Source organism: Cyrtonyx montezumae, unplaced genomic scaffold (assembly GCF_038088225.1).
Source record: "Cyrtonyx montezumae isolate F1298 unplaced genomic scaffold, pur_monq_1.0 scaffold_8, whole genome shotgun sequence".
Taxonomy (NCBI): domain Eukaryota; kingdom Metazoa; phylum Chordata; class Aves; order Galliformes; family Odontophoridae; genus Cyrtonyx; species Cyrtonyx montezumae.
In genome coordinates, this window is record NW_027072089.1 from 87,503,010 (window position 1) to 87,647,188 (window position 144,179).

At 39.1% G+C, this 144,179-nt stretch overlaps 4 protein-coding genes across 5 annotated transcripts in view; 2 read left to right on the plus strand and 2 right to left on the minus strand.

The window, feature by feature from the left end:
- The first annotated feature begins 27,066 nt into the window (after window positions 1-27,066).
- NRSN1 (neurensin 1) lies at window positions 27,067-33,667 on the plus strand. The gene is made up of 3 exons (XM_065753524.1): window positions 27,067-27,182; window positions 30,969-31,166; window positions 32,056-33,667. The coding sequence occupies exons 2-3, from the start codon at window positions 30,978-30,980 to the stop codon at window positions 32,452-32,454; spliced, it is 588 nt and encodes a 195-aa protein (XP_065609596.1). The 5' UTR covers window positions 27,067-27,182; window positions 30,969-30,977; the 3' UTR covers window positions 32,455-33,667.
- Window positions 33,668-47,326: 13,659 nt separating this feature from the next.
- DCDC2 (doublecortin domain containing 2) lies at window positions 47,327-103,491 on the minus strand. Its single transcript, XM_065753259.1, has 10 exons — window positions 103,199-103,491; window positions 100,129-100,180; window positions 85,443-85,519; window positions 85,188-85,319; window positions 83,015-83,158; window positions 81,917-81,971; window positions 78,627-78,798; window positions 62,105-62,205; window positions 48,834-49,181; window positions 47,327-47,574 (listed from the first exon to the last, which is right to left on the minus strand). Exons 1-10 carry the CDS (start codon window positions 103,489-103,491, stop codon window positions 47,467-47,469), a joined length of 1,482 nt encoding a protein of 493 aa, XP_065609331.1. The 3' UTR covers window positions 47,327-47,466.
- Window positions 103,492-109,260: 5,769 nt separating this feature from the next.
- MRS2 (magnesium transporter MRS2) lies at window positions 109,261-119,017 on the plus strand. The gene is made up of 10 exons (XM_065752680.1): window positions 109,261-109,572; window positions 110,263-110,299; window positions 110,862-110,974; window positions 111,311-111,484; window positions 112,125-112,255; window positions 112,937-113,053; window positions 115,060-115,212; window positions 116,312-116,429; window positions 117,207-117,320; window positions 118,725-119,017. The coding sequence occupies exons 1-10, from the start codon at window positions 109,261-109,263 to the stop codon at window positions 118,833-118,835; spliced, it is 1,380 nt and encodes a 459-aa protein (XP_065608752.1). The 3' UTR covers window positions 118,836-119,017.
- Window positions 119,018-122,192: 3,175 nt separating this feature from the next.
- GPLD1 (glycosylphosphatidylinositol specific phospholipase D1) overlaps window positions 122,193-144,179 on the minus strand; it is a 23,822-nt gene continuing 1,835 nt past the window's right edge. Inside the window, exons 2-25 of one of the 2 annotated variants that reach the window (XM_065751736.1) lie at window positions 142,847-142,902; window positions 141,541-141,619; window positions 140,633-140,730; window positions 139,268-139,378; window positions 138,950-138,998; window positions 138,423-138,477; window positions 137,356-137,463; window positions 136,608-136,635; window positions 136,365-136,504; window positions 135,304-135,369; window positions 133,774-133,894; window positions 133,175-133,254; window positions 131,906-132,092; window positions 131,253-131,363; window positions 130,174-130,248; window positions 129,632-129,788; window positions 126,987-127,128; window positions 125,781-125,880; window positions 125,599-125,692; window positions 124,815-124,991; window positions 124,321-124,481; window positions 123,882-123,908; window positions 123,750-123,799; window positions 122,193-122,635 (exon numbers count right to left, since the gene is read on the minus strand). In XM_065751736.1, coding sequence (XP_065607808.1) covers window positions 122,485-122,635; window positions 123,750-123,799; window positions 123,882-123,908; window positions 124,321-124,481; window positions 124,815-124,991; window positions 125,599-125,692; window positions 125,781-125,880; window positions 126,987-127,128; window positions 129,632-129,788; window positions 130,174-130,248; window positions 131,253-131,363; window positions 131,906-132,092; window positions 133,175-133,254; window positions 133,774-133,894; window positions 135,304-135,369; window positions 136,365-136,504; window positions 136,608-136,635; window positions 137,356-137,463; window positions 138,423-138,477; window positions 138,950-138,998; window positions 139,268-139,378; window positions 140,633-140,730; window positions 141,541-141,619; window positions 142,847-142,902 — 2,423 coding nt within the window. In that variant the 3' untranslated portion in view covers window positions 122,193-122,484. Of the gene's footprint in view, window positions 122,636-123,748; window positions 123,800-123,881; window positions 123,909-124,320; window positions 124,482-124,814; window positions 124,992-125,598; window positions 125,693-125,780; window positions 125,881-126,986; window positions 127,129-129,631; window positions 129,789-130,173; window positions 130,249-131,252; window positions 131,364-131,905; window positions 132,093-133,114; window positions 133,255-133,773; window positions 133,895-135,303; window positions 135,370-136,364; window positions 136,505-136,607; window positions 136,636-137,355; window positions 137,464-138,422; window positions 138,478-138,949; window positions 138,999-139,267; window positions 139,379-140,632; window positions 140,731-141,540; window positions 141,620-142,846; window positions 142,903-144,179 lie in introns of both variants that reach the window. The other variant, XM_065751737.1, reaches the window with a different exon arrangement.

Below are 144,179 nucleotides of genomic sequence, written 5' to 3' on the forward strand. Positions count from 1 at the left end.
AGGTTAGGGCAATCCCAGATATTTATGCAGAATGGGAGAACTTGAGAGCAGCCCTGTGGAGGAGGTCTTGGGGGACCTGGTGAACAAAAGGCTGGACATGAGCCAGCTCTTGCAGCCCAGAAGGACAACAGTATCTTGGGCTGCATCAGAAGGGTGGCCAGCAGAGAGAGGGAGGGAATTGTCCCTCTTTGCTCTGCCTTTGTGAAGCCCCCATCCTTGGAGTACTGCGTCCAGGGTCTGGGGCCCCCAGGACAAGAAAGATGAGAAGCTGTTGGAATAGGTCCAGAGGAGAGCCACAAAGATGATCAGAGGGCTGGAGCACCTCTCCTGCCAGGAAAAGTTGGGGAACTTGGGCTTGTTTAGCTTGGAGAAGGCTCCAGGGAGACCTCATTTGCAGCCTTATGAGCAGAAGGACCAACTTTTTGCACAGTCCAGTATTGACAGAAGAAGAGGGAGTGTCTTTAAACTGAAAAAAGGGAAATTTAGGTTAAATGTTAGGAAAAAATTCTTTGCTCAGAGAATGATTTGGCACTGGAACAGGTAGTCCAAAGAAGTTGTGGATGCCCTATCCTTGGAGGCATTCAAGCCCAGTTTGGATGGGGCTTTGGACAGCTTTACCTAGCAGATGGCAACCCTGTCCATGGCAGTAGAACTGGAACTAGATGACCTTTAATGATCATTCCAATCCTCCCAGAAAGAATACAACACATCTCTCTTGCCTCCTGTAAATGTAACATGAACCTAAGTCTCTACAGCACAGTCTTTGCAAGCTGGATAGTATTCATCTGTCACAATTAAGATGCTAGCTGACTAAGAAGTGAAAAGGCCCCTTCCAAACAAGATAAGGAGTCCCTGAGAAAGAAAATAAGCATGTGTACAGACTTCTACCTCACTTGATGGATTTGGGATGTCTTAAATCAGTCTCTGTACATCAGGATTCCACTGAGGATCATCTGGAAAATCCTAGACACAAAGAACAACAGAATATTTAAGATCTCTCAGAAAAATCTCAATCCAGTAACAGTAATTCACCGCCAGCTAAAGTGGATTTGTGTTTATAAAGCTTCTAACACTCAATTAGGTCTGATTATCACCTTTTCTAATTGTTGATCTTAATGCAGCTTGTTCTATTGATCATGTTGTAGCAACTGCTATTCCTGCTGTGCCCAAAAATACAGCATTAGATACCTTTCCACATATGAACCTAAAGGAGAGTGTTTTCCTCATTAGCTGGAAATGCTGTTATGCTCTAATTAATTCAGGAGAGGCAGAAAATAACAACACGTGGCACCATTTTTACAGAATCAGTAAAAGAGAAAAAAAAAAAACACAAAAGATTAATGCCCCTAATAATAAAGGTCTGGGTTAGTCTTACCTCTTGTTATATATTGTCTCATTTAAACAAATAAGTGAAGGTTAAGAACTTTAAAGCAACTGTGGCCTGAATTAAATTTTGGAAGTAGTTTTCAAAACTCTACAGTTTTCTTGGGTTAGGAATTCAAGAATCAGAATCTCTGTATAGACTACAGGCAAATGCTCTGTAGAACACTGACCAAAATGCAGGGATCAGAGAGACATATGTTCCCACTTTTCCCTCACAGAACACAGAGAGATGGTACAGAAGCAGTATCTATCAAAGGGGCAGAGATACACTAGAGGAAGTGCACATATTCCTCCTTCCCTCACTGTGGCCAAGACAAACAAGCTAAATGGGTTTCGAATCACAGCCTTCAAGAAGGTTCTTCCATTATCCTTTTTTCTCATGTCAGAGGTTCTTACTATCAGAAGAGGTTTTTGAAAGCTATGTGGGGAGCAAATATAGAATAAAACATATCACCTCTAAAGTCCATTCCTTCTGAGCTGCAGAGCTGCACTTTGCAGGAGAGCAAAGTGCCCCATCCCATACACCCTACTTATTTTAAAAACTGATCAAACCTATGGCATATTATATGCTTACTGCTATTGTTTCCCATAAGATGGTGCATAACATAGAATCATAGAATCATCAAGGTTGGAAAAGACCTGTAAGATCATCTTGTCCAACCATCCATCACCAGTATTGTCCACTAAACCATATCCCTAAATGCTACATCTACCCTTGAACACCTCCAGGGATGGTGACTCCACCATCTCCCTGGGCAGCACATTCCAGTGCTTGACCACTGTTTTGGAGATAAAATTTTTCCTAATATCCAACCTGAACTTCCTCTGTCACAACTTGAGGCCATTCCTTCTCCTGTCTCTGTTACCTGGAAGAGGCTGACCCTGTTTTCACTACAACTTCCTCTCTAACCTTAAAATGGAGAAGAGGTGAGCTGGTAAAAGTGGCGGAGTTGGGCAGAAGTATCACAGAGGGTTCTCAGATGTCCATGGTCCAAGTCCTAAAAGGCTGTGACTTCTCCATACATTACAGACCACCAGATAAACAACTATTTTGAGTGCATCCATTGGATAAAGCATGGATGCCCAATCTTCTGTCTTGCCTGAGCCACACTGAATGAAGAGGAATTGTCTTGGGACAAATATAAAATATGTAATATTGTTAATGTGCTTAAATAATAAAATTCATATTGTTATGATTTTTATTAAATACCAGAAAAGACAGCAACAAAACCATAAAACTAGTGAGATATTTAACCTTGCTTTTGTGAAACTAATGCATGTCTGTTTCAGTTGAAGTAGTTGCAATTGTTATTCAGTTCTCAAGGTGCTCAGCAGATATATTTGATAAAATTCTACTCTTGTACTTCACACTCGACAACAGTTTCATAAGTGCACATGCATCCAGAAAGCAATGACCCTTTTTCCACAAATTTTCATGACTAATGAGGACAACAGTTTGATCTCAAGGTTATACAAGAGTTTATATACATACCTAGTAGGAAAACAAGATGCAATATAGAAAGAAAAGGTAAGGTAAAACACAGAAAAACAAAAGAAACATTTCATTGAAGTTCTTCTGAAGATAACCTTGAGAGTAACTGCTCTATCTTATACCAGTAAGTGTAAGTGATATTTCACAGCTCTGAAGGGAAATTTTTCACTTTTTCTATTTTCCCTCAAACTGAAAGGTAGCAAAACAGGACTTCCTTCCCCAAAAATAGAGAAGAAAGAGGGAAGAAAGGGAGCACTAAATCTTTATTTTTGTTACTTCCTGCAAAACCCAGAAAAGAAAAGGAAACACAAATGACACTGTGGGTAATGCTCTCCATTGGTTCATTAAGATTTCACTGTGAACTTACCAGTTAGAGGAACAGTCTTTTTTCTCCCCATTTCTTTTTCTCAAAATAGTTAAAGAAAAGGCATAGAAAATAAAAGCACTATTGATTCTATTGACATAATCAGGAAAGAACTACAGTTGTCTATAGAATAGTAGAATAGCTTGAGTTGGAAGGGACCTCAAAGATCATACACTTCCAAGCCCTCTGCTATGGGCAGGGTTGCCGAATACTAGATCAGACCATCCAGAAACCCATCAAGTCTGGTCTTAAATGTCTCCAGGAATGGGCCATCCACAGCTTTTCTTGGCAGTTTGTTCCAGTGCCGCATCACTCTTTGAGTAAAGAATTTATTCCTAACATCTAACCTCTAACCTTGTTTTATCACTATCTACCTGCATAAGAAGTTGATCACCCTCCTGCTATTAAGCTTCTTTCAAGTACTGGAAGATCACAATGAGGTCTTCAGAGAGTCTTCCTTTCTCCAAGTAAACAAGCCCAGCTGTCCCAACTTTTCATCATAGGAGAGGTGCTCCAGCCCTCTGATCATCTTGACCCTCCTCTGGATCTGCTGCAACAACTCCACATTCTTCTTGTACCAGGGGCCCCAGACCTAGACACAGTACTCGAGATGGGACTTCACAAGTGTTGAATGGGACAATCACCTCCTACTCCCTGCTGCCTACCCCTCTTTTGATGAAGCCCAGGATACTGTTGAACTTCTGCACTGCAAGAGCAGGCACTGCCAGCTCATGTACAGCATTTTGTCCACCAGGATCCCCAAGTCCTTCTACATAGGGCTGCTCTCAACTTCTCCTCCCATTCTGTATAAATATGTGGGATTGTCCTAACCCAGATGCAACATCTTGGACTTGACTTGATTGAACTCCATTATGTTTCTGTGTGCCCCCTTTTCAAACCTATCCAGGTCCCTCTGCATAGCATCCTTTCTTTCTACTGTACTGACTGAACCACTCAACTTAGTGTCATTAGAAAACTTGCCAAGGGTTCACTTAATCCCACGGTGTAAGTCATTGATAAAGATGTTAAAGAGCACTGGTCCCATGGCAGATGCCTGGGGGACACCACTCATGACTGGCCTCCACCTGGATATAGAACAACAACCCTCTGACTACAACCACCCTGCCAATTCTGTATCCACTGAACAGTCCATCCTTCAAACCCCTAACTCTACAGTTTAGAGGTAAGGATATGGTGCAGGATCATGTCAAAGACCTTGCACAAGTCCAGGCAGGTGACATCAGTTACCCTTCCTTGGTCCACTGATGCTGTCACTCTACCAGCATGTGTTTAGCAGCAGACTGGTCAGGCATGATCTGTTCCTGGTAAAGCCATGCTGGCTGTCTCAGATCATCTCCTCATCTTCAGTGTGCATTAGCATTTCTGAATGCTGAATAGTCCACACTGAAAATTTTCTGTCATCAAAAATCTAAGTACAAAGGAAAGTGTATTACAAATACTTCTCATCAAGATCTAAGAGGAAAAAAAATCTGAACAAATAAAGAGCAACAAGACACACTGTAAGTTGCTATACTGAAGGGTGCAGATGTTTTGAGATATCTTACAGTTAAAATGTTAAACTTTCAGATTAAAACAATATTGCCTAAAGCAGAAGTGTTGTATCATTATTAAAACTGAAACCTATTCAACATTGCCTTGGGACTTGTTTATTAAGTTACACAAATTCAAGATAGATGTAAAGCATAAAATGCTATCACAGCTTGAATTTACATGAATTCTCGTAGAAGACTGGGTGCCTCAAGGAACTGGGTAGGACATAAATGACACAACAAGCAGATCTGGGATTCTCCTCCATAGACAAAATGAAGCTTAATTTGGAAAGGAGAGCTGGAGTATAAAAGGAAACTTGCATGGCTTGCTTACAATTTGGTTTAAGGATGGAGAATACTAAATAAATGTATAGAATCTTTCATCTGTAAATACATTATCTTGAGTTTCAAAGAGCCCTACAATTTGTTCTCTAACTTAACATTTCTATGTTTCCCTTTCTAGGGAGGGAGTAGCATTGATAATCTAGGGAAGTATTTCTGTCACATTCAGAAAGAACTTGAAAAACTAAACTATGAATCTTATGAGATTACATTTTAGGTTATTAGGAATCATTTTTCCTAAATGCTTGCATCAAGCCACTCACTGAAAGACATGAGCTAAAGGCTCACAAGGTGAAATTTATAGGCTGCACATGAGGAAGACAAAAATCAAGATAACATTTAGATTTTTCCGTGGTGAAAAGAAAAGGTGGCTGAAGAATGAAAATGCATGATAATCAAGGAGTGCCACCCACCACTTCTTTCCTTCATGTACATATGTCTAAATCCCCCAGCAGATACTCAATGCATGTCCCCTCTTAGCTTTTCGTCACACACATGTCCTTCTCTGGGAGGTGCTTCCAGTGCTCTATGAAGAGCTTGTGCTCCTCACAGGAACTCAACTCAAAACGAAGATGCTCACTAGCAGTAGTTTTGGCATGTCATTATCAAAGCAGTCAGCTTTTGAGTCAGGAAATTACAGAGACTGTAGTGGTGAGGAAAAACTAAAGACTGAATGAAAGATACAAAATGCTGGCTAGAAAAACATGGACACTTAGCAATGAGAACTAGGGACTATGAGATTTCATGCTTAAAAATGAACACAAAAAATGAGCACAAAAGAAATCCTAGCCCATGGTCTGCATCTTCTTAAAATACTCAGCCAGTGGAGGATCACCTGAGTAAGGGAATCACCAAGATTTCATGACCATAACATTTTTACACCTTATGTATCCCAAATACTAGCAGAGCTACATGGGATCTAAGTTACACTAGGGACACAGCACAGCAGCACCAGGATCAAAAGAGCAGAAAAACAACTTGACACTACTTTTTTATATTCTTATTCAAGGGTACTGACTTATCAACACTTATAAATATCTGAAGTGCAAGAGACAAGTAAATAGGGTTAGGCTCTTTTCAGTGGTGCCCAGTGACAGGACAAGAAGCAGGAGACAAAAACTGGAATATAGGAAATTCCATCTGGAGTCTCCTCTGGAGATAAGCAAAACCTGCCTGGACATTTTCCCATGTAACCTGCTCAAAGGAACCTGCTTTAGCAGGAGGTTGGACTAGTTGATTTCTAGAATGTCCAGCCCCTATCATTTGGTGAGTTTGTGACCTCATCTCAGCAAAGACAGATGCTCAGACTGGTAAAGATGCTTGGCTGTTTTAGTATTTCGAAGATTATCTACTCCATGCTGCACATAGATGCAATTATGTGCATAAACATGCTCCTAAAGGAACAAACTAGGGACACACACACATACAGCATAGGTAGAATAATGTTTATTTTACTCTAGCACTGAGCTTAACAGTCACAGCTCCTACATCAGTAATATGAAATCCATAAATTTTCTCTTGGGGTGGAAGCCTTATTATTTTGTACAGTCCTCCATAGCTGTAGTATATCTTTCTGAATCATGCAAGGCCATTGCAGCTTCATAGCTCTTTCACAGTTAAAAGGCCATCCTGACCCCTAACACAATTACCTCTGTCTCTCCTTTTCTGCCTCCTGTCTTTTTTCCATGATTGTTTTCCGTTTGATATGAATTTCCTTTCATCAGTGCCCATGGTAACATCCATAGAAATAGCAGCAGGCTAGACAGCAGCCATGAACAGCTCCCTAACCAGGGAAATCTGCCAACATTTATCACAAATATAATAAGAAATGCCACAGAAGCAAAACACATTATCCTCTTGCACATTTTTGCAATATTGTGGTAGCCAGAGCAATTTGTGCAATTAGTAAACTTCTTTTCTGGCCTTTTTGTGTTTATAAGTGTATGGATGTACCATACTGACATGGTCACAGCCTCTAGAACTATAAATTGAACTAAACAGAGTTTCATGTTAGTAATCAAATAATGCTTGAGTTAGTATGCCATTGAAGATGCAACTGTGATAAAGGCATACAACACAATCTGCATCAAGCTGAAAGAAATATTGAAAGTGTTTCAAATTGGAAATTTTTGAAGACATACTAAATATTTAAAAACTACTCAACAACTCAAGGGTTGACTTTTGGGTTTGGAGAAGAGCAAGTTTTTTGTACGCACACATCTCTCTCAGATGATTTTTAAAATAACTTCTGTTGTGAGATTGCAACGAGAGTAGCACAATCAAGTCCCAGAAGATTAGTGATGACATCCTGGAATCCTGAAGTGACTTCTTCTAAGATAGTACCAAATGCTTCCCAAAGCACCTATTTACCAAGAATATCAAATGATAAAATTTACAGTAATGAATCAAAATGAGTAGCAGACCTAAGTTTATTTGGAAAACAACCAAACTACATTTAGAACAAAAGATGTACAACATATACATGCATGCTGTAAGAACTTCCTTACAAGGACAGAACTTCTTTCAGTGTACAGAAAAGAAGGGACCTATATGGGGACTGTTGTATCATGTCCTGAACCACTGATTGAGCACCTCAAGGAAATACCCAATCAGCCCTGGGAGCACAGGTGAAGGTGATTCACCTGTGCCTCTTAGACCTCATTTAAGGGCTGACTGCCACTGAGGAAGGATCTTTTGTTGGAGATTCCTCCATGCCTCTTTGGTATTCTTTCCTATTCTTTCCTTGTGAGCCTAGATCCTCAGAGACAGGTGAACATTTATTTTCCTTCCTTTTGTAACATCCTGTTTACCTTGGTCCTTTTATCTTTACAGGACCCACCCAGATTTGTGTGGGAATCAAGTCCAACTCTATATGCACTTCAGATAGAGTGAATGAAGCTCTGGACTTGTGACATTCAACTGTTCATTTTTAATCCCCTTCAATCAATTTAAGATTGATTATGATCCAGAGCACAACATTCACTGTCCTTATTTAACAATCCTGTTCAGATCCTCAGTTACTGTCTAACAGCCTTTGCCCTTAGCTTTTGTTTTTATCTGAATGCTTTCTGCTATTTCTCAGAATGTTTAAGTCACCTGTGCAAATGCTTCTCCACTTCAAATTACTGTCAATTTCTAGGCTGAGATTGTTGGTGCACCAAACCATTTACAAAGATCTGTTATGGTGACACTTTAATTATACTATTTTAGTATTTCTGTATACAGGATTGCTTACCGAATCAGGGATTATCATAACTGTAATTGATAATATCATTAATAGTTTTTATGTTTTAGCCAGTAGAATTGATATTTTCTATGTAACCACGGAATGAATTTAAAATGATGCTACTATGTCAGTGTAACATTCACAGAAGTGCAAACACACCTAAGTTGGCACCTTTCCATCATCAGAGCATCCTCACACAGTATTGTGCAGAGTTATCCACATCTATAAAATTATATCCATATGGCAAACAGCAGTACTTCTTTCAGAAGCAGTTTGATCCTTCACCTCCAACATTATACTCTGATTCCCATGAGCTGACTCTTCTACTTGCACATCCAGTTAAGAGGTCTATCCGTTCACAGTCAGCCTAGGCTGGCGTTAGCACTAGCAGCTTCCAAATTTCACTTTCCCAAGTGAAAGTGAAGCTTGAAGCTTCCTCACAAGGATAAAGAGAAAGATTGAGGCAGAACTGACTGAACCCATGAGGCTAGGAAATGTAGTATATAAAGCAGTGTTGTGAGAGGCAACAGGGCCCAGCTCAGGCTGTAGCAGGAGTTGAGAGAAATAAGTCACACAGAAATGAGGTTACTACTATTTAACCTATCCACACCATCTTGTTTCTGTTTGGAACAGAAACTCATTCTCTGTTTTTGATATCATGTGTATTTTCTAATATGAGCATAAAAAATTCTAACTCATTGCACCTCAGAAATATGATCCTCCTTGGGGGCCAGTGTGCAAGCAGAAATTAATATGAAAGTGAACTGACAAAGAGGACTGTAAAAGTAGGGTGGTAAAATAGCTTAATTTGTATTATTACTTCTTCAAAGATTCAGTCACCTTTGATACTCCCATCAAGTCACAGGGCTATTGTGTTTGGCAGGCAATGTTATTCCTGAGTATTTCTTCTCTGAGTCACTGCTGATTGACTCCAACTCACTAAGGAAGACTACGTACTTCATTCACCACTTCAAGAGGCGTGGGAGGAAAGCAAGCAGAGCATGAGTAGAGCTCCTAACCATGGCACCCCCTCAATTTTCAAGTTTAACACAGGAGTACCTTAGCAGGGGCTCTCCAACCACTACCTGTGAGCTGCCAATGGTTGTTGGAGCCTTTGAGTATGGGATTTGTATTGAGGTGTGGGGAAAAAAAGAGCTGTGCCATGTTTCGCTTTACAATTGTGAACAACTTCAAATCCAGCTGATCACAGGACCTACTTCAGGGTTCTTCTGGTTACACAGGGAGTCAAAGCAGCAACAGGGCTTTCAAGGAAACAGAGTTGCCAATCAGACACAAATATGAGACACTCCAGACCTCTGTGGCAAAAATTCCCTTCCCACTACTCTTCCAAGTAGCCACATCCCTCATAGCAAGACAGGCCTGCTTCTGGGAGTGATTGGAGAGGTAGCATCTTCCTTAAATAGGCACAGAAGCCTAAAGCAGATGTCAGCAAAGAACAGAGGGGTGTAGGGTATTTGTCGCCCAAATTAGGAGTCTTACTTATAGTCCCAGAAAACTGCCTTTCATGCCCAAACAAAACAATAAAAAATATTTAAATCAGGAGTATGAATTTCATCATTGATAGTTCAGTGGAGGTCAATTCTGAGCTACCAGCAAAGCAGTTTCTTCATTTTAGAGATGTATTGAGTGTAATTTTTTAGCTCAGGTCTTTTTAGTCCTTAGATTGAATTTATATCACTGAAATAAGACACATCAGATACTTTATACAGCATCTTTATTCTCATTGGTCACATTAATCCATGAAATAAAAAGGCTGGATAAAAATATGTTTGAGATGTTTTGATAATATAGCATGACCTTTTACTGCGTTTATCAAAATCAGCCTGCAGCTTCTCTTAGCAGTTACAATAACTGAATAAAGTAATCATCCCCAAAATTATTGCAGACAGTAGTATCAAGTGAACTACAAATTGGTGCCTCAGTAGTTTCCAGCACTTTACTAATTGTTGTCTGCATAATGGAGCTGAACTTTTTCACCCAGCTTGATGTTACTGCAGCAATTTGCCTGATGTAGCCTAAAGACTCAAAGAATGTGATATTTCTTTAGGAGTTAAAAGGGAGTTAATATCAAGTACAAATTAAATGCTATAATTAAAATCTCACTTCCATGCTTTAAGAAGGTTATCCCTTAGGATCTCGAAGAACAAAACCTACCCAAGCAGCTGAGAAAGATTTTCACTAAGCAACAAAGAACATCAAGACAGAAATTAATTCTGTTACCATTTCCAAGAACAGAAAGTAGCAACGAAAGGAAACTGAGAATGCCACTGCAGTACTTGAGGGAAAAGGCTGCATTATTGTAATTCTCAAAACTAACAGTGGAATTGAAAGTTACCCTAGTGATTCAAATATCCAAAAAATATGTACATGTAGAAAAAGCACTGATTTCTCTATAAAGAGCATCCTTGGAATTAATCTGTGGTTATGGTAGATTCATTCTTGATATTCTTTGTCAGAGCAGTTGAAAACACAATACAACTCTTTAAATAAATAAAGACAAACACAAAAACTAAATAGTATGTAAGTCCAGATACTCAAAAATGCTATGTAAACCAAGTAAATTTCAAGCTATATTCATGTGCAGCCTGCAGAAAGTTGTAGCTTTTTCTACAAGTTTAGGTTGCGTGCATGCAATGCAATTTTAGAAATCTGCCCACTTATCACTGAACCCAGGAAGCAGCTATAACTTGAATAATTGATTTTCATTACTTTCTTAACTTTTCTGCTGCATTGACTGGAAGATGAATCTTCTCCAAGTTAATTCCAAGTTAATACCTTTCCTGTTTCTGCCATTGAAAGCACTTCTGACTGGAACAGTCGGGTTGAGCCTGACTCATGAACACATAAGGCTGATGAATCACCACCAAAAATAGGCTTCCAGTATGAATGACTTTGATGGAGGACACATACACAACTTACAGTGGAGTTAACAGTGCTGTAAATGGCTGGGAAGAAAACTATTCACACTACAGACTAAAAGCACTGCTGCATGAGAGAAAAAGCCTAAAATCAGTCCTAAAATAGTTCAAACTAAGCTGTGTCTACTATTTCTATTGACATTGGAACAGCATTCTAACCTGAAGTACTTACAGAATTTACTATTGTTATAATATGCATCATTTGATTTTGGATCTCATACTCCAAAGACAGCCTAACTGTAGAACACCTGCATGCCCACAAAGCCAGTGCTTTTCAACTCCTCTGTTGAGAAAAATTAGGTTCCACTTCCTTTTAAAACTTCTCTCATAGTTGTCATCGCAGCAATCAAGACAGTACACTGCCAGGTTCCAGCGCAAATTTTGAAGTTCTGTAGTCACTTGTGCAGATAAGGATTCCTATCATTCCACTATAATTTACTTGAGAAATAGAAATTAAATTACTTCCTATATATGAAGCAGGTAAGATGGCATGGCCTTGGAATGAGCATTGGAAAGCAGCCCTCTGTCAGTGGATCTGTTCAAGATCTCCTTCCAAATTTCATTTATGTTGTTCCAGATGTCTCAGAGATAAGGACCAAAGTGAGTCATAACTCCCTCCTTCAAGAGAGCTCAAAGAGCAAAACACCATAAAGTAGTCATTATACAGCACTCTCCAGGCCCTTTGAGCACTGAGCACCTCATATGCCATACAGTGAAGATGTGCACAACATAATTTCTTACACTGGAAGAGCTAATAGATTTTTAACTTTCATTTCTTACATAAAAAACCTTCCCAACCTAACTGGAAGGAGGTGCATAGTGAAAGATGCTGAGACATATATATACATGCACACACACAGTCAAAACTATTATCCTTTTTCTTTTCTCTGTCTTTGTAAATAGTTTCTATCTCAATACACGAGTTCTGATTTTTTTTCCTCCAGTTCTCTCCCACATCCTACTGGGAATGGAGGACTGAGAATACGTGCATTACTGAGCCACCTGCCAGGTTAAGCCATAACACCAGCCCAGTTTGATAGTTTGATCAGCATTTGCAGTGTCCTGCCAGATCACCTTATATCGCTGCAAGAGGTACATAAGAAAACATAATTCAGAAGGTATGACTGTGATGTAAGAATTAATGGATGCTTGTTTTTATGCATGCCTTAGCTTATCTGCAGTTTTCAGTCCAATGTGTTTGCAAAAGCTGACATATTACACAAGATGAGGGACCATGCCAGAAGGAATGGCATGAAGGACAATGTCTGAGGCTAATTCTCTGGGGCCAGAGGGGTCTGCTGAGATAACCAGCACGTTAAGAATCTAATTTTCAGAAAACACAGGAACAATTTATGCTCAAATTCATGGCTCTTCAATCATAATTCTAAAATCTTGGGAGGCCTCATACTCAGATTTCTTGGGGATATGTACCCTGTGTTATAAGAATTATAACTGTTTCTTTGGTCTAAAAAAAGAGATTAATATTCTTCTTTTTGGCACAGATGAGTCAGCAGATAAGAAAAGTAGATTCTAAATATAACTCATTAAGCAAGAGGACACAGAAAGAAGAAAATGTGATCAAGCCTTCTCCCTCACAGTAATATATTGCTTGTGATGACCCAGCCAGCAAAACAGCAGTGTCCATTGCCAGTCATTCTTTATAGGCCCCTGAACTATTCCAACAATAAGCAAGTAAAAATTTGCCTGATACAAATATTTAAGAAAGTTGCAACTGAGTATCTGTGTTAGCAATGGGGTGCATTAAAAAGAGCGTGGCCAACAGAATGAGGGAGGTGATTCCCCCCACCCTCTACTCTGCGCTGGCTAGGTCACATCTGTAGTACTGTGTCCACATTTGGACTTCCCAGTTCAAAAAGACAAGAATCTCCTAAAACGAGTCAAGCAGAATGTGACAGATGGTTAAAGGCCTGGAGTATCTCCCAAATAAGGAAAGACTGAGAGAGCTGTGACTCTTCAGTCTGGAGAAGGCTGAGAAGGGATCTCATAAACATTTGTGAATATCTACAATGCAAGGGGCAAGTCAGTAGAGGCAGAATCTTTTCAGTGATGAGCAACAACAGAAGGGCATCAGGCAGAAAATGGAACAGAGGAAGTTCTATACTATCACAAGGAGGAATGTCTTTACTGTCAGAGTGATATAGAAGATATTCAGGACCTGCCTGTATGACTTGCTGTAGGGGACATGCAAGTGAGTTGGACTCAATTATCTCTAGAGATTCCTTCCAACCCCTACAATTCTGTAGTTCTGTGATTCCAAGATATAATGAATGAAAAGGATGTGCCCACCATGGGACAGTAACAAGGGAAAAGGCTCTTCCATCACCAGAAGTCCTGTAGGATGGGGAAGGAAAGTCCAGGTGGGAAGTCTCAGCTCTCCATCAAGGTCAGCTGGAGAGCATAAACTTAGAAAGGGCAAACAGATCCCACTCTGACCTCCAGGTCCAAAAGAGGTCCAAAGGAGAAGTGACAAAATAATGCCTGCTGGTATCAGAATAATTTTCTTGGAATCACATAATCCAGAAGCGTATCTAGCAAGCTGTCACATCCTGCCCATCCCCAAAAAGGGATGACCAGACTTGTAAATATCCGTTAGATTAAAATGATACGGAGAGGTTCACACACAATCATCAGTTTTAATGATAATCCATGTAATACAATTATCCCAAAAATAGTGGGGCTCTAACAATTAAATCTGCCCTAGTTGTACATCTAAGCTATATGAGTAAGAAATCAAAATCAGTCTTACAATTACTTAACTTATAAAGGAAAAACAATGAAAAGAGAGAAGAGAAGCAGAGGAAAAAAACAAAACCAACCAACCAACCAAAAAAACAAACAAAAAGAGGGACAGATAGAAATGGACAAGGAAAAAGATCACCGGTTCATTTTGAGAATTTCCAGCACTGCCCCTGCTGGTCTCAGAGGTGGAATGAGAGTGTGACCACACTCATCTGGAGGTAGCAGACTCCAACTAGCAGACAGCAGGCACAAAATGATGACACCTGGGGTTTGTCTCAGGCATCCTTTTACACCTGCTAGATTTGCAGACGCATTGCCCAAGATTGCAAACAAGCAAGTTTGCAATAACAAGTTTGTCGAAAAGAAGTTTGTACCAAAACTTTCTCACAGGAAAGGTATGCCTATTTTGTGAGCAAAGCCAGGCTATCCTGTGAGAGAACAGGATATCATGCCTCACTAATAACAACCATTGGTATGTTATCATGGAGATGGCCTTGCATTGCACGTGTTTCAGACATTTCAATCACACCCCAAAAAGTCAGAAATTGCTTTTCTTGGTACTCTACAGAACCAATTAACCATCCGAGGAGATGAATTCCACATCAGTTATCTGCCTTTCTTTTCTGACACGGTTAAGATGGTTTGCAGTTTTCAGTTAGGACAGGACTAAAGGTGGCCAAACAGGAAGCTATCTGCCTTGTTAGCCTCCATCAGAATTTAGGTAGATCTCTACTAGATGTATCTCCTCTAGATCATATTGAGCTTTATGTGACAAAGGTGTAACTGAAAGGTACTACAAACATACAATACTTACATTAAATATACTGCTCAGCATCAGTGAGTGCTAAGAATGTTTTAAGCTTTTAGTCGGGTCTAAGCATTCTAGTGTTCCAAGACATAACCACATTACAGTTGAACAGCCTCTCCTCAGCTAGCTACTTTATTAACTAATACTCACAAAACCTATTCACATAAAACAAAAAGCTCAGAATAAAGTAAAAAGCACTGCAGCGTAGATCATAGTGACAGAGAAATTCTGGCCATAGTTTCAGAGGATCAAATTCATCACAATCCTACCAACTTCAAGCAAAGCTTAATTTAGTCTGTTGAAGAACAAGATATAAATAAACATTTCTAGAGTCTTTCCTACTAAAAGGTCCATTAGAAAAAAAATATACTAGGATAATTAGAAGAGCTGTTCTGGGACCCAGTTTCCTTTTTCTTTCATTTGCCCAGGAAATATCTGACAGAGGTGTGGGGTTTTTTTTGTTTGTTTGTTTTGTTTTGTTTTTTAAATCTCATTTTCATATTTGTTTGATATTCCTACAGAATTATGATGATACACAAAGATAAAATTACTTCCACTAGCATTTGAGGGCAGTTTTTTGTGTAAGTAGTTCCATAATACAGGCTTTTTTTCTTCTTTTGTAAGGTGTCCATATAAATGGAAAAATAAGTGTTATTAAGAATACAAAAGAAATAACTTCAGGACCCATGATTGTTGAACTGCTTTTTGAACATCAGTACAGGTAAATTCTGTAAGTCACTATGTAAGATAAACCTCATTTCCAAAACCACCCTAACATACTTTTTAAACTGGTGTCTCACTAGAATATAATAGGGTATGAACAGAAATGTAGTTTACTTGATTTTTCCTTAATATTCATGTACTCAGCAGACTAGAGAATGATTTTAGGAATAGACCAAGTTTATGTAATGTTGAGCATAAATTACATCATCTATAATAAACAGTGCCTCAAATAACCTTGATGAGGCTGTCAGTTATATTCCACTGCTTAAAACATATTGCCCAGTCCAAGAAGAAGAAAATCCACAGATGTTTCCACCATTTTAAAAGCATTTAAGACTTCAGTACTGCTCACTGTTACTCATTCTGTAAGGATAAAACTCATAACTTTCCATACAAGTGTACAGTTATTAATAAGCAATTAGAGATAGCTACATTTATACGTAGCTTGCTCTGAAAGTAATGCCTCTAACGCAAGGAAAATAAAATAAAAGCAAAGAGCACATCACTATCTGATAGAGCAAATTCTAAGCTACAAAACACTTTTGAAAAAGTCACCACCATTAGTTATACATTTTCAACAGTGACAAACAATAGCCTGCATGCCACACTTGTAAACATCCTCACCAGCAGAAGTTACCTGCTGTAACCACTGCTCCACCCACTATCTCACAGTGCTCACATTCACTGCTCTGTCCCTAGGAACTTCTAGCAAGCATCAGTGGAAGTCAGTCGGTGCCATTTTTTTCCCATGGAAAAAAATTGATGACATCTCTGCTTCATACACACTTCCACATCAGATGCCATTTTGACACACCATCCCTCTGCTGCCATCTGTCACACAGCAACAAAATTGAACAGAACATTGGCAGAAGGTTTATCTCAGGCATGTCCAATCTGCAGCCCAGCAGTCTGTCCTGTGGTCACTTCCTGCCCCACACCATTACAGCAGTAGCTCTTCTGCGCCAGTTGTTCTGGCCTGGCCCTGGGCACACATCCATCACTCAGCAACAACCAAACATCAGTATGTGATTGGCACTGTCTTGTCTGACAACAGGACACAGGAGGGCACAGTGCGGTGCTAATTCAAGTTACAGCAAATAATGCTATCCATTAAAATACACTGGCTAAATACAGTCCTATGAACAGTGGAAAAATATATAGTGCTTTCCATTTTGATAAAGGAATTTGAGAACGTTTCAAGATTGCAGAAAAATAATCAAGTTTTGATATATTTGTAACATCATTTTTACTTAAATACATTACCTGCAAATTTTCAAAACGAACGTATTGAGATACAATCAGATATTCAACCCAAAAATTTAATCTCTACCAGACTCCTGAAAGACCTGTCTTACCAGAGAGAAATATCCCTTGCTTCACCAGAAGGGGACTGTATCAGAAGAGGGAGGACCAGCAGGGCTACGGAGGCGATTGTCCCCGTCTCTACTCTGATCTTGGCCCCATCTGGAGTACTGGATCCAAGTCAACAACCTCCAACACAGGAAAGATATGGAGCTATTGGAGAAGGTCCAGAGAAGGGCCATAAAGATGATTAGTGGGCTGGAGCACCTCCCTTACAAAGACAGGCTGAGAGAGCTGGGCTTGTACAGTCTGGAGAAGAGAAGGCTGTAGGGACATCCCATTACAGCCTTTCAACGTTTAAAGAGAGATTAAAAACAAGAGGGAAATCAAATTTTTATATGAGGAGATAGTGATAGGACAAAAGGGAATAATTTTAAGCTAAAGGAGAAGAGATTTAGATCAAACATTGGAGGAAGTTTTTCACTGAGAGAGTGGTAAGGTGCTGGAATAAGTTGCCCAGAGAGATTGTGGATGCCCTATGCCTTGTGGTGTTCAAGGACAATTTGAATGAGATCCTGGGCATCCTGATCTATTACTTGATCTAGTGACTGGCAACTATCCCTGGGGAAGGGGAGGAGGTTAAATTTTTATGATACTTGAGGTCTCTTCCAATCCAAGCCCTTCTATGATTTTATGGTTCCGTGATTCCTGATCATGATTCATTCATGTCATTACTTTTTGGCAGCATGTATATTTGTGAAGCATGAAGTACAGGAAGAGTAAAAAAATCTCACAAAAAACTCCGACAAACATTTTGAGAACTCACTAACAATTGTGACCACTTCCATCAAACTAGACTGATGGATTAATTTCACAAAAACAAGGTCAAATATTCATGGAAATAAAAAGGAAGGATTACTTTTGAACTTAAGTACAACTCTGTCCTCTGTATTTTCACTTTTTATACAAAAATAAACTTTCTTCTCTTGCTCAAAACTCAGAATTCACTGTATTTCTCTATCATTTACCTACAGCTGCTGCTGGAAGCATGGAAGAAAGTGAGGCCTGGCTTTTCTCACAGCTGCTCAGTGATGGGAGGACAAGAGGCACCAGGACCCCACTGCAGCGTGGAGAACTCTCAGCTGGGCAAGAGGAAAAGACTATCGCCATGACAGTGCTAAAGCATGAAAACAGTGCCCAGAGAGGCTGGGGAGCTCTGTAATCCACAGTAGTGGATAAAGAAGGCTATTAAGAAAGATGGAGAAAGGTTTTTTCCTCAGGGCTTGCAGTGACATGTGATGAGGCACTGAAACACACTGCCCAGACAAGTTGAGGATACACCATCAGTGTCCAAGGTTAGGCTGGGTGAAGCTTCAACACAACCACATCCAGTGAGAAATATCCCTGCCTATGGTAGTGGGGAGTTGAATAACTTCAGAATGATACAACCCAAACCATTCTGTGAGCAGTGAATCTAACCCAAAGAATTGATAAGCAATCCTCTAAAGATATGATCTGCTCAGTGACCTTACCAAAAACAGCAGGAGCCAAAGGGAGAAAAGATGTTATGAAGCAGCTGAGAGTGGATACCTACTGCTATTTATCCAGTAGACAGTTTAGTAGTATTACCCCCTGTATCTATAGGAGACATGAAAGCAAAACACTGGAAGCATCCAGGAAAAGAGAGTGCACCGAGGTCCCCAGATATGATGGTAGGACAGGCTCAGCAACTCATCACCAGTACTACTGACTTAGCCTTCCTTACTTCCACAGCAGTCTGCTCAAATTCTTGGCACACTGTTTGCCATTTAGTCACTGCACAAGAAACAGAAACACCTCCCTTTCCTCTTCATCTAATGTTAGGTCCTGAACACTTTTATGCTGCTTGAGGTACATAAGTGTCAAGTGATGGAAGATAGCTACCTACATCATTGTGCCTCCTCCCCCTGATTATGATCCCTGTAACACTCAGAGAACAGCTGTATGAGTGAAAGATTCCTGACAGAATTCAAGAAGTATTTGGACAACAGCCTCCATAATGTGTTTTGAACTTTAGTTGCCCTTGTACGTAGGCAGGTGTTGGAAGCATGGATCTTTATTGGTCCCTTCTGTGTTAAGCTGTTCTATTCTACATTGCACAGCCTTCTCTGGAACAGATTGGTTGCTCATGGCTTGGACAAGGGTACAGTTTACTGGGTGAAGAATTGGCTGGATGGCCAGGATGAAAGTGTCACTGTGAATGGAGTTCAATCTTGTTGGTGGCCTGACACACCCCAGGATTCAATACTGGGGCCAGCTTTCATAAACAATGAATGATTAAGTGCATCCTCCCTGGAGTTTGCTAGAACTACCACACCAGGGAGGATTGCTGATCTGACTGGAAGTAGGAAGGCTCAGAAGAGGGGTAGGGATAGGCTACATCAATGGGATGAGTACGATCACAGTAATAAGACTAAGCTGCACCCACTGACAATTCATCAGTGTTTGCTGAATGTTTTTATGGAGACCAAACAGTGAATGTTAATCCAGTGAGGTACAGAACATTGGACAGAGTGGACATTTTTAAGAATGTGTGCTAAGAGATCTGTCAGGCTAAGAAATAAGGCCACTTAACTGCATTTTTTTTCTGTTTTGTATTACCAAGTTTCCATTACACAGAATTATTCATTGAGCTAATTGGCTACTATGAGATATGAATGTGTTACTGGCAAGGTATTCTCCTGCTTAGGGAATACAGCAAGTTTCCTCAGTGCCACTTAGAGTACTGGATGTTTTCTAAAGAATCAGTGGATACAAGGCTCAAGAAAGAAGACCTCTAAGACTTAATATTCATAAACAAAACAATCAGAACAATTGTCAGACCAAAAACTAAGAACAATGGATTATTTTTACACCATCAGCATCCACAGGTAGAGGACAACATTCAATACCTCCTACATAACCCATTTAAGCCTTGTTAGGTGAAGAGATACAAACCAAAAGATAGTATGCTCTAGAGACATACTAGAAAATATAATATATCTGATCCAATTCAACAGCTGATAGCAAAAGCAAGTTTGTCTTGGTTCTAATGAATTTTAGTAGAGTTTCCATAATTCAGTTCTTCATTTACAAGATTAGGATCACAAAGAAACATGCAAAAACAAAAGAATGCACATATATTATTAAACATTACAGGATGAGCTTCTTTCTGGCCTCTCTTTATCAACTTCTTCCTCATCAAGAAGAGAACAGCAAGAATTCAGTTAATACACAAAATGAATAAGAGTCAAAATGAACAACCTAAGGAGAGGAAAATATAGCAGCATCAGCTGGTGTCACCGGTTTGCGGGACAGTTTGACCCGGTTCCGTGACAATTGAGGCAGGGGACCCACGGGCGCACACCCCGGGGAAGGGGAAAAGGGAAAAAGGAGAAGGGAGATGGGCCTAGGAACAAAACAGTGGCAACAATCTGAGGAGGAAAGCTAATTTACTAAATAAGATATCAGAAAGGAAAATAACACAATATAATATAATATAATTGGAATTGAGGCAAATGAATCAAATAAAATGAGCAAGAGAGAGAGTGACCGATAAACCAAAGGCCTTACGCTAACACTGAAGGCAGACGGCTGCAACAAACACCCACTGCTGAGCTCGGTCCTGAAGGGAAGAGAGAGTCCCGTGACCACAGACAGTTTTTATCTTTCCCTCTGGGCGGAAATATGTAAAAATGCAAAGCATCGCAAAGTCCTCTGGGGAATGCAGTTCTTCTCTTCTGAGACAGGTACACCCAGAACTATCGATGATCCACAGAGCTGGAGCATTAACTCTTTAACTCCCAATACACCACATGATGTTATGATTTGGAATATCAATAATACAACAAAAATCATAAAACCGTAACAGCTGGAGATTGATAAAATTAAGATGCTGGCAAGACCCAGTTCTTTCCTCTGGCACTTCCATTGGAATTTTTATTCAGAGCTATAAGCATATATGTATAATTGTATCAGCATACAATGCAAGCATTACCTCTTGAGAGATACCACTGTCAAGTACATGAACTCAGCATAAAAGCACATGAAATCATAGATGACTCATACAACCAGTAGATGAGCTTTCTTCCTTACAGCTCAAACTAGATTAGGCAGCCCTTTAGGAACAAAACTTATTTTTAAACAAAACTTTATTTCACAGTTTAGAATTGAAGCTGAGGCTTGAGAAAATATTTAGTAACTATAATATACATCAAAGGGAGGGTAGGGCAAAAGAAGAGAAAGCTCTATTACTACCGCTATCTCACACTCATCACTTTGCAACACTTGAATTGATCTCAACAGGACACAAGTTGAGTTTTCTTCCCCTCACAGCCTGGGAAACATGTATGAGACAGTACAGGTACTGTCTTTGGGTTGCAAGTTGATGTGCTCCCTTGAAAGTAATCATATAGCTGGTTACAAGTCCTGACACTGTTCCTCTGTTCTTCTTCACTGTGCTCAGGGGAACAACCTCTTGGAGAGTTTCTAATTGTTAAAATCTAGCACTGTTTTCTGAACCAGATACACAGATTAGTAGTGAATTAATGACAGGCTAACAGCAGGCACTTAATAAAGTGACTAGTTACTTTACAATTACAGTGATTACACTGGTTTAGTCAATAAAAGTATGTAACTTCTTGAACCATAATATACCTTCCCACAGAACTTCATGGAGTATCTTCCACAGAATGCCAGTCCTATCAGATTAACAGATTGCAAGGCTAAAGAAGGCAATGACCATGCTTTCTGGCAGGATACAAACCCTATGGAGTGATAGCAGGCTTAAAAAAAAAAAAAAAACAGCTAAAGAGCTTCATTGGAAACTTCACATATGTAAGCAGAAAGCACAGACATATGAGAGTTGCAGAAAAAAACTTGCTTCACATGCTTTACCTCACTGGCACACAAGGGAAATAAACTCATTTGATGTGGCCTAACTTACATAAAACTGGAACTTCCTGCAACTTGGCAGCCAAGGCACAGCACACTTGAAAACTCAGCCCCTAGCTAGCTGTTCCAGTTGGAAGATTATAGGAATGTTCAGTATTAAATGTATTTACCACATCTTTCAAGAAAACCAAGAGTATGGAAATTTTTGAACAGGTTTGATATTGTTTTCCCTTACCTGCCCTTGACTTTGAATTACACTTCCCTTGAGAAACCAAATTAATTAACCCAACCTCCTATGACTGATTGTCATAGGCAACGTATTTTAAAACAGCACAGCCATCTACCAGTAGTATAGCTGCTGCAAATAAAACTCTCGTTGCTGTATGCCTTCACTGCTCAAGAGTTGACACTTCTAGAAAACAGCACGTCTGGAGTTAAATGAAGCCTTTTTGCCTCTAGAATTCTGTAGAGGCACTGCATCGCCAAAGATTCTTTGGAAACAGCTGGATCAAAGAGAAAGTAGATTTCATGCAAAGCAATGAAATGCAAACATTCCAAAATGAAGTAGCTTCTGAGTAAAACTATGTCACTGGAATACTTCTAGTTCCTGGTTCTTATCCCTTTTTGCCTAACTTCTCCTCACGAGCAGATGTTCACTCCACCATACAAACTTATTTTCATGTCTTCAATCACCTGTCTACTTGTATTTCGTATTAGATAGCTCCAAACAATTGCCTGGTATCATAATATTCAAAATCACCAGGAGCAACGAGAATGAAAGAGAGAATTAACAGTTCCTATTCCATGTATTTTCAGGGTAGAAAAAAACTCACACAGATTTAAGGGTATTTCTTTAAAATATACTCCATATCTTATTACTAGCTCAGAGAATAGACACAAATTAAAATAAAAAGATGATGATGGCAGAATATGAGAAATTATCACAATAATTTTTGTTAGAATATTCTCAGGAAAGCACTGGGAAATACAGCAGTATTTGAAAAACTAATAGCTAAGAACGGGGTTTTAGACAATACCAAATGGAATGGAGCAGCTGGCACTAATCTATCTAGATTTAAAACAAACAAAAGAAAAAGCCTTCAATTTCCAAATTACTCTCCACAGATGAACTTTAAAAGTACTCTTTATTGGAAGCAGCAAAATCGTATCACTTGCTAAGGTGGAGCAGAGCACAGGCCTATGGAAACTCCTAAAGGGCTGAAATGGAAGCTTCATACAGCCAGGCATGAACACAGGCCACCAGAATGGCAGTCTCATATTACTGAAAAAAATAAAGAGACAGACAGTCTGGATCCCTAATTCCAGTCAGTATGCAAGGTGAATGGCAATGACTTCCTCCCTCAGAACCAGCCAGACTCACCAGATACTGCTTCAAAGGTAGCTGGAGGTAGACACCAAGTACAATGCAGGAGAAGAAAGGCACACAAGAAGCTAAAATATTCACAAGGGTGCTCATGGCTCCTGAACTGTGTATTGAATTTGTACTGATGCAGATCTGTTCTCCAGATTCTGCTGACAGAAAATAGCATAAGTACAGGACATCGTAATAAGAGCATCTGCTCTTAATGTCACACAGGAGAAACAACAGACAGAGATGCAAAACTGCTGCATTTATCCTCACAGAATCCTTGTGGCTACAAAAAAGATCACCAAAAAAAGTATTACAGACCAGGCCCTCTACCCCATTCCTTCCCAGCATTTTTCCTGGCCCAGAGGTACCATTTAAATGGCAGCAGGAGCTCCTAGCAAATAGCAGCTATTAGCTCCTCCTACTTCTGGCCTTCATTAGCCACTTCTGCACTGGAAGCTGCTCTCCCACCTCTCTCCTGCTGTCCATCCACAGCAAAGAAAGACAGGATCACCTTTAGATACCTGAGCTGCTCCTTGCATTTCCACAGGGACAGGTTTCATTGAACCATCACAGATACGTCACTCAGTTTCACTTGAGATGGTGACAGGTGACAAGGAATTCCATGCATTTGGAGTCATTGTGCACCCAAACATGGAAACAAATTGAGTACAAATATTGCCAAGATCTCAAGCTCAGGATTCCCCTTAAGCACATGGACGTGATCTTACATACCTCTGTGGAATAGGAATTTAGTCTCTATTCTGGATCTTCAATTTTTTAAAATAATATCACATCTTTTTGTGCAAATAGAAACAAGCAAACAAATAACAAAAACAAAAACAGGATTACTTAAAACTTCCCAAATCAACTGAAGTTTTATCCCAGAAAGTGGGAGCATTACAGATCCTTGCTCTTCAGGTGCAAATGGGCCAGAAACAAGGAAGAGAAGAACAGGTGAATGTACCAACAGTGTCATTAGGACAGAACTGTTCTGGCCAAGGTTTTCTGCAGCATATGAAAAAGAACAGCCTCTGGAAGCTTGCCATGGCTGCTGGACAAATATGGACAGACATCTGTGCTCAGTAAACACGAGCATCATACCAATTGCAGTACAGTACCACCAGAGAAACATATTTCCCAGAAGCTGCAATTCTTCCTGTTCAGCACAGGCTGACAGAAGTTAACTAAACTGTGTTCACCAAGATGTGTTATCATCACTTCGCCTGTCAGCAAGAGAGAAACCTGTAAACATTACGGAAACAACCACCGCTATGTACAGCAGTGTTCAACAGTATGAGATTTCTTCCTCAGCATGCTCACTATCACCCATCACAAATCTTTAGCATGGCAAGTGGAAGCTTAGGAAAGTACAAGGGTTAACCTAAGTTCCCCCTTCACAAAGGAAAAAGTCAGGATAATAGAATCTATAGCCTGAAACAGAAAGACATTACTCTTGCTCTTAATGCTACTGCCAGCTGAAAAGTTCAGTAAAAACATAGTCCACATTTTGTGAAAGCTGAAAACAGAGAATAATGCAGATTTAGAAATTGTTTCATAAAACGGTAGCTCACATCACGAGTCACAGTAAGACTTACAGATACTGGCATTACAAAAATACCTTTACAATGACATTACCAGTTTCTGAGGTAAGCAAACACTTATACTCCTCTGTTCAGTGCCTCTCATAACGAAGGTCAGACTCATTTCCAGCATCAGACTGAGCTCACATCTTTCCTAACAAAAAACTACAGCTTCCTCCAATCCCTCCTGCAGACACATCCTCTCCCCTTCACCTCCTTCATTTATTAGCCTCAGCTGGTGTGCTTCTCTAGCGCAGCCACCTTCCAGCTCAGCCAGCTCAGCCTCATGTGCCTCATGGCAGTGGACAGTGATGGGAGTGGCAAATCCAGCAACGGCTGCAGTTGTTTGCCTCTGGTGCTAAGTGTAGGCAAACTAGAAGGAAGGGAACTCAAAAGGCAACAACAGCAAACAACATTGACCTTTATTGGTACAACGCAGCTGCACTTCCATGTCAAAAAAAGCACCTTTCCCTCCTACCTGAACCATTAAAAGCACCTTCTGAGATTACCAGGGCTTAACCTTAAAGGTTGATAACTAGCAGTTCAAGGATCCTTTTCAACATTATTGCAAATGTGCCAGTTGCTATAATACTGATTTGTCACGGTTTATTGAGTATATTTCTTCTGTGTCAGGAAACAAAATTGTGTTGGGCTAACACAGGTATTTCATATTCCTTTTATTTACTCTTTTTGTCAGTAATAAAATAACCAAAAAAGAAACTACCTTGTGAATAAAGAACAGCTCATGTACATTAATTACTTTTTCTATTGAAGACGTTCATTCAATGTGGCATAAAGCAGCATTCAACCTTAACAGTGACACTATAAGACAAATAAAAAGGAACTTCCTTCTAAACCTGATGCTCTGTTTGTTTTTCATCTATTTACAACTTCATTGTATTTTCCATTTTTTTTCCAAAAATAAGTCTCAGTTTATTGACTTTTTAAATGCTTTGGGCTAGAGTATGCTAATGCTCATCGAATAGCACACTGCTCTGGAAGTAGATGTGCTCAGGTCAGGTGTACCACTTTGGGCATTACTCATCATTTGAAATGAAAAAGGCATACCAGCTTTGGTAGAAGACAATGGAAACTGCCTGAATAAGCTTTTTTTCCTCTGAATGTACTCCTTTACTAGCTCTTTTTAATAGCTATTTTTAAGATTCTTTGCAGTTGCCCAGAATGTATTTTTGTCTACAAATGTGATGTCTTTTCAAGGACCTTGAATATTATTATTAATTAAACCACCATTATTTTCATTTTCTTCTTCAGGTACTATGACAGTGCATTTTAAAAATACATTATTTTTACTTTGGCTAATGCTATGCTGTTTTGCTTTAAAGCACTTCCACACTTCTTACATTCAATGATACTCTACTTTTGTGTGTATTTCATTAAGAGTAATTAAATGACTCCTTGGAATTCTTTCTCTTTATGCTCCCACCATTATTTTCCCAGATAAACTGCACATTGCCCCTTTGTGAGACACTTTTTAATAACTTCACATCTAAGCATCTTGCCATGCCTTCAAGCTCGTTCCTTGCTGTCTTCATTATTTTCCCAAACTTGCTTACTGGGAGCCCTCTCCTGATGAACAGCCAACCTGCTGATATTACCTTCAGTAAGTTTGCAGATGACACCAAGTTGTGAGGAAGTGTTAATCTGCCTGAGGGTAGGAAGGCCCTACCAAGGGATCTGGGTAGGCTGGATCAATGGGCTGATGTCAACTGTACAAGCTAGAACAAGACTAAATGCCAGGTTCTGCAATTTGGTTACAATAACACCATGCATCCGGACAGGCTTAGGATAGAGTGGTTGGTAAACTGCTCAGAGGAAAAGGATCTTTGGGTGTTAGTTGGCAGGCAGCTGAACAGGAGCCAATGTGTGCCAAGAAGACCTATGGCATCGTGGTTTGTATCAGAAATAGCATAGACAGCAGGGCTAGGGAGGTGATTGCTCCCCTGTATTCATCCCTGGTGAGGCTGCATCTCAGGTACAGTATTCAGTTTTGGGCCCCTCGATACAAGAAAGACATTGAGGACCTGGAGTGTATACAGAGAAGGGCAACAAACCTGGTGAGGGGTCTTATGAGGAGCAGCTGAGGGAACTGGAATTCTTTATTCCGGAGAAGAGGGGGCTCAGGGGCGGCCTTATCACCTCAAACAACTGACTCAAAGGAGATTGCTCCCGGCTCCCTACCCCCATCGTTTCGCCTCGCCGAGCCCCTCAGGGGCGGATGCGGCGGTGCCGTCCGGCCCGGCGGCGGCGCTCAGTGCGCAGGCACGGTGCGAGCGGCGCTCCGGGCCGTGCATAATACGTGCTGTTCGGGGCCGGCGCGGCGCAGAGCGGAGATGGGACCGGGCCGAGAGAGCCGCAGCTAGCGCCGCTGCGGTTGCTCAGCCGGCCCCAGGGGAGCGGCAGGAGGCACAGGTAACCCGCGCGGCCAACTTGGGCTCGGAGCTTCCCTCTGCGGCGCCCGAGCGGGGATCCCAGGGCTGGGCAGGGTAGGGCGGGGCTGCGGGGCGGCAGCGCGGCCGATGCAGACCCGGTCCGAGCGCGGCGGGTGGCACATGGGGACCGGGGCGGGAGGATGCTGCAGCTGTTACTGCGCGACCCTCGTGCGAGTCTCGTCCTGTCACTACAGGGGGGACCGGGGCTGTGAGCGTACAGCGCAGAAGGCAGAGGCTGTGTTTCTGAGACCCTGCTGGAGTAATTGCCAATTACGTTTGCCGGTTCACGCTGACGGTTTATGTGATGTCAAATAGAGGTGGCTCGTCCTGAATTGTCCTGCCGGCCCATTTTAAGTGTTTTCAGCGAGAAGTGTTGCCAAGTAATGGGAGAAGTTATGGGGCGGTTTTTGGAGGTGCATGCCCGTCTCTTTATTGCCTGCTCGCTGGTCCAGTCACATCTCTCAGGATCTGTAGAGAATAGTAAAGCACAGTGTAAACAGGACAGCATTTGCCATGGAAACAAAAGTTGCTAGGGGATGAATTGCTACTACGCCGTGGTGTGCTTTGGAGCTGCCACCATCTGTCCCACGTGTTCCCAGACGTTTTGGGTTTAGGTGCTGAAAAAGTTGCGAAGATAAGCTGTTTCCTGTGGCCTGGATGCATGTTCTAAGCCCGTGCTTAATGCGGAGGTCCGCCTCACAGTGATTCTGTCTCACTAGCAAGTTTCCCAACATCGCAGCATTTAGTTCATCAGCTGTAGAGGTGAGACATGCAAATAGACACCAATGCTCAAGAGGACATAGCTACTGCAGTATTTATTCATCTGCAACGTAAATTGATGCAGATACATTTCCTCTGTATTTGAGTGAAACTGATTTTCCCACCATACTCTGTTCCAGTTCCTCTGCCTCATGAGCAAGAACTACAGCATAATGTTTGTGCTGCAGCTGAGAGAAGAGATCATCATAAGTCCAATTGCTAGACTGCTTCAGTGAGTCACGTAGGATTGGGAAGCCTTCTTCCCATATCTTTAAGGGATTAGGTTTTCCAAAAAGGAGGAGGTCTCTTACTGTAAGCGTAAGAGTCTGAACCTAAGGATATAACATGAAATAGAACTAATTATGCAGTGCTTAGGAAGAATTAATGATACTGGCTAGATCTAGTCCTTTTTACTATTTTGTTTCTTTTCATTTTGAAAGGTCATACTACTTGATGCTATCAACGCTCTTTCAACCAAAAGATCATTCTTTTGTTTTGTTTTGTATTCAGGCTTCCAAGCTCTTTATTTATCATTTTGTTTGTATGCTTGACCAAAACCGCCAATTAGCATTTTAGATTAATAAAGATGAACCTGCATAACATAAGTGGTTAAGTAGTTATGGGCTGTGTGTCTCCTGCAGATAATTCTTCATCAAACTGTTAGAAACACCAAACCACCCTGTATGTTTCTTGACTAATAAACATACAAACAGTGCCACAAGTCCAGGAGAAATATATCTGTACATGTTTCTGTCACATTACATTGTATTTTCTTGAATTAATGGTAACGAACTACAGTTGCTGGTTCAGATTCATCTATCTGCTCTACCTTCTTTCCAGCCTTCCAGAGGAAAAAAAGCTCTTGAATTGGTTCTTGGTGGCAGCTGGAACAAAGCAAGAGAGCTTTGAAATCCCCCTTTATCTGGCCATACTGGGTCAGGTCCTTCCCTGCCCTGACCGTGCAAAGTCAGAAGGACCTAGGAATAGTGCCTCCCCCTCTTTTCATTGTGTGTTGTCTCCTGCCAGATGGAAGAACTCTACATATAGATGAACTTGTTCCACTTTCCCTCAATGTGGTGGTGTTCTGGTTTTGGTTTACATTTGCTTCTTTAAGAAAAATATTTCTGTACTGGATAGGCAGAGCTCTCTTGTTGCTTGTTCTGTAGAGGATGGCAGCTAGCTAGCTAGCTATTGAAGAAATGGTAGCAGTGAAAAAAGAGGATTTTCTTTTTCTGTTTGGTCAGGAAACAATCAGCAGGAGAGACTCCTAAGGGACATAAAAAGGCCTTTTTGGCTAAGGAACAAACAGTCTTGAAAAACAGAGTAATTGCAAGAGTTTCCCCATAGGGGTTCAGGTTATGTTCTTGTGGTGTCATACCCTCAGCAGTGATTGGACAGCTTGTCTGGGAGCTGTCTGCTCTGTACCTGGACCACGACGTGCACAAAGCTGCCCATACATCTGGTGCCATGCAGGCAAGATCTTCCTGCTGTCCCAAGGTTTCCTTGCCTCACCTGGCAAGGACAGTGCTCTACGTGTGCTCCGGAGGGCAGTAGCACTGCACTGTTAGCAGGGAGCAAGCCAGCCCTCAGGCTTGAAGGTATGGGGCCTCCTCTTCTGGAGGTTTCCGTTCTGTGAGAGCTTTGAAACCTCGCCATGAGTCATACTATGCTTGCCTTTATAAGATGTTGAGATCATGAAATACCAAACTAAATGCATATTAAATGTACAAAGTAGATGATAACTGAGGTTACTGCTAGCAGTAAAGAGGAAACAGCAAAGCACTCCGTCATTTGACCAAGAATGCAGCCAAATTCCAGAAGTTTAGGAGATCGTCATGCCAGCACTGGTTTTGGAACCAAGAGCTACAACTGTCTGCCAGTCCCCACTGGCACGTGCTGGCTCCTGCTTAAACTGAAGGCAAAAATATCTGGTTGATTTTTTTTTTTCCTTACATAGTTAAACATTCTTTAAAAGCAAAGTGACTGGAGTCTGCAAAATTAGGAAGTTCTGGATGCAATGAGCACATGAATCCTTCCTCCCAAGTAAAATTGCAGTGATGGCAATTGGATGGACCAGTTGTAGCTGTCTGAAGCTGGTAAATTGAGTTGTGATGTTCAGATTCAGGTATTCATTAGCAGTTCCCTTTGGGCTAGGACATTCTGAACTCTTTAAAGAGAAGCAAGTCAGCTTAAATAACCCTGACCTGTTGCTCAAGTTTTTTAGGGGCTGGTATTACTTTAATGAATTCAGTAGCATCACACTTATGCAAGTTCAGGTCTGGGACTTGCATAATTAAATACAAATTTTCTGTGTTACGGTAACTTCAGTGAAGTGGAAAGAAGAGGGAACATTGTCTGCTATGAAAACAGCTAACAAAATTCAGATTTTTATGAGAGTCAGCAGGAGCCTGGGCATCGAATTCTCTAAGGGAGCGGCAATTTGCCACAGATTTAGTATTTGCATTTCACCCTTTGGTGAGCAGCTCAGTGCTATTGAGGCATTTCATCTTTTTTACTTTTGCTATTTATATTTAAGTGCTGTTTGAATCTAGCTAGGAGTTACTTTGCCAGTGTTTCTTATGGCTGTGAATGTTACATCAGTGTTTAGTCTTACATTTCAAAAGCTTGGGCAAAAACATTGAAAAGCTCACTCAGCAATTAGAAAGTTAGTGAGGTTGCAAACTCCACTTAGCTGATAGAGCTGGAGTCTGCCTGCAAGGCAGTACCAGCCTTTGAAAGATGCTGGCTATCTAAAACTGTCTGCTTTCTTCAGTCTCCAGAGAAACCATCACTAATTGTGAAGGATGGGGACCAGGCATTCTACCTATGGGAGGGATCTTTCTGCAGCACCTTTGGGCTCTGTTGTGCCCATTTGCTTGAGCTGAGTCACTTCACGCAATGTTACTGGGCTCATTACCAAGGCTGCTTTCGCTCATGTCACCTGGAATATACATAGCCAACTTTGCTTTCCTTACCATGTAACTTTGCATGAAGCCTCTCATTGCAGGCAAGAAGGATGAGATCCTATGCTGACATCTGCGGGTCCAAGCACGCACAGGGCAGTTCCGAGGGAGGTTACCAACGCTATGGAGTTCGGTCCTACCTGCATCAGTTTTATGAGGACTGCACAGCTTCAATTTGGGAGTATGAGGATGATTTTCAGATCCAGAGATCGCCTAGCAGGTGGAGCTCTGCATTCTGGAAGGTACTGCCCATTGCTGGTTACTGGGGAGGGAAAAACTGATGCTGAGATGTTCGCGTGTAACTAATGATTCTAGATATTCATCCAGAAATCCCTTGCTGCTCAGTTTTCACTGTGATAAGTGAATAACAGTCTGTCTTAGGCACAGGACTTTTTGTTTGTTTAAACCAAGATACATCAGCTTTCAGGGGAGTTCCAGAGTTCTGAAATCCTGTTTTCTCTGTCTCTGAAACACCCAAGTCTTGTTAGGGGCAGGGTTTTCCAAATTCAAAAGTTTAGTAGTCCCCTCAGATAATTGCAAATGGTAATGGTAGGTTAACAGCATAACCCTGGGTCTGTGTGAGTTGAGCTTAAAAAAAAACAAAAAAACCCCACCCAACCAGCTATAAGCTCTCCATGAAAATCCAGTGCAGCCCTTTTGCTCTGATGGTGGGGCCATCCTGTGTGAATGATACTTTGCACTTGTGCTTGAACTGTGCTAGAAATATTATACGAACATACATGAGAAGTGTTGAGTATGACACTGACTAGCAAGGACAGAACTGTTGGTGCTAACCACCACCTAAAGCTAAAGAAATATTTAGTCAAGCAGTGCTGGGGTTAGATGGTAATTTTCCCTGTGTTGGGCCTTTGGACATCAGGTGTTTTTCAGAAGTACAGATGCATATGATGTCGTTCCCAGAAATGTCAATATTGAATTATATAAATAAGAATTGTAAAAAGAATGTTCCTCTGTGTATTCTAGTTCTAGTAGAGCCACTCAAAAGAAAAACATTGGCTTAAGAACAAGGAACTGTATCTGCAAGACACTTTGAAGCTAGAGGCTCTCTAGAACCACTTCCTAATCAAAACCTAAAAGGTTGTATTCACTGTTACCTTTTCTGTTTTCCAGGTCGGACTCATCTCTGGGACGGCTTTCATGCTGATTGGTTTAATGGTTCTTGTAGTGGGTTTTCTTGTACCACCGAAAATCGAAGCTCTTGGGAAAGATGATTTTATTGTAGTGGATACCCGTGCTGTTCAGTTTAACGGGTCCCTTGATATATGCAAGCTGTCAGGAGCAATCTTGTTTTGCATTGGAGGAACTGCCATGGCAGCATGTCTGCTGATGGCTGCTTTTGCTAAAAGTTACTCCAAAGAAGAAAAGTACCTCCAGCAAAAATTTAAAGAGAGGATAGCAAATATAAAAGCCCATACAAACCCAGTCACAAAAGCGCCAGCACCAGGAGAATCAAAGATACCTGTCACTTTGTCCAAAGTTCAAAGTGTCCAACCCTTATCTCAAACCTGACCCTTTGGTTTTGTTTCTCACTTGCAGATCCCTTCAGTGGAAAATATCAGCTGTTGTTGGCATATGTGCTAGTCAATTACAGTATCAAATGCTCTGCTATACAAATGCACAGCCGATTGGGAAACCGTTCCAGTATCAATTTAGGATTGGAAAAATTTAAATTATGTGATTAGAACTGTAAGCAGTATACTCAGTGTATTCAAAATTTTTAATCTGTGTTCATACAGTAAGATCTTGCAGCAATGGTTAGGTATTTTGCTTGCCAGATTGCATCCCTAAAAAATAGAAGGTGCATTTACGATAGCAATGCCAGGAATACCCTTCACCCTTAACATTTAGGTTAGTTGGTGTTCTATTTTGTTTTCTCTTTGTCTTCAAAGTACTTTTACTGCCTGTTTCTGCTATCCAGGAAGCCAAGATTCTGCCCTTGTAATTTGCACTTGTCATCCTGTCACATGCTATTGTCTGTACTGAAGTAAAATGCACAGGTAAAACATACATGGTGTTGCAGCGCCCTTAGTTGGATGCTGGCACACTTCCCAGTAATGTTACTTTCTGGGAAAGACAAATTTTACTCGATCCAGAGTTACAGCTAGACTGTGAGAACTGCCACTTTTCTCTTAGTCATTGCCCTGTTAACAAAAATACAAAATAAAGATAAGGAATGCAGAGAGGAGGAGGAGCATCATACTTGTGTTCCTTTGGATCGGTATTGTTTCTTTCATTACATTGTATTGTTTGAAGCTCATACAGGTTTTCAGCTATGGCCAGGCGTGGATTACTAGGTGTGGTTTGACATGCCCAGGCTCCATTTTGTGTCGGGACATTAATGCTAGCTCAGATGTCCTTTATGTACTTATCTAAAGACATTTTGAAATGCTGTTTATATTTTTATAGATTATAGAAAAAAGTTATGCTTATCAGATACATAGGTGTAAATGCTTACCTGAGGACTCATTCTTTCCCCAGTGACCCTTAATTATTTTCTCACCCAGGGCAATCATTTCAGTGTCTTAATCTATGGATTTAAATTCAACTGTATAAAGAAAGATGTGACATTTGTACTCTCTGATGATACGTGCCACCTTATAGTTGTGTCTATTTTTTTGGAATGGATTGAATAAAATTCTAGGCCTGAGCCAACCACAGATTTTGTGGGAAGTCTCTTTCTGGTCAGTTTCTCTGATTCAGTTAGAAAGGAGAAGTTGGCAGTTGCAACTCACCAGTCTGATAATGCAGTCTGTATTTTCAGAGATAGCTTTTTGATCAAGCATGCACTTCTGCACAGTAACAAGTGTTGTAATAGCTTTGCTCCTTTCCTTGATAAAACATTCTGTGGTCTGTGACTCAGTTCAGACTTCCATGTTATAAATAAATCGGAATATATTAGGAAGTTTCAGCTGAGTTTGCAACAATTACTGTGGCTGACAACAACATCAGAGATAAAATTTTCTTCTGAAAGAGAACTGCCTGTCTAAGCAATTCAAGTGAGGTGTCCAAATGCTGGCACTAAGAAGTCCAGTTAAGAGCTTGTGGCAAGCACTTAATTACACAGAATACAATGAAGCATGTTTTTGGAGTGCTTCTTACAATTTGTTGGCAGCTATATATATATAAGACATCCAAAAACACACTGCTTAAAAAGTAAGATTGTAATCTCAGGGGAGAAGCAGATAAAAAACAGTGTGGAAGAGGAAAAGGTGAAGAAAGTGAGAAGAAGAAGGAGCTGTGTATTTAGAAAGAAAGCCAGTGAGAACTTGATGGGGAGATGAGGAGCGCTGATTGCTCATAACGACCAGAAAGAGAAGAGCTGAAGTTCTTGCTGCTCGTTAGCTATTCCAGGTAGACTGCTTATTGCTTTCTTTCCTAGCTGAGAGGAATTTTGTTTACTACTGCTTGCTTTCATTGCTGTCAGGTTATCAGTACGTGGGCAGCAGAGAGTCAAGCTGTCTTGAACTTTCCACTGCAATTTTTAGCTTAAAATTTGTTTGTGGAGGAGATGTGACATTTTAAGTTTTACGCAGAGGTTAGCTGAAGGAGCTGAGAATGATGGCTCCTGCAGAATGATGGTACTGAGTCCTATCTCTGTGCCTTTGTTTTGTTAACACAATAGTGAAAATTAGACCAAAAGTCCATCTGGAGAGAAAAAAAAAAGAAAAAGAAAGAAAATGGAACATAACAGGTTTGGTTTGTTTACCCAAAGTAGCTGTATGAGAGTACAGGTCTTCAAACACACCCCACACGTAGGTGCGTGTGTGCAAGTGCTGCTAAATCTTGTCCAGAGGACAGCTGACCTGACAGCAAACAGAGCTGCAGCAAGCATTCGGTCACACTGTGCATCATTCCTGCAGAACTGAACGTGCTTTGACAGTGTGAGAAAGGATGAGTCATGCATGGCATTAGCCAGGGTTAGGAGAAAGAAAAACCCTTCAAGGATCACACTAATGCTTGCTGAGATGAGAAACGTGCTGGAGATACAGCAGCTGCAGCAAAGCTGGTAACACTGTCACAGCTAATGTTGCCACATACATTTCATCTTGTTAAACCCTTGTTTAAGTTATTTAGAGATTTTCCAGCATTGAGAACTCTGAAGGCTGGAACCTTTCCGAACAGAGACTCTGTGCCACACAGTGCTTTTCCAGAAATAGGAGTATAAAGATATTCTATTATTAAGAAGTCACATACCAGGAAGCTTAAGACTCATTAGAAACGTTTTTGGGATTCAGTTCCTTGTAATGTTTTAACACCCTCAGCCTTTGGCACGGGAACTGAAGCATGGGAAGAGCAGAGGAGATATGCTTTTTGCGTTCCCATGGAAAATGCCAGAGATGCAGCCCCCAGGCTCCCTGGAACCTTCCAGTGAGTGTGAGGACAGTCTGTCCTTGCATCTCTCTTTTCTCCGCCATTCTTTTCCCATCCCCACCAAATCACAAAGAGTGCACGCTGGGGCTGTCAGGGACTTCACCTACAGACAGTGGCTGCCATCACCTTTCCAAAGGACGCACTAATGTATTACTTAGTGCAAGTAAGATATGGCTTGGACATCAGAGACCTTATTTCCCTCTTGTTGACCTCCCTGCTCAACAGCCTTAGTAATTTCTTCACATTTGCCCTGTTTCTTCCCTTCTTCTAACCCTATATATCTTAAAGTTTCAGTGAATACCCTTTTAACCCAACAATGTTTTCTCTGCAATTTTAGCAAAAGAAATAACGTTTTTCAGTCAGACTGACAGTGAATTAACTTGGATTGATGCATGCTCTCCTGATGGTTAGGTCTGCGTTCTCTACCATACTGTGCAGGTAAAGCTTCTCATCTGTTCACTCCTCCTCCCTCCAGGCTGTCTCGACCCTTCTATTTTCAATTTGCCCAGTGAGTCACAGCCTAAGGCTGAGAAGCAGAAGTATCCTCATCTGAGCTGTCTGATAAGCACATTTAGTTCCCAGTCTCTGCTATAGCCTCAGCTACAGCCTCAGCCTGCCATTTCCAAGTATGAGCTTGCTAATCAGGCACAAGTGCAAACAAACAGCTCTTAATAAAAGCAGCAGCATGGTGAGGCTGTAGCACCTTGACCAGGAGCCAGAGGAGAGAGGCTTGGCAGGCAGAGAGCAGCACAGAGCCTGCATGCTGTGCAGCCTGCTGATCAGCCCCCAGAGCTCTGAAAGCCTGTGCGGACAGCAAAGACTGCAAGAACCAAAGCTGGAGGCACTTTGCCGGTTGCCTTCTATCAAAGGGCTAAAATAAAGGCATCAACACATCCACTCACTCACACCAACCCATCACACTGCCATTACACTGCAGGCTGCTCTCTAAGCTCTCCTGAGATAGCAATACAACATAACGTGACGCACCATATAGAAGCAACTTCTGGATTTTGCCAAGTCATCCCCACAGCACAGTGTGTCCCTGAGGAACACTACCACAGACAGGGATATCCCTGTAGAATCCTCCTCCTGTTTTCTGTATTTGGATTGTGTGCTCCTTGTGCAATCTTCTTATGTTCTGGCACACAGTCCACTCACACCCTTAATTTCCTCTGCTCTTATCAGGACGCCAGGCAGACCACACAGCGCGTGCTTCCTGTATTAGTTCACTTGATGTACATTAAGCAGGTCAAAGCTCAGCTTTGCTGTCAGACAATTTATGGAGGGACTGTTATGAAAATAACGTCTGCATATTAACAATGTCAGGCATTTCTCATGGCCATGCAAACAGAAGACATGGCATGCGAGGAACTGGCTTCATTGTTTTGTCTAATCACTTGCAGCTGCTTTTTGAAGGTCCACTTTTTCCATCATTTACCATTTATGGGTTTTAGCAAATAAAGATGGAAGATCATTTCTAAATGCAGCTAATAAGCCAGTCAATTTAATGATGCACCAGATATGCTGCTCCGGTAATCACTTGTGCCTTCAGGCTGTTGCCTAGCTAAAAGCAGCCTCCAGCCGGAGGCCACATGGATGAGCCAGCCGAGCTCTTTCTTGAGGTCATTATTTCCTTGCCTCTGCTCTTCTACCAGCTGCAGTGCTTGCTGCCCTTTCTCTCCGTGCCTCACCTAGCAACCTTGTGCACTGACATTTCCCTCCTAAGCTCCATGTGTTTTCTGACAGCTCTTGCTCAAACATTCAGTTCTCACCTGACCCCTCACAAGGTGACTTTTTTTTTTCTCAAACTGGAGCAAAAATGTGCTGAGACAGAATCTTTCTGCTGAGCCTGTTTCCGCTGCATCCAAGAAATGTAGATGTTTGGAGTGTCCTGGTACGCACCAGACAGGGTGGTGGGCTTTCTGCCCCCCCCTTTATTTGCAGGAGTATAACCAAATGGGCTCACCTGCATCTGACCCTGCAAAGCAAGCCACACTATCGATGTAAAGCAGAGCAGAGGAGGTTGCTGAGACCCAGTAGTATTTTCTTTCAGCTCTGTCCTGCAGCTGAGCTCTGAGGGCAGCTGAGTCTCTGGAAATATTCAAAAACTGCTTTAGGATCTGCTCTCACTTGCCCTGAGAGGCTCCAATTTTCCCACCATAAGACAAAACAGTCTCTTAGAGTACTTGTGACATGAGCTCAATCCTTTGCTGTGAACACCCATTAAAGGGAGGTGATTGCAGCTCATCCCCTCAAAAATCACAAAATGGACTGCGACTAGTTCATGCTGACTTTCAGACACACAACTGTCAAAAGCAACGGGTTATTTGGTTTAATTATGCCTCACCTTTAAACATATGCTTCTGAGCTGCAGTCAGATCTTTGCCCTGACAAGGTGCGTTCTCCAGGTGTCCTGCCACAGCCCAACTGCTGACCTTCCACCAGTAGGGGCTGTCTACTGAGGAGCACTCAGTGCTGCCCTCTGAACCCAACTGTCTTTTCTCCAGACACCAAGCACAGAAACATAGCCTGTGGTATAACCCTCAAGATTCCACAGAAATCCATCCACCTGAACCAGCTTCTGTTTGAAGGTGGCTCCAGAGCTGGCTGCCAGATCTCTCTCCACAGATGCATTATGATACCATGTTGAGGGCTTTGCTCCTAAAGACATCTGTGTGCTGCCATGCATATCCGTAGGGTTTTTCTGCAGGGAACCTAGCAGACAGGCCTACACACACAGTGCAAGCACTGCACTGAGTCCTCACACCCAGAACACCCAGCTGTGCATCAATGGATCCTTGTTTAGAGAACATGCCTTGCTATATCCTGATGTGCTCTGCAAGGGCTTTGTTGCCCACACGTCATACCTGCACTCAGACATTGCAAGGCCTTCAGGTCTTAGCAAAATGCAGAAACCATAGACGTTAAAGAAAATAATCTGCATCCCATGTCTAAATGGGGATGTAATACAGCATAGGTTTGTTTGATGCTTGTAAGCATGGTAAGCAGTAAAGGAGTAAGAGAGACTAGAAGAGACACATGCCAGGAAAGTGAATGGGTATAGTACCAATATATATGTGCTTCTAAAGTACATGGTCCCTTATGGCATGGAAGTCATGTGGATCCTTTTTGATATGGAAGTGATATGCACACTTTTTTTCATTTGCTGGTGGAAGTAACAGGCTTTCAGTGACAGAAGCACTGAAGAGGTTTAGCTACCCTATATTTCTTTTTGTGTGATGTCATTTAGAACCATGTGGTTCTTTAAGAAATGAAGTCTTCAGTCACCTTGAGCTAGTCTTTGTGTTGCATGAAGAGAGAAATAGTCTTCATTCATTTCTCTTTCTTTGTGGATAGAGAATACTTTTATCCAGCAGATACAAATCCCAACCCCTGGCTTTCCAAGTTAATTCCTGTTGGTGCTAGCCCTGAGGGAGTGATAAGCATGAAAGGATTTTTCCTAGGAAAGGCACGAAGGATTTTTCCTAGGATGCTACTTTGCACTGACAATCTCTAACCAAGAAAAGATGTGGAGGGTAGATACTATTTTTGGAAAGATCATTTCTCACAACCAAAGTGGGAGAAACAAATTCAGCAGAGAAACAGAGGAATGGTATGTTGTAGGAAAGCGCAGTCCATGGCAGAAGAGGAAACAAGTATAACTTACCAGAAGAGTATAGCTGGGGTGTCTGGAGTACAGTGTGACTGCTCATTCCTGACAAAATTTCCTCACTGAGACAGAGGAAGTATAAATCAGCACTCTACTCAAATCAAGCAGCCCTTTCCAACTGAGAGAGGTAGAAAAATTCTGTGTATCAATGAATGCTGAGCACTGAATATGTATTTTTTCTTCAAGAGCAGAAGAATCAACTGACCCATGTGGAAGCAAAGGAGTGGGGCCCTGTCACATACAGAAACTACATTTCACTGAGAGAAGCAGAAATATATTTGTTGATGGAACACAGTGATTTAATAAAGCTTGATTGTAATCAAGACAGAGAATTAACAAGACTGTAGTTGGCAAGGTACTCTTGATTATTTACTGCATAGAGGGTTGGGTTAAACAAATTCTGCAAGGGCCCCTCTCACTTAATCATGAGATTAACAGTGGATCCCTCTTGTTTTCTAAACTTCTCAAACCACAGGGATGAGAATTCCAGGTGCTGCTGAATCTACTGCTAGTCCCAGACTTTGTCTACAGTTTAAGTCTAAAGGTACAATCAAAGATATAATCTTAGTGCAGCTGACAAAACTTAAATAATCATTTACCAAGGATCTGCATCTGCAAGACAGCTTGATGTCAAGGTGTAAGGAATCTCTGTAACCTTGAGAGGAGTCCTGGCTAAAGGGGAGATCCTGTCGTTTGGCCTTCTGCCATCCAGGAAAGCTGAAGGGCCTTTTGAGCTGCTCACTGCTTATGAAATAAGATGGTTGACTCATTAGTCATAGTTTTGGTGCACGCTCAGATGGCCTTCAGCTTTTGAACCATGGATCTGCCATCAGTTCCCTGAGCACTAAGTTTGAGACTGTATTGTGGTCATCATTTGTTTTGGTGTTATCTGTCTTGGGCATTTCATTGCCTGCCTTATTAAGGACTTGGGTGCGATGGACAGAATAAAGCAAGAAGCTGAGGAGGGCACACCATCTCAACTTCATCTCCTGGGTGTTCCAGGGAGTGCTACTAAGATTGCCCCCATGGTTGTGCTCAGCTATGAGTGAGAACCGTGCCTTTCTGACACACTTCATCTGGGCCAGAAAGAGGAAACTCAAATGGCCGCCACTGTTCCACAAAATTTATGATTACAGCAGGCCAAAGCCTGCAAGGTGAAGCTGACCTGTCAGTACCACACCTGCCCCTTGCTGAGGCATCAGTGAAAACACTGATTTGATCTGTGTCACCCCTATTAATTTTGCCTTGTTATGCATGAGGTCTTCCCAAGATAGATGCTCCTTGCACAGGGACAGCCCCTGCAGCAATGACGCCTGAAGGTTAATCCACTGGCTCTAGAAACATTCAGGTGTGGGATACAAGGACCCTTCTCTGTATCTGGCACCTTCCCATTTATCCAAGCTGCAATAATTCAAGTACACAGCAGTCAGGTTCCATTTTTTTCACAACCCATAGTGGACCTCATATACCTAATGCTCCTTTGCAAAGAGACTGAAGGAGAAAACCCAAAATTACAAGTGCTGCTGTAGAGAAAAGCACTCACAGAATCACAGAATTGTAGGGGTTGGAAGGGACCTCTAGAGATCATCTAGTCCAACCCCCTGCCAAAGCAGCTCCCTAGCCCAGGTTGCACAGGTAGGCATCCAGGCGGGTCTTGAACATCTCCAGAGAAGGAGACTCTACCACCCCTCTGTGCAGCTGTGCCACTGCTCCGTCACTGCACTGTGAAGAAGTTCCCATGCACATTTTTGTGGAACTTTCTATGCTTCAGTTTGTGGCCATTTCCCCTTGTTCTATCGCCACACACTGCTGAGAAGAGTCTGGCCTTGTCTCTGCTTCCTGCTCCTTAGATATTTATTGTCATGGTTTTATGATTTTTGGTACTGGTATTCCACATCATAGCATCATGCAGTGCACTTAGAGTTAAAGAGTTAATGCTCCAGGTCTGTGGCTCATCGATAGTTCCAGGTATACCTGTCTCAGAAGAGAAGAAGAACTCCATTCCCCAGAGGACTTTGTGATGCTTTGCGTTCTTACGTGTTTACGCTCAGAGGGAAAGATAAAAACTGTCTGTGGTCACGGGACACTCTCTTTCCTTTGGGATCGACTCAGCAGTGGGTGCTTGCTGCCGTCCGCCTTCAGCGTTAGCGTAAGGCCTTCGGTTTATCAGACACTCTTGCTCATTTTATTTGATTTATTAGCTTTAATTCCAATTATATTGTATTATATTGTGTTATTTTGCTTTCCGATATCTTCTTTAGGAAATTAGCTTTCCTCCTCAGATTGTTGCCGCTGTTTTGTTCCTAGGCCCATCTCCCTTTTCCCTTTTCCCTTTCCCCCTTCCCCTTTCCTGGGGCGTGGGTCCGTGGGTCCCCCGCACCAATCGTCATGGTACCAGGCCGAACTTGCCCGTAAACCGTTGACATTTATAGACATGGATCAGATAACCTCTGACTCTTTTCTCAAGGCTGAACAGACCAAGGTCTCTCAGCCTCTCATAAGAGAGGTGTTCCACACCTTTATCATCTTTGTAGCCCCAGCTAACTGAACTCTATATCTACATGCTTACTGTTAGCAAAAACACTCTGCCATTTTACCATACCCATTTTCACCTACACACCACCTTTACAAGCTATGCTTTACTTCACACTTGTTAAAATATCAGCATCTGACTTTGTGGCAAAGGGAACTACGTGATGTTACTTAACACTGGGCAGCCTTTTGCAGGTTCTAGCTAAAGTTTTGCCTTCCTGTGAAGTCAGATGTTTGAAATTATAACAGGAAGTGGGGATTTTAAAGTGGATCCTAAGCAGTACTTGTCTTTCCACATCATCTAATTTTAGGCTAATTCTTAAGCTTCCTCTACAGCCAGTCAGTCCATTAAAGGGGACACAGCTAAGATCTCAGATATTATGCATCATCCTCTAGAGGACCGTTTTCCTCCAGTCACAAACTGGGCAACTATGGCTTGAAGAATGTAGAGAGGAAAAGGACCTGGGGGTGTTGGTTGATGCTCGGCTCAACATGAGCCGGCAGTGTGCCCAGGTGGCTAAGAAGGCCAACAGCATCCTGGCCTGTATTAGAAATAGTGTAGCCAGCAGGAGCAGGGAGGTGATCATCCCCCTGTACTCAGCTCTGGTACGGCCGCACCTCGAGTACTGTGTTCAGTTTTGGGCCCCTCACTACAAGAAGGACATTGAGGCCCTGGAGCGTGTTCAGAGAAGGGCAACAAAACTGGTGAGGGGCCTGGAGCACAAGTCTTATGAGGAGCGGCTGAGGGAGCTGGGATTGTTTAGTCTGGAGAAGAGGAGGCTCAGAGGAGACCTTATTGCACTCTACCACTTCCTGAAGGGGGGTTGTGGTGAGGAGGGGGTAGGCCTCTTCTCCCTGATAAGTAATGACAGGACGAGAGGGAATGGCCACAAGTTGCGCCAGGGAAGATTTAGATTAGACCTCAGGAAGCATTTCTTTTCTGAAAGAGTGGTCAGGCACTGGAATGGCCTGCCTAGGGAGGTGGTTGAGGCACCATCCCTAGCGCTGTTCAAGAAGCGTTTAGATGAGGTGCTAAAGGACTTAATTTAGTAGTTGGGTAGAGATAGTGATAGGAGGATGGTTGGACTAGATGATCTTATAGGTCCTTTCCAACCTTATGAACTTATGAACTTATGAACCTGGAGAAAGGGAGCTTACAGCCACAGAGATTGAGTGTGCTGAGTCAAGTGCTTGGATTACGTGGCTGCTACTTTTTGCACATATGGAAGCCTAGAACACTGTGACGCCCCTCTCCTGAAAATCAATTGTGTTAGGAACAAACATGGGTTTTTAGGAGGAAAATTTAACTTCAATCAAAATATATCTTACGTGTTTGTTTTGGAGTCTGGAAAAAGTAAAAGCCTTTAAAATGATATTCCAGGTAACATTTGGATTAGGAGCTTGATTTCACCTGCTACACTTGCGTATCAGTGGAGTACACAATGACAGGAATCCAGAAAATAAGAGTGAACGTATGCAAACAATTCTTACAGGAGAAAGACTTTGTATTGTTGCTATTATTTTTTTTCCACAGAAACACCTGGATTCTAATCAGAGAATTCACAGTATAAATAGTACATGAAAACTGTGCCTTTGAAAACCTGTTAACCACCATCATGATTCCACATGTTCTTGCTGTGTAGAAATGTGAATCATTTTATGGAGAATTCAATTCCTTCTTGCCAAGCAATAGATTTTGAAACAGTTTAGGTATTCATCAGCTCTCAACAAATAAAACCTGCATTTTGAGTTAAATTTTGGTTCTACTTAGGGCAAATAATACTTCAAATTGTGCTTAGGTTAATTTATTCAATTGTAAGTATTAGGACTAAGCATCATCTGCAAGGAAAATATGAACAATTAAAGGTACTCATAGTTACTGCATAGATTTTTGGATGTCTGCCTACTGTATCAAAGTACCCCATTGTTTAAGGCAGAAGGCCTCTCTGCAGCAGCCTAGGACTGAAGACCTTTGAATGTGTTACTGTAACATGCTGTAGAAAAGGTATTTACTTCCTTACTTGAATTTTCCATATCCTTTCCACTTTTTTATAATTGAACTTTCTCCCAGGGAGTTTTAGGTTGCTATTTCCATTTCACTTCAGTATTTTAAGCATTCTGGACTTGATTCAGCAAAGAACAAAAGCGTGTACATAACTTAAGCAAAATATCCTTTCAGAAGGTTAGCTATTGCCAGATTTTGTGATTTTTTTCCCCACTGTTATAGCAAATTTCACTTACAATCAATAGTATTTCTCTCATTACTAAAAAGAGAACACTGCTAGACTACCATATATGCACATCAGTTGCATGTGCAGCATGATTACACAAAAATGCACTCAGGTAAAGTACTTAAGTTAATGCATGCGTGTCCATGAAGAATATTGTAAAGATATCAGATGGTTTACCTGTCTATTGCCCTGTCTATTGCCATGTCTAAACCACTTATTTTTTTATTAAAATTCAGATTGAAGACTATCAACCACCTAAAACGTCCTTGAGCTGCAACTCATAAAGTCATCCTGATTGTTACAGTATAATAAATAGATCCTTCCTTGAGATATTTCATTTTATACTGACATGTATTATCTAATAGTTATTTTAATGTAACTTCGGAATAATTAATCAAAATACCCAAGCAGCTCTCCTTCTCTCAGTATTTTCAAGTAATGCGTGATTTTTTTCTTCCTGCATGCAGGTTTATTTAGATGAGACTGAGACAGAGAAAGGAACACATTTTCTTTCTTTTTGCCCTTTTCTTTCCAAAAATTGTTACTCTGATATGTCAGCTCATTGAAGTATTAAATAAAATGTGATGAAAACTCTATCTCTGTGAGATTTAAGAATATGCTTTAGAGCTTTGCTGAAATTGGGAATTAATTCTTTTATTTGTAGACTATAATAAGAGCTAAATTATCGGCACACTTTCTTTCATGGTTACAATACCATAACTACAAATTCTGACTATTCTGAAGTTCTAGTGATGGCAGAATCCTAACAGCTGAAAAAAACCCACTAGGTTTATAGATAACATCAATCATCCAAAGCTAAAATTGATGTCAAACTGACCTTGATTTGAAATAAAAGCAGAAGTGTCTGTGTGCCAGTTCTTTTTTAATAGCAAATTGTTCTTAAAAGTAATGCAAAAAAATAAAATAAAATTATGTTAAGAAAATGTTGTACAGAAGATTAATAAAATAACACTCTATAAGCTTAAGAAAAAAACATATTTCTCAAGTAGAAATGAGTTAAGTCATCACAGCAAATTCACATAGACAAGAATATTTTTAGGAAAGACCACACATATGCTTCATGATTAATTTCTCTGTTAACATCAGAATAATTATGTTATGCATAAATTGCATTTCTCTGTACAACAGAATCAGATACAAAGAACATGTTTTCTGTACTGCAAGAGTGAATGATATATCTCCACTTCCCAAAGTCCAGTTTGATATTCTGAAGCAAAATATTCAATCTTTCTTACATGGTGAACAGCAGAGGGGAGAACATTTTAAAGGCTGTGCAATGCTCACTGGGATTTTATGTACCCATGACAGACAATTGTCACAGTTCCCTAGAATTTACTTTAAGCTTTTAAATAACTTTTACTGATACTTGTAGGTCTTTAAGTACTGAGGACACTGAACTTTGGCAGAAAAGGGAAGAAACAACAAAACTATCAGCAGACAGAAGTTATGAATAGAAAAGAGAGAATCTCTATGCAAAAGTGTTCTTTTTCCAAATATTTTTTCTAAGTACAATATTTTGAGAAAAATGTTCTCCAGATTAATTATCTTCATCAGACATGTATGGTTGTCAACTTAATTTCAAATTTCTGAAGATGAAGATCATCTCAGAGGTTGTTCAGGACTTTACCCGCAATAAGATGACAACAGGTAGAGTCTTGTATTTGGGTACACCATTAACTTCAAGCCAACAACTATTCGTAATAATGTCAAACAAGACCATTGTCATTTGTCTCGATTCTTGAGCACATTTCAGACCATGCTTACTCTTGATCTGTAAAGGAGTGAAGATGGAGCACAAGCCATTTTCCTTGGTGGGCTCTGTAAGAAGTTTCAGAAGATACACTGAGACAGAGCTTCCTGGTCTGGCTAGTTAAGCACTGTTCTATGGCTTTAATGCTACTGCATACATAATTCCACTGCAAGATTACCTATAAAGGTGTGCTAGAGGATTATAGTGTGTCATTTTTCTCATTAGCACTTGTAGTTATTTTATTCATACTGTTTTGGGATTATTTTGTTGTTAGTTGGTTGGCTGTAGTTTTGCTTCTCTTTAAGAATCGTCTTAAAATGCTCCAAATAAAATAATTGTTGTTTAAAAGCTTGGCTAAATTAGGATCTTAATTTGAACAGAATACAAGGTAATATTCTACTCTGTGAGACAGTTCAATAACTGACATGGAGATCACAGATATTTCAGAGTTACAGCAGAGCTAACCATGCTAACATTGTTCCTATGTTTTTTAACATTATTTTAAACTCACATTGCCAATTCTCAGGAACATGCTAAAGGATCTCTACATATTTCACATCCATTGGAAAAAACATATTTAATAGTGGTAGAAAAGTGAAGATATTTCTATGAGTTTCAGTCACAATAATTTTTCTACACTTCCTTCAAACAGTGCTTCAAGTTCAATTTGTTCCTGAATGCAATTTTAGTCTTAATAGCACAAAATCAACAAAAATCACATTTAATTTCTCATCGTCAAAATTTACCAGCATTAATGATAAGGAAGCCCACTACATATTTTGTATAATTAATGAAATTATGCTCATGGCTGTATTTCATGATTTACAAATAATTGTTGTTACTAACAGAGAAATGGTAAGAGTGAAGGGGTTGATATCATTAAGAGAGTTAATACTGGGGATCAGTGGCTTATTTTCTAATGCAAATTAAGCCAGAGCCTATCAGGAACCTGATAACTCAAAAAGATGATAATAAGCTTTCATGCATTAAGGCTACGAAAGAGATTCATAAGCACAACAGTTGCCGAATTTTACAGTAAACCTGTAGTCTTGTATGAATGTGTTTCATATTAAAATGGCTCTGTTGATAACAATGATTTTGTGCTATTTTCAGTCTGAATCTGGGCCTCTTCGTTTTTTTCCATTAATAAATTAGATTTCACTTGAAATGCAGTCAAACTGATCTGCTATGTATCTGATCTGCTGTATACCCCTGCTTTATTCTTTTTTTATTATAATAATATTCACTGTTTAGGACAGTGACAACTGACAAAACTTATTTCTGCAAGTGGAAATAAGCAGCAGCACTGTAGGCTGTCAACCTATCTTCACAATGATAAACAAGTGCTATTTAAGAATACATAAATCTAATGATTCCAATTAATATACTGAAAAGCCACTATAGAATAATATTAAGGCTCATAGTACATCTTATTTTCTGTCCTTTAAGTGAGCAAAGCATTCTATTTCTATCTTGAAATTATGCCTGGAAATAGAGTATATCATGTGGAATTTCGGTGGGAAAAACTACTTATATCCTCCTCACAAATTATTTCTGTTTTCTAACAAACCTGCAAAGAAGTTCTGATATTTAACTTGTTTATTTACCATTTTTCTTGAAAAATGTCATTCATATAGTTGACTCTGCTACTGATAACCATCTTATAACACAAAATACTTTATTTCTAATGTTTCTAACATTATTCTACAGTAGCATTAAATTTTTCTTCTCAAATTTCATCAGAAAATCACAACATTGAATAATTTTTTCAAGATTTTTAGTAGATATTAATGTTTATGCTCTGTTAACCTATATGCCATTATTATCTCAAGACTCAATATGAGGGTACTCAATCTATCTTCCTGTTTTAAGTTATAAATCACATAAAATAACATGCTTGAAAGTATTGTAATGTTTCATTTTCCATTAATTACATTGTCTTATATCTATGCAACTGCAGCATAGTCATTGCTCTGGTCCTTTTTTTCACTTTCCTGTGGACTGGTGATTGTCACCCTTGGATTTCTGGAAGCTTTTTCAAAATGAGAATCAACCTAGACAAAAAAAAAAAAAAAAAAAAAAAAAAAAAAGACAGTTACATGATGAAGTTACCTAAGATTTCACTTCATTTCAGGAGAGTGTTGTCATTTTGTACTAAAAATTCCGCAGGGAATTCTTAACACAATTTTTTTTTTTCTGACAGTGATCAAATTAACATTTTGTTTAGCATAGGATTATATACCTTCCAAAGGAGAAAGTACTCAAGTTAGAGGTTTTTCCCCCCAAAATGGTCAAACGTCCAGTTACCCACATATCCTTCTAAAGCATATGTTCACTCACTTACTCCATTGCCATAAATAATTTCAGCTTCTCTAAAATAAAACAAAAAAATCCATTACTATATCAAGCATAAAATAAAATTGGGGCAAAAAACCCCCAAAACATTATGTTACTCCATTCTCTTCTTTGAAAACTGCTTTTGTGTGTAATATAGGAGCAGAAGAAAGCCTAGTTGCAAGGAAATGAGAAACTATTCCCAGTTTCCCAAGTAACAGAAGAAGAGTCTCATTTCAGCAGTCTGTAGGCAGCAAATATGCAGTAATTTGTTCAGCTTCTAATACTCAAAAATACAGGTCTTCCTAGATCTAGATTTTTTTTCTATCAAGCATAAAACTTCCTTTTCCGTGTTCTGTTCATCTGACATTCAAGGGAGTCCACTTGATTCTTCTGGGCTGCATGCCTCCAACTAAGCTAGCAGCATGTTACCAGGACTCCGGAATTAACATGATATTTGATTTTAACCTGACTAAAGCACATTGTTTTCAAGAGCTTATTCGTTCCCATTGTCTTTTCCTATTTCTTTGGAAAAGAAATGAAACTTCCACATAGTAATAGCAAGTTCTCTTTATAACTTCTGTGAAAGTCAGTTCAGCATGAAAAACAAGGCTGTGGTTTCATGAATACATCTTCCTGCTCTGTCCTAAGGATAATGTAGTGAGGAAGTGTAAAATCGTTATGCTTTTCAGGAAATTGCAAGATTCTTCCTTTTTTGAAAATTCAGCATATTCAGGAAAGTAGGACATGCAGGTTCATCAAATAGTGAGAATCATCTGCTTTCTCAGTTGGAAGGCATATAAAGTAATTAATGATGTAACCCATCTACATAGATAGAAAAACAGCTTTTCCCATACACTCGGGTCTATTAAGGTCTCTCTGAGACTTACCTAGAGTGAGATACTTACTAACTATCTGAGAAGAAGCTTAAAACTGACAAAATAAAGAACAGTAACAAACTGAAAGAATATATGCTTACCTGGTTCTGACTGCCAGAATAATCCTCTTTTATGTCCTCTTCATGTGTATGATCATCTTGGCTGATCATCTGCTCCATCCCCCCACCGTTTTCTTCATTTATTTTGCCATTTAACTGCATGAGCTCTTCCTCTGACTGATCAACATTCTCTGTTTCTTCTGTGTTGTGTTCATAATTCCCATTTAATGTAATCTCATATTCTCCTCCTCTATTACTTTTCCTAACAGTTTCCCCACTTTCCTCTCTGTTCACTTCTGGAAGGTCTTCCTTTTGTTCATATGCTTCCTCCTCTCCCCTGTAATCTTCCTCTTCTGCATTTTCTTCTTCATCTACAGTTTCTGCTGGCCTCTGAAAGGAAAAGCAGAAACATTATGAGGCATTTTTAAACAGAACTCTTCAAGGCAATTCTGAAAGAGGACAGCCATCAAAGTCATGATTACATCATTACTAGGGAGTAAGTATGCTAACTGGAGGTTTGTCTATATGGAGAGAAAAATGATGCTCCAGTTGATACCTCGTATTGCACTCATTCTACACAAACAATGTGTTAATGAGATTTAGATGTAGATTTAGATTTAGATCACTGGGTTAATCAGTTTGACTAAAACGACTGGAATGAGCTAGATTTAATTATCCCAGCAACAGATATTTTGCACCAGCTATTCCAATGTGTCTAACATTCCGGCACCTGTGTTTTTTTTGTTTGTTTGTTTGTTTTGTTGGGTTTTTTTCTCTTATAAAATGTTGAAATAAAATAACATCACTAGTCCACAAAGCATTGTCAAGTTTCACCTATGAACCAGACCACACCATGTCAATCAGTCTAGTTGTAACTTGTCTTCTATGCATCCACAAAAAAGTAGCAAGAGAGATGAGATAGATAGACCCACTGGTCACTTCCAAAATGTCTCTTTCTGAAGACCCCTGTGTGGGTTTGGATATTTAGGACTTGTTCAACATTTAGTAATTAATTTTTCCTGTATAATCAGAGAGGAGAAATAGGATCTTGTTCCATACTGAAGAAGAGCAAGCATAAAATCACTGGAGATAAAGCTGCTAGCAGCATGATTTCATGACAACCTGGGAGATTGATGCACATGCTGTCTAGTTTTTGCCACTTGTCTTCTAGTTTCAACTTTCAGGATTCACCTGACTATTCAGTGAACCACTGCCTCTTCTGCCAAGATGACTTATGTACTTGTGCTCAAGTTTGAATGAAAATAAAAAGTCCCATGGGAATGAAATTTTAACTGCCTCCCACACAGCCACATCAGACTAAATCTAAAGCAAGCAACCTGAGAGCAAAAGATAGATTCTCTTTCAATTAAATACATTGGGAATTCTACTATCATTAGCAGCTCCTTTAGGCAGGCAGGTTTATCCTACAGCCTGCAAGTTCTGTCTTATAAAAACCCCTTCTTATCACTAGTAGTTTCATTTCAAAAATAATTCTCTCATCTTCAGCATCTAAGAGTCATGTCAAGAATATCAGCAACTGATTGAAGTCTTTTGATGAGACACCCTGCTTTTACTTTGATATTTAGGTAGCAATGTAAGACTATTTCACTATGCCCGTGCAAAAAAAATTCCATTGACAGAGCATCAAAAAGGACAAGTTATTTCACTGAAATAATCCATAGAATGACAAATTACTAGAAATGCTACACGGTTACCTGACCGTATATATAATGGCTCCTATAGTACTCTTTGAAGTATAATGGTTTTTGTATAATTTTTATTTAAGCCTTCCTAACTACCTCTCAATATAAAACCAGCTTTGTTACTTCTGAAACAAAAATTAAATAAGCCATGTCTTTACAGACTCTTTCAAAAAAGTTGACACACAAAGCAGATTTGAACCAACTTGTGTATCAGCATGGAAGGACAGCAAAGAAAATGTAGATTGAGTCTATCCACTTATTGGCCACCTATGACCTACTGATAGTGCACAGTGGAAATTAGAAGCTTCGAGTTCTGACTTGAGCACGAGAGGACTGGACAAATTAAATGCACCAGATGCCCATATTTAAATGTAAATATTTTGCTTAATGACAACAGCTTGCTATGACATTACAAATACTGGATATATTTGTTCAACTTCATCCTGTCTAAAATAGACATAGGTCTAAACTAAGTAAAACAAAGTGTACTGAACAGTAGACAGAATTCCACTGGAAGCCCATAGGGAACTAGCATCATATCACATTCAAATTGCAAAATGGACAAAAATAAGAAGTCAAATTTACAGGTAATAATTGGAAAGCAAAATGCTTTCTTCATTTAATCACATTTAAAGTTACACTACATTGTGGGCATGGAAGAAAAGACCTTCTGCCCAGTAGTCTAAAATACAGTATCATTCCCATTGCACAAGAAAACTTAGGTAGGTTTTAAAATGAGGATGAGTACAGACATTTCAGAATGATTAGCAGACCTATGATAGAGCAGCAGGACAGAAACTGAAGTCCCAAACCACCCACCAAATCACACATGGATCTTTACATAAAAGTGTGATAATTAGTACTGAAATCTTGCTGATCTAATAATTTTAAGTACACTGTCTCTTCTCTGAAAAAGATAAGTACTTACAAAAGTTATTTAATTTTCTTATTTAAAGAGACAGAATATTTATGGTCATATATATACAGGGAAGAAAACAGAAAAGGGGAAAAAGAGATTTTTATGGTTCAAAGCTCATAAATACTGCACATGCTTAACTACCTTCCTGAACAGTTCCAGTGATTTTAGTGAACCTGAGAAGAGAGCAAGAATTTATTTAAGTGCTTTCTGGGTCAGGGCTTAATTCAGGGTCCCCTGCAGTCAATGGGAACCTTTTCACATAATTTGTCTATTACGTTTATATCAAAGTTACTTCAAACTGTCTTCTCTCAGTCAGGATAAGAAAGGATAGCTATACTGAAATCTAAACAGGTATGCTGAGTCAGATCTATACACCCTCACAGTAATTATCAGACTCGCTTCTAGGAGTCAGCAATGACCTTGTTTATGACTAGCATTTCACATCTTATTTTTTAGCTTCTCCTAAGTCACCTTCTAAACAGCAAGAATATTCACAGTAAGAGTTTCTTCTGCAGGTAATGCTTTGGCAGGATGGCTAAGACAGACGTGGGGCTCTGCTGCTCCTCTCTGTGCCTGAGTCAGGCTTCAAACCAATGTGATTGCTCACAAGAAGTTGTGCATTACATTTGGGATTCTTGTAAAAGTACAGCCCATCTCAAATACAGGAAGCCAGCTAGTCTGGGGTGACTGAAGTCTATTCTTCCAAGTCAACAAACATGAATATAAAATATTAGTATCAATACTTTAACATTACAGATTCCAGGACCACAACAGTAGGCAAATGGCACTTCTAAAATTTACACTGGGAGCATGCAGCCAGTTGTAGCCCCAGACAACTAAATATGTATATACTGTAACAGAGAACAACTGTGTTACTTCAATAGTACTGTGGGGTTTTTTGTTTGTTTGTTTTTTGTTTGTGTGTGTGTGTGTGTGAGTGTGTGTTATGGACACAGAACTTGAACCCGAGTACAATAAATCAAGGACTGGATAAGTGTGAGGTGATTATATTCTTATTCCTTTAGATAATTTTCATAGAGGACTTAATGACTTCCCGGAAAGGGCAGTTTTCCAATGTCTGTGATGGATTACCGTCATTCTTCCTACAGTCAGAATTATTGATGATAAGGCTAATATTCAGCTAGTATTCTGCCTTTTAAACAGCTGCAAGAAAATAAAAAGTACTATTATTTCTTGTACAGATGGCTGCATCTTTTAAATGAAGATTATGCCTTTGCAGTCACCTAGTTGAAATTACAGTACTTAAAGTAACATTTTTTCAAATCATATTTTCATGATTGTAACTACAATTCTTTGCCTGCCATGGACAATCACTAAAAAGGCTGAGAAAAGAGCTGCATGTATTTATTCAAAAGTACAGTCAGTCAAAGACATATAGAACAACTAAAGTGAATCTCAACTGAAGTCATGGCCCCAGCTCACCTTCTGGAAACCTGCTGACTTACTAGCAGGTTGATAAGGAACAAAGTAAATTTCATTGTGTATTTAAGAAGTATGATTGATTGATAATCTTTTTAATCTCAGCAAAACCAGAGTGTTTAAAAAAGAAAGATATATTCTAATTACACTCATCATGCTATCATTCATTAGGAGCTACATTACCAAATGCCATCATCATTCAAAAGGAATAAGTCAGGAAATCCTTAGACATGAAAGCATTTGGCTTCCATTTCCTCTAAGGATGCTAATGTAATCTCTCAGTAGGTTTGTACATGACTGATACTAGAACACTAAAAAGTGCAGTATCGCAAATCGTTTAAGACAGAAATTGTTTTATACCATTAATGTAAAACATAATTTTCCTTTATTGAAACCACTTGGAAATATTTACTTGGCTAATCATCACAACAGACAAACAATGAGGCAGACAACAAAAAGCTTAATGGTCACAAATAACAGCATGAATATCATCTCATGAATGCAGTATCAGGAATGCTCAAAGATAATTGCACTGATCATCTCCAGAACAGAGTGGCCCCTGCTTCCAAGTCAGTCAAGAATGTTTTGGAGCTGCACAGCATAGATTTCAAAATCAAAACATTTTGTTCCTGAACCAGATAAGGTTGCTAAGTGACAACAGTCCTCTTTCACATCGTTTACAAAACTCAAGCACTTAAAAGCGAGCAAATGAATAGCTAAGGGTTCATCAGTCCTACATTTCACACATTGCAAATGTCCTGTCGTTCCTAGAGGCAAAAAATACAGTAAACAACAACCTTAAGCTCCATCATCTTTATGGCTCAGATATGTTATTTAACAACAACAACAACAAAATATTGAAGACCTGAGTCCATTGAGCAATTTTTCATAAGATCATAGCTCCCAGAAGTCTAACCAAAGTAACATAGAAGTAGGTAACTTCAAGCATAGTAAAAACGTTGTCAAATTCCATCCTCAATTTCACTGTGTGGCAAATAGAAGTGTGCATAAATCCCTAAGTATGAGAAGGACATGGCATGGAAGAAAACACCTGATCAGATACTTAATTTTCTAATACATACCTAGTTAAAAATACTCTTCTCCACATATTCAACTGACAGTCATGTTTAGTTTTCCCATAAGAACATTTTCCAAGAGTGCATTACAATCTGTCTAGCTTTACAACTTCCCTCATAAACAATGAGAAAATTTATAAGCCTTTTGAAAGAAGCCCTACTAAGCTTGATATATATGACTTTTTTTTTTTCCATAAACAGTCTCTTGAACAGTGAATGAAAGATGCCTTGAAAGTTAATTTTTCATATTGCTTATCTGTTGTAGGATTCCTAGATTTTTTCAAGACAGTTGCATACAGAGAGGAAACTTTTTTCCAAGTGCTATCAGCGCTGATTTTACAATGGAATGGTGTTTGCAGTCTTCGCTCCGAGGAACCTAGGCCCACCAATGGTTGGCTACACAGGTCTATAAAGACATGTTGCCATAGTTTCAGAAATTGTGGCTATTACAGAAACATGGCGGGACCTCTCCCATGACTTCAATACTGGGATTGATGGCTACAAGCTCTTCAGAAGGAATAGACAGGGAAGAAAGGGTGGTGGCATAGCTCTCTATATCAAAGAGTGTTTTGATGTTGAAGAGCTTCTGGTTGGAAATGATAAAGTTGAGTGTCTATGGATAAGGATCAGGGGGATAGTCTTTAGGAGTGACATCGTGGTGGGGGTCTGTTATAGACCACATAGTCAGGATGAAGAAATAGACGAGGTGTTCTATAAACAACTCGTAGATGTTGTACGATGGCCAGCACTTGTTCTCATGGGGGACTTCAACTTCCCTGACATATGCTGGAAATATAATACTGCGCAGAGGAAGCAGTCCATGAGATTTCTAGAATGTGTGAATGATTGCTTCCTGACACAGCTGGTGCAAGAGCCTACCAGGGGAGATGCCTTGCTAGACCTACTCTTCACTAACAGGGAAGGACTAGTAGGAGATGTGAAGGTTGGAGATTGTCTTGGCCAGAGTGACCATGAAATGGTGGAGTTTGCTATTCTGGGTGACGTCAAGAGGGTGACTAGCAAAACTGCTACCTTGGACTTCCGGAGGGCAGACTTTGACCTGTTCAGGACACTTGTTGCAAGGGTCCCTTGGGACTTGCTCCTGAGGGGTAAAGGGGTCCAGGAAGCCTGGGTGTTCCTCAAGATGGAAATCTTAAGGGCACAGGAGCAGGTTGTCCCGGAGTCCCGTAAGTCGAGCCGGAGGAGAAAAAGAACAGTGTGGATGAACCGGGAACTTCTGTTGAGACTCCGGGAGAAAAGAAGAGTCTATGTCCTCTAGAAGATGGGACAGGCTACTTGGGGAGACCACAGAGAACTGGCCAAGATTTGCAGGCAGAAAGTTAGAAATGCTAAAGCTCAGCTCAAACTTAGACTGGCTACTGCTGGAAAGGAGAACAGGAAACCCTTTTACAAATATATCAACAGCAAGAGAAAAACTAAGGAAAATTTCTCTCCTTTACTTGATGAGGCAGGGAATATAACCACAGATGATAAGGAAAAGGCTGAGGTTCTCAATGCCTTCTTCACATCTGTCTTTAATAGACAGAACAGTTGTCCACACGGTACTTGCCCTGACCTGGAAGTCTGGGACAGAGCGCATAATGCACCCACTGTGATCCAAGCAGAGACGGTCAGAGAACTTCTCCTCCATCTGAACTGCCACAAGTCCATGGGACCAGATGGGATCCACCCAAGGGTGCTGAGGGAGCTGGCAGAGGTGATTGCCAAGCCACTTTCTGCCATCTATCAGAATTCCTGGTTATCTGGAGAGGTCCCACAAGATTGGAGGCTTGCTGATGTGACTCCCATCTACAACAAAGGAAGTTTGGATGGTAATCCGTAAGGAAGACCCAGGGAACTACAGGCCTGTCAGCCTGACCTCAGCATCAGGGAAAGTTATGGAGCAGATGATCTTGAGGGAGATCACACGACACGTGCATGGCAACAAGGGGATCAGACCCAGCCAGCATGGGTTCACCAAGGGCAGGTCATGCTTGACCAACCTCATCTCCTTCTATGACTGGGTGACCAGACAGGTAGATGAGGGAAAGGCTGTTGATGTAGTCTACCTGGACTTCAGCAAGGCCTTTGACACGGTCTCCCACAGTATTCTCCTAAGGAAACTGGCAGCCCGTGGTGTGGACAAGTTCACTCTTCTCTGGGTGGAGAACTGGCTTGAGGGCTGTGCCCAGAGGGTAGTGGTTAATGGAGTTAAGTCCAGCTGGCGTCCTGTTACGAGTGGTGTCCCCCAAGGGTCAGTTTTGGGGCCCATCTTGTTTAATATCTTTATTGATGACCTAGACGAGGGAATTGAGTGTACCCTCAGTAAGTTTGCAGATGACACCAAGTTGGGAGGATGCGTCAAACTGCCTGAGGGTATGGAGGCCCTTCAGAGGGATTTGGATAGGCTGAACAGCTGGGCTGAGCTCAATGGGATGAGGTTCAATAAGACCAAGTGCCGGGTCCTGCACTTTGGCCACAATAACCCCATGCAATGCTATAGGCTTGGGGCAGAATGGCTTGAAGAATGTAGAGAGGAAAAGGACCTGGGGGTGTTGGTTGATGCTCAGCTTAACGTGAGCCGGCAGTGTGCCCAAGTGGCCAAGAAGGCCAACAGCATCCTGGCCTGTATCAGAAATAGAGTAGCCAGCAGGAGCAGGGAGGTGATCATCCCCCTGTACTCAGCTCTGGTATGGCCGCACCTCGAGTACTGTGTTCAGTTTTGGGCCCCTCACTACAAGAAGGACATTGAGGCCCTGGAGCGTGTTCAGAGAAGGGCAACAAAACTGGTGAGGGGTCTGGAGCACAAGTCTTATGAGGAGCAGCTGAGGGAGCTGGGATTGTTTAGTCTGGAGAAAAGGAGGCTCAGAGGAGACCTTATTGCATGCTACCACTTCCTGAAGGGAGGTTGTGGTGAGGAGGGGGTGGGCCTCTTCTCCCTGATAAATAATGACAGGATGAGAGGGAATGGCCACAAGTTGCGCCGGGGAAGATTTAGATTAGACCTGAGGAAACATTTTTTTTCTGAAAGAGTGGTCAGGCACTGGAATGGCCTGCCTAGGGAGGTGGTTGAGGCACCATCCCTAGCGCTGTTCAAGAAGCGTTTAGATGAGGTGCTAAGGGATTTGATTTAGTAGTTGGGTAGGGATAGTGATAGGAGGATGGTTGGACTAGATGATCTTGTAGGTCCTTTCCAACCTAATGAACCTATGAACCTATAAAATCACAATGAAGAAAGCTAGGGAAGATCTCTGTTCTCATTCTGAGCTGCAAGTAACCAGACAGAGTGAGTTTTCATATCTCACACACAGACAATAAAAAAATATTAAATCAGGGAAGCTGGAATTAAAACACACAGGAAAATATCCAATCTGCTAGTACTTAAAAGCTGGAAATTTTAACCTACAACTGTATCACTTGTAGCAGAACTTGAGCATAAGAAGTTTTGTTTGCATTCTTTCCAAATGTGAACTTGAAATCTTCATGGCTTCAATGCAAAATATTTCCCCATGAAAAGCTCTAGTCTTTTTAGTCAAGGAATATATCTTCAAGCAGTCAGCCTGTTTTAATGTTTAATCAATGCAAACATTAACATTTTGCTTTCAGCTGCAGGGAATATTAGCATTTTGTTCTGTTCACTGAGGTGAATCTTGGGTCTCTAAAGCAAAACGTATACTCCATAATGAAAACTTTAATTGAAAGGTGCAAATTTTCTGCTATTGATGAACTCTCCCTAGAGAGAGAGAACACCTAAGGGAGATCTTCAATTTCACATCATTTCACAGCCAAGGAAACTAAGAATAATCAGTGGCATCAGGAATCAGAGGACATGTATCATAGAATCACAGAATCATAGAATCATAGGGGTTGGAAGGGACCTCAAGAGATTATCGAGTCCAACCCCCCTGCCAAAGCAGGTTCCCTACACCAGGTCGCACAGGTAGGTGTCCAGGCGGGTCTTGAGTATCTCCTGTGAAGGAAATTCCACAACCCCCCTGTGCAGCCTGTGCCAGTGCTCCGTCACCCTCACTGTAAAGAAGTTCTTGGGCACATTCGTGCAGAACCTCCTGTGCTGCAGTTTCTGGCCGTTCCTCCTTGTCCTGTCTCCACACATTTCTGGAAAGAGTCTGGCGTTGCCACTTTGTCCCCCACACCTCAGATATTTATAAACCTGGATCAGGTCCCCTCTCAGTCTTCTTCTCTCAAGGCTAAAGAGACACAGTTCACTTAGCCTTTCTTCATAGCGGAGATCCTCCAGGCCCTTCACCATCACTGTGGCCCTGTACTGGACTCTTTCCAAGAGATCCCTGTCTTTTTTATACTGGGGAGCCCAGAACTGGACACAGTACTTCAGATGAGGCGTCACCAGGGCAGAGTAGAGGGGGAGGATCACCTCCCTTGACCTGCTGGCCATGCTCTTTTTAATGAAGCCCAGAATGACATTGGCCCTCCTGGCCAGGAGAGCACACTGCTGGCTCATGGTCAACCTGTCATCCACCAGGGCACCCAGGTCCCTCTCTACAGAGCTCCTCTCCAGCAGCTCATCCCCCAGCCTGTACTGGTGCATGTAATTATTCCTCCCTAGGTGCAAGTCTCTACACTTGCTTTTGTTAAATTTCATCAGGTTTCTGACTGCCCAGCTCTCCAGCCTGTCCAGGTCTCGCACAGCCTTCAGGTGTGTCAACCAATCCTCCCAACTTCGTATCATCAGCAAACTTGCTGAGGGTGGCCACTATCCCCTCATCAAGGTCATTGATGAAGAAGTTGAACATGACTGGACCCAGCACAGACCCCTGGGGGACCCTGCTGGTCACAGGCCTCCAACCGGACTCTGCACCGCCAACGACAACCCTCTGCACTCTGCCAGTCAGACAGTTCTCAACCCACCTCATTGTCCACTCATCTATCCCACACATCCTTAGCTTTGTTATAAGGATGTCATGGGACACAGTATCAAATGCCTTGCTGAAATCAAGGTAGACTACATCCACTGCCCTCCCGCCATCCACCCAGCCAGTGACAACATAATAGAAAGCCACCAGGTTGGTCAAGCATGGTGAATCCTTGGTGAACCCACACTGGCTAACCCTGATAACCTCCTTTTCTTCCAATTGTCTGGAGATGGCATCCAGCACAAGCTGTTCCATCACCTTTCCAGGGACAGAGGTGAGGCTGATTGGCTTATAATTACTAGGAGCTTCCTTCTTGCCCTTTTTGAAGACCATAGTGACATTGGATATTCTCCAATCATCAAGCACATCCCCCATTCTCCAAGACTTCTCAAAGATGATAGAGAGCGGTTCAGCAGTCACCTCCGCCAGATCCCTCAGCACCCGTGGATGCACCCCATCGGGTCCTATGGATTTATGAACATTAGCATTGCCTAGGCGAATGTCTGGAATAATGGAAAGTAAATGGCTAGTGAAAGAACCTGGAGTGTGAACATCTACAACAGCCCACCAAATCAGTGCTCATTGGACAAATTTAACATTCAGTGATTTTCACAAATACACACAGTAAGAGAGAGGGAAACTGGATTATGAATCTGGAGGGAAAAAAAAAAACAACTATTCAAATTCATTCAACATCGTTTAAATCTTAATAGTCAGTATCATATCCCCTGAGGCAAGGAAGACTGGCATAGGAGCATGCCTGAATTCCTTGTAGGGATCATTCACTAGACAACTGTATCTCATAGCTCTCACATTTATTGCACCTTCCAAGGGCTTAGTGTGAGAGAACACATGGAAACTGATAAATCAATAAAAACCTTCCAGTGTTATTTCAATACTATTGCTACCAAATGCTGCTTTTGTACTTCACAGTTTATATAAATAAAGAAAAAGTAGTAGTTTGTTCCAAATCTACATTAGTTGGAAAAGCTACTTTGAATATATCTATAATATGAATAGCAAACTCAAAGTAATATGTTTAATCAGCATTTCAAATATGAATCTTATATTGTTTCCTCCCTCCTTACCAAGAGCTGCAGTAGAACTACGCTGTTCCCTTGCTATCTGCACAACTGGTTTCAGAGTCTGTCATCAGTTCCCATGGACGCTGCCATCAGGATGTAAATAACCAACCTGGAGTAAGTCTGCACGTCAAAAGGTGAAACTATCCAATTTTTATTCAGAAGCTGAAGTCTTGGTACAGAACACAGAAGGATATGATTTGAATTTAGGCAAAACACTTTTTTTCTCCTTGATGTTCAATTACAACTGTCAGCTTGTCTGGAACATAGCAATTCCTGTTTTTTTAATGAATTCTTGACTGGCAAACAGCATTTTACAGAACAGGACATAAGCAGGTGTCTAGCCTGTCTTACACTAGCTTTAGTTAATGGCTAATCTGGCATTTGTTCAACCATGTACTTTAAATGGCAAGACAGAGAAGGTATATAAAAAAATCCACCAATAACTAAGCTCCCTTTTCACCACCTGATTTATGTGGCTCGTGGTAATGATAGCATATCAGAACTGTCAGCACTGCAGTGAAAGCTGGTATGTAAATATTTATGCATTATGCAAGATAGTGAAGCCCTCACTGACTGTCCTTTTCTGTACTTCTAGCACATAACAGAAACTGCAATTCAGATATAAAAGCTATAAATCTTTTATATCACAGAGTTGAAAATGATTTAAAATGTTAATTAATAGGAACATGAACTTGCAAAATGCTAAATGTTTTTAGGGGATGAGTAATCTCAGTTATCTGGGAATAAAGAAAACTCAGTGTTTTTAAGAAGGACCTGGCTTCTTGCCAGATTACCTAGAAAAGATATTGTTTTAAAATGTGAAATAAACCATGAACTGAACTCTCAATAAATTTTGCTGCTTTGTTTTGCTTTTCTGAAAATTTAAAAATCAGATCTTTAATAGTGTACATGCCTGAATTTTGCTTTTTTCACACACAGACATTTGCTTGCAGAGGTGGCTCAGATATCAAAATCAGCTAGTAGCAACTGACAAATATTTCCATTTGTGGACTATTCAGGGGCCTCAGCACATGAGTTTAGAGATATCAAGCAAATATCTAGCATTGCAAGATTATCAGCACAAGGGATGATCACTTGCAACTGTATGAATAACAGCAGCTCTCACCAAATACCAAAGTGGTAGAGCACTATTAGCTGTTTTGTTTTCCTCTCTCTAGTAAGGGTTAACATTCTGTAGCTGTGATAAACTGTCAAGAACGGCTGAAGAGAGGGCAGAGCTCTTGCCCTTGTTATAGTATCTCTGTGGAGAAGTACAGTTACCATCTCCAGGCTCTTGAATTTTCTAAGAATTGCAGTCAACCCAAAATCTAAGACCTGACGACCCCTGAGAAATTTTTTACGCACCTTCTGAGGCTGATAAACAGGATAATCATTTCAATATTTGATTATTGCATAATCAGGACTAGGGCACAATGTACTAAGAAACATAAATATAGACTGAGATGACAGTCAGTACTGTCCCCACTTTCAGAACTATTGGTATAATCCAACATAGGCTAATTATCACAGCACCTCATAAGGATAATGTATTGGGAGTTAAAGAGTTAATGCAGAATATATTATAAAATCATGCACTACGTGACGCTATAATGCAGAATATCAATAACAAAGAATTATAAAACCATGACAGACAACCACAATTAACAAGGATGATGTCCTGATGGTGTTAGCACACAATTCTCTGAGGTCAAGGCAGGTATTCTTTATAAAAAGACAGAACTGAGCATTCTTTATGTAAGAAACCAGAACAGTCTTGATGAAAAATCTGGCTAATGAAGTGCCTGATTGTTTCAACAGAAGGCCATGCTGGTAGCTTGGATAAAAATCTGACAAATCCAGGCATGTTTTTGGTTCAGGTCTGTAGGAATTCTGAACTTGATTCTTATACTGTTTCATTGCTATAAAGGAACTGCAATCTGGATGAATCTGTTTGGTAAGTAGCTGAGATTCCCTGAGACCCTCTAAGAGCACTCAGATCAGTTCTGAAGCTGATGCACAATAAAAAGGTAACTGAAAGAAAAGTAAGACTTGCTAAAGTTCCCATAAATGAAGCTGCATTGGTGAGCACTTATAAACATTTGCAAAGAAATCTGTTGCGCTCCTGAAAGAAACTGAGTAAAGAACACATACAACCTGTGAAGAAAGAGAGAGTTGCTTATTTAAGGTTTGAACAATACCTGGTCCAATGGAACTTCTACACGAGTGTCTTCATCTTCTTGAACTTCAGCTGCCCCCCACATATCAGGTCGCTTCTCTGTAGCTTTGTAAATCCCTTCACCTGCAGTGGGTAAAGTGTGGAAGAAACTGAAGTCCAACTACGACTCTGTGTGGCAGAACTGGAGAAGTGCACCCAATTTTGCTTCCGAGAGTGGGATTCTGAGTAGACTCGCCATTCCTTTTAATGAAGTTTTCAATTTCCCATTATTCTCAATTTATTTTCCTTTTTCATAATAAAAAATAAATGCCACACCACTGGGAGAAGGGAAAGGGAATAGAGAGCATGAATAAAGCCTTAGCTCCCAAGTTCCTTCAGTTTCGGGAAAGGTCAGAAGCAATTACAATAACATTGTACCACTTCTATTTCTACAATCAATGATAGTGCCCTCCTATAATTAGCATAGTAACCCTTAAACATCTTGAAAAATCTCAGGCTCTGAATCAGTAACACCTTGAACCAGCACAGGAGCAAAACATAAAAACAATTGAGATTTATGCCACTGTGCAAGAAGAATTACCAAAGAAACCGCACCATCTGAGTTTAAAAAAGCACGTAGAGGTAGCTAACAAGGTTAATGGCTACTATTTAAATTTTCAAATATTTTGCACCATTTAGTTTGAGAAGATTCTTTTTTTTTCAAGTGAGAGTAACAACTTGGGGTCCAGGAGGTTCCTAATGTGAGTCTTCTGGTATCAGCTAATGAGCAAAATAAATACAGGTACAAACAGAAACAACTGATTTCCAAGTTATGCATAACAGCCTGGGTACCTGGAAGACAGTTTTGCTGGAACTTCTTTGCTCAGCCCATACTTGTACTCTGAATGTACCAGCATGCAGAATACCACAGTGTTCTTAGTATCACAGGTTGGATTCTTACCCTAAGCATCTTGAAAAAGATCCTTCTTTCTATTGTCATATTTACCAGAGAAATAACTATTTTCTTCATTTCTTCTTTTTTTTCTTCCTCCTTATTTTTCTTTTTGTGGGGATAATTAAATATAATTCACCTGCTATTCTGTGTTCAATCAGAGACAACTAAGAACACCTCACATTTGATGGTAGTATGGTAAACCTTTGACTATTTACATGCGTATGTCTCATTACCCTTCACAGAGGTCCAGAGCAGTAACAAAATTCACATGAATCAGTAATGCTAGTATCAACACAAATAATCCATACATTCCACATTTTCATCCTTGTGAGCATTCTAAGAGACAAACTTCTGTTGTTCTTACCTTGTATTATAGAGAAGATTATCCTGGGCGTCATTGAAAAATGCTTAAAGAATAAAAATTCACCAGGACCATCTAATAAGAGTTCAGGAAAGAGAAGTCCTGTCTCACTAATCTGAAATTCTTTATGTTAAGATAACCTGCTTAGTGCATTCAGGAAAGGTGGTGGATGTAGTTTGACTGGATTATAGTAAGGCTTTCGATACTGTCCTTCACAGAATCCTTCTGGACAAATTGCCTAATTGTGAGGTGAACAGGTGCACAATACACTGAGTGAAGAACTGACTGATAAGTAGGGCTTGAAGAGTTGATGGCAGCCAGCTACTAATGGAGTATTCTGGGGCTTAAGCTTATGGCCAGTTCTGGTCAACAGCTTTATCAATGATCTGGATGCAGGTGTGGAATGCATCCTTAGTAAACCTGCAGAAAAATTAAACTGGGAGTTTTTGTTTACTCTCTTGAAAATGAGAGGCTTTGCAGAGGATCTAGGCAGAGTGGAGCACTAGACCATCAGCAACTGCATGAAACTGAACAAGAACATATACCAGGACCTGCTCCTGGATGGAGCCATGCTGGACACAGGTACAGATGGGAGATGAATGGCTGGAGAGCAGCTCAGCAGAGAGAGACCAAGGAGCACTAGTAACAACAGGCACAGCACAAGCCAGCAGTGTGCCTGGCAACCAAGGGGTAAATTTAAATATGTGTGGTCCTGAACTCCACAGTATAAAAAAAGTTAAGCTCCTTGAAAGCATCCAGAGGAGGAACCAAAGGTGGTAATAGGTTGGCAGGTATGTCCTGTGAGGAAGGGCTGAGAACACTTGGGCTGTGCAGTCTGGAGAAGAGGAAGCCCAGAAGTGACCCCATTGTTCTCTGAAGATCTCTGAGGAGAGGGAGCAGAGGGAGGTGCTGGGCTCTGCTCCTGGTCAGAGATGGCAGGATAGAAATGGCATAGGGGAGGGTTAGACTGGGCACTGGGAAAGATCTCTGTGCCATGAGAGTGGTCAGACACTGAAACAGTCTTCCTAGAGAAGTGATTGATACCTGGCATTTGGATAGCACTCTTACTAAGTTTTAATTTTGGGTCAGCACCAGAGTAGCCTGATAATTGGACTCAAAAAAGCTGGCCATAATTAAAATATATTAGTTGCAGAGTCCTGCACTACCTTTTCTTGCCTCTCAAGGACACCGCTGTCTTGCATGGAAAGCACTCTAAACTCATTCCTGCTCTTCCACGGAGCTGCTAGTGGAAGATGCTAGAACTAAAACAAAGGCTGCAATGGAAAAAAGTGGCATCAGAGATATCACTAGGTCTTCAAGGACAGCGTTTTCAGGTGAAGTGAGAAATCACATCATTTTCAGAACAGTTGTGGTCTCCAAGGAAAACAAGCAGTTAAAAGAATAGCATATTTAAAGTCCATTCAACAGAAGATATCAGTAGTTGATTTCAGAAAAGGAGAAGTCTATAAGGAACTAAGGAAATCATTATCTAAAGACAAGTGAATTATTTATCTCTGTGCAAACATTATAGTATGGAAGACAAATGTCCAAAACATATGTACCATTAATAATAAGGGAAAGAAAAAAAATATTTAGGTCTGAAATGTGTCAAAACAAGTGAAGAAAAAATGACATAAGCTGAAAAACAGGAAAGTTGTAAGAGTGGAAGAAGTCCAAAATTCTAAAGGAAATGACAAGAAATTAAATTAGACATACATTAGGGCACATGCTTTTTCTTGTATTTTGGTACCAAAAAATGAAAAGAAATAGATGTTTTTAAAATAATATACAAATGTTTAACCTGATTAAAGGAAATATCAAGAAAATATCTTTAGAAACTAAATATTATTATCATTGCTACTCAGTTTCAGACAGAAATATTTACACTTCTCATATATGAATTAAAAAATATGTGGAGGCAGGCAACTAATGAAAGTCCAACGTACTCCCTGCTTAGGTGTTTCTGTGCAAGTTCCCATCAGCAGCAGTTTGCAGACCTCATTAATCACTACTATCCATGTCATGAATTACTCAGGTCCTTACAAACAAATATATTACACTGGGTATTTTTTTGCATGATATCTTAAAGGCAATATTTCAGAAATGTTTTGTGGTTTAGAAAAGAAGCACAAAAAAATTTTATTGCAATATTTCATATCTTTGTTTCCAAATCATTAGTCCGTTTCTATGCACTATTCTAAGGAAGGAAAAACAAGAAGACATTTTAAAAACCTCTATACATTGCATGAAATAACATTTTTGTAAGTCATCATTCCGTAGTGTTGTGAACTTATATTGCAATCTCTACTAATATAGAGTACTGTACGTTACTAAAAAGAGAAATCTCAGCACTTACATTGGATTAAATATTCATGTCTACCCAAAATAGTTCCTAAAATATTGTAGATTAGACAAGCTGCTCAAGCAAGAGCAAGTTCTGACTTCCTATGCCCCAAACTAACTAGAAATTTCAAAGATGGAGATGCCCAGAGTCAGTGTCCTGGCCTCATTCTGGCAGAAGAGCTCTAAAGAGTGGTCCAAAAAAAAAAAAAAAAGAAAGTAGGTCCAAACTTTACAGTTAATTTGTGGTATACTCTCACTGAATGGAGGGGAGCCTCCAAACTGGAGGCTTCTGCCAGCCTCAACCATTCTGTAATTCTGTGTCCAGACAACCAGAAGGTATAGGAATTTTTAAGATTTTGCCACTGTGTGAAATCAGCCCACACCCAGTCATTAATCATCACTGTTTTTATATTTCACATAGAATGAGGTATCTTAAACATACAACAGTGTCATCTCTCATTACTTCTGATTATTTTAAAGCAGGGTCACATTCAGTAATTCCGGATAGAAGGAGAAAGAGAAGGTCTAACAGAGAGGGGATATGCAGAGGCTAAAATAAATCTGGGGAGCATTCGTTTTGGCTTCAAGCTGGAGGAGTGAATGAAAACTTTAGCTGCAAGTGCTTTTCTATGGAGTTTCTTCAAGAGTTGCTCTTGAAGTACCTCTTCTCCATCTCCATAAATGCAAAGAGAAAGACCTATGAAATCTTGAGAGAATCTAGACTGCTTCAAGCTCTGAATTCCCAAAGCCTTGTGACCCTTACTGGGAAAGGGAACACCTGAAGCCTTATAACAGCTCTGCTGAAGAGAGGTGGCTAGTGTTTCAGAAAAGCACTGAACCAACTCAAGCTGCCCTAAGCAATGTCAGATGATAGGGCTGTTAAAACACCGGTGCCTACTGTATTTATCTTTAAGCAGGAAAACAGAGCCAAAACAATATAAGGTACAAGCTCTAACAGGCAAGGATCTTTGCATTTAGTTTTCTTCTCCATCCTGGCCCCCTACCCATGCCAGTGATGCTGGCTTTGCAACACCTGAGAATTCAATTGTGTGAAAGAGAGCTCACTACTGACTGACTAGGAAAGTTTATTAAATATTCCCATTCCTTGCCAATGCCCTAGGAGGCGCACCAGAGATTAAACAGCTATAGCAAAACTGAAACCTCCAGAGCATTTTGAATGTCAACACTTTATGTGATACATGTCTAAATGCACAGACATTCACTGTATTGTGCAGCTATTCAGTTCAGTATGTACAGAAAGAAGCAATGAACCGATGCACGTCTAATTTGAGCCAACCTTTGTGCCTCGTGCCACTCAGTATTTCAGCTGCAGTATTTTTGAACACTTTGATAAACAGGAAAGTTAAATAACTTTATTAAATACTAATTGAGTTATACGTTGAACTAACTCATAAGCAATCTATATGTTTAATTATTAAAAATATTTCAATTAATGGCTCATGTATAAACTCCTTACCTAACCAGAATTAACTATAAAACATTTATTGCACAAATTACAACATTATGCAGTCACTAATGCATTAGAATTTGAAACTGATCGAAGTTCAGCAGTAGGGATAAAAAATCGTTGCAAAAATAGCCTGCTCTGAATATTTTATGGAAATCAGAAACATTTACTAACTTCAAGCTTTGGGTATATGCAAGAAAGCTAATGTGACTATTAAAAAAAATTAATGTGATTTACCACAGAGACTGCCTCATAAAAATGTTGTCAAATTAAAAACAAAATATAAAAAAAACTGTGTCTCCTTAAATTGAATAGATTGCTATTAGGAACAGGGAGGATATACGCCTGCCTAAGTATGATGCCTTCAACATAATTTTTCTCCCTCTTTTTTTTATTATCATTATTTTGAAGTATCACTGTTTCTAACAAAACACAATTACTCTGGTGACAGGTTTGCATGTGTGTGTGTGTGTGTGTGTACCTGTGACTTCTGTCATCAATAAAATAGAATTAAAAAGAATCTGGAAGCAATGTATGTATGATACTAATGAGACTACAAAAAATTATATATTTTCCTTCACCTGATGCTACTGCAGCTTCAAGCTTCAAAGAAGTTATTTTTTTCTGTGCAGGAAATACCTAATTTCTAAGGAGATTTCACACTATTACTGATTGCTGCCATTTGAATATCACAACAGAAACTACAAAAAGAACTCTTAGAATTTTACCTTGTATGAAGCAGTCTCATTTACTGATAGAATGTGTGGTAATGTCAGAGCAAAGGAAAAGCTGCCTTAGTCAGCTTTAACAGCTCTTTCACCTTTATACATATAGAGAAAATAAAGGAACTGTGTATCACAATATAAGGCTTTTGCTTTCTTCCCCCTACTGTGATTATAAACCTCATCAATCTGTTTCTTAGCACCTATTTTATTTATTTAAAGAGTAGATCATTATGGTCATTTACATTTTGGAATTAATAAAGCAACTACTGCTTAGCACCAGCCTTTTGAATTCCATTTCTAATCTTAAAGTCAGCATTCTCCTGGGTACTTGGGTCAGTTCTAAGAGCAAACGTAAAGTCCTTGAAAAGTTTGTCCTATGCCAGTCACTCCAAGCAGAGCATCAGCAGACCTATATCTTCAGTGCGTTAAGAAACATGGCTTACCTTTTACAAGTACTATTTGTCCACTTCATGTTCTGCAATGTATTCACTTTATTATCAAAGAAACAACATGTGCTTGGAGAAAGGGGCCACAAGATTTGCCATCTCCTCCATTCTCCACTGGTGTTAGCACATTCTGGCAGCTGTGATTCCATAATGCACAGTAACATTAACAGCAGTTCTCACCTCTTACTAGAGACTGCAATTTTATCTCCTGTTGTGCAAATAATAAGCCTCCAGATCCTGTAAAATCTCTGCATATAAGAAACAAGATGACCTCTCCTTCCTCAGCACAATTATCTGCATTGACAGCAAAGCAACAATGATCAGATCTATTCATCTCTGTTTAAAAACAGATAGTTTTTATATCAGCAAAGTTGTTAGCTAGGCAACATGGACAGTAACAGTTCTAGTACACACTGTACAGTTGATATTCAGCAGTATAGATGTATACTCTTTAGAGAGTTCACATTTTTAGTGGAAGTAGTTCAGAGAATGCCATGAGGAGCAGATGCCATACCTGGCATTCTATGCAGATTTCCTCTTAATACTGAGTTAGAGCTTCAAGGGTGGTGCTCTTTTCCCTGGTATCTAGTGAAGGGATGAGTGGAAATAGCACAAAGCCATACCAGGGGGATGTCCAGACCTAATACCTAGAGGGTATTCAGACACTGGGATAGGTTTCCTTGAGTGATGGTTTATGTCCTTGTTTAAAAGGCTTTTGGATAATGTTCTTAATGATGTTATTTTAAATTTCATTGATCCCCAAAGCAGTCTGACAGTTGGACTCAGTGATTTCTGTGGGTCCTTGGAAATAGAAGATCTTAAAGGTCCCTTCCCACCCAAGCCATTCTATGATTCTGTGATTCTATTCTTGTTTCATAGTTGTAGCACAGCCACATTAAAATCTAACAAATAATTACAATGCAAAACTACAACATTCTTTGCCCTTGTGAGCTCTTGCCACACTTCCATTATTTTAATACAAAGCACCCAGCAATTGTGCAGAAAATTACTTTCACTTTAAAAACTCATAATCCATAAATCATCCACTAAATGCACAAAGAATAACTTTTTTATGAGCTTTAGAACACATGTTTAATGGATAAGTTCAAAAAAATAACTTTGTATTAATCAGAAGAAAGTTACATCTCACACGCACATAATGATTTGGAGCTGTAAAACACTGCAAAAGAAAGCAACAAAATTATGAATTATGACTTCTGTAAAATCTAAAGAAAAAACTTTCAGTCTAGGAATTTATTTTATAGATAAACCTGGCATACAGCTGATTCAACCTCTTGGCAAGAGCACTCTGGAAAATCACAGCACATCTCACCACCTATTGCAAAGCTACACACTGTTGAGTACAAAAGGAGGAAAAAATAGTCAAAAGTGAATAGCACGTCCTTCTTTGCTCCCACACTGATTAAAGAAAGAAGACTTAAGCTAACCAGATAGAGAGGCGAACTAGAAGAACTTTTGTCCTTCTTTTCATCCCACATTCAGCAATTCTACCAGAGTCTTGGCAATACAAGCATTTCATTTCATGGTGTGACACCTATGCGTGGCTGTATTGAGTGTGGTTTATTTTTCATGTCATTGTCACTGCTGCTGAAACATTACCCACCACCTCACTGAGCTTACATCTACCATTTGGTCTCCATAAATGGTTTAGGAAGTATCAATGAATGTCAGTAGATGCAATTTTTTTTTTTGTAAGGAGAAATTCACACCTTTTTTTTTTTTTTTTTTTTTTTTACACACTTCTATGTCAGACATAATTTTGTCAGACTGCCCCTCTGCTTCCTTCTGTCACACAGCAAGAAAATTTAGCAGAATGCTAGTGGGAAACTTTAACCCTCCACTGCCATACCATCACCATCTGCCTCTGACATCGTGGCCAACATAATAAAAAAGAGTCAAATCTTCAGGAGCAGCCTGCATATATAATTATCACTAGCAATAGATTACTTCAAATTAATATGGTGACTAAGATATATAATCACATATAGGCTGAATAATTTATGAGATGTAGAATAAATCTCTGCAAAAGATATACCAGCCACTGGTAATTCATATTGGAATTATTTGATTTCTTGAGCTTTTACCATTAGCTTTTAGCCTTATTCTTGTAACACAGACTATAAACTCTCACATGAAATATTCACTATTTTATCCACGTCATTCAGTGACAATAAAGAAAATAGAATATGTGTGAAAACTGCCATTAAATAGTAAATCATAGGACTGAATGAACTTTTATGTTTTACAGATGATTTCTGTGTGAATGTATATATCTTATATTCAGGATAATAGCTCTTCTTCAAAGAGTAAGTTTAAAGCTATAAAAACACATGAAAGCTTAACAAAGACACATGTATGTGACTGGGAATCTTCAAGAACACACCATTTTACTTGATAAAAAAACATATATCGGTCTTTCAGTGAAACAAATGGAACTTTAGATGCTTGCTTAAAAATGGAAGCATGCAGATAAGCACTACTTAGCTGAAGAAATGAATACATGCTGATTCTGAAATTCATCGGTTTTAATAGTGGTTCATATTAACTTCATACTCCATTTTGTTCCCTTCAGAATCCTCAACTTCTTGCAAGAATGAGAGAATCACTGGCATGGGTTGGATGGGACCTTAAAGACCATCTAGCTCAAAATCTCCTTCTATGGGCAGGGGCACCTTCCCCTAGATCACGTTATTCAAAGCCACTTCCAACCTGACTTTGAATCTTTCGTTTGCAGCACCATTCCCCAATGTATCAAGTACATACCTGATGATGGCATGAAGACTCAAAGTCATTCTTTGAGTGAGGAGTTTATGAGAAAAAAAGCCATGCTATAGGACTGTGGGATTAATTAAAAACACTAGCAAAAAAAAGTAAGACAAACAGAAGAATAGAAATCGTGACATATTAACTCATGCCACAGTATCATCCACCTCTAGATATACTAGTCGAAGAAACTAAGTGTATTTGGGAAGTTAGAAAGCTGTGTGTCTTATGATGCAAACAAGTATATTAACATTTGTGCTCAGAGATAATTAAAAAAATGTTTAAATATATTATTATATTCAAACATCATCATGTTTGGGCTCTGGTAGTAAAAATTAGAAAGACTAATATTATTTGAGTAACAGACCTGAAACAAATCAAGAGGGTAAGATAGAGTACCTCCTATTTCACATCTCCACTCTGCCTTAAAAACCTATCAATTGACCAGCATCCTTCATTACTAAATACACAGTACGCTTAATGTTATCCTAAATTATCCCTAGAATTTCCTGAAAATAATTTCCTATCATTTTATCCTTCATAATAACACATAGAAGTTACTGTAAGCATAAAATAACATGAAAAGTCTGAACAGACATTAAGAATTCTTTTTCTGAGGGAAACCAAACTGCCAGTGCATTCATATGGAAATAAAGTTATTTTACAGCAGACACTAACAGCCTCACTGCAGAGAGCTTGAGGGGTAGAGAGGAAAGGAAAAATACAACTGACATCCATCTGTGTCATGTGCAAACTGTCATGTTTTTCTTACAAAAATAAAAAAGAATGCTTCAGACATTATCTGTTTTAGTCAATTTTAAACCCCTACTGATATTTACTTACAGTGAAAATCTGAATTTCTAAGAAACAGAGTAACACTGTAGAAACTATTATACCAGATCAGATGTGTGGTTCATCCACACAAGTATCCTACCAGACACTGTGATGACAATGCCATCATGGGAGGCTTTTAGGAAAAAAAGAAAAAAAGAAAAAGAAAGAAAAAAAAAGTTAAAATGAAAAAAAGAAAAAACAAACAAGCAAACAAAAAAGTAGCAGTAGCTAGACAATGGTTCATCTATGAATTGACTTGAAATACTCCTTCCTATTAGCCAATAGTTTAGAACTTGATGTGAATTTTCACATCATATCCACAGTTTGTTAGGAATACCTGTTACAATGTTAAGTATTGCTCTACTCCAATATAATATTTTAAAATAAAAATCTTACTTTTTTACTTGAAAATAAATAAATAGATAAATAAAAATAAAAACCAAAAAACCTAGGTCCTTCAGTTTCCTTTCATATGTACTTTTTCAGATTTTTATCAATTTAAGCTTTCTCTCTACAAAGCATGCAATGAATCAAAAGTGAATTTAAACCATTTACATAGACAACATGATAGCCACTATTCTTTATCTCTGCATATCATAGCAAGCTCAGCAAGGAGAAATGCAGAGTCCTGTACCTTCAGAGGAACAGCCCCGGGCACTGGCGCATGATGGGGATCACCCAGCTGGAAAGCAGTTCTGTAGAAAAGGACCTGGGGGTCCTTGTAGACAACAAGTTAGCTATGAGCCACAAATGTATCCTTGCGGCTAAGAATGTTAAGCATATTCTTGTCTGCATTAGGCAAAGTCTTGCCAGCAGGTCAAGGCGATCATTTCCTTCTACTCAGAGCTGGTAAGGCAACAAGTACCGTGACCACTTCTGGGGCCCCCAGTAGAAGAGAGATCTAGGCATACTACAGAGAGTTCAATGAAGTCCACCAAAGTAATGAAAGGGTGGGAGCAGCTCAGCCACGAGGAGAGGCTGAGAGAGCTAGGACTATTTGGCTGAAGAAGAGAAGGCACAGAGGACATCTCATCTCATGCTTCTGATAGAAGCATGCAAACAGGATGGAGCCAAGCTCTCTTCATTGGTACCCAGTGCCAGGACAAGAGACAGTGGGCACAAACTGGAATGCAGGAGGTTCTCTCTGAATACCAGGAAGCACTTCCTTACTGTGCATTGATGGGGCACTGGCACAGGCTGCACTGCGGAGTCTACTCCTTGGAGACCATCAGCAGCCATCTGGACATGGGCCTGGACACCCTGCTCTGAGTGTCCTTGCTGGACAGGGAGTTGAACCAGATGGATCCAGAGGTCCCTTCAAACCTCAGCCATTCTGTGATATCACTAGATGTGCGACCTTGAGACTAATCCCTCAAATTATGTACAAGAATACATATATTCCAAAGAACACTTCAAATAATGAACCTCACATTTGTTCTGGGGTTTTTTGTTTGTTTCAAGGAGGTAGCATCTATGTTCAGATGGCTTTGGCAGATGTTCAGGCAGGTTAAACCCAAACAGCCTCCTGAGGCAAGAACAACAGGCTGTGTGATAGACACATTAGATCAAATGGATATGAAAATATTTTCAGTGTTTGTGTATTTCTGACATTTTTTTCCTGTCTTGCTCCACTGGTTTGCCAGAAATCACCTTGATATGTCAAAAGAAGTAGGCAGAAAAGCCAGTCACATCCTGGCCTGCTTAAAAGAGGCGAACTGTTTTGTTTCCTTGGTTAGGAAGGAAATATGTAATGACGTTGCATTACTCTAATTCACTCTGGTAAAGAAACGACTGCACGTCAAAAATGGAGCCAGGCAACTCTCATTAGATATGCCATTTAAAGAAGTGCCAATGCTGATCAGGGATGAATGTTTCAAATTTTGTTTACTTTGATACATTTACTCATTTTCCACCACTGCCAGAGTTGTAATCAGTGGGCTCATGATGCTCATTTGACAAATGAGGTTTTCCAGGGTAAGTTTTTGAAGGGGACAAGTTCATTACCCACCTCTGTTCCAGAATATGTATTAAATCAAACAACTATGAACAACTATGTCCAATCTATGGAAAGATGATTTGGTGGAAATAGCTAAGCAAGTTTCCATGCTATATTTAATACAATGTGTAGTTCTAAGGATGAAAAAATATTCAACTAGTAACACATAAATTAGGAAACTTGATATAAACCAGGCACTCAAGCCACAAAATAATATGCCTTTAGCAGTAAGTTTGACATCATCACAAATCACAAAGCAGTTCAACCATTCCAAATAATAGAGAACAGAAATATGGTGTAATGCTGATCTCTGCAACCTTATATCTTTCAACAGTTCAACATTAAGCTAAGAGAATATCAGGACACTAACTGGCAAGGGAGATCTCTGACACAAATTGTTTGGCTGGGCAGGAGAATACATAGCTTCCAGCTCCCACAGACTTGCTGGCCAGGCTTCATGCTACTCCATCTTAAAGTGTGAAAACCACCAGAAAAAAAAAAAAAAAGAACAATCAGGAGTTAGATAATAATTGCAGAGATGATACTTTGGGGACAGTGTACCTCGCACTCTTTAAACAATGTCCCTACAAGCTTTCTATGTTTGACTACATTGAAAACCCCAGATAGGGTCAGAGTTGGGTGAAAAGACTTTTGTCCTGAGGAAGTTGTGCTCCTCCCTTGTATTTTGCCTTCAAATGCCAAAGATTCTGACAGACAAATATGGCCCAAAATATTCAAAGGTGGTATAAGAATACTTTGTATTACACATGGAGATATTTATTTCCTAGTACTTTTGACCATGTGGAGAAAGGCTTGCTATTCTATTTTATTTTTTTTAGAAAAAAAAAAAAAAAAAAGTAGAACATTAATAGACATTCATTACCAAGCATGGGATAATGTACAAACTCCTCTTTTTAGATTCTTAGGGCTCAATAGAGGGAGAAAAAAAATCTTTCTGCATGCATGAAGCCAAAGATAGTTATTATTTGTGAACTCACAATCTACTGTTAGTAGATTGCTCAAGAATAAATCTAGTTATAAAATTCTCAGCATAATACTTTTTAGAAAATAAATGTTATTTCCAGAGATTCTTAAAGAGAAGGATGTTGATAATTATAGCTATAAACATAGACATTTCCTAACCATCTGAATGATGTTATTGCATTTCATGGGCACGTGCTCTATGCACATTAAAGCACTTAATTTCAAAGTAATTAGTGCTAGGTAGCTCTAACAATTTTAGAGGTGCTTTTTATAGCTTAATGTTAACCATGAAATTGATTAATTTTCTTTTGGTGCATAAACGGTGTCAATAAAAATAGTTTTCATTACTTTTGTGCCATTTTCACAGCATCAGCACATAAAAAAAATTGTGCACAGTCATCTCAAGAAGAATACTATCAATATGTTCCTTTTTTTTTTTTTAGATTTTGCCACCAGGTAAGTTATCCAATCTGATTTGCTTCAAAACACAACAAAAATAAACAGCACTGAGTGTAATGCCTTCAGGTTTGGCTGGGTTAACAAAGCGATTACAAAAAAGCATATATTCTGACACTGGTAGCTTGTCTGATCACTTCAATACAAATAGTAGCAGCTGCTAGCACTTTTCTTTAGTAAAGCTCAGCCTCATCTCCAACAGTGCATTTAGCACACCATTCTCTTCCAAAGGGTCATGTCTGTTCCTCTTTAAGTGGTAAAAAGCATCACTCACTTCAGTGGGTCAAAATAAATGGCAAATGCTTTGCCAGCAGCACCAACTCTTTCCAAAATGTTGAGTTCCTCTACCAGACCAGTAAATATCAATCAATTTAGAAAATAATTTGGGTAAAGACTGAATTACCCTCTCTTATGATGAGATCCACCTACTTCAGAACGTGGTTAGCAACTGTTACAAAAACTATTGCAGCCAAGACTTCTGTACTTCTTCCACAGATGGGAGAATGGGATAATGGTGGAGATTTTAAGTGGCCTACAGGGACAACTTGAATTCCTTCTCCAGTGCACTGTATTCCTCCTTCAAACGTTTAGCTTTACACAGTGATAAACCATAAACCCAGAAAAAGATCTCCACTAAGAAGTAAGAGATCCACTAAAGATTTAACATTCAAAATAATTACGTCTTCTCAAGTAAAGTAGCTAGTACAGGATACTTGCTAGCATTACTAAGGGCTTGTAAAGCAAAACAAAGAAATTTTGAAATTCTAATTTTGCTCTTCTGAATTGGAAAAAAAACAATAACAACAAAAAACCCACCAAATATCCTATTGCAGAGTGACAGGAAAAAAAAATAGAGATAGAAAGAGGGGGGGGGGAAAGAAAAAGTAAAGCACCATGAAGAAGAGTACTTTGAAACGTGGCAAATAATTATATTTAAGCTGAACTAGAAGAATTAGATAATGAGGATCTACTTCTTCTTAAAATACAAACAGAGCAGAAAATCACTTTGAGAAAGGAGGCATTTAATAAGAATCTTCAGGCAATTGCTTCCTGGAATGTTTTCTTGATGGGCTGAACAAATACTGGGAAATTTAATTAGAGAAAGGTAAAGTCTGCAAATGTTCACAAGTCTGCAGTGCTCACGGTGGTTCACTCAAAGATTTATAGGAGGGTGAAGCACTTTGGTTTTTGGCTGGGAAAAGAAAATAGTTCTTACTGGCTTAGCATACATCTTCTCATCAACAGAAATCATCTGAGAGAGCAAGGATTGCACACTATCAGAAACTAATTGCAAGGCTCTGGATTTCTCATCCCATATTGTCAGAACTCAACCCAGAGTTATCTTCCTCAGTAACTGCCTGTATGACCAGCTAGGGCCAGACTTGAAGAACAGCATACACATGAAACTGCAGATTCCCACATCCACTAGCAGGTCTTCATACAGCAAGGATAAATAGGAGAGAACAGAGAGAAATAAGAGCTTCTCTCAACTCATTCTTTAGCTCAAACCATAGAATTGGCTGCTTTTAATAGCTTTTAGTTACAGAAGACTCACAAAGTATGGAAAATCTGGAGAGGAAACAGCAAAAAAATCAATTCTTTAATAAAATCAGAGGATTTCCAAACATTTCTGTCAGGAGCTAGAGAAGCAGTAGTGCTAAATATGGAGAGAGAAATAACTCATTGAATTTGTTATCTACTAAAGTACTACTTGTTCTCAGTCACTGACTGCTGAGGATAGAGAAACCTATCGCTGCTTCCAGTACTCTTTCCACCTCTGGGAAAACAAAAGAAGTAATCTGAAACCTTTTAACCTAATGTGAGGTCTATAAAAAACAGGTAACTCTCTTGTCTTGGCAAGAGGGATCTTCTTTCTTCCAGAAAACATCTGTAGAAATCTTCTTTACTAAAATCCCCAGGACAGAAAATATATAGAAAATCAACATAATGGTACTATATCTATCAGAAAAATTTACCTCGTTTGGCTGCTCATAATGTATGAGCTTTGACTGAGATCTGCCTGACCATGGCCTTGCCGCTTAGGCATGGTACCACACAACTTGCTCTGGGTGGTCCTTCCTGGGCAGGAGGTTGAACTAGATAGCTTCCAAAGGACCCTGACAAACTCAGCTTTCTGTGATTACGTGTTAAGTTTCTACTCAGAGCAGTTCATTACTCTGAACAGGAGGCTAGATCAGAACATAGGTATTCTGAGCTCTGTATGAAGAATTCTGTACTGGCATTTCCCAGCATAAGTCAATGTATCTATTTATTTTTAAACAGAAAATGTATCAGTAATCAAAGATATCTGGAGTGGATAAACATTAAATACAGTAGCCTTACCCTGAACCCTTAAAATTATTAAGCTAAGCATTGACAACCCTCCCTGAGAGGCCAGATCTCATGTAGCTCACTTAAATGTTTTTAGCATGCATCAATAAATAGGTAAAATTGAGGATATATCATAACTTCAAGGAAAATATTAATATTAATAATAAAAAAGGAAAATAAAAATTCAGCTGTTTTATGAGTTATAAAGGATGAATGCTTTCACTTACCAACAATAGTATGAAATCTGAAAAAATGAAATTTGACTCAGGACTGAAACAAAATGAAAATTCAACAAGCTTACTCTGAAAAAAAAGTTATAATACAAAAGATTATATTTCACTGTTCTTTTCAAACTCAAATTTACAAAATTCTCCTGACTGAGAAAGTAAATTTACAACTAGGCAAACAGACATAAGTACTGTGCTGCTGGATGATGTACACTGAAATTTTAAACCACAGGTTATTACTGCACACTTCAGTATGAACACAACAGTCTGAAGTGGCATCAAATGCTATGAAAAGTGTTATTCACTTCTACTTAAAAATATTAATTGGCCTGTATTAATAACTTTCAGAACTTTTACTAATGATGAAAAATAGCATCCTCAGTGTGTCAGCAATATTTGTAGTAAATAAAGAGTAGTAAATAAAGAGTATGCGACAAGAGCACTTGCAATGTGAGCTAAATATCATACGCAACCTCCTGCATGTAAGTGGAATTTAACACCTTGCATAGGTACATTTCCTAAGCAAAAATAACTTCAGTAAATTAAATCAGCCAGAGTAAAATGACAGTTGAAGTAGTATGCTAGTTCTGTGTTTCACTGGTTTAACAGGAGATAAAAAGCTATTATGTTTGATTAAGTTTATCTCAGTACTGACCATTATCTTGCAGGAATCTTGTGGAAGCTGTCTGTTTTACTTTAGTACATTTGTTAACAGAATCCTCTGGATTATGGCATTTTTCGACCTTCTCTTTTGGAGGCTGAGGCGAGGAACTGCTCTCTCCACGCTCACTGGATCCAACAGTAGATTTAGACTGCCAATCATTTCCCTGAAAATAAGTGTTCATAATCATCACTGATGAATACGATGAACTTTACTTTTTAATATCAACATTATTCAAATTTCTTGATATCTATGGATTTATATCAGCTGTTAAAGAAATGCTTTAATTAATGATCAGTACAGTTAAAGAATACCTAAAACAACCTGAAAAACTGTAACTGCTTTATCAACTTGCTAAAAGATCCAACTGATTAAATGCTCTTGAATGATTCACAGAAGAAAATAACACAATTACTACAAGGCAATAGTGTTTCATCCAGTGAAATAATGGTTAGACAAGTCTATGCATGCATATAAATAATATATATCTGCATTTCATTTATGTATGTATGTTTATCTCATCTACGCATATGTATAGATGTAACTCGTGAATAATTCATTGCCTGTGTAAATGCAACATAGATATTAATCTGCTCAGAGTCAAAAGTGGCAGGGAGAGGATAACAGTCCTTATGTGGCAGGAGCACTGACTACCAAAGGAACACTCAGAAAGAGGTCTGCCAGCATGTCACCTCTGAATCACTGCCAAGGAAATCACCCAGAAAAAGCAACAGAAACTTGAACCTGATGTTTTCAGCTTTCACTTATGAATGATACTGGATATACCAATAGTTCTAGTAGCTAGAGATTATATTTATTACATTTCTTTCCAGTTTAAATCTGTTCATGAGAAATATCACAAAAACCTTAGCTGCATATAGCAGTCATTTAGGGTGCTGTCAACACTGTAGAAAGCTGGGTTAAGAGATCAACAACTGAACCACTGTTGCTTCTCAATAGAAGATGTCACTCTCCTAATTCTGCCAGTTTAATGGCATGTGTAGTTTCTTACTAATCCAGAACTCTCAAAATACTCTATATAACAACAGAACACTCAAGCAGAGAATAGAAAACCATATGAGCATCTGGAAGCATTCACTTTATCACAGACTCAGCTAAATCACGTATGGCAAGTACACTGTATTGTTTTGCCCACTGCAGCTGCGTGAACAATTTATGATATTTTAGAATTTGCACATCAGAAAGGACTTACATTCTGCAAGAGTCTTGGGTATCTCATTGCTGAAGTTAAAAGAACTATCTATATATAATTAAAATTGTTCAGAAAAATATGCCCAGAACAAAATTTTGAATCTCTAAAAAACACTTACAGATGTGATTCCATTTTGTGTGATTCTTCTACTTTTTGTATAATCAACAGAAATCACTAATATTTAAAATATTTTATTTAAAAACCACCTAGGCTTTACTATCTAATCAAGCACTTATTTATCAATACCACTGAATCTACCATTTATCTGCTCAATATTTAGAAAAACTAGTGGCCCTGAAGTATTTCAAACTCTTCTAAATCAAACTGAAGATTGTTTTGTGCAAGAAATAGTATTAGAAAAAAATGTAGAAATGGAACTGAAGCAAGCAATTTCATGATCTGTAACAGTTCACTCTTTTGTTATAATCTCTACATGGAATAAAACTGATTATAAGTAATTTTCTCTATAAGCTTTTAAGTATTAGAAGTTAAAAGAGTTAATAAATAATTGCTTGTAAAAATGTTAGAATTGAAAAGCTCATATTTTTAATAACTAACATTAATTTGAAACTATATTCTTCATGCTGCATTTCAACAGAATGGAAGTGAAATTGTATATTTTATTCCTTATTGTGTTCAGATGTTCCAGAGGTTTTTGTTTTGGTTTGGGAATAGTGAATGGATATGATCAGCTAACACAATTTAAATGTCAGACTGGAAGTCCAATGCTTTCTTATACAGTAAACTTCACTGGTACATAATTGGTGCAAACAAATAGTTCTATTCAGATTTGGCAGTAAGTGAGCTGTGAACTCATTTTTACATGTGTAAATAGCTTCACGTGACATAAAGCATGGCTTGAAGATGGCATAAAGCATTATGGCTTGAAGAATGTAAAGAGGAAAAGGACCTGGGGGTGTTGGTTGATGCTCGGCTCAACATGAGCCAGCAGTGTGCCCAGGTGGCCAAGAAGGCCAACAGCATCCTGGCCTGTATTAGAAATAGTGTAGCCAGCAGGAGCAGGGAGGTGATCATCCCCCTGTACTCAGCTCTGCTACGGCCGCACCTCGAGTACTGTGTTCAGTTTTGGGCCCCTCACTACAAGAAGGACATTGAGGCCCTGGAGCGTGTTCAGAGAAGGGCAACAAAACTGGTGAGGGGTCTGGAGCACAAGTCTTATGAGGAGCGGCTGAGGGAGCTGGGATTGTTCAGTCTGGAGAAGAGGAGGCTCAGAGGAGACCTTATTGCACTCTACCACTTCCTGAAGGGGGGTTGTGGTGAGGAGGGGGTAGGCCTCTTCTCCCTGATAAGTAATGACAGGACGAGAGGGAATGGCCACAAGTTGCGCCGGGGAAGATTTAGATTAGACCTGAGGAAGCATTTCTTTTCTGAAAGAGTGGTCAGGCACTGGAATGGCCTGCCTAGGGAGGTGGTTGAGGCACCATCCCTAGCGCTGTTCAAGAAGCGTTTAGATGAGGTGCTAAAGGACTTAATTTAGTAGTTGGGTAGAGATAGTGATAGGAGGATGGTTGGACTAGATGATCTTATAGGTCCTTTCCAACCTTATGAACTTATGAACTTATGAACTTATAAAGCAGTGGATGCTTAACCTCTGTACTGTAGTGGTTAGCTAGGGACAAAACACATTAGGCAGGAAACTGTTTCAGGGCCTTATCCAGACTCAGTATACAGAAACACCTTTTTCTGCAGTACACTTTGTAAAAGGTCCTGTGTTTTTCCTTAGCATAATTTGAACAAACAGGTTTATTGTGAACAAATACATAAAGACAGTTGAAAAGTATTATGGAAAAGACAGCGCAGCAGCTGTTCTTTGCTAGGCAAAATTAAAAAAAAATAAGGCATCCATTTCTGAAACAATACATTCTTGGATGTTTTATCTAATTTACACTGCAAACAGCTACAGACTCATCAAGTATTAATAAGCATACCACCAGGTGGCTGTGGATTTTCTTCCTCTACAGATTTAATTAAAGCCAGAGGACAAGGAGTTTTCATCTGCTGGAATTAAGCAAAATTAGAAACAAACATCACTGTGGTATTTGATACTTACACTGCCTTTAGATTTTCTGGATCCCACAATTGGAGGTAAGACAAATGCTTTAGAACTGCAGAAATAAAACATGCCTTAGAGTTTTGTACACTGCCACTTTCTTAGACAGTATTGCTCTACAACTAAGTCAGACAACACCAAGATAGCTATAGCATCAGAGTTTACTGTTTTATCGACTAATTGCAGAGTTTTGCTAAGAATCACTTATACTCTAGCGAGCAGAAATATTTAAATACATATCATTAACTAAGTAAAAAATCTGCATTAGATTTCACCACAATGCACAGTTACATTCACTTCAAATCCACAGAGCAGTGGTCAGTTAGTGTAGCATAACTGAAGTAATATAATGAAATGTCCCAACAATTTCAATAATTGTAATAATCAATTGATCAACGCATCTTCAACAACATTTTCCACTGTCTTTAAATACATTCATTGTAAATTCTGTCTCTCAAAATACTTTGTTATTCATGTTGCTCAATAAAATACATAAACACACCTAAGTTTACATGCAAAATGTGTGAGAAACGTCCTAAACCCCTTTGTGGGACAAATTTCCATTTCTTTCAATTTCTTTTATTTAAATGACTCCCAATCTAGCTTCATACCACAAAGATACTGAAACCCCAAGTTCCTCCGTACAGAGACCCTGTTTAGTGCTCTATTATGTGATAATGCTGGCTTACAAAAATGACCCAAACATAAAGCAGTATTGAAGGAATACATATTCCATAAAGCAGTACCATGCAATAGACCTTGACAAATTTAGCTATACATAATCTCATGTAGCACTTAATTCATAATCTCACTTGTATATTAGGAAAAATAAATAAATAAAGCCAAGACAAAATAAATCTTTACCTGATAAGAATTTAATGAAATGTGATCAATGGCTTATTCATGAGCCAAAATAATCTATTGAATTTCCACTTTCTCTTTTATTATAGGTTTCTATCTCTACTTTCTAAGTTTTCAATAAAATCTTCCATTCAAGCAAACCCATCCACCCATCTTTTATAAATGTTTTTGGATTTACAAATTTCTAATCTGTAAATGAACTGATACTCATACAAGAATGAGAAATATGGAACTTACCCCTGTGGCCTTATTGTAGATTTGCTAAACAGCAGCTCACCATATGGCAACTTCTTAAACTTTTCTCTACCCACTGCAACATAGAATTGCCCTTTCTCCAAGTCTGACCCATTCTGAACAAGCTTTCCATCTAAAGTGTAAAGTCTGAAAAAAATATGTAAAGTCTTAACATCATAAACCTTACCATTTTGCAAAATGACATAAATCACAGGCCAACCTGCGTTAAAACTAATAAAATACAAAGCACTATGACAAATAAAATATTCTCACAGTTTCTAAATAAATATGATGATTAAATTACTTTGGTCTTTAACACCTTTCCTTGGATATCTTGGGTGAGATCTGCTCTATGGGTTCTTGACACTAGTAAAGTCAGATTCCATCTCCAATTTGTGCTCAGGGTGCTAAGTAATCTGGAAAGAACAGTGTGCTCATGACCCAACAAATGACTTAACAAAGTTAACAGAATTGTCCTTATGTTATTATATACTATAGAAAAAAGTGTTGACTGTTAACACAACCGGAGGGGCAAGGTAGAAAGTAGCAGGAAATACATTAATATACTGTTATATAATATATTGTTGTATATAATCTTAAGCACCAACAGAAGTAGTATTTAATACATCTATTAAAACAGGTAGATTTATACCATAATAATTTATTTTCATACATTTTACTATGAAGGAAGATATGCAGGAAGAACTTTGTAGTGGGATGAGTGTGCATGACAACACACTTCTGCGCTATCCCAATCTCTTTATTCTCAAGTCCATCACCTTAAGGAAAATAAATACAACGAGGAAGGTGGAAATATTCTATAATGAGTAAGCTCTTCCCTGTAAAGCAAATTCCAAAACTTGACATTATTTACATTTAATTTAAAACTCAATGTTAAACTTGCAGTTACGTTTTTAAATGTGGGAATGTTGAAGGGCCATCTTAAATTGTTTTCTCTACGCCTTCTACAGGAGCTGCTTCGTTATTCATAAATATTAAGTGTTTTCATAAATATGAAGTTCCAACAGTGTAAGGAGATACAAAATGATACAGAAACCTAAGTAATGTATCTTTTATGAAGAATACAAATAGCCTGTCTTGAGAACAACCCTGACTCACACAGCGCAAACAAATAAATAAATAAAATCAATTTTAAAAAGAAAAAATGCCTCTAAAGTCCATAAAAACAGGGATGCAACCTTGAACAAATAATAATTAAAAAAAAAAAAAAAGCAGCTCTTAGAATCAGTAACAGAACCGCAAAATAGCTGAGGCTCAACAGGATTGCTGGAGACTGTATAGTCCAATTACCCTGTACAAAGCAGGAGAAAATCCAGCAGGTTGCTATGAAGAATTATTTTCCAACCCTTTCCTATCTGAAGAATGGATTTCTGTAATGTGCTCTGCATGGGGTAACACTGGAATGTCAGACATTTGCCACTACATACCTCTGGCAGCCAGCTTAAACAGTGAAGTTTATCAAAGATCACATATTTTGCTCTAAAATCTGCAGCAACAATCAGATCTCATTTTACATTCAAGGTCTTAAGGTTGTTGAAATCTATCTATAGGGTACTCCAGGGATACCTCACCTAGAGTAGTGGAAAGCCCTGACTCTTAACAGGGGGCTGAGGCAACTGATAAAGCCTACCTCTGTCAGATAACATGTCTTTAAAGACAAAAGGATCTAAAACATTTTCCTTGAAATTGCTTATCCCAGTGAGTTTAAAGAACTATCAAAATTAAAGGTAAAAATGACTATATCCATTACTGACATTCCAGACATTTTGACTGACTTTACAGAGGTCATTTATTTCATTCAAACATTTATAATTTAACATTTCATTATTTATATTAAATATGTTAAATTATTATTATTACATACCTGCTAATTAAATATTTAGACAAGATACAACGATTGAAAAATACTGAGGCATTTTTTTTTCTTCCTCTTTAAATAGCAGTTGAAATGAAACAAGAAACTGATATGGAGTAAACGTATTTCCAAGTTCCTAGTACCTTCCAAACTGGGTTGGAAGGTACCTCTAAAGACAATTTTCCTATAAATGAAATTCTCATAAAGCAGGCATGATCTATTATCTAATTCCAGACTTTTTAAAAATATATATAAACATTACAACTGTATCTATCTCACAAATATTCAGCCTTCCCCTACCTGTGAACAGCTCCACTTCTGAGGGATACTTTTGCTGTAACCATTTCAAGAACATGGTCCCAGTGATTCAGAGTTTTCCTGGGAATAAGGAGTCGCACTACTGGGCTAATAAGGTCTCCATTAGCAATGATGCTGAAAGAAAGCAAATTAATTTGAAGGACCATTTAAAGCAAAAATCATCTGAAGTTAAGAAAGGAAAAAAAGAAAAAGAAAAAATTAAAAAATAGCATCTCACTATCTGAAAATTCAACTTACAAAATCATGTAGGGCTCTTGGAGGGGTTTTCGAAACCGTGATGACACAGTGATTCTACTGTGAGTAACTGGCTTGACCTGCAAGGACAAAGAAAAATAAGAATCACTCAGTCTTTGTAAAGCTCAGTAGAGCTTTTCCCTGACTCCAAACATAGAAGAGGCCCTAAAACCACACTTTGATCCCCTCTGCAATGCAACACTCAGGTTTCTATGATCCACACTTTATTGGAACTAGTTAGAAAGCATTCACTAAACATACAGAAGCTTTTCAGGATAGTCCCAGGTGTGCCCAATTATTTACTTGTTCCTACAAGCTGATGAAACCATTAATTTTGAGATAGGCTTCTCAGAAGACCATCATGTTATTGCAAGCAGCCTAATCACTGGGCCCCTGAGAAAACAAGCAACTTGACCGATGTTAAAGGCTCATGTATGATTCAAAGGATTGTACTTCTGTCAATAATAGATACTGTGATATCAGCTTGCAAGCCCATATTTTAAATTGCCCTCTCAAAGAGCTATTAATATTTTTTGCATCCTTCAGAGGCATACAAGACAGCATTGTTCTTATTGTTATTTAGTTATTTATTTATTGCCAACACAGTCTTCAAGTTACTATCTCATATTGCTTAGAACAACTTCTGTGACCAACGTTGAATTACTTCAGGTATGAGAAGAGCTTTAATTTCTAAAGCAAGCCACAGAATTTAAATATGCAGTTGCAGATGTCAATAAAATACCAAGTGCTCAGCTACTATAAATCAGTGCAGTTCCTTTGAAGTACATAGAGTTAAGCAAACTCACCCTAATGGAAGACTTGTTTGGGGATTTAATTAAAGAATACATGAGACTGCTGGTATTTCTCATGTAGGAGGTATCACAATATTGCACTGTCTGGAATAGCCTGACCCCTCTGGTACTGCAGAGTTACACATTAACAAAGACGGTCTTGGGTGAAGGTCTGTGCTTATATTAACAATCAACATCACTGAAACCCTAAATCCTTTTCTTCACCATTTGCATCAGCAATTGTGAGCATATTTACATTAATTGGTGTTCTGGCCCCGTTATGATTTTATCTTCAAGTTTTGTATATTTTCAGAGGGGTTTAAAGGGCCCATCCAAGAGCAGTTTCCACATCCTACTACTGAATGCTTCTGCTTAATAATTTGCAATGAGATACCCATCTGTGGTACCACACAACTCACAGCAGTAATATAAACCATTTAGAACAGGAAGAAGAAGGTATTATACTAGTTGGAACTTAGCAGAAACTTTAAGCAAGAAAGATAAAACTAATCAAATGAGATTTTGCAAGACAACAATAGCAACATATGGTTGGAAATGCACTATGGGATCTCTAACTCTTAAAACCACCAGGATTTTTACCTTCTTATTCTATGAAGAATTTGCTCTTTCTCCCAACACCTCTTACAATAACAGCACTCCGGATCTGCCTTGATTCAGAGAACAGTTACTACCTGATCATTTATTTTGTGAAGCACCCAGCAGAGCTGGGAAGAAGCAAAACAGCTGAACTCAACACTAGCTAGGTTTTAGGTGCTAAGATTTCCAGAAGCACTTGAATTTCAGAATACTTTTCTACAGCGTGTCTCAGAGCTAAGTATACATCTTCAGGCATAATTCACCATGGTTGAACTTGTGTTGCTGAATGTTAGCTACAGCTGAGTGCCTCTTTACACTTCTTTGAAAATGCACAGCCAATATGCAGCTCAGCATTTAACTGATGCAGTGTTAAAAAATATATAGTTTTATTTCACATTTTATACAATGCTGCTATGAAATATGCCAAATATTCTCAAAATTTAACAAGCACATAGAACACATTTAGCAAACACACACAAGATGCCACACAATCTACTTTAGGTACTTACATCTTCCACTGTTGACTGCTGGCAAAAGAAGCAAAACAAGGCAATCAGCAGACAAACTATCCACTCAGGCATACTGTCATAAATATTTATATTAAAAACACTTTTTCTATGTATGGAAACCATTCTGAATAAGCTGCATATACAGATATATGTAAACATATATTGTTTGTTTATGTGCATAAGTATTTACACATCAACTTAATATAATTTTCTTACAAAAATTTCTATTATGTTTACATTCAGCTGGCTCTGTGAAAGACTGAAAATCAACTGAAAAAGTTACACTTTTTTAAAATATTGTAGATGGGTTGGGCACACAGGTAAAAAATTGAGAATACACTCTGTTCAGTGCTTTTAGCTCAAAGAAAAGGTACATTGGGAAGGCAAGATTAGATGTACAGGAAAAGTGCCGTAATTGAAAAAAGCTGTTCAGGTGAGGCTTCTGAGCAACCCACAGTTTGCTTTGAAATGCAAACTTTAAAAACAATGTTTTTAATTTCTTCATTAAAAAAAAAAAGTAAAAAGAAAAGATTAATCATGAAAATGGAAACACAGCAAAAAGCTATCTATTTCTTTTGTCTCATGTAAAACTATTTGTTTATCCCTAAGTGTAATGTTTTTGCTTCTACAAATGCTACGCTATGCTTTTCACATATTCTATTCAAACAGAGACTGGAAAGTAGGATAGACTTAGCAAACTGTTCAACATTTCTGTTGGGACCTCGGGACTTGAGAAACGTGTGTGACACTTCAGAGAAATCTTAGAGAAGTATACTGCTCACTACATAGTATTTTAATTGTCCTCTAAACTTACCATTTAATTTCTAAAAACACCACAATATTTATGCATTGGATAATAGATTAAAATAGAAATGGGCCATTCTTAGCTTGGCTTTTCCCTCCAGTGCAAATTAAAAAGTTAAGACAAGCTAAGTACAGATAATTGTCTAGTAGCAATTTCCCAGGCAGCCATGGAGGTTTGGGCAAGAAATGGTGTCACTAACTGATTTATTTCATTTTCTTACCAGAAGAGAGCCCTGACCAATTGTCTATCTGAGCAATCACAAGATTTATAGGTTTACAGAATTTATTAAGCCATTCTGGGTGGCAGAAAGTCATCAGTTAAACAAAATAATCTGAACCAGGTGCTCTGTGCCAGTTTGGTTTTTGCCAGTTTAAGAGTATGCTTTTCCCACTGGTTTATTAATATAATCTTAGGCACTACTAACATTTCACTTATTACTCACATCACTTTATGAACCTTTTGAAGTTTTAATATTTCAACACAATGTCACATACCAAATTTATCAGCTCATGCAGTGAGCCATGGCTTTACCAGTTTGTTACAATTGCCTGTTTGTTAATCAATGTGCACAGGAAAAAAAAATGAGAACAAATATTTGCATTCCCTTAGGGTAGAACAGAGGTCAAATGATCTTAAACCCCATTAATACATACAATCACCATCCTGTGATGTGAAAGAAAGGAATGTTCAAGGTTGAGCGATTAAAGCAAATTAGAAAGATAAAAGTTACTTTTTCTAAGGCTACTACAACATAGGAATTATCACACTTACTACATTGGAATGTGACTTTTTACAAACAAGGATTTTAATACATTTTGACTAAAGATGAAGAGTCAGATTCACAGAGGAGTTCTGTCAATTCAAAAATGTTTCAATTATCCTATATGGTAATAAACCTAGATAATTTACATTTTCCTGGCCATGTTGCATTGCTAGATGGTACACTGGATAGTAAAAATAGCCTTGAGCAATAGACTAATGGCCTTTCTACTGGTACAAATACAAATAACGACAAGTATTCAAACTCCTATTAACTGGCTGGATTTCCAGGTATATATAAAATAGATCACAGCATCACACTGTACACAAACTTCTTAGCCCACAAAAAGCACAGATGAGTTGGAAATGAGCTATGTCAGGCAGAATAAGCATGTACAAACTCAGTGAGTCTTCTAGATCACAGGGTGTCTATAGAATTCCCACAGAATTTAAAGCCGCTTTCTTCCAGAAGCAATAGCTGGGGTCACTATGTTTGCCTCCAAGGTAAATCACCGTCCTTTTCATCCATGATAAGCTAACTCAAACACATATGCCCTGTGTATCTAGGGGATGTTTTACTCCATCTAGCTAAATGCTGAAAGGAAATATGTTTCATTTAGAATACGTCGTCATTTACGGGCATTTGATTAAGAGCCGCATCTCCAGTTGTCCTAAATCAGACCATAGCATGGCCTTATCTGCCCAGGCAACTAAGTATTTAGCCTGTGCAGGGCTCCAAAATACATCACATCCATGCTGGTTTTGGATTCCAAGTATAACTTGTATTTCTTCTGAGTTGCATGATACTGTACCTATACTGCATAGCACACACACAGCGATGGGATAATGTATATGTTATCCAAGCAAACCAAATTGTGATGCTGATTTATGTTGCTGACATAATATTGCTAATTCTCACCATCTTTATGTCTCAGAGCTTGAGTATTTTCCCTAAATTCATTACACATTTAAACCAAAAAGATGTCTCTGATCTTCATGGCTGATCAGAAGAGCCTGAACCTGGGAACAGTGACTGCTGAAGAGTAAAAATGAAAAGATCAATTTTTTCCTCATTTTTAATCAGAGTTAAAAGTTGTTAATGCTTTCAGTAAGAAAATTTAACATGCAGCAACAGATTTTTAATGAAACCCACATGTCTCATTAAAAGCTTCAGTACTGGTATTTCTTCCCTTCCTTCTATCCTCATCACAAAAAATAAATTAATAAATAAATAAGAAAGAAAGGACAGTCATCCTTCAGAACAAGACAGTCATCTTAACTGAGGAAGTGACTAACTTCTGAGTTCCATAACAAATGCGATATAGATCATGGAATCTCCAGTGACATAACCCAAGGCCCCTACAAGTCTTTCTCTTGCTCCAAAATATACTAAAACTAATTTGTAAGCAGTCTGTAATTAAAATACTCAGAACTAAACATTTCAGGTATACAGAACTTTGCAAACAGTAATTTTTACAGGGCAATCAGAGAAAAAAGGCACAGCTTTGTTTTAAGTGGCTATCTAGACAATTCTTCTCCAAATCCTCCTGGTATTAAATTAGAAACACTTGTGAAGAGTATCTGTTTTGTATGTCTTGTTTTCCTAATTATGTTACCAAGATACTAAATACCAAACAGTGTAATAGAAAGCTTAACTATTAAAGGTATTGCTCAGGAGATCAAAGATGTACATCAGTTTTGTTGGGTTTTTTTAACCTTTGTGTATCTTTTTTTTTTCATTTTACCTTCCCCATGCTGCACCCACAGTAAAACTCCTAATTACACTGAGCCTCAGAGAAAATTCCTTACTCAGACTTCTAATAGCAGTAAAGCAATCAAGCTGTTCATATGTGGACTTACAAAAGAGTTCAGTTTTTTTTATAGCAGCATAGAATTATTACGTGAACATTTATACATAATTTCTTCTTGCAAACATGTATTTCTATGATATATTATTTGCTGGATACAATAAATCCTAATGCTAAAATAAGCACTAACTACAGATGCTTAGATTTTTCACTTGAACAAAAAAAGTATGTAAGAGCATGCTAGGGACAATGTACAACCATCATAAATATATCAAAACTTGCAAAACACTATGAGCTCTCAAAATTCAGTTTTCACAGATTCACCCAATCATGTCATTTTCCACAGACAAGAGGAAAACCTTCTATAAAACGAAAGATGAACTTAAAAGATACAGAAGTAATAATTGTTTAAACTGTTATTACAAAAATTAGATTTTAAAATGCTGAGGAACAGGGGGAATCAGAGCAATGACCACTCAGAATACTTCAATAGCAACATATCAGATGCATTTTGAGGTATACTCCAATGTTAAGTTCTGATCTACCAGGTCTCACACATTGTGTTTTTTATCTCATTTTAATTGACACTGGACAATGCCAGGGAGCTTTTCCTGATCCAGAATTCCACCACAAACAATGCATCTGACTGATCTAGCCTGTGATCTGCTGAGTAACTGTGTGTGGCCCACAAGACTCCATAGCTGATGTGCTGCCACTGGAGACCACCACCAGCAAAAGATACATTTTGCCAGTCACATTCTCAGTTTCACTAAAGATGGATGTTCCAGATTCTGAGGTTGCATGCAGATGCAAATACTCAGGTTATACACATGGATGAAAGTTTTGAAGAATCTTTACCGATCCTCTGAAGACTCATTAGTGGAAAGACTAACTGTTCACAGACTAGCAGAATCACAGAGTCATAGGGGTGGAAGGGACCTCTGGAGATCATTGAGTCCAACCCTACTGGTAAAGCACATTATCTATCTTTCCTGTTTCACAGGAAAACATCTAAGTGGGTCTTGAATATCTCTGGAGAAGGAGACTCCACAACCTCTCTGGGCAGCCCATTCCATTGCTCTGTCACCCTCACACAGTGAAGAAGTTCTTCCTTGTGTTTGTATGGAACTTTCTGTGCTGCAGTTTTTGCACTTTGCCCTTCACATCCTTTTTAAGAGTATGGCCCTATCCACTTGATTCCTGTAATTTAGCTATTTATAATATTGTTCCATTCCTTGAACACACAGCTGTCTCAAACAGAGAACTTAATCTGTGAATCCAAAAACTCCATTCATTCTTCAGCAGCTTACCCACATCCAGACACAATGACAAATAAAATTAATAATAATATTTCAGAGTGCAAAGGGAGGGACCATCCAGAACTGAGTGTTTAAAGAAATATGAATGAATCACATTTCACACATTAAAATTGGAAAATATGTTCAGTACTTTTTAGCAAACAATTAGGATTACAATAAACAAATGGTAACTATGTTGGTGAAACTGCCTCTAGAGGCTTGTTAGATCCTTCAAGCACATAATTTAAGATGTATTTATACTTGCTGATCACTTTCACTACAAAACCAATTTCTCTTTCAAAACATGAAGTTTGGTTGCCAAAAGGAGGACACATGCATATCTGAGGAATATATTGTATCAAAGATTAAGCTTGGGTCAGGATGAAATGTTTTTGGTGTTTTCTCTATCAGTAGCTTAATAAAATTTTGAGACATATTATTAGAGCACGAGGGCCCTGCCAGGGGCTTTAAAACAGCCTAGAGCCTGGCTGCCATCTGAACAGCTCACAAGTTTCACACCTTCCTGGAAAGTGTCCTCTTTCATCCTTACTGTTGTCCCAGTTTAAAGACAGATAAATCAGAAATTCAGATTTACTGTATACCCCACTTGGGAGAAAGCATAAACTAAGATAGAATGTGACATTTCTGGGGGATTAGCTTGTTGTGAAAACCATCAAATGTGAATTAAAAAATCAGACTTTTCCTGAGAAGCTTGCTTCAGCCTTGCATGCATATTAACTACAATGCTACAGGGCAAAAGACATTTTGTCACTTGCTTGTTGAGATAACAGCAAAACAGAAGGGAAAGAGTACTGCAATCTCAGTAAAAGACTTGAGTCAGATAAAAAATTACTCATACAATCTGTCTCACTTCACCACTGGTGCTCATTGCCTAATTTCTGGTTTGTTCTTTTCTTATATAGGAGCAGTGGTGTGGAAATGAGCTAACTGCTACACTGTTATGGTGTCACAGCTGTGTGAGAACTATGGAACAGCTGGGGCTTTTCCAAAACTGCTGTGCTGCAGTGTCACACTTCCAATATGAAGGAGGGAGGCGAGGTTCTTTGACTACAAGTATACCGGGCGTGAGATTAAGAAGCAACGGTTCAAATGTTGGTCTGACCAGTTTAATATCAATATTGACCAGAGAGATGGGGAAGAGGAAGGCGGACACTGTTACCAATAAGGGTGAGCGATAGGAAAGATAGGAAAGAAGCAAGGATTTGTACAGCGCAGGGATAGTCACCAGCCAGGATGCTAGGGGCGGTCCGGATGCAAGCAGCTCCGACCGTCCGAGGCAGAATGGCAGGGGCGGCAGAAGCGGGGAGAACAGCAGCAGCGACGGGCAGCCCTGAGCAGCAAGCAGCTGTCCTGGAGAAGCGGCACCGGGTCAGCACAGGACAAGCGGCGCGAGGTCAGTCCAGGAACAGCGTCAGTCAGCACCGGAGAAGCAGCGAGGGGTCAGCACCGGGAGGTGCAGCAGCGAACAGTGATCAGCTCATGAGGTCTCTCCTAAGAGAAGGCCTCTCCGGGAAGCAGCGGACAGCGATCGGCTCGTGAGGGTTCAGATGGTAGAATACCTCGAAGGAGCGGCGATGTCCAGGAGAAAGCAGCATGTCTCAGACAGCAGGCCCAGGAGGGAGTTCAGCAGCAGGGATCAGCTCATGAGGTTTCCGATGGAAGAGCACCCCATCTCATGGTGGTCAATCCCTCTTTTATCCTCCAATTTTCCTGTCTACGTGACAAATCTCACGCTAGGATGCCAGGCAAGCATCTCCCGAGATGGCTATCTCCCCAAGGGGATAAGTACCACACAAAAGAGTGTTCAGCAGCCATTGAGCTGCAGCTTATCTCTCTTTCGTTGCCCCAGGACATGCCCATCTGCTTGTCCCTTAGACAAAGGATTTTGCAACCCTTGCCCAGGACTTGCTTGGACATGTTCGGACATGTTCATCAGCAAACTTTGAGCCAATGATATAAAATAACAATAGTCTCTTACATGCAGCTAATGTCAAATGAAGTATAAATGGTCAAGAAAGCACTCAGCACCCATAGCAGTGAATGAAATGAGGAGACAGAGATGTGGTTTCAAAATCCCATCTGCTCTAGCAGCACACAGCAGGGGATAATTCGTGAAGGCATACTTGATAATTTCTCAAATGTTACTGACTGAAAGCTTATCTCAGAAATCAGGAAACTGAGAGTATATCTTCATTCATTATCCTGTACTGTCACTGGCCTATACACAAAGCTTCACAAAGAACTGCAAGATCCTGCACTCCTGATCATCTTCAGGATGATCACAGGACTGGCGCACCTCCAGCTAGGGCTATTCAGCCTATAGAAGAGAAGGCTCCTAGGGAACCTTGTAGAGGCCTTCCAGGACCTGGAGGGGGCCTACAGAAAAGCTGGGGAGGGACTTCTTATAAGGGCATGTAGCAATCAGTCAAGGGGAAATGGCTTTAAACTAGAAGAAGGTAGATTTAGACTAGATATTAGGAAGAGAGTGGTGAGATGCTGTAACAGGTTGTCCAGAGAGGCTGTGAATGCCCCCTCCGTACAGAAGTTCAAGGCCAGGCTGGATGGAGCTTTGAGCAACCTGGTCCATTGTGAGGTGACCCTGCCTATAGCAGGGGATTGGAGTTAGGTGATCTTAAAGGTCCCTTCCAACCCAAACCATTCTAAGATTCTATGAAGAACAGGACTGCAAGTTCAAGTATATAGCTGGGATAGACTGATGAATAAAAATAGCTATTTACCATTATTTGAGTGTTTGACTTCCATACTTCAGTCATTTGGAAGTCTTAGAATGGTAGAGAACTGGATATTAAGAAACCAGATGATAAGAAATTAGATTTTAAAGAAATCTATCATTGATTTTATAAATTATAACATGATTTCATTGAAGAGGACAGTGAAATCTGATGCATACTAGTAGAGCAGCTGAAGTCTTTCTTAGTAATATTTTTAAAGACTTGACTTTTGTTAATGACTGAGTCTCACAGACCAAGACAACAGTTATTTTGCAAGACTACAACGGTATTGTTATTACTGTCATATTTAAACTATTTTTTAACACAATACCTATTTTTAAAAGAAAAGACCTTGAAAATGAACTGTTATGTGCAGTTATCACTGCAAAAAAATCTGAAACACAAGCTGTCTTGCATTGCTCTACTTACAGCCTTTTGGATGTTGACAATACTGGTGGAAACACATAATCCACTCTCTCATATTTCACCAAAAGCAGCCCGTGGTGAAATCAGCTGCTGATACTGAAATGAGGTATTTGTGATATAGACTCTTTTCTGTGTATGCAGAAAAAAAAATGTCTTGCCGAACTATTTTAACACTGACCCGTCTTACAGACATTCACATATATTTGCATGTTCCACTTGTCACATTAAACAGTGCGTAATGAATTATTCAATTATGCATATTTTATTCATTGGAACAACACACCTATATTAAGACATAAGATATTGACCAAACCTTCCTCAAAGCTCCTCATCATTTGTAAAGGACACACTGAGGAACACAGGCAATACCTAGCCAATAGTCTTTGTCAGCATCAAACATGTCAGACAAAGTGAGGTGCAACGTGCAGGCAAACAGCACTGTGGTATTTGAGAAGCTTCAGCTAAAAATGAAATAAGTCATAATAGGCAGAACTAGTACTGCTCTCTTCAGAATCCAAAGGGTTAGAGGGACCTCTGCAGATCCATTCCCAGATGTTAAAGCTCACCATCTTATAAGAAAGGGCACTAAGGGATTTATTTACATAAGACACTGGAATCCTTTAGTAGAGAAGATTACTTAATTTATTGTTGCTGTTGCTTGATTGTTATTTATTTATTTTTTTTTTTTTTACTGAGGAGCACCTTTCCTTGGAAGCTCAGACTCGCAGTTACAGATTTTTGTAGAGGATCCTATTTCTGTTAGAGTACTTAACTATATTCTGTCACACCCTGAGGAAAGTGAGAAGAGTGTTTAGTAAGAAATGAATGGTTTGTATTTTCCATCTATTTTTCTTTCTGAATATAGGTCACAGTAATTACGTTGTATCTTGAACAAGAATTCTTTATTTTTTAATTCCAGTTTGACACATTTTCTAGTTATAAACAAATTTAAAGTAATTGAATTGCTGCCTTCAAAAAACAACATTAAAATATTTGCAAGAACAGATGTCAAACATTTGGCAGCTTAAATAGTATGCCTTTATTCCTTTTGCTTTCCTCTTCACTAAGCAGAATTGGAAAAAAATATCTGTAATTGTTTTACTGGAGGAAAACCTACAAAATCCTACTTATTAGATTGGAAATATCAAAGTGTTCTACATACAACCAAAATTAATCCTCTCATACATAAGCATAATGATACCATCCTTAACCACTGAACAAGAATTTTCCAAACACTTTCTCTGACATCTTTTTTCATCTTCCAAATCCTTGATAAACAGCACCATGTAGGTACAGAAATCTGACCGTCATCAGCCAGGGTTAATGTACTTCTAAAATCTGGTACAGAGAAAGCCACAGAACCACAGAATTGTAGGAGTTGGAAGGGACCTCTGGAGATATCTAGTCCAGCCTCCCTGCTATAGCAGATTCCCTAGAGTAGCCTGCACAGAAAAGTGTTCAGGCAGATTCTGAGTATCTCCCAAGTGACTCAACAATCTATCTGGGCAGTTTGTTTCAGTGTTCTGTTGCTCTGGAAGTAAGTTATTTCTCATATTCAGATGGAATTTGCCATGTTCCAGTTTGTTCCCATTGCCCTTTGTCTCTAAGTGCTACTCAAAAAAGTCTGGCCCCATCATCTTGACATCTGTCCTTTATATGTTTAGACTGTGTAATAAAACCAGTGCTAGTAGCTCCAAGACCATTCCTCCTGGGGCCAACAACACCAACAAAGCTCCTGCCTCAACTCTGGATGCATCATCAGCATTTAGGAACAGCACAGAATGAAGCCATTTATTTCTGTGATTGCTCACCCTTGAGGTCATGTTCAGAGGAAGACCATGTTTTTGTGACATGAACAAGTGCCAGGTGAGAAGGGTGAGAGGTGATCCCAAAAAGCGGGCTTTCAGAATAGTCACTGCAGTCTCAAGTCTCCCAGTAAAAGCAGCATTACCGAGATCACATGAATGTCCTATGGTCCAGAGCACTAATGGAGAGCCCTGACAGATTCTATTATGTTTTGGGGAAGAAAAAAAAAAAAAAGAGAAGCAAAATAAGAAGTGGAGATGATGAAGGATTGGTTAATATTTCAGCACTAGGACAAACAGAGCAGAAATTGTCCTGACAAAGATCAGTCTAAAAACACACTCTGATTTCAGCCTGGTGTTGTCTGCGAGGCCATCATCCAACTTTCCTGCTGCCCCACTCTCTTAGCCCACCAGAACACTACAACTCAGATCTGACTATGAATTTCTATGTGCGTCCATACTTTCAAAGTAGCCCTTACTACTGAAGTCACTGAAACAATTCACATGTTGAAAGCTACACCTTGCTGCTATTGCAGGCCAGAGCCACCATTTTTTCTTGTAATTCACATATACATTGATTTATTTTCTAACAAAACAAACTGGCAGGATTTAAATTTTGAAATTCAATCTAAAATAATGCCTTTTGAAAGTAAATCATTTTCGTGGGCTTGTATCAAAGATCCCTACAAAGTTCCATGGAAAAACATGATTTATATGTTTGACGATGCAAATCCAGTAGAATCAAAGAGAAGAAAAAAGTAACAATACTTCTGCTATTTGTGGTGCTAAGACACAGATTGCTTTTTTAATTTCAAAATGAAAATTTGAAGAAAACCGTGCAAACAGAACTTGCTTCCTCAAATCATTTTAGTGTAAAAATATCTAGGCATTAAAACTTCTGTTACTAGCCCCTGAAAGTTCATTTCTAGAATTAAATTACTAGGGCCTGAAAATAATGGTGTTATTCATAAATCCAGATAAAACTCTGTAGAATATTACCAGTTTTCATTTCATTTTTTAGGACTCCTCAAATAAATCAATAAAAAAGTTAAACTTAACATGGAGAGTTAGACTCTCTACAGAGACTAGAAGATTGCAAACTAAGCCTAGCAGGAAGAAAGAGAGTTGTCATAACAAATGGTTTATACTGTTTTTCTTCAAAGCACTAAGACGGCTGAAAATACTCAGGCAATACACAGTGAACACTGAATACAGAAGAAGGAGATGAAGCCTCTCTTATCAAACATTCATCTGTAAATAAAGGAAACAATTTCTGCAATTATATTTAGAGTCTTTTAAGGATTTGCAGCGAATTCATCAGCTTTAAAACGAGCCTCAGTATAGCAGCCCTGTGGTTGTCCTGATAGCTGCTAGTAAAGTAGCATGGTTAAGAGGCTTTTGTGAAGACAACTGCCTTCTCACCAAGGGACATCTGGAGTCAGTCAGTGCATGCTATTAACAGGACTTGCACAAAATAGTGAACGTAATCCATCACATTCTCAGAGACAATCAGAAGCAATTTTCTTAAGTTATCATCTTTTCATCCTGGATATGTAAGAATCATTTCCAGACAGACATAAAGTATGGTACTGCCCACACATTTGGGTGTTCAGAAAAAAATTTGCAAGGGCTGGTCATAAATTGGCTGGTTTTTTTTATTATTTTTGTTATTATGTCCAGAAATATTTTTATGTGTTAGAAGGTTCAGATGAGTACAATACTTCTGCTGTAAAAAACCTTTTCTCTCTGGAAAAAAATAAATATATGATCTGTTACAAGGATTACAACTAAAGGTGAGGTTAATTATTTGATTCTTTCTGTCTGCTTCAGAATAAGTAAATAGTTACAGCAAGAATCACAAAGGACCAAAAGAGACACAGGATTGAAATAATTAAATGCTGCAGGTGAAAAGTGAAATTTATGGACAAAAGATACTGAAAGCTTAGACAGTGCAGATATGTAGAGATGTTATTTATATTTCTATACAGCTCAGCAACTGAGCTGTATGTATACCTTGCTGACTCATCATTGTTTAATTATTATCAGGGAGACACACATAATGACTCAAAAGCAACAGAGCCCTCTCTACAGTGTTCTGGTTAGTTGCATGCATTAACGAACTGGGGAAAAAAGTTTAAGTTACAGTAAATTTGTATGGTACTTGTAGTAAATCAAATCTCTGACCTCCTGTTGAATTTGATCTTCCTGTTGACTACTCGTTTGAAAAAAAAATACTAAGGAATATTGGAAGCAATACTGTAAGATGGCTTACAAAGATATAATAATTTATAAAATGCATGTGTCATATTTACTGCTGCTGAGTAAGATGTGTCAGAACATCACAACAGAAGTCATTATGGCAGTACACCTTTTCTGAAGGTCTTCTAGCACAAGGTGCCTCAAGGCACTTGCTACACAAATCATTAAATTGCTAGAAACTTGGCATGAGAGCACAAGGTAGAAGAAACGGAAATGTTTATGTGTTGATGCCTCTTGTCAGGAAAAAGCTGAAATTCAAATGTTGTGAATCACTTCTAATTAAAAAGTAAAATACATAATGCACAGCCACGTGTCTCAAAAACCCACATCTTAAGTTTTTGGAAGCCTGCATTTATGTTATTAGTTAACAGTGTAACTGTTCAGAAGAAAGAGGTGAATTTGGATGATGCTGGACTAGAACTTGCTAGAAGTTTGCAATTGTCACTGACAGTGATTGGAAAAAACATTCCAACTAAACTATAAGGAAATTTTCTTCAAAGCATTATATTTCATCCGGAAAAGAAACTTTTTTGATTGAAAAATCACAATGTTTTGAAGAAAATTTCCTTGTCCAAAATTCCTGAAGTTCACATTGCCATCATCTTTTTCTGCATAAAAAAAAGTTTTGAGACTAGTAATGGCAGCATGCAATTTCCTTTCCTGGTAGCTTAGGAGTGGTAGCAATTCAGAAAGCTGAATGGAAGACCATTAGTTCAGTTCATTTTTTTCAGAACAACTAGATTAATTATCACTGAAATATTATGTTCAGAATGCTAGGTAATTGTATTATTTCTGAACATAATAAATAAATATTAAAAACTCAGATATGTCATTAATACTAACTGCAGACTTACTTATGAAATATTTCAGACACCCTACCTCATTATTGACTTCAACAGGTTTTTTCTTTGTTTCTCCTATGTCCAAATAGCTGTGAAAGAAAAAAAGTACTAATTATTTACAGAAGCATTTAACTTACTGAATACAAATATGTTATATATTTTTTAAAATTTACCATGCCTCACAGCAAAATAAATGTGAATAATTCAAGATTTTAATGAAGGAGTGTTAATATAAATCTACAAGCTAGCCCTCTGAGTGAATACAACTAGTAAGGGAGAACTAACCATCTAACCGCAGGTCAGTCACTGGTGCTTAGTACATACCATCAGTAAGCTACTTGTTGTAAAAGGAGCCCATGGAGTACTGTGAGGTGGATCAATAAATATCAGCACAATATTTAGCGGTGTTTTCTAGGTTAGCATCTTGCCTCTTAGTTTCTCACAGTACGTTTCTGATGCATTTAAAGCCTCTCTCCATACTCAAGTTTAACCAGCACATTGGCTAACTTAAAAGGATCTACACAACTTGAGTTTCAACTGGTCTCATACATATCTGAAAACATTATATCCTGGTTTATCATGTTGCAATAAGAGCATCTTCACAACCATTTTAGGAATTAACAAAATCCAAGGACAAATAAATAAAAACAAACCCACAAGCATTTGATCATCACTGTGCTCTACTAGAGTATTCCCACAAAAACAATGCATTAGCACAAAAACATCAGTTAAAACACATAGTGGAAGAATAGTTATACATTGCCTTTCCAAATAAAAGAAATTAAATAAACCTTCAAGCATGAGTATTACTTAAAACTGTCTGAACAGGCAGCTATCCAGGTACCCAGACTGCACTAGCAGTCCATTGCCAGCACTGTAAAAGCCTCACAAGCTGGTCTTCTCAGGAATGCAGCTCACAGTAGCTGCAGGACCTCAGTATCACTCAGTGTTGTCGCTGCCATAGAATGAGACGCACCAGAATAATAGATCTCAAGTTGTAAAAATTCCTGGCTTGAAATGGCAGAAGTTCATGTGCTAAAGGTGAGAGCAGTTAAGCCTGTCACTGAAGATAGGGAAGAAAGATTTGGATCTCAATGCTATGCATCTGTTATTAACAAATGCACCACTTGATGTTGAACACTGACACTTCCAAATCCTGCTTTCTTTGGATACTTTTCCCTTTCGTTACGCTTCCACACATGGGTGTCATAAGCCTTTATTTTCAAGTTCAGCCCTGTTTAGTGTATCATAACAATGAATTAAGCCAACAAGCATCACTGCAAAGGGAAAAAAACAAACAGAACAGTTACAAATTTACATAGTTCATACTGCTGTAAGACCACAATCAGATCCCTTAAGACAGAAGATATGGTCTCCCACAGCTCTAACTGCTTTATCTTTGCCCATGAGACAAACACAACCATACTCTGTTCTCTAATTCTCTCAATTACTTCCACAAAGTCATCCCTTCCACTTGACTCCCCTCTCCTCTGACCTGCCTGGCTAAGAAGTCTCCCTAATTATCCTACTGTCTACAATCTAGTTAAGAATCAGACCTCTCCAACCTGCCTTAAATTATGCTTGTAAAAGCATTGCCTACTTTTACAGCTCTATATAAATGCATATAGATAGTGAACAAGGAAATGGAAAAGATCTCAAAGTCATCCAGACCATCCTTCCCACAGGAAGCACAGCATACTCTCAAGGGATATATCTACAGCACAGCCTGCTTTTACTGAGTGCTTCAGGTTACCTTTTCTGGAAGTATTCTCTTTGTTGACCTCAAATATTTAGGTATCCTGTTGCACGCTGCAACCACAAAAGTCTGATCATGAAAAATGAAATAATGAACATAAATGCCTATTCCCATCAAAAATAAATCTGAAGCATCCAATTCTCTACACGACACATACTAAAGAAAACACTTAATTACCTTTAGCCTGTGGAGCACTCAACAATACAGGAAGGTGAAACAAGATGTGCTGACAACCAAGAATGTTAAGCCACTCACAGGACCTACCATTTCTTTTAATACCACGAGCTCATTCTTGGGAGTGGAGCACTACATTTGACATGGAAAAGGGAATCCTATTTGGCCTGTCATACAACTTCCTCTCTTGCTTTGCCACTGAAGCACAAGAAACATCAATAAATCTCTTGAAGCAGGCAGTGACAAAAATAGTGTGCCATTAGAAACCCTGTTTATTAAACACAGAGCTTCATTCTGAAACATACTGAGCTCTCCTGAAAATGCAGATTCCTCAGTAGTACCTGATCAAGTCAAGCTAGGGACTGTGAAGCAGGTAGTTTACCATAGGAATTCCCAACCACCCTCAGAAAGGGACTGCTAATTTTGAAATAATTGTAGGCTGTAGGATTAATGCCCTCAAAGACTGAACAAAGCATATAATTAGGCAGATGAGACAGTGAAATTCGTTGCCAGAGGTAAGAACCTTTACTCTTGGTTCCACTCAGAAAGTACACATAGAAGTCCAGGTCTGCCCCATTATATATTTCCAGTCAAAACTAGAAAAAAAACTGTCAGCTTAATTCTTGGTGTCCCAGCAGTGGAAAAAAAAAGCAGTCATCTTTTAAGTGGCAGCAGAGACTCAGCTATTCTGTCCAGAAAAAAAAAAAGCTATATGTTTACCCCATATGAATAGAATGGATGGAGATGTGGATTGAATCAGACCTTTTAAAAATAAGCAAGAAAAGAAATGTTGGTAATTAAATTCCCAACAAGGCTGTCACCACAATACTGTCAACACTCCTTTCTAGATCTTCCACCATGCTACCACAAAGCACACAGACACTTGCCCCTCAGTGAAGCACATCCATCACGCTGCCAATGCAGCATAGAGTTAAAGGACTGCTTCTCCATTTCTATTGCCATGTCAGGGAGATGCCACTGTGTGACTGATGAAAACAGCACGTTTTCTATGGCTCACCTCCAAAGCTCTATTGCATGATTTTCTGTCACAAATAGCTGACCTTCTTTTAGTCTGTTTTCATACAGATAATAAAGGATGGCAGGGGAAGAGGAGAGGGGTCTGAAATGCTGACATTCAGGTTCAGTATAAATCTTAAGTTGCTTTTCAGCCACTCACTTCAGTTTCTTGAAGGCTTCCCTGCCACCAGCCACATACTGCTCTCCACTCTGCAGCTCCTCCAGCTGCCGGACACGGTGTCCAGCCCGGGGCGTATAGATGTTACGCACAGCTCCAAAGGGTGCCTTCACCCCACCAGTCACCTCCTTCAGGAAGACCTCAAAGTTGGACACTTTCTTCTCATTGATGACAATGCGGCGCCCCGGGAAGAAAGGATCCCCATTGCGATACACCAGCACGCTCTTCACCATCGGCTGTGAGAGGAACGACCCCTTTGTGCCAGGGTTAGTCATACTCAGTGTCCTCCTGTGTAGCCAAAGCCACCTAGGGCACTTCCTGCACCTGTCTGCCCAGCTGCTCCCTCTGAGAATTGGCTGCTGCGGGGAGTCCACAGCAGGATCTGGCACCAGGGCCCACCTCTCACAGCCAAAGGAGGCAACCGGCAAAGGTGGGGAGGGACCACAGCCTCCTCTGGGATCCCAACAAGGCTCTGCTCAGCCTCTCCAGGAGCGGCTCCTCCTAGGCAACCAGATCTTGCCGCACAAGTGCGCGGGGAGGTTCGTGCAGATGGCACTCAGCCGCGCAGCGACACATTGCACGGAGGTGTATCCCAAACGGCACGAAAGCGATGGGCTGGGAGCATCCCCATGGCCTCCCACGGTCATTTTGTCCTCTGGTTTTGCCATCACGGAACGCGGCTTGCCTCTGTCACGCCTGTTCCCTCAGGAAACTCCATTCTGCCTCTGCCATTCTCCTCCTGCTCGGCCAGCCGAGAGCCCTTCCGGTGAGAGCAGACCGTGCCCAGAAGCAGCACCACCACGAGCAGCACAGGCGCGCAGCGAGCATAAACCCCGCTGAATTATTCATCCCGAGGTGCAAAGGAGAAAGCGGAGAAGTCGTGCCCAGAGGCGGGGAAAGGGACGCGAGGACAGCAGGACGCGGGGCAACGGGAGCAGAGGGAACCGGCCCGACCCCTCCTGCCGGCGGCCGGGACAGCCGGGCACCGCCGGCTGCCTCCAGCGGCAGGGGAAGCGCTCAGCCTCAGAGTGTTACTGGACCTTCAAGGCAGAGTCACAAAAATATCACTTAGTTGGGCAGTATGATAATACAGACAGACCCCCAAAAAACCTGTAAAAAAAAGGCAATGGCTTCTTTATGGCATTTTGTTGCTGACCATGCTATACACTTTTTCAGTTAGATTTATTTGGTGCCTGACTTTTTCATTTGCTTTTGATTGGTATCTAATTATTACCACTTGTCTGCCTAGGATGGTCTGTGTACAAAGCAAGCAAAACACTGAAAACTTGGTATCTACCACCATTTATTCTATTCTTACTTCTTTTCTCACTAAAAACTCCTATCTGAAAAGTGAATTCTTGTCTTGTTCTGCTGCCTAAGTTGGCTGCAATTCAGAAATGAAGTTTGGTTATGATTTTGTAGGGAAAAAAAAAAAAAAGATTATTGGCAGAGTTGAAATCAAGTTGGTCACCCAACCTTTTTCCATATATATACACAGTCAGCTTATTTATTTATTTTTTCTTTGTTTGTTTTTATGTACTCACACGATGCCCTCTGAGTGTCTTTATGAGATGATGTTTGAATATCACTTCCACTTGGGTGTTTTTCTCCCATCCTACCATTCTGAATGGTCGAAGTAGTAAAGTATCACAAAATTAAATTGCCCTCATTTAGTAATAGGGTAAATTAATTTAACTATCTGCATTCTGGAAATATTTAAAAGCTTTTCAATACTCTGATCATTCATTGACTGAATAATTCAGATATAATTTGTTCTTTTAAGAACAAGAGCTTTATTACAAGAGCTAATGTCAGTTCTCCTGAGCTGGTAAATACATAAATACATAAGCAAAACAATTTCCATAGTTCTGTGTAGTAGATATGGGATAGAATATAAGGATACTAATGCACACATTATGGGCCGAATCCAAGCTCTAATAGAATAAAATTATTCCCTTAGATTTCACAGATGAATAGATCATTACATCATCATGATGCCGTTTCCATTTTAAGCTATTTAGTGCACTTTCATAAACAGGTGATCCACTTGAAGCTGTACTTTCCTTGCTCATACTCGGCCAGACATGAATGCCACTTGATCCAGTGTTTGGGAAGTAATTTTGGATAATTCATTTTCAGAACAATATAAAGTTTTATCTCCTCAGACTATTGAAAATGATAAAAAATCAAGCAAGTATTTATCTCATGGGCTTACTTCATGAATAGATGAGTCTTTCAGTACCTCAAACAATTTTTGACTGCATATTATTTTTCTTCTCTTGAAAACACCTTGGGCATGCGTGACTTCCCGCTGTACTTTCTAATGCTATCTGCTTTGCTTTGTGCAGGGAACTGCATAATGAAATGCAAAGACTTCAGCTTCCCCAGACCTTTGCCACATCTTGGGTACGAGGAACCATAAAACTTGGCTGAAGATAAACAGAAAATGCCTTAAATTCAATCTGACTTCCTTTAGCGTCATCTCCTTTTCCCCATTAATTTTTGCAAGACCAAAACTGCTTTAGGCTTCCTGACCAGAACTGCTTAGTGAGCAGCGATGATCTTTTTTTTTTTTTTTTTTTTAAAGTAAATTTCAATAACATGTGTTAGCAGGAGTTTTTCTTTCTTTTTATCTTGCCTCCTATGACGGGAAAATTACCCCCCTGCTGGGAAGTTACCGCAGGGAAGTTAACCATTACAAAAAGAGCAATTTCAGGGTGAGTGAAGTCAAATATGCTACTAATGTTATTGGTTAACAGTTAGATTTCCCCAGTCCTTGCTGGCTTTCCTCTAGTTAATAAAGGGGAGAACCAAGCATATAGAATCTTTGTTTTGGTACTGTTTAAAATTCTTCTGCTGATTCTCGAAATTTAAATTTTTATTGAAGACATGCTTTACTTAAGCGTAAAAAACAAAAGAGCTGATGATCTTCACATTGTTCTGCAGTCACGGAGTGATGTATCAACTGCTTGCTATTTTGTGCCAGAGAAATTGACTCTTGCACTAATTAGGACACTTCTGCAATTTCAAAATACTACTGCTCTATACATATGTCCACGCTGGCTACAATCACTTTTGTGGATGGCAATTAAGTATGCAATAATAGTGCTATGGCACAGGGACATAACTTCAGGCAAGGTCTCTTTTCCTGCAGCAAAACACCTTGAGATCAGGTGAGACCGCCTGGACCAGGAGAGATTTGTATCTTCTTGTGTGATCCTGACAACAAGGCACCATGACAGCAAAATGTGAGGTGTTGGAAGCATAAATGTGTCCTAGTCCTGAAGAAAGAACCTAAATGTACATTCAGATTAAAGATTATGTTTCTAAACATAAGGAATGAAATTCAGCTGCTTGTTCTGTTGTACAGCATGCTAAGAATAACATGTAACAACTACAACTTTGTGCAACTTATCTAAAAATCAGACTAAGCAATAGCAGCTGCTGTTAGTAATTCAAGAGTCATTGGGTTGTCTGCACTGATAGCTTAAAATACATAAACATCAGGTGGTTCAATTCTCATGTACATACTAAATGGAAGAAATACTAATCTGATGCAGTTGAAAATTTTAAAATCCACGTCAGAGCAATTTTACTTGCATATATTATACAACTGCCAGAACAAAAACTGTTTAGAATTATTATTATTATTAAGAAAGAAAAAAAAAAAGGAATTAGAAGATTACAATTTAAGCTGCTTCTTTTGATGACACAAGTCTTTTCTAAGAGTATTCCTGAGAGCAGAGGTGGAGAGGGGTTACATAGTGAAAAGGATTTGGAAGCCCTTAGGAGATACAAGGAAATGGTTTCTCCATGGAGAAACAAAATACAGATGGATAGCATAAACTGCGAGAAACATGAAAAACACCTTTCAGCTGGTAAGTTTTTAATGTAAAGAAAGTTAAGTCAAGAAGCTTTCTAGGCAAAGATTCCTCAGTGTGTTACAATAGTTAACTCTGATCCAGGCACCTGAGAATATCAGCTGAATACTCCCGACTCTTTCACCTAAAATTACTCTAAATATGCTTATTATGTATTTAATTTTTCCATGAGGTGTTTCCTTTTCTCTCTCGGTAATTGCATTCTGATTTAGCTACACAAAACATCCACCAGACACAAATCTACAGTCTGGAAGCAAATGCATGATTTTTGATTAATCTGTTGTGTATATATATTTTAACATGAACAAACTAGGTCTCCCATGAGTACTTCTTTCAGGTAAAGAAAAGGATAACAGGTTCTGTCACATCTTTGCAATTAAACAAGATAAATTAAACATGTAAAGGAGGGAGGCAGTCTGTTCCTACCATGATTTTACCAAAAAATTCTCAGTACAGATTTTTTTGATGACACCTATGATTTCCTTCTCTGCATATTTTTCTTTGCTGTGTTTCTTTGGTGTTTCTGTATTTTCTCCTCCATACCCCAGCTTCTGTCAGATCAGTTCCTCACTTCTGCAGTGACATTCTCCTGGCAGTACAACTAGTTGCTCAAATAATTCAACTTTACAAATGACTTGTGTTTTGGATGGCAATTTCATGGCTGAACAAAACTGTGCAAGTGCTATCCCCCCATTCTGGATAGACAGACAATGTTGTGCCCATTTGTCCCACAATCAGCAGACAAAATGTTCTATTTTTATTTTTCTTTATGATGATGAAATATGGCACCTTCCTCCCTTTGGTTAGCACCACACAGACAACTGGCATGTGCCTAAGGCAGAAGCAAAAAGCGGCTCCTGGGTATTTAGGACTGCAGTAATTGTCAAGCAGTTCTAAATCTCCAGTGGGGATGTACAATTCGACACTGTCCCTGCGCTTCAGAACGTCTCCCTGGCTGCCAGTTCACAGCAACACATTGCCTTCACCTCTAAAAACACGGGATGATATCTAGGTAGTGTCTGTTCTTCTGGACAATTATGATGATGACTACTCACAGATATAGTGAGATACGATACCGATAATTAATGGTACTTTTGCCTATTTTGTCATACATGTCAGAATTCACATCAATATGTATTTACCGTGAAGTTATGTCATCTTATTTACAACAATCCTGTTGTGCAAGCAGACATGATAACAGATGAATGAAGGAAAACAAGTAATATATTTTCCCCTTTTTTTTACTGAGGACTGTGAAGCATCAGCTGTGTAAGACTTACTGCAAATTCACTACATGTAAATGACTGACATTCTTCAGATTGTCCCCTATCTTTTGCATTCTGAACATACAGAGACTACAGAGGCTGGAATTAGTTGCCAGTACGCGTTAGTTCCCTGGTCTCCTGCAGTACTTTCTGTGCTGTCTGGTACTTCCAAGTTTGAGCATAACTCGTATCTAAGACTATTCAACTAGTTTTGTACACACTGCCACCTGCCGTGGTTAATCAAAACTAAAGCTGAAATAACAGTATTCCTTCAGGTGGGTTTCAGGTTTTTATTTATTTATTTATTTATTTAAGCGCACAGGTGCCAGCATTCACACACAGCCATGCTTGCCCTAAAACTGAATAACATTAGGATCAGCCTATGTATGTAACGACTAGAAGAAAGTTTTTATTTAATTACTTCCTTGCTCAGTCATTTGTTTGTGCAAAGCATGCATAAATAAGCCTTCAAATTACTGAACATCCAACACATGCACGTTGATGAGCGCGCACACACAGTGTGGCAGAATCGGGGCCTGAAAAGGGGCCTGGTGCCTGTCCTCAAGTCACCTCCTTTCAACTCCCCTAACAGGAGAACTTGCCGTGCTTCTAACGAAGCCGTAAGCCGCACCCAAGCAGGCTGCCGCTACCCCAGACACACAAATGCGCTAAGGGTCTAATTGTAAGGCCTCCTCTGGGGTGCAGCTGTTCTACACTGAGCGCTGACTGCCCATCTCTCAACACCAACAAAATCCCACTCCGAGCCCCCCCCACCCCCGCCATACAAACCCTCAGCGCACCGCAGGGCCGCCGTAGGCCGCGCTCCGCCCACGGCAGCCCACTGCGGCTGCGCACTGGGAGCCCTGTGGTGTTGTATGGTGGCGGGCGCAGCGCGCCCATGCTTCGTGTCATCGTGCTGCTCCGCGCCCTGCGCCCTCCCCTTGTCCGGTGGGGCGGCGGGCTCCGCCTGCGTGCCGCCCCGGGGCCGCCGCTGTGCCGGGGCCGGCTCGGGTGGGGAGGGCTCGCTGCAGGCCGGGCGCTCGCTCAGAGAGGTGGGAGGAGAGGATCCAACCGAGGCGGCTGGCCGCTGCCGGTCTGTGGCGGTGCTAGTAGCAGAGCGCGTCATCTTTCTTCAGGTGAACTTCACCGGCGTTTCACGACAGAAGCCTCGCAAGCCACCTTAGCCAGCGTATCTCCTGTGTTTGCGGTGGTGAGTACGGGCGGTCAGCAGGCGACTTGCAGAGCGGCGCGGATCTTTTCGCAGTTACTGTTGTTGTGAAGCTGTGGCAAGGCTCAGCTCCGGCTGCATGAGGCCGGGCGAGGTCTCCTTGCTGGGATGGACAAGCGGTCACTCTGTGAGATCCACGCGGATGGATCCGTGCAGCTGTGTATTTTGTCTTGCTGCTCCACTGGTGTTTCATTTGTGGAAGTTTATTTCTGAAGCCAGTAATAAGGAATCGAGCTGTGTGGCTTATAGAGAGCAAACTATAATTAAGCCAGGCCTTAGTTTTTGCATTAAAATAATTTTGCCAGGAGATAGATTTCTGAAATGAAAAATCTGAATGACAAATGTTAGCTGAATGCAACACTTAGCATAGACACAAGGCCTGGCTACCCCATTTGTCTTTTTCCTTATTTATTTAGTTTACACCCAAGGTTGTAGTGAAATACATAATCCACAGTGTAAGGTACCCTTTTATGCTGAAACATGTCTGATCCGTTGTAAATTGCCCCCTTCCCACAGTTTGCATGTAAGGGTCTTCATATGCTTACTTCAGTTGTGTGCTCCAGCACGGTGCAGTATGTGGCTGTAAAATCTTTGCTGAGGTGAACAGTGTAGAAGGTATAATAAATTAGTTATTCTTCAGAGCATGTTTTCCACTTTTTTCCACTCCTCTAGATGAAGCTTGACAAAGAGGGAAATACGACTTTTTTTGGTGAGTTTTCATTGTTTTCTTTTATTTTTCTCTTCTTGTTTGAAGCCCAGTTAAGTATCTGTGTGAGGTAGCAAAATACATTCAAGCTACTTCATTGTGTTTATTTTATTGATTTGGTGTGTTTTAATCCTTTTGTTTTGCTGCTTACTGTAGATTTTCAGAGTATGTTTAACATTACAATATATTGAAAGTAATGTGTATCATCCATCCTAGGAAGGTCATTCTTTTCTTTCTTCTTTTTAACCAGCATGCTACTTTCCTACTCTGGTATATCCCCTCCTATGGAATTACTTGTGCTTGCACAAACCAGCTGCTTTACTTCTGATGCTGTGTTAATTATCACGGTGTTCTTTACTTACATCTGTAACTTTTCACTCAAGATACAATCTTCTGAACTTCATAAAAAATAAATTGCATTGAGGTATCACTGGGATGAAAACAGTTTTAAAGATTACACTGCTTTTTTTTGTGTTTATGGGGCTGTGTAACAGGCTGAAATACAATTTCAGGGCATACCTGCTTGTCTCCTAAATGTTTCCATATATAAATATTTTTGTGATAGAGAAAAAGAAAACAGAGTTGTACCAGGAGCTGGGTCTTCAAGCTCGAGATCTAAGATTTCAGCACCTCATGAGCATTGCAACTAGGAACAACAGGATCATCGTGAGAATGGAGGTAATGACTTTCCTGTAACCCAGTGTAAACTCGAGCAGTATTAACTTTGCCTCACGTGTCCTTACGCAGTTCTTTTAACAGCAGTTTTCTGTTGTATGCAACTCAACAGCAAATGTGTCTTTGGAGCTCTGCCTCCTTGACCATACCCCATTAGTGCAAGGTTGGATTTGAATAATCTGGACTGCACTGGGAGCTCACAGTTACAGTGAGGTTCTGTTATTTTCCTGCCTGAAAAGGCAGATGAAGAGTAGCTTTATCAAAGACTAGATTACATAATTACGAGGTTCAAAATCTTCGGGTTTTTTTTCAGATTTCTACATGTATTGTCTCTTTCAGTTCTTGAAGGCTGTCATAACACCAGAGTTTCTTCTGATACTAGATTATCGTAATTTAAATCTGGAGCATTGGCTTTTCACTGAGCTAGCATCTCAGCTGTCTGGGGAAGGTCAGCTAGTTACCTATTCCCTGCCCTTTGAATTCCGAGCCATAGAAGCAATCCTGCAGTACCGGGTGAGCATCTGAATTTTGTTTTGAAGATTTTGCTTCGTAGAAAATGCTGATTTTCTTATGTTAATATGTATATGTATGTAATTGTATACAAATTTCATGCTTGTTGTAGTAGATACTTTGGGGTGTTGTTTTTTAAGGTTCTGTGTTTCCATTTCCTCCCATGAAAAGTGCTAATTTGAAAGTTCATACCCAAGCTGTTCCCTTAATGGATGCAGTAGCTTCATCATCACTTGGAGAAGCAGAAAACAAGTTTGAGTGCCTTTCTACCTTTCTAAAGATGTGCTATAGCTGAACTAGAATGGTATGCAGAAGCACTGAGGTTTTCTGGCCTCTTGGACAATGAGTTCTAGCTACCCTTAAAATCTATGCTGGCAATAGTAATATGACATTTCTAGATAGCATTTACTCTAGTCACTGAGTTTCATTCCAGTGCAAATCACTTTTCTAAAATGCTGTATTTTGCACTTATTTAATGTATCTGTAAGTGATATCCCTGCAACAAATATTGCCAGGGCATTTGAAAGTAGATTGTATTAACTGCCTATTACTGTGAATTCTGTGTTTAGACACTCGAGCCAGTTACCCAAACCACTCTAAAGGGATTGTTTTAATTCTTATGAAGGATCATATTGTTATCTAGATCAGCAGACTGCAAGGGAGACTTAATACTTTGCAGCCTCAGATCCTTGAGACACTGGAAGCTCTAGTGGATCCCAAGCTTTTGTCTGTGGATAGGAGTAAACTCCACATTCTCCTGCAAAATGGCAAGAGGTAAATAAGCTATGCAGAGACTAGAAGATAACCATAGAAAATTACATGCAATGAAATGTTAAAAAAAGCTATCTATTATGACTTTCATAGATTACTGTAATGCTGTGTTGTACATCTTGCATATGTAAAATACAGTATATGAAATACCTAGTTATATGGGGAAAAACAGAAAATCTGTTCTGATCTGTCAGAATTAGTCAAGCTTCTTAAGTAACGCACCTAATACAACAAAATAACATCTAAGAGAACGAAATAACACCTAGTAAAGCAAAATAGCTTCCCCATAATTTAAAACCAGGCTAGCCAATGGTTCTGTGCTTTACAATTACTAGTACTAATTCACTGGTGTATTTCTGTACTAGCTTGTCTTAATGGACAGTGCAAATATGCACTCCCTATGTGCTTGCAAATTGCTTTTTTTTTTTGACTTTTAAATATATCTGATAAAAATAGCTGAATCTCTTTCAGCTGTGTTTGTAGCCCTCTGGTTCTCAGGTCACTGCCACTGCTGAATGTGTGGTCTCTAATGAGGTTTTTTTTTTTAAAGCAACTCTCAAAACCTACCAGAGAACTCTTCCCTGAGAGCTTAGTCTGGCAAGAGTGTTGTCAGACTCTTCTAAAAATAATCTCTGAGCATCGGTGCCTGTGGGATTATTGACCTTCTGTCTGCCTTTTCTTCAGCCTATCAGAACTGGAAACGGACCTTAAAGTTTTCAAAGAAACAATTCTGGAGATCTTAGATGAAGAAGAATTAATAGAAGAGCTCTGTCTGTCTAAATGGACTGATCCGCAAGTATTGTATGTATATCATGAAAACATACTTTTGAAAAAGTGTGCTTTGCTTAAGGGGAACTTTAATATTAATCTGAATTTTTACCTCCAAAAAGAAAAAAAACAGAAAGAAAGACTTCAATTATTATTTTTTTTAGGCCCTAATGCTTGCCACTTGGCAAATGGCTATCCATGATTTTGGAGAAGAGCTCTGGTAGTGGCAGTCGCATTGCTTAGCTTCACATAACTTGTGTCATAGCAGGCCAGCCCATCTCATATGTACTGGGATGGGAGCAAGATAGCAGGAGAAGAAAAAGCAAATTGTGTTTCAGTACAAATTAACTTGTTCTGGGAGAATTTTCTGTGGTTTCACCAACAAAACAAAGAGGCAGGTTTTTAAAGCTTGCCTTGAACAGCCGGACACCAGTTTCCTTGTTAGGACGCCTTGCTAACAAGCAAGATGCTGCAAGCAGAACTTGCAGGAAGGAAGCCTCAGGGCAGTCTTGTTGATACTGTTTTTGTCAAACTGCATCTAATAGCAGCACTTCAGAAAAAAATGTACACAGCAGTGGTCTTGCTGCTTCTTCTGAAGGATCACACACACACACATCAGCAGCAGCGCAAGTCACTTCAACAGAAACTAAAAAGGAAGGAGATACTATTTGTCAGATCCCACTGTTTTGGGCCGAACTGTTTTTAGACCTTAGACATCCTTTATCTTTTTAAGTAGGCAATGAAAAATACCTTTCAGGTTCTTGGAGAAATGGCAGAGTAATACTTCTGCCTAACCACATTGTATATATTGTGGATATATTGATACTGTTCACACAGTACCGTGTGAAATCAGGAAATAAGTTTCTTGCCTTGCAGAGCTTAGTCTAAATGTGTGGTAGAACACTGGTATTCAGGAAATGGGATGTGGTTTGAACTTGTGATGCATCTGCTGTAATGGTACTGGGAAGGCTCTGAATTCCAGGCTGTTCCCAAGCTTTCTAGTCTTTGTCTTGCCTTTTGCTAGCAGCCTTCCTTAAGTGAAGTGCAAGGGTCCCTTTCGAAGGCCCCCAGGGAACGTAAGTGTATTGATTCTTAATACACACCACTAACTTTCTTGGAAAACCATTTCATAGTGTCAACAATGCCAGAAAGAGACTCTAGAGAAAATTTAGTCACTTTAGAGAAAAGAAATCATACCACAAAAAGAAAAAGAAGGTGAAATATTTTTCTGGCTTTCCTGCTAGTTTTTAATCTCTTCTGGATCTTGGCTACCTCAGCTCGTCTACACGGTAAAGAGTCTAGGACACTACCATAAATTTCCGTATTTCTTCTAGAGAAGGCTGCTGCTTTGGTATTCTAGATGGTATGTGTCCAACTTGTTACTTTTAAGTATTTGTTGCCTTCTTTTTTAATGTTTTAATAATGATAATAAAAAAATGAAATTATATTTTGTTAATTAAGTATATTATATATTTCGTGTGTGGCCCAGAATGATTTATCTTCATTCAGTGTGGCCACAGGCAAGCCAATAGATTGGACATGTGTGTGTCCTAAGCCGTACAGTAACATCAAAGTCACTCAGACAGGCTTCACTTAGGAGAGCAGCAGCATCTGTTTGACACTCACCTTTATATGCAGCTTCACACTAACAATACAGCACCATTACGAACTTCCACCACTTGAGGGCACCAAGGAATTATCTCCTCTCAAAAATGTCAGCACTTGATAATGTTGTATATGAAAAAGTTAGCTTTCTGCTGTTGTACAGGCTTGAGCGTGCCTAATACTAACTCAGAACAACTGACTGCTTGTACTGATCAGCTGATGGGAGGTGGGGGTGGGGAAAGCATTTTATGCCATACATATTAGTGGAGGCTTCTTTATCAGTTTAAAAATTTGGATTTTGTGGTCAAGTGTTATCGTGTCAGCACTCTTGGCTGTTGCTTGCAGCTATTTAATGGGCCTTGTCTTAATGCATTGAGCTTTACACTTTGATACAACTCATGCCTAACCAGAAAAATATAAATTGTTTTTCACAGTGAAGAGAGCACATCTGGGATTGACCATGCAGAGGAAATGGAGCTGTTGCTGGAGAACTATTACAGACAGGCAGAAGATCTTGTGAATGAAGCTCGTGAGCTCAGAGTGTTAATTGATGACTCAGAAAGTATAATATTTATCAACCTGGACAGGTTAGCTCTGCTATCTGTTGGACTGACAAAAGCTGAGCTTAACGCTTCCTGTTCTTTCTCAAATCACTGCTGTGAGGGTAGGGTGGAGAATTCCACCTCTATGAGGGTTTGAATGGGCTTGTAGTAATAGGATATGAAGCTGTATTGCAGTTTTCATATCAGTGAACTGAACAAAGCAAAGCAACAGAACACCTTGACTGGTAACATATAAAAACCTCTCTAGCTAGGTATCAGTTTTCGCTACCAGGAAAAACCAAGCTGGAGGAAGTGTCTGCAGATTTAGAGGCAAAATAAAATTCTACTCAGAAAAAATTGCTATTAAGTAAGCAAACTGAAACTTATATTTAAATGAGAATCTGGCTAGCCTACTTGGATATGTAGTCCAAGTTGCGTTATCGCCATAAGCAGTGATTCAAGAATGAATGATTTTTAGAGCGAGGATTGTATTTGTGTGTTGTAATTTTTACTACATATTAGTTTTTAACTGAAAAATAACTGTAGCTTGCATTTGGAAGCACATGCCACATTGTCTTTAAGGTTAGTTTTTAATATCTTTCTCCTCTTTACTGAGGAGTTATCTGTAGAAGTAATTGGTGGATGCTGCTTCAGGAAGCCATGGAAATTCTTTATGGGAAGAGTTGAAAGTGGAATTCCTCAAAACAGACTTAATGTTGTAGTCTGCAGCGCTTACTTATCCTGCTTCTTTGTAAGTATTTTAATTTGCAAAATAACAAGCCTTTTGTGGACTGTGAATACTCACATAAATTAACTAACTGGTAGTGGGAGAGAGAGTAATGAGTAAAGAGAGAATTCTCTGGAATGTTATTCTGTGCACGTAGCTCTAAGAAGCGAGTGGTGCCAGAAAGTATGCTGATGGTTGCACAGAACCTTCTGTGTTAAAGATACACTGATGCAGCAATTTCCAAGTGAAAGCCTCCTTACACTTTTGTTTCACGATTTGATGCCGTGCAGCCTAATTTCAGCATGTCTTCCACTGTTTGTTCCGTAGTTTATTTTTTATATAAGCTGTATGGAATTTAAGAATTTATGCAGCAGATAATTTTCAGGTTCCCCTTATGGATATTTTTTCCTTCTTTAGCCACCGTAATGTGATGATGAGACTGAATTTGCAGCTGACTATGGGGACTTTCTCTGTCTCACTCTTTGGACTCATAGGAGTTGCATTTGGTATGAACTTGGAGTCATCTCTTGAAGAGGTAAGGAATGAGTGTTGCTTTTATCAGGGACATAAAACTAATTCCCTGCTCTGATAGTGCATTTTACATTCAGTTTTACTTAATTCTTGCCATAGTTGAAGCTCCAGATTTATGTTAGTGTGCAAAATAAGATATTTTAAGATGGTAATTCACATGTTAGTGCAGTCATCTGCTTGAAAGCAAACTATTTCATGGCCTGTAATATGGTGCTTTTTTGACTGTGTCCAAGGAAAAGAAACAAAAAAAAGTATGTAAGTACAGGCTGACTATAAAACAGTGCTCAGGTTTCTTTGACAATTGTATGTACTTATGAAGAGCCCAGCTTTGTCAGATACAAAGCTGTCTGGCAAGTAACTAAGGCATTCCCAACACATCAGAGGGAAATACTCTGCTGTCAATTACATGCTTATTCCTAGGCTGGTGATAGTGTTTGCAATTGATGTGCCGTTCTAAAAGAGACATTAAAAAACAACAACAAAACAAAACCAGAAAGGCTCTTCTTTTCCAAATCCATTAAATAGAAAAGTTGAATTTCCAAACCCACAATGAGGGAAAGAAAAATGAATTGGACAATAAAAAAAGGCCATGTTATTTTGATTCTTAAAGAGCTTTGCTATGAAGCACACTCTTCCTATGATATGTTTTGGCTGTTGAGGATAGTTTACTCCTTTCCTCCCAAAAGGGAGAAGAGTGCTGCTGGGGAGTGAGAGATTTTCTTTTGATGATTCCTTTTCTGAAGTGAGAATTGTGTCACTAATGGTAACGTTCTGCTTCTAGGACCCCAGAATCTTTTGGTTGGTGACCGGGATTATGTTTCTGGGAAGTGGTCTGATATGGCGGCGCTTGCTTTCCTTCCTCGGGCGGCACCTGGAACCTTCATTACCTCCTCATGTACGTATAGTTGTCTAGGATTTCTGCTTCAGACTCTGCATGTACAGTCATCTCTAAAGCAGGAAACATACAGCTTAGAGGGGTGGATCATAGAGCTTGCAAGGAGTTAAGCTAGGTCTTTCTTCCTTGACTTGACAAAGAAGATTTTCCCTGGCTGGAGTGAGTGAGGTGGGAAGCCCAACACCGGTGGAGATGGATCTGAGCATTAAGATATTGGAGGCTTCCTGACTTATTTACGTCTGTGTGGGAGCCCAAGGGAAGCTGATGATTATGGGAGAAGCAGCCCTAATTTGCCTTCTCAGCTGCTGCAACAGTCTGTTCTTAATGGGGAACATAAGGGATGCTGCTCTTCTCCTCCCACTTGCATACTGACTCTGGATCTGTGATCCCTTTCTCATAAGAGGTGAAGATAAAAGGAAGATAAGAACAGGTCCTAGCTGCAACGTCTTTCTGAAGAATGGTGCTGTGATTGAGATGTCCCAACTCTTAGGAGCTTGCAATAGCTTCTCATGTGCCAGGCAGCCATCTTTACCATTTATGCTGATGGCATTGTACAGCCGTATGTCACCAAGCTGTATGAAGATTTCCAAGGATGTAGTCATCAGAGTAGAAAAATTCTGTATGAGTCATTTTCCTTGTTCACTACCCTCTGCTACCACAAGTTAGCATAATGCATTTTTTACCTATCTTCTGCACTCTGATAATTGTAACAGGGAAGTATCAGTGGATTCAGAAGTTATGTTCCTACAGGTGACCAAGAAAGGAGAGACCCAAATTACTCCCTTTCTTCCCTCCCCTTCCTTGCCATTAAGAAGGAGATGGAAGTAGTTTATTGTTAATTGTTAACTGTGGCTACAAGTTACTTCATTATCCTCAGGCTTTGCTCAAGACCAACTGCAGCATGCACTGGACTGTCTTAGGGAAATGTTCTGAAAGAAGCAGAATAGTATCTGTCTTGTCCCTGCTAACAGTAGGAGGAGAAAACTCCTAACTGCAGTTGTTTAGTCTGGAGAAGAGGAGGCTTGATGGAGACCTTATAGCTCTCTACCACTATCTGAAAAGAGTTTCTGGCCAGGTGGAGGTCGATCTCTTCTGCCTAACTAGCGATAGGACTAGAGGGAATGGCCTTAAGTTGTTCCAGGGGAGATTCAGGTTGGACGTTAAGAAAAATTTCTTCTCTGGGAGAGTGGTCAGGTGCTGGAATGGACTTGCCAGGGAGGTGGTGGGTTCACCATCCCTGTAAGTGCTGAAGAAATGTTTAGATATTGTACTAAGACATAGTTTAGTGGAGAAATGGTGGTGGTAGGTGGACAGTTGGACTGTGTGATCTTGGAGGCCTCTTGATTTCCTTCTGCATATATGGCAATTCTCATGTAATCACAGGCTATTTTGTATCTTGCTTAGGTTCCTGAAGTCTTGAAAAAATCCCAACCAGCAGCTCGAAGAGTGGAGATAAAGAACAACCTTAAAGCAGAAACATTTGGACTGAGCAGAAGTACACTGGCAAACCAATAGGATCACCAAGAATGAAAAGATATTTATTGTTACAGGGTGAACTTTAAACACTTTCATTTGTTCTTCTTTACTGAAAATGTTAAGAATTTATAAACTTGCTAATTTAATACATATTTTGTGCCAAAAACCTATGGTGAGATTTTAATGCTCGTACACAAAAGGAGGGAAACTGAAGGAAAAAGAGTGACAACAGTAGCATCACCTCCACTCTATATATGTTGTTGGATTTCTGTATCATACACAGACTCACTTCTGGTGTTTCTTTTCAACACTTCTTTGTGTAATGGCTTTTCTTAAGAAGCAGCATCCTCAAGGATGACAGCAGTCAGCATTCATCAGTGATTCTGGTTCTGAGCTGCAGGTTTAGGAATCTGCCTTCAACTACCAAAGAAAAATCTACCCCCAAAGTGTCCTTTTTATTTATTTTTAAAGCTCTCCTAACTGAAGAGAATTTTTTTTTTAGAAGCCAAAAATGTATGTGCATCCTTTGTAAAACACTACTTCAAAATTGACAGTAACCAGAAATAATACAGCTTAAGTGAGCTTTGAAATGTGACTATGTACTTGAGGAGTCACTTAAATCATTAAGGCCAAACTACATGCACTTTAATAACTTGAGAAGCAGGTCCATTAATAAGGTGTCCCATACTTGCTTTCTGCTGCTGTTTCAATATGCATTAATGTAGCTTGTGTCCTGTGCTGGACTGAGAGAAAGTCAGTATGTTTTCATGATATACATACAATACTGATTATTCATCTGTGGAGCGTGTTCAGAGAAGGGCAACAAAACTGGTGAGGGGCCTGGAGCACAAGTCTTATGAGGAGCGGCTGAGGGAGCTGGGATTGTTTAGTCTGGAGAAGAGGAGGCTCAGAGGAGACCTTATTGCACTCTACCACTTCCTGAAGGGGGGTTGTGGTGAGGAGGGGGTGGGCCTCTTCTCCCTGATAAATAATGATAGGACGAGAGGGAATGGCCACAAGTTGTGCTGGGGAAGATTTAGATTAGACCTGAGGAGACATTTTTTTCTCTGAAAGAGTGGTCAGGCACTGGAATGGCCTGCCTAGGGAGGTGGTTGAGGCACCATCCCTAGCACTGTTCAAGAAGCGTTTAGATGAGGAGCTAAGGGATTTGATTTAGTAGTTGGGTAGGGATAGTGATAGGAGGATGGTTGGACTAGATGATCTTGTAGGTCCTTTCCAACCTTATGAACCTGTGAACCTAAAATCATACCTTATTGTAAGAAGGGACAAAATGAAGCAATGTGTGGAGCAAATTGTGCAGGATGGGCAGCCTTATCACTGTCCTATTCAGCCTGGGTGGAACTGACACAGGACATTGTTAGACATGGTCAAGAAACTGGATGGGATGTGGCCCTGGCTCAGCTGGACCCTTGTTTTCCCAGGAAAACCAATATGGGAAAATGTTGCTGGGTACAGTGTGTCTACTTTGTTTCGAAGGGGAATCCTTTTCCACCACATAACCCAAGCAAGCTTTCAATTTCCTTACATTAAATATCAGTCCTCCTTCCTCACAGAGGTATCCTGGGAATGATCCTCCAGCAGCTTTCATATTCAGACATCGATCCAGAAAATCTAGATTTATTTTCATACATTTTCTCAACAACACAGCTTTACCACCAAAATTACCATTAATGTTCAGCTCTCCTGTTTGTTAACAGGGTAATGAAAAGAGGGTGTTGTTATTTGGCAGCATCACATTATTTTTCTCCTAAAAAGAAATATACCCTCACTTAAGACTGTGGCAGAACCGGAAGCAGAGGTCAGACTAGTTTAATTTTACATATTAAAAGAAAACAAAAAATAAATGTTTTTCCAAATAAATCCCACATTCTATATCTTGATACAAAATGAAAGAGAGCACAGGTATAGCAGGGCTGCTGCACAAGAAGGTGACACTTAAAGACCCAGCTACCAGCCTGGATCATGGCAAACTGAAATTCAAGGCCCCACTCTGATGCCACTCCAGGGGCTGAAGAAGTGAAACCCCAGGCTTCAGCAGCAGCATTTGTAATCCTGGTACCTAGAGAAATAGAGCCTGTGCCCCATGAAAAGCCTGGAACTCAGTGAAGCTTTAGGCCCCAGAGGGCACCAGCTGCCAGCCTGGAACCCAACAGTAATGAAGCAAGAGGCCTGAAGAAGCAGCTGCTGCCAGCCTGGGGCCAACTTGAATTAATAACTATTTAATTAAAAAGATGAACTTTTAGCCTATGATTGGTTGACATTAAGAAGGCATAAGCCAAGGAAACAACAGGGAGGTGAGGCTGTTTAATGCAATACAGATTACATAGAAATTCTTGGATTAATTAGACCACTTGGTGGGCAACGTCCTAAAACTTATAGGCATCTTCTGTGTCTACTATTTTTTGCTGTTGGTCATCATTCCCCACTACAAGGACAGACATCATCACAATTTTGATTAATTTCATGCAACCACTGTTTTATGTTAATAAAAGATTCTGCACTGGTTATATCATAGACAACAGTGATCTCATCTGTTCCTCAGTAATATGTTGATGGAATAGTTTGGAAGCACTCTCATCCACTTGTGTCCGAGATAATAGCTTCATTTTCTTTCCACAGATCTAAACTGTTCAGATTTTAAAATCCATTTCAATTGTGCTAATGTAGCTTCCTGAGAATGTATCACCTTCAAAATGCAACAGCAAACTTCCCTTGCCCACAGTTCCGTTGTCGATGATGAGCAGCTTGAAGAGGTGGTTGTAGTCCCAGGCCATGGCCAGGAAGGGGTGAAGGAGTTGAAGTAGACAGCAGAGGGGTCACACAAGTAAAACAGACACCTCAACACCTTCCCTCATCTCGAGAGCCCCAGCAAAACTGTAATTTCCTAGGAGAGACATAAGCTTTGGAGAAAAGTCTCTGCATGAGGCATGCCTTGGGTAGTCATATCAGACTGACCAAATGGAGCTATACCTAGTCTAGTCCATGCCTTTCCAAAGCAAAGAGTAGCAAGGAACATGAAGCAAACCAACCACTTGCTCTCCAAACCCAGGTAAATAATCATTTTAGACCTCTTACGGAGGAACTGCCAACACTGCAGCCAAAAAACAAGTAATCTCTGAATAGTACTTCAACTTCCCGTCCAGAGAACTGAAACTTAACTATGGGATAACACAGATGGCTCCCACATTTATGTTCCAGTCAGCCCCCAGAGACAACTAGTAAACTTTTTATTCAGTACAAGACCTCAAATTTCAGTAATCTCAAGTTTTGATGCCCAAAGAACGCCAATGGAGAGTAAAAATAACAGGATGTAATGATGAAAGTACAATAGGCCTTGTAGTTAAAGGGGCTACAGAGGAGAAAAAGATAATCAACTAGCAGTAATACAGGGGAATGAAAATGTGTTAGTTTTAGATGTACTTCAAGCTAGTTTAATTATTAGATGTGTAGTAAATAGTACAGTGTTTGACTACTGCTAAACATTGATTAGTAAATCCTTTTAGTTAACCTCACAACAAAAAATTGTCTCAGTAATTCACTTGTGAAAATTTGCCATCATTTAACAACAGTGAGCATCCCTCACTCTCTGGATACTATGTGGGATGCGACTTAGCAATCTGTACCATGTGTCTACTGAAGTTCACTGTTATGTGGTTTTACTGGTTTGTTAGGGGTTATGGAAGGTATCACAGTACAGAGACTCTTCCTTAAAAGACCAGTTTTGACTACCACGACTGTTCAGAGTGAGTAGACAAAAAGCCTTCCACCAAGTCGAGCTTTCGCTGAACTTCTTTCTGCTGCCACTACAACTTCTTTCTGCAGAGATGGATATGGAAAAAGAGTCAGAAAAGTGCAACTACAGGTGAAAGATTGCCTTAAGCTTCCCTAATGAAAACCAGATTTTGATTTAGCATCACATAGAAACATTATGAGAAGTAATGGGAAAGCCACCCATCTCATCTGAACAGCATTTAGCAAAACAGTTTGACAAACAAAATTTGTTTCATTTGGAAAATGCCAAATGGTCAAATCTTGTCAACATAAACACTTTCTCAGAAGCAAGATCAGTACAAATATAGATGAAGTTTGGACTGGACTGATGCTTTAGCAAAAGAGCACAAGTGACTGGAAAACTACCTCACCTTCACTCATGCAGGAACTAGCACCAATGTCTGTATCAGTTCTTGGATTACAAGTTCTAACTTAGATGCATTTGCATTTCTGGGCATTTCTTCAGTGCATGCTTTAAGAGCAAGAAGTCAAACAACATTTGTTGAAGACCAGTTGTACACTTCCCCAGCCTACTGTTACATCAGAGTAAGTAGAATGTTGGATTCCCCTCAGCTGAACAACTTTCAAGCTGAGAGAAAGTATCCTTACTGCATCGTACAAACATAGGGATTGATTTTTGGTACCCATAACTGATTGTCCAAAGAAATCAAAGATAAACAGGTGCATAAGCACATCCAAACCCATTCTGGTAAGAACTGTGTCTCTGTGCTTGGAAAGACTTGGCATGTGTATAATGTTTACTGCAAATGACAGCTACAACTATGAGCCTGTGAATATTAACAGGCAGAGGTCATAAGCTTCCTGCTCTGCATCCACTTTGCATGCAGGTTTGTTCAAAGAGTAAAGCCAGTTAGCATCTATGCTTGATTTACCATGCAAGCTTTCAGAAAACTCTAAGTAATTTAGATTTGAGGCCTTTTTCCAAGCAATTCATTTTGATTCAGGTGTCAGGTGCCAAAATGTTGACAGCTCCACAGTTAATACACTTATAAAATGGCTTTAATTATCAGTTCAGAGAGTAGCTTAAAGGAAAACTAATTTAACTAAAAATGCAAAGTACACTTCTGCAGATTAGTAAGATCTGAGGTGTAGACCAGAACACATAAGTGATGTAGACCAGAAGCAGTTACTTTCCTTACCTTTTTTTCAGATTTCACAGTGATGACAGAACTCCCAAATCTTGATCGTTCCTGTAAAATAATGCTGCCTGTTATAATGCTGTTTTTAAAGTGGGACTTTTCCATTTCCCACAGCACTTTGTTTTCCACTTACCTCAGGAGAAATGAGGACATACTGTGCCTGAAGGGAAAGAAAGAAAAAGAAAAGCTATTGGAGAGAACCACAGTAGGAGGGTAGAAGCCCAGTGCAATAGCCCTGAATCCTAAACTGCAAAGAAACAGAATCAGACTCCGGGGTTGGAAGGTACCAGTGGGGATCATTTAATCCAACCCCCCAGCTAAAGCAAGTTCCCTAATATAGGTTGAACAGGAAAGCATCCAGGCAAGTTTTGAATATCTTCAGAAAAGGAGACTCCACAACTCCTCTGGGCAACTCATTTCAGTGCTCAGTAACCCTCATAGTAAAGTTCTTTTTCATGTTCATATGGAACTTCCTGTGTTCCTGTCTGTGCCAATTACTTCTTGCACTGCTGAAAAGAGCCTGGCCCCTTCCTTACATCTTACAACATGATTTTACTTTTATGTTTTCTTACCCAGTCCTCAGGGCAGGGAGATGTCCATGATTTGCAGTGGTCTGTCACATTCCCTAAAGATGTCTGATTTCCACTGTAAATGTAAACACGGCCAGCTGCCCCACCAAAGAGTACTGTGGTGATATCGTTAGTTCGGAGTGGGGATGTTACAATCATTTCATCTGCAAAAATTAAAGAATGACATAGCGCGTCAAAACTGAAATAATGCTATACCACAACATGATAATTTGATATCAAAGCATTCTAATTGGAACATTGGTGTTTAGAACTACATAAATGCCAGAATTTCAGTTAAAATGTTTCAATTTCTGTCTAAATTATTTGGGATTTTAGAGATGTCTCCTCACAGGGCATGATGGAATACTTGTACAAGTTCTGTACAACTAACAGAGCAAGAAAGCTTCATCTAGCACTTGTATGATTGTGTGTGTGATCAGCCTTGCTGTCAAGTGTAAAACATTTCAACCCTGCAATCTAAATTCATCTAGCTTTACCTAGTCCATCATTATCCAGGTCATTTAAGTATATATCTCCTCCAAAGCGAGAAAACCTTCTGTCCCCACTGAATGTGCTGAGCAAAGAAGGCTTGGTGTTGTCTGCCAGATCATATACCAGAGCTAATCCAGCTTGGTGCAGCACCGAGGACAAAAATGAAATCCTTGATAGACTGTCTAGAAATCAGAAGCAACAAAGTAAGAGAAGTTGATCATAAGACTTAACAATTCAGGTTTGGAAATATCTTGATAGCAACAATACTGGCATTACAAAAAATTGATCAAATTAAAAAAAAATATGAACCACCCATCAGATAATATATGGCAGTAACACTAGTTAGCATAGAAACAATCTCTTAGCAACAGCAGCAGGCAAAAATACATTCTAAGGACAGATGCTAAGAGTTCCACATATTGATTAATGGATTTCCTTACTCTGTAATTCCAAAGTAAGCACAAAATACTATGTTGTTTTAATTTTGAGAAATATGCAGTCCACTGGGTAATCAGTGCTACATAAATAATGCAACAGAACAAATGCTATTAATAGAATTTGATCTTAAGGAAGGGTTAGAAAAACAACACTGAAAAAAGAAGACTCTGGAAAAAAACACGTCACCTGTAAGTGATGAAGGTGATGATTTCCAAATTTGTAAAATATTTTTACATTACATTCACAATTAAAATATCCCTTTTATAACTTCTAACTTTGTTTTTGCCCTTCACTCATACAGAAACAGACATCCCAAAGCAGAAATGGTTTGTAGTTTTCAGAATGACATACCTGTAGTAGGTGCACCCACCACCAAAACTGTCCTGGTGATCCCAGCCACAGACATCACACCACTGGCCAGAGACAAACCCATTCTGCCCATTGCCTATTAGATTTTAAAAACATTTATTTCCACAGAATGTCACTCTATTTCAAATTATTTATAAAGCACTATACCATAGAGAGAGCCCTACCTTGTTTCCAGCTATTGAAAATGAGTGCTTTGTGCTTGGTGGGTTATATCCATACACTTTCCCAACACTCTTTCTGACATCCAATGAGAAGGGATTGCACCTTGAATTAGAATTTAAAACTCTCAGATTTTTGTAGATTCAGCTGTCTGCTCATCTTTAAATATTTTCCACTTTCAATTTGGAATAACAGTGGCAGTTAATCTATTTTAGAAATTCTCATTTAGAAATTTTAGTTATTCTCCTGCCTGTTCTAACAAATTTAAAGATACTTCAGGCACAGACTTTGTCTTATCATCCACTTATTTAACACTCAATATATTTTTGTGTTTGATCTGCTTTTGAAAATGTTACCTCAAAGTAAGTGCTAGCTGAAGACATATCTCCTTGTTGGAATTTTCCTGCCCACTCCCCTCCCACCAATAAAAAATCTGTCTTAGTTTCAGCTGGGATGGAATTGTTTTCTTCAGAGTATCTGGTATGATGCTATGTTTTGGTTCTAGGAGAAAAACAACGTTGATAACACAGCAATGTTATAGTTGCTGCAAAGAAATGCTGTACAGACATGAGGCCATTCCTAGTGAGGGGCCCAGGGAGCTTGGAGGGAACAGAATTAGGACAGCTGACTTGAACTGGCCAAAGGGATATCCCATACCATATGACTTCAAGCAGAAGTTTTGTAGGGCGTGGGAGTGCATCTGGCTCTCTTCCACTGCTCAGACGGCTAGCTGAGCATCGTCAGGGTGTTGTGAGCAATTACTTATGAATCACTTGTTATGTACAGTTATATATATAGTATAATATAGACATAACTATTTTCCTTTTCTTTTTCTTTAATATATACAGTATATTATTAATAATATAATAATAACGTAAATAATATTTCTAAATGGTTTTATCTCAACCCATCAGTTCTACTTTGTTTTTTATTTAATTATCTCCCAGACTGCACTGGGAAGGGGGTGAATGAATGAACAACTGTGTGCTGCTGTGCCACCTGCCAGGTTGAACCATACCCCACAAATGTTTGAGTGTCTCTAAAAAACAAAGACCATGCTCTGTAAATACATGAAGAAGAGCAAAGGCATAAAATATGAATAACAATATTCTAAATAAGATAAAGAGGAAACTTCCTGAAAAGCTGGAAGTCTAATCTACTACAAATCTTAACAGAATAGAGGAGAAAAAAAGCAGTAATTTATAACATACTCAGCACAGTTCTTCCATGTAGGGCTACCAATCAGCAGTAATGTTGTGTTCTCCAGTTGGCAGCTATGAAGTGAAAATCCAAACCAAGCATAGTTTTCTTCCCCGTTCACTATCCAGTTGGCATCCTCTACAGACAGAAGTCCTGACAGACCATGAATATACAAATTAAATTTTGTAACCTGGCATAGAAAATACTATTAGGAATCATCCACTGATAAACTCATCCTATGTTGAGAAATTTCTATTAGTATTAGTACCATCTATGATATGACACCAGTTATTGCTGACTTCTCTGCAGAGCAACACTAAATCTGCAACTGTACTCTCGCAAAGCCTTTGTTCAATGTTGCCTGCTTGTAAAGCATTGCAGTAGCCTACGTTAAGTACATGACAGCTATCTGTCAAGTCTGCCCTGAAGTGATGAGTCCTTAGGGATGAGAGAAAACTGAAACAATTTATTGGAACTTGTAATTCATATTCATATCGTATAATTCATTTCAAGGGTTGTAGGGGAGGATCAAATAATTCTGGCTTTAATTCAAATCATTCAAATCAATGTTTTGGTTAAAAAAAAAGTTGCTGATATTTTGGAATGTAACATGAATTTCAGTTGAGGTTTTTAATTTTAGATGAAGTGAAATAAGCTAAAAAAATTAGTAAGAGTTATTGGAAAACCCAATTAAGTGATTCTGATGAAGCATTAAATACCTGCATATCCTACCTCATCCCAAAATAACTTTATTTCATACTGTACGTTGCCTTTCCTTCATCATTCACAACAGTCCCCATCACTTGTATTCACTATCTATTTCACAAGTAGCACTCCCCTTTGTCCACGTGAAGGAGCATGAGTGATGACAGAAAATCACCTTTCAAGATACATCTGCAAATTTTCAAGGAAGATCTGTCAGTCCTCCTTGGTATCATCAATGTGCAATTGAATCCATCACTTCCACACCATCATCCATTTATTTTTGCCTCATAAAGTTGTTGTTTTATCTGTGTTCAAACTAATGACTTTAGCAGGCCTGTCTGTCAGAGATATTAAAATCCAGGATTGCGTTCCTAGAAGGAGGATTTCACCCACCTTTATATGATGTACATCTATACACATTAAATTTTCACTGATCCAAATCAGTGCTCATATTTTCAGACAGCATACATGACATGACATATTGACAGTACATAGGAAATATAGTAGTACTGACAGTACTACAGTAGTACTATACAGTTCTGACATTTTTTCCAGTACTGACAGTAGTACTGGAAAAAAAGTGGATGCTTACTACAAAAGGAACTTTAGCAATTTTAATTGTCTTTATTAGTTATCAAGCTAAGTTCCTCAGAAACTAATAACACTTTACTTTTAGGTTTTATTTATCTGAATCAGCAGATATTTGAAGATTAACCTGTCAGTGAAATTTCTTGAAATAAACTCTCCTTTTTGAAGAGTATATTTCAAGAACCACTGAACCACTCAAGAAAATGAGGCAACTGGTGAGTTAGTTCTTCATGACAGAGGACTAAAATTGAAAAGTCACAAAGGAAGTCTTTCTATTGTATAATTCATTTCTTACTAAAGACTTGGTCTTCCCTTATATCTGGTGAAAAAATTACATAGCAGGATTCACACAGGTATGATTTCTAGGTGTCAGGTTTGACTACTTGTTACAGGTACTGGATGAGCTAAGCAGAGGTGCTGCACAGCTTGATCTGCTATGCACTAACAATATAGACCTGCTCTGATAATCAGAGTCAGCCTTAGCTATCATGGCCATGAAACAGGGGAGTTCAAGAGCCTCAGTGGACTGAAAAAACAAGTAGAAGGGTAGCAGAGCCTGAACTTCAGGCAAGCAGACTTCAGTTTACTCAATCAGTAAGCAGTAGTTGGGGGAGAAGGTCTGAATCTTTGAATTATTCTTTTAATATAATTCAAATTATAAATTCAAATTATCATCTGAATTACTAGGTCTCAGTAGAATTTGAGTGGTCATGGTGACTAGGAGAAGTGCCTAAAGACTGTACAAAGGCAAACATCACTCTTATCTTCAAGGAGGTCCCAGGGACCTTCAGACCAGTCAGCTTCCTCTCAGTCCCTAGGGAGGTGATGGAGCAGCTAATCCTGGAAATCCTTTCCAAGAACATGAAGGAGAAGAAATTCATCAGGAATAGTCAGGCATAAATACTAAGGATCATGCCTGACCAGTTTGATAAGCTTCTATAAACAAATCACCATCCTTATGTGTCAGGGGAGAGCAACAAATACTGTCTTCCTGGACTTCACTAAGGCCTTTGACAAAGTCCCCTGTAAGATTCTCATAGAGCAGCTGATGAAGTACGGGCTGGATGAGCAGGCAGTGAGGTAGGACAAAAACTGGCTGAACTGAACTGAGCTAGAGGGTAGTGGTCAGTAGTGCAAAAAAGATGGAGGCCAGTAGCTAGCGGTATTTCTCAGGGATCAGTCCTGTTTATAATCGTCATTAACCATCTGGATGATGAGCTGAAGTGTACCCCTAGCAGGTTTATGGATGACTCAAAACTGAGAGCAGTAGCTGATACACAATCTAAATTATCTTATGATTAATTAGAATCAAATGAATAGTCACATGAAATACAGCAGGATTAATTTACCCAGTGAATATTACCTTGGTTACTTCTGTTGAAATAAGAGTAAAACGCAGCCACAAATCCTCTTTGCTGCCCACTACCAGGTGCATATGGAGAGCCAACAATCAAATCAGCATTTTGATTGCCATCAATGTCAGCTGCCAGGAGGGACCAACCAAGATTACAGTAGGAATACTGCAATAAACAGTGAATTTAAGCCTGAAATGGAACTTAAAACATGAATTATTTAACAAAATAAAGAAACTTACTTCTAAAGAGCTAACTTTGTCTACTTCTGATTAAATTACCCTCCAACTCTATGACTCCAATTTTGTTTAATTTTGGAAGGCTGTGTATCCTTTTGTTCACCCTGCTCCCTCCTATGCACTAGAGTACAAATGTATTTCCCACAGATAGCCAATCTAGTCAAACATCTGCTTGCATTATCCCCAGTTACATGTCTATATTCTTTTGTAATTAAAAGTTTGATTTCAACATTCTTTTCTTTAATTCTACAGGACCTTTTCCTCTTTACCTCACCTCATTCTGGTGTAGCTCTGTCTTAGCCTGATCAATATACCTGACAAGTTATGGTCACGTTTGGTTGAGATGCCAGGCCTCTTCCCTTAGTTCCAAAATAGACATACACAGCACCCTAAACAGTAGGAGAAGCAAATACAGCATGAAAGGATTTGCATGTCAGCACCAAGTATGAAATCCAAGACAATGATCAGAGAATTTGAATTTGAATATGAAACAATTTTGTAAAGACTATTAATACAACTGCTTTTTTCTCACCAAAGCTTTTTCACAAATTTGTCATTTCCACTCTAAGCCTAAAAATACCCATATTGTAATGGACACTGCTATACCAAGTGCATTTTCATCATGCTGCAGTTCAGGAGCAAGGACAGTATAATGTGTATTACATTAATTATATGCAAGTTCTTTTGACTTTAATTTTGGTTAAAACTACTTAATGCAATGGGATGCAGTGCCAATCACAACAGATGCTTGCAATTTTTTCAAGTTATTAGTCTACACAGAAGCAGCTAAGTTAGTATTTGAAACTCTGAAGAGCTTTAATGTTACTGGAAGTGCATTAACCTAAGAAGTTCTGACTCTCAGTTCAGATGGATAGAAAACATTCAGTGATCATTAACATGAGATAATTTGGTAAGCTGCAAACCACTGTAGTTTGATTACTCTAGCTTGTGTCTGTGTTCACATTGCATTTTAGATATCATCTGATGGCCTGTGACAGCAGATGACAAGGCTCACTGACGTGAGGTTCCTTCCAGACATTTTGTTCAGAAAAAAAACCACTACACTTAGATTTGATGAACTGCTTCTAATGTTTCCAGCACATCAATGCTGCAAAACTGAAATCTGATTTGTGCAGAAAGTCCATCAGAAAAAGGACATATGGACAACTTTCACTGATCTAGTCAAAGTATCAAATGTAGTAAACCTTTCTGTTTGTATTATAAAGCCACCTTGAACAACAACAGATATCTTTGTCACATTTCGCTATTCTAAAATATATGTATCAGTAAAAATCTGTTTGAGAAAAAACAACACATGCACACACACACACACACAAATAAATAAATAACCACACCAAAAAGCAAGCAAATGGAAAACCTTTGTATGACTTACTTTGTAAGTGAGAAACTGAGATCCCACAGAAGGTGCGCCAATTGCCAGATCTGGCACTCCATCCTCATTGAAGTCCAAGACTGCCAATGCAGAACCAAATCTGCCTGAAGGCTAAAAGAAGATGGATTGCTCTTGTGAAAGTAACAAATGTTTTAAATACAAAACTGTGAAAACATAATGCACATTTGGAATCATAGCACAGGGAAGAAGTGGAAGATCTATTATAAAAACAATTGTTAAGATTTTCTTACCCTCATTATTATCTCAGATAATAACCATATTAGTAACACACTAATTGGGAGTGGTCTGTTCTCTTTGAGGATATGCTGTTGTTAAAATATAACCTAATTAAATAAAATAAGGCACTGCTGTGCTATTTCATTTTCTGATTCTATGCACCACTGATGTCACACTTACAAATGACAAACTTCACTGTTAGTACTACTATAGCTGTGGACTACTAAAACACTCTATAAGAAAACATCATCTGTTTCTCCACAGTTTATAATCACAGAAATAGAATACAAGGGAACTTCATTAATTACTCTCTATTCTTTTGAATAATGATTTTTTCTATAGAGGATCAACTTTATTACTCAAAAAGACCATCTGATCCTGATTCTCAGTGTCAAATATCTGACGTGGCCCCTCACCTGATGACCCTCTAGAACTTGGTCTGCTTTCCCATCTAGATCCATCTCTTCTCGTGGCAAACCTGAGTGATTGCCGTAGATTACATACACCCGTCCTATCTGAATGTGGCCCAATGTGCTGTACCCCGGTGCTCCGGCTACCAGATCTTCATATCCATCCTGGTTTAGGTCAGCAGAGATCACTGCCCTGTATAAGAGAGGCAACAAAACCATAGCATTAGCTGCCAGACTACCTCTACATTATCCAAAAATAAATCTAATTTCAGTTAAACTGAGATGTATCTTTCCCCATCTATTTCAGTAAGGATCTACAACGCATTTTTCATATGATGAAGTTGATTTTTGTTTACTTGGACTAAATAAAAAAAAGGTTTATCTTCCACCAGCGCTCCTGAGATCTGTATGGACTGCCTTTTAACTGACACAAGGCACCTGAGAACAGTCAGAACAAGAGACGTGAAAAAGGGCCACTTGCATATGACACAGAACACAGAAGATGAAGTTAACTATCATTTTCACCAAATTTCTAATATAATCAATGGTCAAAACAGTAGACAAACAAATGGATCATGGGTCTCAGTAACACGGTGGAGCTTTAAAGAGGGAACATGGAGAGAAAGATTCATTTGGCTGGTGTGAAGTCACCTCAAGAATTAAATCTTCAATTTCTGAATCAGAAGATATAAACCAAGATGGGCAGGAATACAAATTTATTTCATATCTCATCTCTAATTCAGGTAAAGATAGAACATCTCTGGAAAGGAGAAAGATCATCTTTCTATGGCATCTTTGAACTCCCTACTGATCTGGAGTTTCCAAGAAAATTCAGTTAGGCACCATCAACAAATAACTCAGGACTTTAAACTAATCTGGTGTAATGATCAACCAACCAGAAAAGGGTAATAAAAAACACTTCTATAATGTTGATAACTATAAGCTATGGTGCTAATTTTGCTTCTCTCCATTCTGAGCAAGTTGAGCTCCTTCACTAAGAGAATAAAAAAATAAATGGCAGGATAAGGAAGAGTTTGTCTGACTAAATTTTACATGTGTGTCGACTCGTAGTTCTTGCCAGTCATTGTCAGCCACTCAGACAGTTTGTACCAGTGACACCTCTAAGGAGTATCCAAAGAATACAAATTAGGATTTTGATAGGCATTTGTTTTTTTACAGAAACTAGGAGGGAGGTTTGAGAACAAAAGTACAAACCATCCAAGTCTAGCATATGGTGAAGCAAGAAAATATGAAGATACTGGCTTGGAGATGTACTTAGAGGATTTTTGATGTGTAGTTTCTATCACTCTCCAGATACCTTTTGCAAAAGCACGATTTATGAATCGGAGGGAATGCTGAAATAAAAATAACAAAGAGATATAAGAATTTGTAAACTATAGGCTGAAACAGTACAGATCACCTCAAAAAATAAGTCATCGTCAGTGGAAAACACCACATTGATCTGAATGAACTCTGATTTGGGTCACAAGCATTGCTTTAGAAAGAGATAAAAAATCTGTACGCCTTAGATGGTGTATTGCTAACTGTTCACTGATATTATTTGTTGGAATTCCTTAACTTCAAAAACCGATTGTAAGACTCCACAAAACGTAAACACTAAAGATATATTATTGTTATTTTGACACTAAAATATATGCTAGCCTCAATACAAAATGAGTAAAAGTGTAAAAACTTCAGTATTTGTGATGCACTTATATACACTATATACCAATTTAAAATTGCTGCCAGAATCTCCATGAAGTGAAGAGAGAGGCTACAGTTTACATCCAGAGACCACAAACAGCATCTCAGACAGAAATTAAAACAATTTTATACAGAGCTGAATTTTACCTGACATGTCACTTCTCACTTACTGTTGCCCAAGATTGTATATTGAAGTGAACTCCTCTCTCTGTGTATGTTATATTCTTTTCAAATGTTTTTGGAAGTGAAGAAGTTGGATCCTTGTAATGTTCATTTTTTGAGTGTTTGGTTCTGATAAAATAAAAAAGACACTAATAACAATTAATGCAACTGAAGCAAGGAGAAATAATCATATTACCTTTTGGTTGCAGAATTACCAAAGCTATATGCCAATTTCTTGACTTCACACACAATTTTTTTCTTTTTCTCCACAAAATAAGTTAATTTTTGCTGTAGAAACATTTTGCCAGTCGTTCTCACTTGTTTCAGACATTTCCAGTATTTCTCTGGATTTATTCTCCCTCAACACATTAAGTCTACTACTGTCTAGCCACTGGCCAGAATTCTGCTCCAGCTTATGGTCCTTACAACTACTGACTTTGGTGAGGTGTTAGTTGAAAAGAGTATCTGATACTAAGAGCTCTCTTCTCAGCTAAGTTAAAAACTTGAAACTAAAAACTCTCACAATTAAGTATGCAATAAAACAAAGGTTATCAGTATTTCAATCCATCAGGTTTCCAGAAAACATTAATTTTCATAACCCCATTTACTGATTTAGCTCCAGACACTTCTGTTCTTTTCATCCACGCATAGGCATTAGCTTATTATTATTCTTTAAATTATATATTTCTTTATAGTAAATAGAAGACAGACTTTAAAAGTAAACACCTTCTTTTAAAAGTAAATGCTTTCTTGTCCTCTTTTGCCTTAGCATGGCTATTTTCAAAGATGCATCACATCTTATTTTTCTTAATTTTCTTTCCCACCATTATCTCTCTGTGGATCTCTGATCTAATTGTAAGTTAATCTATTAATACTTATTGCAAGTAAGCTAATAAAGTTATGATTTTCTTTTAACCAAATAATACTCAAGATTAAAGAGTTAAAGTTCCTCTTAAAGTTTTATTATTACACACCAGAAATTCCTGGCAAAATGTAAGCTCCTTAAATTGTAGCCTTCAAGTGGATGAAAATAATCCTTTCCAACAAAATACAATTTACCTTGCCCATAGAAACTAAATACAACTCTCTAGTTTTTGTTCAGTAAAAATTAAATTAACTAGTATAAGAAACAGAGGTGCTTTCTCAAAAGGACATATGAGTTCCATATTGCTAAACACAAATCAAAAAAGAATTTGGCAGTGCAAAGGATACTGCTGATCATGAATCATTAATTTAATTAATTAAAAATTAATTAATTATTAAATTAATTAATTTAGCAGAGCACAGGGTGATAACCAGAATGCCGTGCTAGGTAAGTATTCTTTTCCTAAGGCTGGAAAATAAAAGCCTGTCCTAGGCTATGCACAGTTACCCTACATAAAGATAATTTATTCATGTTAAGACTATCTCGAATTAACACATAAAATGGAAAAAAATAGATGATCTCTAATTTTCAATAGCTCACTGTCCGCATAAGTGAAAGACTGACTCTTCTTTCACCAGTAGTAAGTGTTTTGAATGTTTAGAGTTATACTTACATGTAGTAATCCTCGTGGCCCCTTGTACAGTTTATAAACAAAGGGTTCTCAGGCAGGAAGCAGCCACTAAAAAAATATTCAGAATGTCTTTTGAAGATTTTCTTGCAATGCAATTGAAACTAAAACTTCAAAATTTATCCTTACTGATTCCTCTGTTAGAAGGCATCAGCTTTCTAAAGAAGCCCTTCTTAATCAGTTTCAAGGAGGTATTACAATCCATAGAAACTCCTTTGATGCATATTTTAATGACCCTGATTATATTTTAATGACTTAGGTTCTATATGAACCTTGCATGCCTTTACTACAGTCTTTAATGAAACATACTGGAACAAGCCCTGCTAATTCTATTAATATTGTTGATAGAATAAACAGAAAATAATTAATTTTAACAATTTTTGAATGATAATGATAGTTTGGAACAAAGAACAACTGATTATGCCATATTGCATTCAAACATTATTTTTCAAAATGTTAACATTATCCCATAAATGTGTGGATAAATTTCCACTGTTGGTCTTACAAAGTTATTTACAGTAAACTTACACTTGTAATAATGCAATTTGGGGCCAGAACTTCAATAAAAATATGGTATTCTGAATACAAACCTGAACTTCCAGCACTAGAACACATATTCTTACTGTCTGTATTCCTATCTGCTTGCATTATCTGAAAGTAGCATCTGGCCTCCCCTAGGAAGGCCCATCTCTGCTAGCTGATGAGAGCAGTCTCATAGTACAAGCACGGCTCAGATCACCAGGCCAGGAAGAACCTCAGTCTGACTTTGCAACATTTAAGTAAGCCCTTGGATATGTCTTATGGATTTCCCCAGCTGAGTATCTGCTGGGCATGACACAGCTTTGCATGGAGGAAAATACGTGAACATGTTGCAAATGCAAACTCAAGGTCTATGCATTCCTCTGTGCATCTGGTCACAGGACAGACACAGATCCTTTGGTTCACATGAGGATTTAAAGTTCATTACGTACTCTAGGAAATGACCAGCCTTCAAAAGGATTAAATGGGCATCAGAACATTAAATTTTGCAAGAAACCCAATGTTACCTGATTCCATTCTCCAGCATTTGACTCATCTGCTCAAAAATGTTGTTTGTCCAGAATGCCATGTCATCTACTCCTCCAAGGAAATATTCATGGAACTTTTCTACCAGAAATGGAGATTTACTGGCGTATGCTGGAAAAAGCTAAGAGACAAGCAGCACACTTAGTAAAAAGGATAGTAAAATGGATTTCACTGTCTTTATGTTGTATGTTCAGTGAAAAGAAACTAGAAGAGAGAAAACTAACCTTGGCAACAGCAAGCCTTTCTCCATGTCTGAAAAAATAAATAACAATTCTTCAGAAATAACTTAAATAAGTTAAAAACATTTCATTATTCAAAAGTTTATTTTCAAGGTTTCAGTACTCCTGCACATGGTAAATACTATGTAAGTAATTACATAATAATTATATAGTAATTACAGCCCTCATGGCTGTTAACATAATTTTAAAACCTGTAATGTGAAAAGTAACAGTCTTAACTTCATGATAACCCTTAATTTGGAGGGATTTGCAGTATTTTTAAATAATGCATGTCTGTCAGTAATTAACTGAAATAAAGAATATAGGTGGCTAGGTGGTTTATGTCTTAGTTCTTATCTCCATGCATTATCCTTGGATTTGAGAAGATCTACATAAACAGTAGGTAATCTGCCCATATAAGTATGTAGATGGAGCTTCAGTAGATTTTAATTATATTGCTAACATGCCACAATACTTGAAGACTTGGCTGTTCTCAAATAAACAGACCTAAATATGTTAAATGCATAACTGTTAAATATCTGGGACACAGAAGCTATGCTGTAATAATGTACTTAACAGTCATTTAAGCAGTCCAAATTTGCATTTTAGCCTTTAAAAAAAAGAAAAGTATCTTATGATTTTGTACCCCTGGCCTCAATGCATAAATTTCTGAGCTAGCATTTCAAACACAATTATCATCTTTTTCCTACATAAGTTTCACTTAGGAAAATCTACACAAAGCTATACAACTTACAGTTCAAGAAACAGCAGGTATGTACAGTCAGTAATTGTGTCTTCAGTTATGATCTCTCTTCCATAAAATTCCTTATAGATAGAGGCTAGGTCTTTGACGGGTACATACCTAAGAAGAAGACTGAGGTATTGTAACAAAAGTTTTTCCACATCACCTGGTGAAAGACAATTCAGCTACTGCGATTAGCGTAGCCTGCTTTAATATCTCTATATTTCAAAAGACTCTGTAAGGTTATCAAGATTAACAAATGTCAGACAGGGTCTGCATGTACGGTTACTCTCTGCATAGTCACTCTCCTGCCATTTGGGTTCAAAGCCAGAAACCTGTAGAAACACCGTAGAACCAGAAATCAATAACCTCGCTGGCAAAAGCTGGTTAGTTTCCACACTTCCTCAGCTTGTTTCCTGGCTTGGTGATCAACTAAGCTCCAAACCTCCTCTGTTGCCAAACCTTTTCCAATTCAACTCTATTCCTTGCCAAAAAGACATTGCTCATTTCTTCTGTCTCAACATTTCTCAGAGACATGTTTGAGTTGATGAAGTTGAGGAGATAACTGACTGTCTTCTACACTTAAAGGAACTACCTTCCACTTAAACAAGAATCAAATGATCTACCACACCAGCGGGGTGTGGGTATCTAGATCTTTCATTTCATTTAAAAACTGGAAAAAAAAATCATGCCAATTTTAAACTGCTTCTTCTTTTTATGCTTTTAAAACCTGTCTGAATTCCTCAGCATCTATTGCCATAAACATCCTCACTGACCAAAAATTGAAATGGAAAGCTAAGTGAGGTATTACCTGCAGCTTATTTAAATAATTGCTAGGATATTCCAGCAAACATTATCTATAATGAATTATAATTTCCATCAGTTAAAAAATAAATTATTGCTATTTTGCTACATCTAAAACTTTTTCCTGACCTCCTGTTTTTTTTGGTTTTTTTTTGTCAGAGAACATTAAATATGCACAAGAGGAATATTCCAGTAGCAAAGGTTTGAAAGAAAAACACAGAATAAACTGAAATAAGCATTAAAGAAGTTAACTCTACTGAAGGTCATTCTCTTACCAATTTGGTGCAAGATAACTGAAGTCCAGCTCAAACTGACTTAGTACATCTCCTCCTGTAGATGGAGGAAAAACAAACAAAAAAACAGAACACAAAACCCAACAAACCAAACACCTAAGTGTCTGTCAAGGATAAGTGTGAATGGATCTATCTATGGCTATGCTATGTATTTTTATATGGTAGCCAAAAGTATAAATCTTTGTCATTTAAAATACATAAATGGTTCACCTGAAAGTACACTGCATATTTTGTATTTCCAGACAACAGTAAAAATGTTGTCAAATTTAAAATCCAAGTATTTACTCCATTTAACCTTTAGTATACTTCACCTGTTTTTTGGCTTTAAGTACAAGTATCTATATTCCCTATTCACCTCCTGAAACACAAAACATGCACACAGAGATAGCAGGATTTTGCAAGGTTGACTTCTATTTCACAGGGTAAGATCCAGAATCTCCAACTGTGTATTTCAAGTGGACTAAGTATTCCAGCAAGAAGGATCTATGTTCAGCAAATGGAAATATTACCAAAATCTCCAACACTGTGAGCTTCTGAATATGAGCCATGAAAATCAACCTGGAGGAAATAAAAATCACACATTTCTGATCATTTTACTCATCCTTCCATACAGACATAAGAGCAGAATCAAACTGTCCCAGCAGCTCTGAAGTTTACAAGTCCCAAACCTGACTCATTTTGTTCATACAGAGTTTGTGACATTACACCTCTCTCAAAATTTTCCTGAATCAGGAGTACAGCTTTTGTCTTCTCCCTGTTCCAGACTCCAAAGCTGAACTATCAGTAGCAACAACTCCAGTCACATCAATAAAATAATCCAAACTTACTTCTCCCATGGCCTTTAAAAATCCTTGATCGATGCCCAGGCTATGCCAGCTAACATCTGCCACCATATGCGAGGCAATTCCAAACAGGAAAGCCACCAGCTTCTCTGTAGCCTACATGGTAACGACACACATGTAGTATCATCAGCAATTCTATTCCTGCCTTTAAGAAGAGGTGAGCATTTTACAGTAGCGCATTACACAACAATGTAATGGATAATATATTGCAATCCAAGAATTTAGCACAACAAAACAATGAGTACTCATTCCTTGATACTGGAGAACTGTTTTTGTAACTTGACAATCCTTAAGAGCTTTATACAATTTGAGGCCATAAATTTAAATGGCTGATGTAAGAACAGCCCGTGTACTTCCAGTCAGGTATGTGTTTTGCAACTAGGAACAAACTCTTCCACTTCCAAGGAGTTAACATCCTATGCCACTTGAAGTACTGTGCAAATGCATACAGAGGAAAAAAAGATGCTCTTGCACAAATGCAATTCATTATAAAAGCACTTGACTAAAGCCCAGGCAAGAAGTTACTCATTTTATTCCTACAAACAGAAAAGTTATCTGGGATAACCTTATGAGCAACAGAAATTTCATTTCATTTCTTCAGAAAAGATTTCTCTATATCAAATCACTGTTAGTTTCAGAGGCCTTTAAAAAATCTGTAATCAGGTCACAATTTCTGATGAATTTATACTACCTGAAGGTTACCAGTTCACATTTTAGTATCACTAAGGGCCAGTCAGAAAGCAGACATATTTATTTATAGTTTTAAATAGTGCATGGTCTCAAATGCTGCTCCAATTGTACAATTCTGCTATGTAGTGAGAGAAGAGCAATTACTCCAGCAAGGAAAAGAATGCAGTATGACCTTTAAAATCCTTCTCAGTTTTGACAATCTGTTCTTCCTCTACTCTTATGTAGCTCACATACCATAAAAAAGAAAAAATCAAATAAAAAAATCAATCAAGCAAATCAAGAATAAGTCCAAGATTTCACAAGTGTGAATTCTAAACCAGGTCTGGTTTTCAAATGGCAAACACTCAACCAGATCTGACAATAATGCAAGTGCTCAAAACCACCAATAACATTTGAAAATTTGGTCCTACAAAATACACCAAAAGCACCAGAACACATTTGAGATAACAGATTTCATATGGAAGCAGTTAACTTTTTGTCTGGTAAAGATAAAAGCATGATTTCAACTTTTCCTCTATCAGCAGAGATTTTAATTTAAAAACATTATGTATTTTTTTACCTTTCCCAAAGGATAAAGCTGCAAAAAACAAGGGAAGCTGAAGAAGGCAGCAACAAGTGCTGTCAAATAAAACAGTTCAAAAGTTAAAGAATTTTTCTTACCTCTTCCCAAGGCTGAGGATAATTCTTTCTTATGTAGTGAATACTTGCATTAAGAAATGGTGACCAGTGAGTGTCTTCAGACACATCACGGTAAATCCCTGTCGCAACAGAATTATAACAGTATTTATTAATACTTGTTTAAAAAAAAATAAAAAGAAAGTTTTCTCCTTGAAAACAGACTTTTGCTCAATTCCATAGTGCACAGGTGATACATTTTGCAATCTGTTTATAAAGCAAGAGCCAAATTAGCTATATTTTTGTATGATCTGTACTGTTAAAATGAGAATAGATTTACCTTACATGATAGTGTTTGATGCACCTGAAAATTTTGTGCCTGCTCCCTTTCCCTGTGAGTAGGTAAAGAAAGCAAAGAAATACTGCCTTCCAAGTGGAGATTAGAGAGAGGCTGCTGAATAAATAAAGGCATCAAACTGTATAGCAGAAAAACAGATGGGCATAGCAGCCAATTCAGTACTTTCAAGATAGGTATCACCACAGGGCTAAGGAGGGCTATCATCAGCTGCCCTTTACAGATACTAATACTTAGAAAACTGATCTTTTCATCTTCTCAATTTCTCCCCAGATTAGTACTCCATAACGTAACCTATTTTATTCAAACAGCATCTTTACATCAAATTGCTTTGCACGTCACACAGTTACGTTTACCCAAGATCTATTTTCTGAAAACATCTTCAAATCTGTTATTTTGCTACAAAGTTATACAAAAACAAACAAACAAACAAACAAAGGCTCAGAATTCTAACAAAAAATGCGGATGTTTTTGTAGAAAGGTATCTTTTGCCATATTTGATTTCTTACAGCATACATACATTGAGCCCTATTAAATTCTGAAGAGTTTTCACTTAACAACACAGTTGTTATAATATTGGACTCAGAAATCTTCTTACCATGTTTGCAGATTGGAGGATAAAAGGCATCAGGATAAATGCTCCCAGCCTGAAATGCATCCTGGTGGTTTAGTAACAACTGGGAGTTGGAAAAGAAATCAGAATGCTATTAAACAGCAAAAACTCAAATCCTCCTGTCAGTATCAAAGATAAATACTGCCAGTAAGATATGACTAATATCTCAGTAAAATACACTATTTCAGTGCCATTGTCCTCCCTCCCACCACTCCAGTCCCTGTAATTGAAACCAAACTAATCTCTATACACTATAATTTGAAAGGCCATTTGGGAAAGGACAAAAGTGATTGTCATGGTTTTATGATTTTTGGTACTGGTATTCCACATCATAACATCATGTAGTGCATTTAGAGTTAAAGAGTTAATGCTCCAGCTCCGTGGATCATCGATAGTTCCAGGTATACCTGTCTCAGAAGAGAAGAAGAACTCCATTCCCCAGAGGATTTTGCGATGCTTTGCGTTCTTACGTGTTTACGCTCAGAGGGAAAGATAAAAACTGTCTGCAGTCACGGGATGCTCTCTTTCCTTTGGGATGGACTCAGCAGTGGGTGCTCGCTGCCGTCCGCCTTCAGCGATAGCGTAAGGCCTTCGTTTTATCGGACACTCTCTCTTGCTCATTTTATTTGATTTATTAGCTTTAATTCCAATTATATTGTATTACATTGTGTTATTTTGCTTTCTGATATCTATTTAGTAAATTAGTTTTCCTCCTCAGATCGTTGCTGCTGTTTGTTCCTAGGCCCATCTCCCTTTTCCCTTCTCCCTTTCCCCCTTCCCCTTTCCTGGGGCTTGGGTCCGTGGGTCCCCCACACCAATTGTCACAGAACTGGGCCGAACCTGCCCATAAACCGTTGACAGTGATGTAAGTCAGGTACAGCTGAAGACACCTTCAGAAGATGCCCTCCTCCTCTTGGCTAGACTCAAAGGTTGGGCTGCTAATTACCAACATCTGAATCACACCTTGGTTGTATAAAGCAGAAAACATCAATATTTCCTTCAAATGATTTCCTACTTTCATAAAATGGTGTTCTTTAGATTCTCATAAATGGTTTCAGAAATGTTTTTAACAAAAAACACATGAATTTTGTTTATACATATGCATGCGTGTTTATGAAAATTGCCAATACATTTAAAGTGCTCTGATAGATTGTTTAACAAAATATGAAAAAAATCTAGCCCAGGCACAGTAGTTACACACACATTACTGAGAACGTGTAATAAACAAAGGTAAGAAGACAGAAGAAGACTCCGAAGAAAGGTGAAAATTGAGAAATAATATGCTTCCTACCTGTCTATAATCAACATTCCCTTCACATTTGGTGAAAAATTCCAGAGCTCTATGTGCTGAAAAACAAAATATGGAAGTATTGATTTACAGATATTGTAATCCAGCCAATGGCTGTTAGACACATAATCCAAAATAGATAATACTGCATTATCATAACTAAGCCAAGTGGCACAGGTATATAAGTATAATTTCTCAACAAATTCTATTTACAAGAGTAGGTCTCTCTTCTTATTTAGGCATCTAATGCAGAAATGCTGCTGCTTCTGGGGCACATCCAGCCATGGAGGTCCCATCAGTCCCTTTCTCACTTCAGTTCTCAAGCTGACAAACAGATAATAGTGCCTAATAGCAAGTAAAAGGGAAACTTTATGTGTAGAATTGAGTATTGACACCGATCACATCCATATAATAGAGAATAGGTACCATAAAATTCTAACTGTAAAGGACACATATGAACTGTGTTTACATTTCACTATCCCCAGGAATCAACATGAATACTTAACAGTATAATTGATTTTTAACAAGTATGAAAAATGACATAAATTGAAAGTCAGCAGTGTAAATAACACTATTTATTAAGTGAAAAGGCAGACAAACTTACTGCCAAACTGTCTATTAGGCAAGTATAACAAAAGAAGGAAATAAACTTGTCACTTTTCTTGAATGAAATCTCATTCTAATTAATTTTCCAGGGGCAGTCTACTAGCACTTTTCAAAAAATACCCTGCACTGTCTGTAAAATTATTCAATTGAAACTACATATGTGGGTTACCTTCTCTGCCTTCCCACACACCAGTTTTACTCTTCAGTTTTGCTGCTTATGGACTGAAACTGAAATCCCTCTGGAGACTACCCAGCATATGCTGAATTTAATAAGTTAAATCACAAAAAGATTTGCTCATTCTGGAATAAGATCTAGACAAAACTGTGAGGGCTTGAATGATATTTCACTTTGAATATTACCCACTGTTGTGCTAAACCATCCTCATGCAAATATGTCAAGAGACGCCTAATGATCAGTCTTGCACCAAAACAGGATTTACAGTAAAAACAAAAAAAACACAGAAGAGTTTCACACCTCTGCTCTTTCAACAGATACCATTTCCAGTGCCTGCAATTCTCAGCTGGGCAGTTTCTTTCTCCCACCCTCCCTGACTTCCCTTACTCCTCACATGAGCTCCTACCAGCTCACCACGGGTCTGAGGATGGAGCCCTATGGCTGTGGGTCGAGGCTCCACAAGAGGCAGTGCCCATCCACTCAGCCTTCTTCCAAGAACAGGGCAAGTAGGACACAGCACAGAGCACTCCAAATAATATCCACATTTTGATCAGG

Bases quoted from the DNA above. Each gene is read 5' to 3' on its own strand.
- NRSN1 (XM_065753524.1), top strand. From the start codon at position 30,978: ATGAGATCCTATGCTGACATCTGCGGGTCCAAGCACGCACAGGGCAGT. The intron at 31,167-32,055 runs GTACTGCCCATT...TCTGTTTTCCAG, and splicing joins GGAGCTCTGCATTCTGGAAG to GTCGGACTCATCTCTGGGAC.
- DCDC2 (XM_065753259.1), bottom strand. From the start codon at position 103,491: ATGACTAACCCTGGCACAAAGGGGTCGTTCCTCTCACAGCCGATGGTG. The intron at 85,520-100,128 runs GTAGGGTGTCTG...TTGTCCTTGCAG, and splicing joins CTGTTGAAGTCAATAATGAG to GTCAAGCCAGTTACTCACAG. The intron at 62,206-78,626 runs GTCAGTACTGAG...TACCCACTGCAG, and splicing joins AAGATTCCTGCAAGATAATG to GTGAAGGGATTTACAAAGCT.
- MRS2 (XM_065752680.1), top strand. From the start codon at position 109,261: ATGCTTCGTGTCATCGTGCTGCTCCGCGCCCTGCGCCCTCCCCTTGTC. The intron at 110,300-110,861 runs GTGAGTTTTCAT...TTTTTGTGATAG, and splicing joins GGGAAATACGACTTTTTTTG to AGAAAAAGAAAACAGAGTTG. The intron at 111,485-112,124 runs GTGAGCATCTGA...ATTGTTATCTAG, and splicing joins AAGCAATCCTGCAGTACCGG to ATCAGCAGACTGCAAGGGAG.